General features: G+C 45.4%; 4 protein-coding genes and 2 long non-coding RNA genes across 12 annotated transcripts in view; 1 reads left to right on the forward strand and 5 right to left on the reverse strand.

Moving 5' to 3' along the window:
- Positions 1-276: 276 nt before the first annotated feature.
- On the reverse strand, positions 277-13,365 carry KNOP1 (lysine rich nucleolar protein 1). 3 transcript variants are annotated; one of them, XM_079953841.1, is made up of 5 exons: positions 13,240-13,365; positions 8,876-10,154; positions 7,404-7,472; positions 5,863-5,940; positions 277-812 (listed from the first exon to the last, which is right to left on the reverse strand). In XM_079953841.1, exons 2-5 carry the CDS (start codon positions 10,085-10,087, stop codon positions 501-503), a joined length of 1,671 nt encoding a protein of 556 aa, XP_079809967.1. In that variant the 5' UTR covers positions 10,088-10,154; positions 13,240-13,365; the 3' UTR covers positions 277-500. The 3 variants fall into 3 exon arrangements, with proteins under 3 accessions (XP_079809967.1, XP_079809966.1, XP_079809968.1); XM_079953840.1 differs by having other exon boundaries at positions 13,164-13,317; XM_079953842.1 differs by lacking the exon at positions 13,240-13,365 and adding an exon at positions 11,705-11,845.
- On the forward strand, positions 13,316-53,116 carry IQCK (IQ motif containing K). 4 transcript variants are annotated; one of them, XM_079953994.1, is made up of 9 exons: positions 13,316-13,449; positions 14,143-14,237; positions 15,812-15,953; positions 16,671-16,768; positions 23,364-23,416; positions 23,681-23,758; positions 37,976-38,060; positions 41,400-41,511; positions 49,653-53,116. In XM_079953994.1, exons 1-9 carry the CDS (start codon positions 13,404-13,406, stop codon positions 49,850-49,852), a joined length of 909 nt encoding a protein of 302 aa, XP_079810120.1. In that variant the 5' UTR covers positions 13,316-13,403; the 3' UTR covers positions 49,853-53,116. The 4 variants fall into 4 exon arrangements, with proteins under 4 accessions (XP_079810120.1, XP_079810123.1, XP_079810122.1 ...); XM_079953995.1 differs by lacking the exon at positions 13,316-13,449 and adding an exon at positions 13,467-13,607; XM_079953997.1 differs by lacking the exon at positions 41,400-41,511.
- LOC307203363 lies at positions 31,100-37,063 on the reverse strand. Its single transcript, XR_013833192.1, has 2 exons — positions 36,429-37,063; positions 31,100-32,904 (listed from the first exon to the last, which is right to left on the reverse strand). It is a non-coding gene; the product is annotated as an uncharacterized lncRNA (long non-coding RNA).
- LOC307203352 lies at positions 41,738-47,794 on the reverse strand. 2 transcript variants are annotated; one of them, XR_013833177.1, is made up of 3 exons: positions 44,514-47,794; positions 43,924-44,152; positions 41,738-43,892 (listed from the first exon to the last, which is right to left on the reverse strand). It is a non-coding gene; the product is annotated as an uncharacterized lncRNA (long non-coding RNA). The 2 variants fall into 2 exon arrangements; XR_013833178.1 differs by lacking the exon at positions 44,514-47,794 and having other exon boundaries at positions 43,924-44,182.
- GPRC5B (G protein-coupled receptor class C group 5 member B) lies at positions 50,873-80,571 on the reverse strand. Its single transcript, XM_079953937.1, has 4 exons — positions 80,244-80,571; positions 68,992-70,009; positions 59,350-59,462; positions 50,873-57,053 (listed from the first exon to the last, which is right to left on the reverse strand). The coding sequence occupies exons 2-4, from the start codon at positions 69,998-70,000 to the stop codon at positions 57,009-57,011; spliced, it is 1,167 nt and encodes a 388-aa protein (XP_079810063.1). The 5' UTR covers positions 70,001-70,009; positions 80,244-80,571; the 3' UTR covers positions 50,873-57,008.
- A 47,385-nt stretch (positions 80,572-127,956) lies between these two features.
- The window catches only part of GPR139 (G protein-coupled receptor 139), an 18,907-nt gene continuing 3,795 nt past the window's right edge, over positions 127,957-143,068 (reverse strand). Inside the window, exon 2 of the mRNA XM_079953972.1 lies at positions 127,957-130,456. Within this exon, the coding sequence (XP_079810098.1) occupies positions 129,522-130,456 (935 nt within the window). The 3' untranslated portion in view covers positions 127,957-129,521. The remainder of the gene's footprint in view (positions 130,457-143,068) is intronic.

Below are 143,068 nucleotides of genomic sequence, written 5' to 3' on the forward strand. Positions count from 1 at the left end.
AAGGGTGCCAGGGTGAACAGACAATCCATTAAATCAGTGTTTCCCAACCTTGTGCCTCCAGCTGTTTTTGGACTACAATTCCCATCATCCCTTGCCACTGGTCTTGCTAGTCAGGGATGATGGGAGTTGTAGTTCAAAAACAGCTGGAGGCACAAGGTTGGGAAACACTGCATTAAATGACCAATAACTTCATGTCCATTCTTCCTCCAACAACTAGTCTAATGAACATTTCCAAAATGAAGTTGGGCATTTACAAACACCAGCTGCCACAAAAGGTAATGGGATAAAGATATCTGAGATTTTTTTACCTGTCTGAAACACGAGCGAATCCAACGATTTTGTTGAGAGGTCATTTAGCCACCGACATTTTTTTAGAAATCTGATGCTTGCTGGCATTCTTAGTCATTCCAACAAATGTTGTTCTCTCCCCTGACACCCCCCCCCCCAGAAGAAACACTGTTAAGGAAACCAAACATGATTTAGGAAAGCCTCCCGATAGCTCAGTCTTCAAATTTTATAGATCTTGATGCAAATTTATCTATGTGCACCTGCTTCTGAATGGGAGGCTGAAATCCAAGGCCGATGCCTCTGTGGTGCTTCCAAGCTAACGCCTTCTCAAATTCAGTCTGTAGCTTCTGCTGCAGGTTCTGCTCTTTGCTCTTGTCCAGAGCCATGTTCAGCTTGGAGGCATGTGCTGGAGGACCTTGGACTGGCACAGAACCCTTCTTAAATCCACCCATCAGCCGGAGGAACTTGGTTTTTTGCTCTGAATTTTCAAAGGTCGCTGTGGTCCACTGGCCAAAATGGGATTCCTGAAGAGCAAGGCACAAGTGTGGATTAGTGCCCCAAAGGACCTAAATCAAGTTTTTATTAGCCAACCAAATTTGAGAACCACTGTTGAAAAAAGAGTAATCTGGGACGCAATGAGAGGGTTTCTGATTCAACAGAATGCAATAAAAAGGAGAACCCAAAATGAGAAAAAAGAAAAGATTTTGGAGAAAATAAGAGAAGGTAAGAAGAAACTTAGAGTGAAACCAAAATCGCAGGAGATTCTGAGAGAAATAAAGCTATATCAAGTACAATACATGAAAATGATAAATCAGGACATAGAATGGAAAATTAAACAGATGAGACAAAAGACTTTCGAATCGGCTAATAAATGTGGGAAACTGCTAGCGTGGCAGTTGAAGAAAATACAAAAGTTTAATTCAACCACTAAAGGAGGTTTGTAATGAAATTTTGGAGGGGGAAAAAGCGCCAGTCGTGGAAGGAAGCTTATATTACACTTATACTGAAAACCGAGTCTGAAAAGACGCAACTCAGGAACTACCGCCCCATATCCCTGCTTAATGTGGATTACAAAATTTTTGCTGACATTTTGGCTAAAAGACTGAAAAAAGTATTAGCGGAGGTGATATATAAAGACCAAGCTGGCTTTCTCCCTGGCAGACATCTGTCTGACAATACGAGGAATATAATTAACTATTAGAAAAGCTACAAGTGAATATTAATATAAAAGCTGTGTTGATATTTGTAGATGTGGAGAAAGCTTTTGACAAAAGTCCAAGTTCTTTAAAGGGGAGAGGTTAGAGTCCAGAGTTGAGGTTTGGAAAATTTGTTTTTTTAAAAAAAACATTTGCTTATTCAGTTGCCCAAACTGTAATCTAGGAAGTTCAAAATTTGAAACAGAGAGAGTAATGAGTGGAGATTATTATTTTAAAGCCTTTGTGTTTTATTCCATCTTACTTCTTCTCCCCTCCTTCTCCTTTGTATTTCCGTATTAAAGTTTCGGGCTTCAACATGTTTCTCTCTTTGTAACCACTCTGTTCAGTTCTTTCTCTTTAGTGCTCTCCCCAAAAAGAATACAAAGTCTCTAAAGGTCTTTTCCGTTACTTTTATTTTATTTAGTTTCCTTTGCCTCGCTTAATGGCTACTGAGGACTTTCACTTTTCTGTTTCTACAGCAGGTGAATGGTCACTTCCTTTCTTCACTCTTATGACTTTGTAACCTGCGCCATTTTAACTCCGAAAAACAGGTCGGGCTCCTCATTTAAATCCTTTTACATCCAGAGCTCACTTAGTGTATAATCCAAATTTTTTAGCCAAGAATTGCTCCAAAAACACTAAGGGTTCTGTTCTTAAAGTTATGGAGGTTTGTCGCTTTTCCAGTGGAAGCTAGAGGCATCACAACACCAGGTCCGCAGAGCTTACCGTTCGTGTTTCTCAGTCCCATCGCTCCTGGGTCCTTTTTTAAAAAAACCCTAAAAAACGTCGTAACCACTCCAACGCTGCTGGGTAGCTTGTCCCTCAAGGGTATCCCTCTTGAGATTTTGGGGGTCGCAGTGCCTTTGTGTTGCCCCCAAGCCCCCGTGTAGCTCGGAAAAGCCCTTCAGCGGCTTCTCCGCGCTCCCTGCTGCTTGCGATCCAAACCGGAAGTCCCCGATCTTACTGCAATTTTGTATGGTGTCTACTGTTTTGCTGTATTCTTATGAAATTTAGAGTCTATAAATATTTTTAAAAAAATATGTACCAGGCACTGCACTGTCTTTTCATGCTAGAAGATGGCACATGACTTATGGCCTGAGCAAGACAGCAAAGGCTGCATCTCAGTAAACACACCTTCTGCAAAGTACAGGATTGTCTATATAAATATATCAATGCAAATAAGTGAGGAAGGTGCAGGAGGGAGAAAGGCACAGGCCAGAACTAGTAACAGCTTAGTGCAGGTGTGGTGAACATTTGGCCCTCCAGATTGCTGCCGAACAACAATTCCCAACAGCCCAAGCCAGTACAAACAATGGCCAGGGATGCTGAGTGTTGTAGTTCTGCAGTATCTGGAGGGTCAAAGGTTCCCCACGCCAGGCTCAGTGGTAGAGTATGTGCTTTGCAGACAGAGGTTCCCAGACACTATTTCTTTAAAAGGGTCAGGAAGCAGGAGATGGGGAAGACGCCCTTTACTGAGACCTGAAGAGCCACGGCCAGTCAGAATAGCCAATACTGGGCTAGATGGACAATAAGGCAGCTTCCTATGCATCTATTTAGTTATGAATCACTTCCCTTAAAACAGCCCAAAACCACTTAACAGTAAAAACATCAAGACAATAAAAGCGCTGTGTTAAAACAATTTCAAGTCCAACACAAATAAAGATTGAGATTACAATCTCCCTTTAAGTGGCTCATTTGGAAGAGGAAATGGGTGCCAAAAAAGACAAGCGAGACAGTGCCTATCTGATATGTGAAGAGAAGAAGTTACAAAGCATAGGTGCCATGCTAAAGGCCTGATTTCCTACATTGTACGATGTCCAGATAAGGTGGTATCTGGAGGAGGGCCTCACCTGCAGAGCGCAGTGCTCTGTTGGGTATACAAGAGGGAGAGATGATTCAAGAGAATAAATGTTCTCCTTGTTTTGCCCTTCCTTTCCATCCCCCTCCCCACATTTACGCACACATGCGTTGCCTCTCCCTCACCCTCCCCAATCCCTCCCCCAGCTTCCTCTCACCATCAGTAGGTGACAGCAACAGCAGTCAAAACAAAAGAGGCAGCGACAGCCCTCCAGGCATACCCAGGGAACCAACAGAAAGACAGGAGTCCTACGGGAGATGTTCTCTGAACCACTGCCTTCTGATTTTTCATTTCCTACCATGCCCAACTCTTCTTTCCAATTGTCTAGACTTCCTCCATTTTCAGCTTCTGCACCCAGACATGTCAGCTTGCAAACAATTAATTCTACTTAGTGGTGGTGGTGGTGAGATTCGTGCAGGCGTAATAATAGCTTTTCCAAACCCTGCAATTTTGGAGGTTAACTCTGAGCAGCTCTCCAACATGTCTTTATTTTCCCCCTACCCTTTTTAGCTGGCTTTTTGTGAAGCTTGCCATTGGGCTCTGTCACTCCTGTTCTTCCAGGTGCTAATGCATTCTGATAGGCCGTCACCAAGGGATTGGGATTCCCTGCATAAATGTCAGCTGGAGGACAACTCTACAGCCATCTAGACATTTGCACATCTAAAGCACAACTGGGCATTTACAAAAAAAAACCCCAAACTGTCCAGCTTCCTTCACCTGAAATACCCTACAACTCTTTTAGAGGTTGCAAGCATCCACCTGGCATTCCAGTTTTAACGACAAGCTGAAACATTTGCAGAGGAGGATGACCACGATGGAAACCAAGCCTTATGAGATAGTTGAAGGAGCTGGGTATGTTTAGCCTGAAGAGAAGACTTGAGAGGAAACAGACACCTTTAAATATCTAAAGAGGTGTCAAATGAAGATGGAGCAAGTTTGTTTTCTGCTGCTCTAGACCAGGCTTCCTCAAACTCGGCCCTCCAGATGTTTTGAGACTACAATCCCCATCATCCCTGACCACTGGTCCTGCTAGCTAAGGATCATGGGAGTTGTAGGCCAAAAATCATCTGGAGGACTGAGTTTGCTCTAGATGGTAGAATCTATACCAATGGATTCAGATTACAAGAAAGAAGATTCCAACCAAACATACAGTTTGAAGGCACCACGAGGTTCATCTAGTCCAATCCTCTGCAATGCAACAATCTTTTGCCCAATGTGGCGCTTGAACCCACAATCCTGAGATGAATAGTGTCATCCTCTACCAACTGAGCTATCCTAGCAGTCACTAGGAATAACTTTATGATTGTAAGACCTATTTGACAGGGGGTGGGCTATCTTGGAAGGTGCCAGACTCTCCTTCACTGGAGGCTTATAAACAGATGTTGAATGGCCATCTGTCAGGGGTTCTTTAGCTGTGATTCCTGCCCTTGGGGGTTCCTTCCGCCTCTACAATTCTATGATACTATAACACAATAGCCAGGGCAGCAAATGTAGTCTTACCATCCAGGCAGTGACCAGAGGCAGACCAGCTTATTTTCAGCACGTACCTTTAGACTAGGCATACCTTCACTGTCGGAGGCACTACGCCTCTGAATATCAGTTAGTAGGAATCACAAACAGGGAGAGTGCGGTTCAGCTCCTGCTTGCATGGTTCCAATAGGCATCTGGATGCTGCCCATTGTGAGAGCAGGATGCTGGATCAGATGGGCCACTGGCCTGATCCAACAGAGGCTCTTCTTATGCTCTTACACAGAAGTGATAACTCAGGGAGGAAATCTGTCATGCGTGAAGTCGCCCTTTGAGACAGCTGGACTTCTAATGTGAGCAGATGCCAATCAATACCCAAGATGGCCTATTCACCTAAATTACAGAAACCTTTTAACACCCCTCTTGGCAATTTAAGACTCAATTTCCCCATCTAAGTCAGCAAACACAGAGAACCTCAATCGTGCCATTACTTCAGCTCCCAAGACAGGCTAGCTCATTTCCGCCAGGGATTTGGGGACCACATTTTTCAAAGGGGGCAACTGCCTCCTGCAGTTAAGAGTATTAGATGGTGCAGTCCACTAAATGCAGGGAAAAGGTAGGCTCCCTCAGATTCTCTACCTCTGACTGGTCATCTTTTGCAGTCATGGAGAAAAGAAACATGGCAGTGCTAATCAGAGCGTGACAGCTATGTCCAAGGGCTAGTGTTATTTATATTCCACAGCAAATAGAAACAAACAAACACACAAAAATTCTACAGCAAAGATATCACAACTAATTCCATTAAGGAACTATCGGAGCAAAAATGCTATTTTTCAGGATTAACAACTGGAATCACAGTTTTCTGGAGGTCAGAGTGCTCTGGTTTCAGCATCTCTAAAGACTGGACTCATTTGTTCTACAGCATGACCTCAAGTTTCCAATCAGATGAGAGATTGGCGTGCCAAACCACAGACATGACTAGCATCGCAAGCCAACCACAGGGGAGGGATGCTTTGCCCTTGCTACCTGGGCTCTTGCAGAGCTCGTGCTTACCGATTCTCCCTCTTCCTTGACAGTCTTCATTTTGCCAGATTCCCTGTCAATCTCTTCTTGGAGAGCCTGCCGTCTCAACTGGCATGGAAAAATGGGGAAAATACGTGCATGAGGGCAAAAAATAATAATTGTTTGATTGTAAAACTGGTTAGAAACATCAAGAAGTTGAGGGGAGAAGTGTCCAAAATGTTACTTGCAGGAAAGAAAAGGCATGATTTCAACCCTTTTATGCATACAAGAATTTGCGAAGGCAAAAAGCATCTGCAAGACAAGCAGTTCTCAAATACACAAATGCACAGAAAAGATGTTTTACAGACTGGGAGGCTACATTTACTTGGCTCTGAGAACACTGCAGGTAGTGGATGACCTCAAACTGTGTACATGGAAAAGAGTGACAATGAAGGAGGGATGATAAAATACCCATGGAAACAATCAGACATTTTGAACCCTTTTGGCATTATCCAGTTGCCCTCCCCAGCCAGCTACTCCAGTTTCAAAATTCCCTTGCATCAGAGATGGGCAACCTTCCCAGTGCTTCCTGGATACATTTCCAGAGTGCCCAAAATACCACTCTCCTGTTCTAAAGTAGGTGCCTGTAGCCATAAAAAAAGTGCAAGTAAGCTTGACAAAACAAAGGGGGCTTATCAGGAAGACCAGGAAAGAAGAAGAGCAAGTGGAGGTGGGGAGAGGACAAATCTGAAAGCCTCAGGACTTCTAAACTCATCTCATTCACAAAGGACCAACACATTTGAATCCAGCACTTGGGGAGTAAGGCTGGCTTTGCACATCTGATGCTGTGCCCAGAATTACAGAACTACCACAGAGCAAGAATAGGTGGCCAAAGCAGCAGAACTGCAGGTGGTGCCTGAAGCTGAGTCCTTCCATGGTTAGAGTTGTGAAACACAATTATCTGCTAGATAACAGGTCCCCTTCTTGATACAATTCTTAATTTACAGAGGATCATACAATCTTATCCTAAAACCGCCACTTCTCTCACACTAGAGTTGCCCAAACAACACCTTGGTTCAGATGACCGATTAAACTACAGTTTATGGGTTATACGTGACTGGTGGGAACAAGCTGTGTCAACTCTGAGGCTGCATGCTCTTGCTTCCCGCTCTTCCATCTTTGTACGAGAAGTGGAAGAGGGGACCGTGTGAGCCCAAAACTCATCACAGTTTGATTGTCTAAACTATGGTTGATCAATCAGTGACTGTTTTGTATGTGAAATGCTTTTAAACACAGGTGTTTTTGTGGAAAATGTGGTATATAAATCAAGTGATAATGACTAGGAGCATAATCCACAACCTACATAAGTCTGAGCCACATAGTCACTAACCTGAAAGCCACATAGTCACTAACTGGGAAGCAGCACATAAAAGTCTGGCATAGCCCAAGATGGGCATCCTGAGAGGGCGGGACATGCAGATGAGATCCTGCTTCACCACGTCCATGTGAGCCAAACACAGAACATTATCCAAATCAGACTAATATGTGCCACAATAAGACTCCAAAAGAGCCACAAAAGAATAAGGTTGTACCTTGTCTATTTGTATTTCGTCACAGTTTCCTTTCTTAAACGCCACTACTTTTATTTCTTCATCCCCTTCCTGAAAAACAAGAGTACACATTTTGAGTATCACCGGGAAAACCCGCTCATGTTTAAGTGTGATATGGTTAGCATTCCACATTACACCAAAAGAATGGTATAAAAATGGAAGATTAAAGGAATAGCACAGAGTGGCTATTGGAGCCCTGCCATCTTTTCATGACGTTACTGGTAGCCATGGCCAAGATAAGATCAGACCCAAAGCTCATCTAGCCCAACATTCTGTTCCCACAGTGGCCAAAAAGATGGCGACAGGAAGTTCACAAACAGGAGAACAAAAAACACCCTCACACTTGTGAACTCCAGCAACTGGTGTCTGAATGCATACCATCTCTGATATTGGAAGCAAGAAAGCTATCATATGGCTATTAGTCACCAACAGTCTTATCCTTCACAAATTTGTCTGATCCCCCTTTAAGGCTGTCCAAATTGGTGGGTATCACATTATTGTGGTAGTAGAGAAAGAACAGATAACTGAAAGGAGAGGTCATAACCGCTCCAAAGAACCTGTGTGGCATAGTGCTTGGAACATCAGACTAGGACCTGAAAGACCGGGGTTCAAATCCCCACTCAAACATGAGTGGGGATTTGAAATCCCCACTTCTTACATTTCTCCATGGTAAGAACTGTGTATTTATTTCTACTCTCTGCTTCCAAGTTTATTTATCCTGTCCTCTTATCCCAAAAGTCTTTGGTGAGAAGCTTTATGACAAAAGGTTTTCAAAAATTTAAAGACACAATGTTGACTGGGTCACCCCTACTTACATGCTTACTGACATTCTCAAAGAATGCTAAAAGTTTCAAATTCTCATTCAGCCATGAATTTTGGGTGAGCTACACTTTCCCAGCCCAACCCAACCTACCTAGAGGTCCCAGGCCCTAAGGAAGTTATATTAGCCTCAACCAGAGCCAGGGCCTTTTCAACACTGGCTCCGGCCTGGTGGAACGCTCTGTCTCATGAGACCAGGACCCTGCAGGATTGGATTTCTTTCCACAGGGCCTGTAAGACGGTGTTGTTCCACCTGGCCTTTGGCTTAGAATCAATTTGATTCCCTCCCCCTCTTTCTTTTTTCCTTTCTCCTCCTGTGAAGAGGCTGCATCTTAATGTTTTAATGTAGTATTTTAATCTTGTTTTTAAGTTGCATTTTAATCAACTTGTTTTTATTATTGGTTGTTAGCCACCCTGAGCCCGGTCTTGGCAGGGGAGGGCGGGGTATAAATGATTTATTATTATTATTATTATTATTATCCCATCGGGCACTCTTAATGCTAAAATGGGGGCAGGGGAGGGCAAGGGAGAGGGAAGCAGAATCACACATGACACTCTGACCTTACTGGAGGACAGGTGGGATAAAAACAAACTACATAAGAAATGGCAAATAGCAAGTTCTATTTAGAAGCTACCTTTGCTTCTTCTTTAATCTTTGCTTTCTTGAAACTGGGCTCTTCTTCACAGGCTTTGGCGCCTCTGTTCTCCCGGTCCTTCTTCTTTTTCTTCTTGATGTGCTGCCTGCTGTCATTTTCAGATCTGCCATCTTCCCAGCTCACTACATGGTCTTGCGCCTTTTTGGATTTGGGGGCGTTCTTAGTCCTCTTTGTTGCTGACCAGCTCTCATTTGTAGCCACATCTCCATCATCTTCCAAGAGAGCTGGATGATCGCTTGCAACTTTGGTTTGGGTTTTCCTCTTCTTCATTCTCTTCTTCTTCTTCTTCACTTGGCTGTCTCGTTCAGAGTTTGAAATCAAACCTGTTTTCTCCTTGCCATTGCTTGGCTTTGTTTTAGATTTTTGTTTTGGTTGGCTTTCAATAGAAACACAAGACTGATTTTCCTGATTATCCTCTGATGTCAGAAGAGGTTGCTTTCTTTTCTTTTTCTTCCTCTTCTTCTTCATTACTTTGCTTTCTTCTTCTGATACATTGGCTGTGCCCTCTAGATGCTGTTGAAAACCAAGAGCTCTCCTCTTGCAACCTAATTCTTCTTCTAACTGGTGTACAGTGTTGGCAATACCTTTTTCTTTTAAACAGCAAACTTTTTTTTCCTTTACAATATCCCTGTCACCTGCAGCATTTCGGACAAGAGTCTGAAACACTGTCTCCTGGGAAATGGTTTTTTGTTTTTTGGAGATGTGTTTTACAGGCTCCTCCTCATCTTCTCCACTAAGCTGTATTGCACAGTGAGCAGGTTTGTGTTTTTTCTTTTTCTTCTTTTTCTTTGCAGGAAATCCATCACCAACTCCATCACTGTCTGGAATATCCCTTTTGCGTTTCTTACTAATGAAAAAAGGGGCTTCCTGCTGTTCTATTGGCAGCTCTTTACTAGAAATCTCACAATCACCATCTTGATTACAAGAAAATCTTTGTGTTCCTTTTCTCTTGAGCTTCTTAGGCATTTCATCAGTTTCTTTTAATAATTCTGAATCTGAACTGCTTTCTATAACAATAGGAAGGTTTGTACCACCTTTGCTCTTCAATTTGGAAGCATTTTTCTTCATTGACTCTATCTGATCTGAACCCTCTCCATTTACCAAGCGCTTCTTTTTCTTTGCCTTGACTTTGGTTTGTAAATCATAATAGCCGTTTTCTTCTATTATAACAACTGCCTGGTTTCTAACCATAGCGTTAACTTTATTATTTATCTGCACAGATCTATCAGTTTTGTTCCTTGCATCCTTTATGACTATTCTGAAAAACAAAAAGCAGACACCCATTTACCAAGTAGTAACTTACCACAGTGGTATCATTATAGTTTAGCAAGATGTGAACAAGCTTAGCCTCCCTCCAGGTTTGTGTGTTCCTCTCTCCCTTCTCCCATGAGAAGAATAATGCTTTTTTGCTGAAACACATTAGGCTACTAATGATTTATCAGCAACTTGAGACACGGTCTCTTTTTTTTGGCAGCTATTTCCATGCTTGACACATTTTCTGCTGCAGGGGAAGCAGATGATCTCTACACTCTTAAATAAGTTAAATAAGTAGCACTGTCCTTCATCACAAGCAATTCCAGTGACATTCTTTGTTACAGCGGACTGTGGGCATACAGCCAAATTAGAGAGCTTTAAATGGGAATTATGCAATTTCATGAAGGATAAGGTGGTCAATGGCAACTAGTCATGATTTCTGTATGTACTATATCCAGAATCAGAGGCAACAGGCCTCTGAATGACCATTTCTGAGGTGACAACAACAGGAGTGTTTTTACTCTCATGTCCTGCTTGCCATAGGCATCCAAATGGCTGCTGTAAATATAAGATGCCTTCCAACCCTACAATTCTATGATAGTTGGGGCACTTGGACTGATCCAGCACGGCTCCTCTTGTGCTCTTATATTTAACAGTGCAAAAGGAGTCAGACAGGAAGGTATACAGAAAAAAACAGTGTTAAAGGCACATATTCACGAACACTTCATACATACTGGGTCTCTTTCCCCCCCATCTTATCACACATTTCCATGTGGACAAACAATATGCGTTCCCACCCTTATTTATTAGGTAAGATTTCTTCCTTTTCCTTCACCACAAGGTGACTTATAGCAATAAAATGTGTAATTATAAATCAAATAAAACAGTTGCAGCCCTAAGCAAGTGTAAAGATAACAAAAACAGTTCCACATAGAAAACAATTAAAAACAACTTCATATTTTTTTTTAAAAAAAAAACCAGGTAAAAATAGTTCAGATGCAGGCTGGAATAAGGACCTCAATTTAAAAGGCTTGTTGGATGGTCAACAAGACAGCAGATGTCAAAAGGACAGCAGAGGCAGCACTTAAAAGGTAAAGGTAAAGGTACCCCTGCCCGTACGGGCCAGTCTTGACAGACTCTGGGGTTGTGTGCCCATCTCACTTAAGAGGCCAGGGGCCAGCGCTGTCCGGAGACACTTCCGGGTCACGTGGCTAGCGTGACATCGCTGCTCTGGCAAGCCAGAGCCACACACGGAAACGCCGTTTACCTTCCCGCTGGTAAGCGGTCCCTATTTATCTACTTGCACCTGGAGGTGCTTTCGAACTGCTAGGTTGGCAGGCGCTGGGACCGAGCAGCGGGAGCGCACCCCGCCGCAGGGATTCGAACCGCCGACCTTTCGATCGGCAAGCCCTAGGCGCTGAGGCTTTAACCCACAGCGCCACCTGCGTCCCATGAGGCAGCACTTGCCTAGTAGTTAATGGCAGAGAATTCAAAAAGGGGGGGGTGCCACCACGCTAAAGGCCCTGTGGGACAGACCCCCTGTAAAGATGGTACCTGCATGAAGCCCTCTTCGGAAGAGCACAGTGGCTGGCTGGGTATATTTGGGGTGTGACAATCTTTTAGGTATCCTGGTGTCAAACCAGGAGCGGCAACAGAAGAACAAGTCTTTTCTGTAGTAGCTCTGTGTTTGTGGAACACTCTCCCCCAGAGAAGCTTATTTATTTTTCATACAATTTATACACTGCTTGTTCGTTCTTTTGAAAGCTGTTTACAAAAAGACAAAACAATAAAGTTGAAAAGCAAATAAATCACGACCATGCTTTTAAAACCATACTTTGTTGCATCTCTTTAGGCGTGCAGAATTGAGTCAGTGGCTCATATGCTTCTGGCTTGCACTCAAAAGATTTGAGGTTATTACCCCTCTATTATTGTCTACGCTGGACTGCCCAACCACTGCTACTCTCCCCTTTCTTTTAGCAGATCAAGATGATCAGGTGACAGCAAAAACTGCAAGGTTTTTAGCGGGGGCAATTAGAATAAGGTCTATTAATTGATTATTGATGTAACCTCCCCAAAAATGTATTTTCTATAGTTAAGTTTTCACCTCTCTCGTCAGTATGTTTTCTTTTATTTTATTGCTATGACTAGTGGCTGATGCAAAATAAAGATTCTTCTGATTCTGATGAGGTGAAAATGTTTCTCTTCTCCCAGGCCTTTGGCTACTTACTTAAACCACCTGTGGCCTTTCAAAAAAAAGTGCGTGTGTGTGTGATTATTTTGTTTATTACGTTACCTATTCCTTTTTTTATAATAATATTTATTAAATTTTGTATAACCAATAAAAAACATACATAATAACATAATATTTTCCATTATCCACATTTCATTCTCAACTTTGGACTTCCTCACATCTCTTGTTCCTGCTTTCTAAACATAAATTTTACCAGCAAATTATTAACTTGATTTAATTCATATAATATAATTTTCCAATATTTAATGTCACAAATTTTGGGGTTTAACATACTCTTATTGAAGCTTAATCATAAAATATTAATTATCCCAAATTTACCTTTTCATCTTCCAATTGAATTTAAATTTATATTCTTTATAACTAGTTTGTTGAAGTCATGTTTTTGCTAATCTTACATCTTCTTAACAATCATACAATTTACAATATTTTTGTATTACGTTACCTATTCCTGCGTTGTTGTTGCTTTTTCTGCCGCCTTGAGACCCTCGGATGAAGGACGGTATAAAAAAATAAATGAAACTTAAATGAAACTTATGGACATCAGGACTCTCCTAATCTTGCTGGACTCCCAACTCCTCCCACGGCAGCCTCGGCCATGAGCCACGCGGCCTGGGAGTGAGGAGTGCCGGGAGGCCGGCAGCATCTGGAAGGCCGCGGTTGTCCCCCCACCCCACCGCTGCCCTACGGAAGCCAAAGCCTCCCCTCACCCCACAGAAACCGACCCCTCCCTCTAGCCTTCTCCCCCCCCCCACCGCCACTCACCTGTCCTGAGGAAGGAAAGCGGGGCCCGTTGGCCTGCCTGCCTCCTCCTACGACCCCAGCTCCTTCCCTCCCCTACCTGGGCGCCGCTTCTTCGAAAGCCGCGAAAACACTTCGCCTCGCTCGGCCTGACCCGGAAAGGAAAACAGGCGGCGCGGCCTAGCGGGGAAACCGCCGCCGGGCGCCCGCGGCTTGGAGGTTGCCTAGCAACCGCTCCCCTTTCCTCCTCCTGCCGCGGCTGCTATGGAGGAACTCCCGGCCCCCAACCTCTGGGAGCAAATCTGCGCAGGTGGGAGACCCTCCTCTCCCCTCCCCCCCCTCCGCGTTGCCCCCCTTTTGCCCGCATCTTCGGCAAATGCCTCGGTGCAAATTGGGGGCGTGATCTATCCAGACCTTCTCTAGGAGCAGGACCGCATTTAGGTTTGATGAGGCCCTAATATACTGTAGGTAAAGGGGCCCTTTAAATGTCCTGCTATCCTTTGTCAACAACAAATTGTCGCTGTTTTTGGTGTTGAATATATGCTATATGGTAATTTCTGGACCTAATAGGTCCATACACAACACAAAACACTGTTGCTGTATGTAGGTTTTATTTGTTTTGTTTTTTATCTTATACTTTGGACAGTGGCGTAGCATGGGTTATCAGCACCCGGGGCAAGGCAAGTAATTTGCACCCCCTAACCCATGGATTTGCGCCCCCTAACCCGTGGATTTGCGCCCCCTAACCCGTGGATTTCCCTAACCCCCAGATGTTGTGCCCGGTGCGGCCGGCCCCCCCTGCACCCCCCACGCTACGCCACTGACTTTGGAAATCTACATCCAGTCCCCCCCCCTTTAAATTTTTTGGGCCCCCCCCCAAGAGAGTGGGGCCCTAAGCTATAGCTTTTTTAGCTTATATGGAAATCCGGCACTGCCTAGGAGCAACGAAAACCTGACACTTTCACACACACACCCCTTTCCTTTCCTTTCTCCCCCTCCCCAGAATTTGAAGCAATGCAGCCTCCCCATCCTGACACTTTGGACCAGAAGAGGGAGGTTGCGCCCGAACCTAAGCAGGAGCCTGTAGTTACTTCCCAGGTAAAGACAATTGCTGTGTGAAGAAGCACTTTTTGTTTGTTATCCATCCTGTATCTTTCAACATTCAGCTTCATTTGGATGTCCATGCATCCTGGTGTTAGGAGAAAGTAAGAAACTCCCCCCCCCCCCTTTCTCCTTGCCATGTCTAATTTTCTAAACTTCTATCATGTCACCTCTGGCTCGCTTTTCCCCTCAACTGAAATGTCCCCAATTCTGTATGGATTCAGTTCCTCTCCCTTGGTGTCGATCCTCCAGCTTCAAAGGCACTGTATCACCAAATAGAGGCTGCAGCAGAACAAAAGATGGGGATTGGAGGCTGACCTCATGTTCTGTGCCTGGGCTCCCTGTAGGAAATGACTAGACATAGACTGTCAGTTTGATGTTTCCATTTGTTCATATCATTTGAATCTCTGCCATGAATTCAGGTAGAGACTGGAGATCTCTGCAGAATCATGCCTTCCCCCTGGTAATCCAGAGATGTATACAGTGGTACCTCGGGTTACAGACGCTTTAGGTTACAGACTCTGCTAACCCAGAAATAGTACCTTGGGTTAAGAACTTTGCTTCAGGATGAGAACAGAAATCATGCTCCGGCGGCAGCGGGAGACCCCGTTAGCTAAAGTGGTACCTCAGGTTAAGAACAGACCTCCAGAATGAATTAAGTTCTTAACCTGAGGTACCACTGTAATTTGTTATTGGCGCTGATAGTTGTTAGGAAACCCCTATTCCCCTTGCAGAGTTACAGTTCCCAAAGTGGTTTTAACAATCAGTCCCTCTTCTTAGGGAACTCTGGAAATTGAAGTTATGTAAAGCCAATAGGGATCTCCTATTGGCAGGGGGGACCCTGTTGTTGTTGCTGTCTCCAGCTACCGCCCAGTTGGCACAGACCAAGGACACTGCCTTCTTGGTGGTGGTTTCCTTTTCCTTTTCTTTTTTTGAAATGTCCTTCCTGGTGAGATGTGTCTGCCTCCCTCATTGACTTTCAAGAGAAAATTTAAAACATTCTTAGGTATTTCAGTTGGTTAGAGCATGGTGGTAATAACACGAAGGTTGCAGATTTGAACCCCATATGAGACACCTGTATATTCCTGCAGGGGGTTGGACTAGATGATCCTCAGAGCCCCTTCCAACTCTGCAGTTCTATGATTCCTGTTTGTCCAGGCATTTGATGGCTATGAGATATTGGCCATCACAGCCATGAAATTAATAATTGTGAGAATATACTACTGTTTTTAAATGTGTTTAGATGCTCTAAAAGTTTTAGATGGTTTTCAATTGTGTTTGAATGATTTAAAAGTGTTTTATTCTATATTAAATTGTACTGCTTTAACATTTATGTTTGCTACCCTAGGCTCTTCTAGAAAGAGGGGTGTGATACAAATTTAAGAAATGAATAAGTGGGGATTTATTTGGAGTTGGATCTCCTGTCCATTTATAACATTCTGTTCACTGCACTTCAATAGCTCCAGGCTATGCTTTGAGTCTGGATTCCTTTTTGGGATCAGCTTGTTAAAAATGTGTTGTTGTCGTTGTAATTATACCAGGGTATTTATATTATTAAATTTGATTTTAAGGAGGCTCCTGTAGGTGCTGAAACTTCACCAGATTTGAGTGGGGATCAGAGCAAATCACCTCTTACTGATGAATCGATTGCTGCAAAGACCCCTTCTCTCCTTTCCCTACCAACATCACCTGAGCTGCCTGACCTAAAAACCTGTAAGTCAGAGTACAGCTTATTTAGTATTTTTTATTAAATTTGTATATCACCCTTCATCCGAAAATCATAGGGCGGTTCACAACATAAAGATACAAAATGAGAACACAAAATACATAATAAAAAACAAGAACAAAAACAAACCAATAATCCCCCTTCCAAAAGACATTTAAAAGGGCATAGAATGTTAATAAGCCAAAGGCCCAGTTAAAGAGAAACGTTTTTGCCTAGTGCCTAAAGATCTGCAATGTAGGCACTAGTCAAGCCTCCCGAGGGAGAGAATTCCACTAATGGGGAGCCACCACAGAAAAGGCCTGTTCTTGTCTTGCCACCCTCTGGGCTTCACATGAAAATGGGTCTCAAATGGTGATTGCAGGATCTGAGCCAGTTCACAAGGAGAGAGGCATTCCTTGAGGTATTGCGGTCCTGAGCCATTTAAGGTTAAAACCAACACTTTGAATTTGGCCTGGAAACTAATTGGCAGCCAGTGCAGTCGCACCAGGATTAGTGTAATATGCTCAAACCGCCTTGCCCCAGCGAGCAACCTGGACATACTTAATTAGAATTGTACTTTTGCAAGACAAAAAAGTAGTAGTAAAATCAACCAGGGAGAGAAAGAAGAGAGACCCTGAACCTGGCCATAATGGCTTGGCTATGATGTGTGAACACAAACAATATCGCTGCATAAAAATGAATTCTCAAGAATAATTTTTGTCCAGGTACTCCAAGAGAATTATTGGAATGCTACATATTTCCTGTGCTTCTACCAGGAATGGCAGAACTGCTACATCAGGCTAAAAAGGAAAAATGTTTTGAGGTCAGTTTTCGGTAATTAATTTGTTTTCTGAAATGTAATGATTTCTTTTAAACTATTACTCTGTACCCACTTGACTGTAGTTCTCAAGACAGCTTATAGTATTATTATATACCAGCTTATAGTATTATTATGTAGCAGCCTTCCCCAGTCCAGCGACTGCAAGATGTTTTCAACAGCTTCCTTCATCCTTGACCATGTTGTCTGGGGCTGATGAGAGCTGTCAGCCAAAACATCTGGAGGGCACCAGGTTGGGGGAGACTGGTCTATAGGATGGCCATGATAAGTGAGGTCTCTCTGTGTGAGAGCAGCTGTGCCTCCAAATGCAGGCAAATTACAGAGGATGAACATCACTATCGTGCATTGCTTGTGAATTTCTCCAGAGGGATCAGGCTAGCCTCTGTTGCATGTAGAACACTGGGCTCCTGACAGATCTTTCTTTAGAAGATTCAGCCATTTATTATACAGTCATAAGATCCAATATTTATTTTATATCCTGCCTTTTGATCTAGTGATCCCCAAAGTGGCTTACAACAGATTGCAGTGATACACACACAAAAAAAAACCAAGCCCTTAAACCAGGTGTGGGAGAACCTTTGGTCCTCTGTATGTTGCTGAACTACAACTCCTATCATCCCTGGCCATGCTTGCCGGGACAGATAGAAGTTGCAGTTTGGCAACATATGGAGGTCCAGAGGTTCCCCAAACCTTCTTTAAACTCAATACATTCCCAGCAGCTCTTTGCACCGTGTCCAATGGATGTGCTTTCCTTCTGCTCTGACTTATGGAGCTGAGTCTTGTTTCTGGCAGAGGCCAGAGTGTGCATCCCTTCAGCTCTGCCATTTTCGGGGCGAAGCAAAAGCAGTCCTTGTGACATGAGACGAGCCGGCTGGATCAGACCAGTGGCCCATCTAGTCCCACATCCTGTTCCTACCATGGCCAACCAAATGGGAAGCTCACAAGCAGGACTCAAGCACTACAACACTCTCCCCCTCTGTGGTTTCCATCAACTGCATTAATAGCCACTGATAGCTTGATCGTCTATGAATTTGTCCAGTCCTCTTCTAAAGCTATCCAAGCCAATGGCCATCACTACATCTTGTGAGAGTGAATTCTGTTGTTTAACTTTGGAGGTTTTGATGGCCTTAGAGATCTGGATTCCGGAGGTTAGAAGCTGATCCCCTGGTTCCCCCCGTTAAGCGTGCCCCAGCGTGGAAGTGCCGCAGCATGAGTAAGGTTTTAAGGTTGCTAGTTTGTTGTTTCCTGAGCCTGGCTCCTGGCCAATTAAGTATTTTGCAAAGAGCACATGCAGGCTGTAGCACATGCCTCATTAGTGTGTTGAAATTGAGGGTCCCCGCAGGTTTAATGATGGGCTTTGCAGAAGCTAACCTTATTAAGTCTTCATTTCTATTGTATTTATTCTTTGTTTTCTGACTGGCTTATCATAGTTAAGATGCAGCTATTAATGGTACATTGATTTCCAACCCCCCTTTTAAAACACATGCACACACGTAACAGCAGCACGTTCCTTTAAAGCAATAACAACTTGGGCAATCTGAAACTCATTTCAAAATGACACCTGCAATTAAATAGCTGATAATAGAAGCCTAAGATCACTGTTGTGTATGTGTTTCTTTTGTAAAATTGGTTTCAATTGTATTAAACAGGGATGTAAAATGCTTTTTTTTTTTTGTATGCGACCGACTTCTACTTGTTCAATATTTTACTTTTATTTTAAAATGCTCATCTCTTGCCCTTCTGTCTCTAATAACATTCAAGGCTTCAGTATGCAATATACACGTAAAATGAAGTAGTGACAATTAAAAGAAGTGCCACAAAAAGCAGGGGGAGGGAAAACTCAAGATAAGGTCAGCAGAGAAGCATGGAGAACTTTATGGTCTTACAGTCTCATCCCATCTCTGAATGATAATGTGTATTCCTGCACTTACTTAAACATGCCGTCAACCACCTTGGCTGCATTTGGGAGTCCTCTTGCTCCTTCTACTGAGTCAGAGGGTGGGGAGTTAATTTCTGCCCCAAAGTCCTACCTTGATGGCGCTACCACTGTCAACAGCTTAGAGAATGGTCTGTATACAACTTGTAAGTCATCTTATAGCTGAGTACACAACATACATTTAAAGCACTTTCTCCCCCAAATAATCCTGGGAACTTGTGATGGGTGCTTGGAATTGTTGCCCTGTAAGGGACGCGGGTGGTGCTGTGGGTTAAACCACAGAGCCTAGGACTTGCCGATCAGAAGGTTGGCGGTTCGAATCCCCATAACGGGGTGAGCTCCCGTTGCTCGGTCCCTGCACCTGCCAACCTAGCAGTTCGAAAGCACGTCAAAGTGCAAGTAGATAAATAGGTACCGCTCCAGCAGGAAGGGAAACGACGTTTCCGTGCGCTGCTCTGGTGTGCCAGAAGTGGCTTAGTCATGCTGACCACATAACTCGGAAGCGGTACGCCGGCTCCCTTGGCCAATAAAGCGAGATGAGCGCCGCAACCCCAGAGTCGGCCACGACTGGACCTAATGGTCAGGGGTCCCTTTACCTTTACCTTTAAGGGATAAACTACAGTTCCCAGGATTCTGGGGTGGGGTGGGGAATGTGCTTTAAATATATGGTATGTACACAGGCTATGCTAAATATTTTGAGAGTTGATGCTATTGTTTGCAAAGGAAAGAAAGCATAATTGTTACTTGTAATTGCCTTTTGAGGGGGAGATGAGGAGCTGTTCATCAAGATATTAGCATAATTTTTGCACTGTATTGTCTCCCAAGGCATAAAACAAAAGCGATAAAGAATGGAAAATTATTCTCATTGTGAAAATAGTTTCAAACACATCTGCTGGTTAACAATACACATTGTATAGAGGTTTCCTGTGCATATCCGGATTTGTTCAGTATCACACAGCTGTGCCAAATACAAACTTCATTTACTATTTTATTTTCTGGCTGAGAAACTCCTGGAGCTTGAAAAATAGATGGGGGCTACCTAGTTTGTAGATGGGGTTCCTAGTTGTGATTTCATGAGCTTCCTTGATGTTACATTCATGACATAGCATAGAAGATGGATTGGGGGAAGCCGGGTTCAGCTCAGTTGGATACAAAGCTCTCTGACCACCCAGAACCGACTGTGCTGTCTGTTACTTTTTCAGCAAGGGACTTTCCTTCCCATTGACACTAGACGTGACCTAACGGGAGTTCTGCGATAACAACTCCCAATCATTTCATCTGTTTCCGATGTTCAGCCTGTGAGTGTGCTGCTTATGTAGCACAAGAGACAGGATTTGGCAGGCCGATGGAAACTCTCAAGTGTTGTTGAATCCTTTTTTTCGGGGGGGGGGGTGAGCTAAAAGCAAAGAAATGGAAGTCTGGAGAAAGTTCCAATGCTTCTGGTTCTGTAGCATCAATGCGGCTTCTAAAAGCATCCAAGCAGCAGACATTCCATCAGGCTACAGCAAAGGGAGAGATGAGACAGCAGGGTCTACTCTGTTGTCATTGCTGAGATACCAGCTCCATCAGGCTCTTTCCTTTCTTCTGCCATCTACCAGCAGCTATTCCATCAGGGTACAGCAGAAAGAGAGAGGGGAGAGCAGAGCCTACTCCATCAGCTCTACCAAAAAAGCAACTCCATCAAGCTCATTCCTATCATCTAGCAGTAGACATTCCATCAGGCTCCAGCAGCCATTTCTCCTTCAGTCCTTTCTTATACCCTCATCAGAAGTTCATTATAAGAACTTTGTAACTTTTTAGAACTGGCTCCTGGATTTGCTTATATTCCTCTTCCCTTCTCAACCCCTTCATCTTTTCGTTGGTGTGTCTTTTAGATTGTAATCCTGAGGTCAGAGAACTGATTTGTTTGTTATTGATCTGGGAGCCTTTTTGGCTAAAGAGCAGGGGGTGGTGAAGAAGAAGAAGATTTAAATAAGTGAATAACAAATAAAACTTGGAGTTTCTCAACAGCCAGTAGTTGTTATTATACTGTATTGTTATTTTTCTGGCGAAGGAGCAAACTTTACTGTGAAGCAGCACACTGGGCAATTTTTCACCGGAAATATAAGATTTGACTTGTGAAGTGGGAGGGGATAGAGGAAAGCTTATAAGTGTCTAGATTATTACTTTGGCTTAAAATAGACACGGTATTAAAAGACATGGTGAGAATTTACTCCCAGCCCATTGCATAATCCAGCAGGAAATTATCTCCCAAAAATCCTGATAGAAGTGAATGGCGTAAGAATGCAAGAGCCCTGCTGGATCAGGCCAAAGGCCCACCTAGTCCAACATCCTGTTCTCACAGTGACCAGCAAGGTGTCTATGGGACATCCACAAGCAGGATTCCTGCATTGCAGGGAATTGGACTAGATGACCATTGGGGTCCCTGCCAGGTCTATGATTCTATGACGGCCCTCTCTCCACTTGTGATCATTATTATTTATTCAATTTTCATTCATCTGAAGATCAGAGGGTGGTTTACAGCATAAAAACACAAAATGAGAACACAAAATACAGAACGAACCAACCAATAACCTTTCCCCACCTCGGCACAAACACATTTAAAAGGTTACAGATAGTTCAATCAGCCAAAGGCCTGGTTATAAAGGAAAGGTTCTGCCTAATGCCTAAAGATATGTTACAAAGGTGCCAGATGAGCTCATTCCACAAATGGGGAGCCACCACAGAAAAGGCCTGTTTTCGTGTTGCTATCTTCTGGACCTCTTTTGGAGAGGTCACACGAAAAAGGACCTCAGATTATGATTGCAGGTTCCTGGTTGGTTAATATGAGGAGAGGCGCCACCAGGGGTTCAAATTTGGCCTGCAATATCGTTTCCACCTCTTCCTTCCCATTCCTTTTTTCCTAATGCATCCTGTCTTTTTTCTTTAGACTGCAAGGCTGAAGGCATGGACTACTGATTTTTGTAAGGCACCTGGGAAGCCTTTTTGTCTGAAGAGTTGGGGCACAAATGCCTTGAATAAATAAGCAACCCCCCCTCGACGTCAGGGGTGCTGCTTTTGAGTCGCGCTCGCTGATGAGCACAGCCGCAGAGTAGAACCCTGGAGGTTTCCTTGCATTAACTCTCTTAATCCCCTCAATCCAAATGGCCTGTTCTTGGAAACTGTAATCCCAGGAAAGGATTTGCTTCTGCTTCCGTGTCATAAATATCAACTTAAGGGAGCACATTTCTTTTACTTTCAGAGCGGGGTGGAATAAGAAGCAGCTTCCAATGCGGATTCCCACCCTCTAAAGCTGCTTGTAAATTCCAGCAGATAATGAAAGCCTAGCTAGGCCTTAATCCGGAGACATAGATAAAGAGCATGCAAGAGACTGCATGAGTTTCTGGCAGTGTCCTCTTTGGTTGCTCCAAACAATACAGAGCTGAGATGGGGAACTTGCAGCCTGCGGCCTTCCGTCTCATTTCATGTGGCCCTCGGTATAATCCATCTTGCCAAACACTGAAGCAACTCTTTCTTTCTGAACTGCCACTCTGAGAATCATAAAATTGGAAGGGACCATGTGAGTCATCTAGTCCAACCCCCTGCAATGAATGAATCTTTTGTCCAACTTGGGGCTCGAACCCACGACCCTGAGATTTAAGAGTCCCATGCTCTACCGAGTGAGCTATCCCAGACTTCCTCTTCTACCTCATGTGTGTGCTTGTGTCAGAGAGAGAGGAGGGATGCAGTGGAACAGAGAGGAGGGGAAATTATGCAATCCTGCTAAGCAGGAGTGGAGAACCTTCCGGGGGCCACATGCCAGTTGTGGGAAGGGGCCAAAGTGGGTGGAGCAAGGAATGTAACTTCTATATTTATATAGTAGGCTAGTTTCTAAACACACACACTCGCCTCTCTACCATTCTCCATCCAAGCAGGACAGAAGTTCAAGGATGCATTTCAGCCAGGCAAAAACTCTTGAGGATTTGCAGTAGGGCTGGCACTGGGTGTGGCCTGGGGAGAGAGACCCAGATAGTTTAGGCTGGGGGGGGGGGCTGCATTCAGCACAGCAGCGTAGCAACCCCCTGCAACCCAGAATCTAACCCCCGATGCACAGACGCACTAAAGACTCGCTTGCCGCCCTACAACCCCCAAACGCCCAGTGCGGATCACCACCACCCTGCCCCTGGCTATCTACGTTACTGATTCAGCACATGGGCCTGCAGTTCTCTACCCCTGTTGCCAACAATGCCCACCTTTGGCTCTGGTTCTTTCCGCCATTGGCCCCAGCTCCATTCCCCGTTGGCTGCGACCCCAATTGACTTTCCTCCTGGGTCAAGAGCCCTACATAAGAAAAACGTTCCCAGGCCTGGCAGAGGTCGATAAACCACGATGGGATCATTGTAGGAAGGGATCTATCTTACCTATCTATGGGATGCTTCTATCCAAACCTCATTTGTTGTTAATAATAATAATAGTAATAATAATAATACCTCTGACATGTGTTACAAGGCGACATATAAAATTATAATGAAAGCACAAAAGCTAGCAGAACTAAAAACAATACAAAACAGGCACCTGTGGCAGGGGCCTGTTCATTCCACTGGGAAAGCTTGCTGGCTGTTGCTCTGACATTGTCTCATTTTTGCGTCATCTTCTGTCTTGTAGAGGAAAAGGACAAGATTCATTGCCTTGGATTTCCTAACTGAATGGCTATACAAGTAAGTTACTTAAGCTTTGAAATATTAAACCAGGGGCAGCCAACCTGGTTCTATCTAGATTTTGATGGAGTACAGCTTTAAAGAGCTCCAGCCAACCTGGTAAAAAGTCAAGGACAGAATCAAACAAAATCTGGAGGGCACCATGTTGGCCATCTCCATATTAAACGTTCCTAATTTCCCCCCTGTTAGTGAACCATTTTGAGACCCATGTGTTTGATTTCCTTTTCTAACGGTGCCTTTTTAACCTCATGGCGGCCCGATCAGCCACAACCCAAAGAGGAAAGACGAACCGTTTGTTGAGTTCTTCGAGATCCCTTTTGTGAAGGAGTGGCTAAAGGACCAGTAAGTATAATACAGGAATCAAATACAGTATGCCTGCCCCCCTCCCCCCCCCTGCCTGCTCATCTTGCCCCCTATCTGGCAAACCTCAGGATAGAGCTCAGTCAAAGTGTCCCCTTTTCAATTGCCTTTATTATTCATGTGTAACAAAGACTCTCTGACATGCATGCTAATTTGGTAGCCACCTTGTTCCAAGGCATTTTTGTCCATGGTTAATTTGCGCAGAAATTGAAAGGGAGAATGCTGAAGGATTCATTATTCCTGAACCCGGAGAGGAGGGTTCTTTAAATTGCCTGCTATTGTTCTGATTATTGTTATACGAATGAACAAATATTGTTTACTGGCGCAACAGTTTGACAACACATCTTTTTTTGTGGGGGGTATTCTGTTGATTCAAAGGGTTCCTTCAGAGTGGGGCCAAATGCGTTTCCACTGTAGCACTTTTGCAACTATGAATAGGATAAGCAAGACTACCTAAATGGGTGATGGCATGTGAATCGGGCGGCAGTGTCACCAATGTGTTTGCTGCCCTGGGCTCCTTTGGGAGGAATAGCAGGATATCATTTTAAGGAACAAACATGTAAATATTTTTTTTAAAAAAATTCTTTTTTATTGAATTTCCTTTACAACCAACAAAAATATCAAAACCCATACATAGAGAGCGAAAAAATTAAAAAGGCACCAAAAATAAAGAAAAGACAAAACAAAAAAGACAGAAAAACAGATATGCATGACAAAAACCATTTCGAACATACAAGCTGACTTCCTTCCCTGCTGGATTCGGTTTTCTTAATTAAAAAACTCCGTTTTCTGCAGCTGGTATTGTTACTGGATTGTACATCGTAAGTTTTATAACAGACCTGCTTTAGTTGTTAAGTTTCTATGATTTCCTTCTATATATGCCATAAATTTATTCCAGTCGCCAATAAACTTTGTATATTTTTGGTTTCTAATTTTTTGTGTCATTTTTGCTAATTCAACAAATTCAAATAATTTAGATTGCCACTCCCTCACCGTTGGAATATTTGTACTTTTCCAATTTTGTGCAATTAGTATTCTGGCCGCTGCTGTCGAATATTGAAACAAGGTTTTGTCTTCTTTTCTGATTTCATCCCCAATAATTCCTAATAGAAAGGCTTCTGGTCTTTTAGGAAAGGTGTATTTAAATATTTTTTTTAACTCATTATAAATTAAGTCCCAAAATTTCTTCACTTCCTCACACGTCCACCACATATGAAGGAAGTTACCCTCTTTTATTCTACATTTCCAGCAGGCCTTGTTTCCTGTTTTGTACATCTTTCCTAATTTTACTGGCGTTATATACCACCTATATATCATCTTTTCTAAATTTTCTCTAATTGCAACACTCGCCGTAAATTTTATCCCATTATTCCATAATTTTGACCATTTTTCATATTCTATATTATATCCCAGGTCCATCGCCCATTTTATCATAACATTCTTAACTTCCTCATCTTTAGTGTCCCATTCCAATAATATGTCATACATTTTAGATAGTAACTTAATTTTGCTTTCAATTATTTCTATTTGAAATTTGGATTTCTTTTCATTTATACCTACTTTTTTATCTTCCGTCCATCTTGCATTTATTTGATGATATTGTAGCCAGCCTGTTAGTTTTCCTTTCAGATCTTCATATGGTCTTAATATCCAGCCGCCTTCAGATCTTATCAGTAGGTCCTCGTAAGTCAATCTTTGCCCTTCCATATTTGTTTTTTTAATTATTAGGATATCTGTTGGTGACAACCACCACGGTGTTTTCCATTCTAGAATTTTTTTGTTTTTCTCCCAAACTTCATATAATGGTCCTCTAATAATATGGCTTGAAAACCCTTTGTGTACCTTTTCTTTGTTTGACCATAAGTAGGCGTGCCAGCCGAACCTATTGTTGAATCCTTCCAAATCTAATAGGTCAGTGTTTTCCAAAGTTATCCAATCTTTAACCCAACAAAGGCAGGCGGCCTCAAAATATAATTTTAAATTCGGGACCGAGAAACCCCCTCTTTCTTTTCAATCTGTAAGTAATTTGAATCTAATTCTTGGCCTTTTCCCTTGCCATATAAATTTCGAAAGAGTTTTCTGCCAATCCTTAAATATTTTGGAACCTCTAATAACTGGTATGTTTTGAAACAGGAACAACATTCTTGGGAGTACATTCATTTTTATTGCCTCCATCCTACCTATCCACGAAAGTTTGACTCTGTTCCAGACGTCTAGATCTTTTTTTATTTCTTTCCACATTGTTAAATAATTGTCTTGAATTAGATTTATGTTTTTTGGTGTAAGCCATATTCCTAGATATTTTATTTTTTTGGTCACCTTAATTCCATGTTTTGTCTCTAATTTTTCTCTTTCGTCTTTTCCCAGATTCTTAATCATCATTTTTGTCTTTGATTTATTCAATTTAAAGCCGGATAGTTTGCCATATTCTTCCAATACTTCCAGCGCTTTGCTAATACTTTTTTGCGGGTCTTCCAAGGATAGCATCAGATCATCTGCATAGGCTTTTAGTTTATATTCTTTTATTCCTACTTTAATCCCTTGAATCTCTGGTACTGTTCTTATTTTATTCGCAATCACCTCTAATACCATAATAAACAGAAGCGGGGAGAGGGGGCATCCCTGTCTTGTCCCTTTTCCGATTCTAAATGTGTTTGTAAAGTTGTTATTTATAATCAATTTGGCGGATTGGTTCGAATATATTGCCTCTATACCTTTCAAGAACTCGCCCTCTATCCCAGCTTTTTCCATACTTTTTAGTAAGAACGACCAAGAAACATTATCAAATGCCTTCTCTGCGTCTATGAATATCAACGCCGCAGGTACTTCATTTTTAGTTTCCAAATATTCAATTATATTTATAGCGTGTCTTACATTATCTTTCAAAAACCTATTTGGGAGGAATCCTGCTTGATCTTTGTGGATTAAATTTATTAAACACTTTTTCAATCTATTCGCCATGACCTCTGCAAAGATTTTATAATCATTATTTAATAATGATATCGGCCTGTAATTCTTAATATTCAATTTATCCGTATCCGGTTTAGGGATTAGCGTAATATGGGCCTCTCTCCAGGATTCTGGTATTCTTCCTCCTCTAAGGATATTATTCATAGTGTCACAAAGCACTGGTGTTAGTTGACTCTCCAAAACCTTATAGTATTTGGCAGACAGCCCATCCGGTCCCGGGGCCTTCCCTAATTTCATTTTTCTTATTGCATTCTGGATCTCTTCTATTTTTATAGGTTTATTTAATTGAATTCTTTCTTCTTCTGTTATGGTCTTCCCACTGCAATCTTCTAAATATTTTTCTATTTGAACTAAATCTTCATCTTCTTTTTTGTACAGTTTCTCGTAGAATTTGAGAAAATTTTCTTTTATTCTTTTTGGATCTTCTATCAATTCTTCCTCTATTTTTATCTTATTTATCACATTTTGTTTTTGCCTTCTTCTCAATTGCCAGGCCAATAGTTTACCCGTTTTATTAGCTGATTCAAAATATTTTTGTTTCGTTAACTTGATTTTCCATTCGATTTCTTGATTTGTTAACATTGAGTATTGTGTTTGTAATATTTTTATCATTTGTACGTTTTGTTCATCTCTCGGATTTTCTATTAGTTTTTTCTCACAAACTCTTAGCTGATTAAGTATCTCCTCTTTCTTATGTTCTCTTATCTTCCTCTTATAATTGTTTTGTTGGATGAAGAACCCTCTTAAAACGGCCTTACTGGCATCCCAAACTACCTCTATATTTGTTTCTGTGTTAAGATTCAGGTCGAAGTAATCTTTTAGGGTTGCTTTGGCCTTTTCAGTAATTTCTTCACTGTCTAATAAATATTCATTCAATCTCCATCTGAACCCCTCCTGTGATACACCTTTTATCTCCAACATTATCGAATTATGATCAGAGAGGGTTCTTGGTTGAATTTCACATTTTACAGTTCTTAAAGTAAGTTCTCTTGAGATCCAGATTTGGTCAATTCTGCCCCAACTTTTATGTGCTTCTGAGAAGAAAGTGAATTGTTTCTCTAATGGATGTTTATGTCTCCAGATGTCTATTAGATCCAAATTTTCTTCCAAATCTTCAAATGATCTTGGTAGTTTCCCTTGGTTGCGCTTTTTCTTTTCTGTTTGTCTATCAACTTCTGGCACTGGCACGGCATTGAAGTCTCCCAATAATATCGTCCTGTTGCTTTCTAACTCTAGTAGGACCTGCTCTAACTTCTTATAAAATTCTAATTTGTTTGAGTTTGGGGCATATATGTTTACCACATTGAGTTTTTCCCCCTGGAAGTTAATTTGTACTCCCAGTATCCTTCCTTCATCATCTTTATAAATCAGTTTAGGTTCCCATTTTTCATTGACATATGTTGCTACTCCTCTTTTTTTCCCCACCGTGGAGTAAATAAATAAGGTGGTCCCTCCAGTAAATTAATAGAAGGAGATTGGGGTGCTTCCGAAACACTGGATGTGTGGGGAGTTGTAATAGGAGGAGTGTTGCATAATATTAAGCTATTCTAGAGCCTAGCTCAAAGTCACCTGCCGCTTTGCAAGTGTATGAAAGGAAATAGCCTTCATTTCTGCATTTGTGTGGTTTCCTGTGCCATCTGCCCACGGCCAGCTGGCACATGGGCATTTGACTGGGGTTACAAGAGCGCTTCAGTTTGTTTGCATTATGAAGTACCTCCAAACACCCTCTTGTTGAGCTTTTCATCCTCCGCTATTGACCCTCCGAATTCTCAAAAGTTCCTCAGGGGTTTAATTCCTGCTTCTGTCTGTCTGTCTGTCTGTCGATCCATCCGATGGCTTTTTTGTTCTACTAATAAATTGCAGAACTGCACATAGCAATTTTTCTCTGGAGGCTAACATGCATGCCAAGTGTATGTGGAACAACATTCCCTCCCCCCCCCCCACCTTTTATCCTTTTCATATTCTAATTGACCTAAGTCTGCTAGTCTCAGCTGCCTTTACAGTTGACATCACTCAGTTCTCAGCTGGCCCTATAGGGCTAATTTAGCAGGGGTGACTGCTTTCTTTCTCTCTCCACAAAGCTCTGTGCTTCTACAGGCTTTGCAATGTTTCAAGCGGCCTGCCCCGGCCCTGGTTTTCACCATAAGCATTTATTTTGAGCGTCCCCCTGCTCCGTGCCCGGCTACACCGCTCTCATCTTAGCTAGAGCTAGAGCTCGAGGAGAGGGATGGCTTTTGAGCACCGGAGAGAATTGCTCTTCTCCATAGCGTTTCAAAGAAATGGCGGGAGGAGGGTTTGTGTGAAAAAGCAGCTGGGCCATCTGTAAAGGAGACGTCCGCATTCATGGAACAACTTGTTTGGAAGATGCTGGAGTGTTGGAAAATATGGGATAAATAAAAGAGAAGACGTAATTGCACAGTGCATAGTTAAAACTATGGGATTTGCTCCAACGGGAAGTAGTAGTGGCCCTCAGCGTGGTTTGCCACTGTAAAAACAGGATGTTGAACTAGATGTGCCTTTTCCCTTATCTATCATGGTTGTTCTTATGCTCTTACATTCATGCATTTGTGTTTCTTCGCTAAACTATGTGCTGTATTCTATGGAAACATTGCTGTTGAGCTTGGGCTATCAACAGCTACTCAGAAGGGAGTCTGAACCACTCAGCACAGTGAAGGCCCTAACACCTGAAGAGAGGCCAAACTGAGATACAGTGATACCTCGGGTTACAGACGCTTCAGGTTACATACACTTCAGGTTACAGACTTCGCTGACCCAGAAATAGTACCTCGAGTTAAGAACTTTGCTTCAGAATGAGAACAGAAATCATGCTCCGGTGGCAGTGGGAGGCCCCATTAACTAAAATGGTGCTTCAGGTTAAGAACAGTTTCAGGTTAAGAATGGACCTCCAGAACGAATTAAGTTCTTAACCCGAGGTACCACTGTATAAGGAAGTCATTTGGAAAACTTTGAAAATACCTGTCCTTTCTTCGGTGAGCTCATAGGGTATAGATAGTTCTTTCCTCATTCTATCCTTTCAAGTACCCTGTGAGGTTGTCTGGCCTGAGCACTGGTGCCTGACCCAAGGTCTGCCATTTTGCTGAGCATCTCATGTTTCAGAAAGCGCAGATTAGGTCAGTTCACTGTTCATTGTGAACTGAATTGTGTTTCTCCCCCATCGCTAGCCTGAAGCAGATGCCTCACACTGCCTTATGGTAGGGCTGGCCCTGAGGCCATTTCACTACCAGAGATCTGATCATGGGCCTTCAAATAACAGAGAAGCGAAAAGGAAGGACAAGTAGCAGCAGCAGACAGGGATTCTGGGGAATTCCATCAAATGGAAAAGGAGTGGGAAATGTCAATATTTGCTTATTTGTCCAATATCCAGGACAGAAATCAGTCAGGCGAATGCAGTCAGTAGTCACTGTTGTTGTTGTTGTTGTTGTTGCTTTCAGTCCGCAATTGATATGTAGTTGATTAGGTTTTTTGGCCATTGCATTTGCATCTCACATTCTTTGCATTGAAACAAATGGCATGGAACAACATAATGACAGCATAACTTACGCACTGTATGTAATCAATTACACAGCTTACATAATTCGCCATAGCAGATAGTGAGATGGCTAAAGTACTTTTTGGCGGAAGATGAACTGCAGTGGAATGGAAGCACTGCTGTGTGTGATGAGTACAGGGTGGGATGGGAAATGATGCCTTCTCACATCCTTCGAGACAGAGTCTCTTCCCCTTTGCCTCGTTCTTCACATCTCTCGTCTGTTCTTGCCACCTCTTCTCCCCCTTGGTGAGCACAGTTTTTGTTTCCCAGCTGAATGAACAAACTGTGAATCTATTGCTTTCGGTGACCACTTCGGTTACATGTTATTTTCCGCTTCCCTGCCTTGCGTCTGTTTCCAATTTCATGACTTAAAAAAATTACACACACACACAAAACGTAAAGCCCTTTTAGGGAAACCCCCCCCCCCCCCCGTATGTCAGCAAAACACTTAGCAGATCCTCTCTTCCACCATGCTGGAAATAACAACAGGAAGACATTGCTTCCTGGATTTGAAGCCTGTGTAAAACTCCAGATGAGCTCCTGCAACCACCATTCCAAACATCCACCCCCACTCCTCCTCCTGCATCACCCTGTATCAGAAGAGATGCTGCATGCAGCAAACTTCCTCTCTTTCTAAATACGCTGGAACAAGAATCACTGCAGGGGCTGAACTATTAGATTGTCAGACACAGTGAATGTCAAAATCTGCCCAGCACGTTTGGCCTAGATTAACGCCTGTGTTCTCCATGTGCGAATCCATACTCCAGCAAAAAAGAGAAAGAAGCAACTATTCCATTCTGAAATGAGTTGACTGAAGCCGTCATTTTTATTTATTTTTTGGAAAAGGCACAACAGAATTAAACACTGTAAGAATTGCTGTGCTTCATTGGGCCAACAGTCTGCCTTGGCCAGGGATGGGGAAACTGGTGGCCCTCCCAGTTGTTGTTTGGCTCCAACCCCATCAGCCATTGCTGGCACAGCCAGTAGTCAGGTATGATGGGAGTTGTAGTCCGACAGCTTCTGGGAGAGCCACGGGTATCTCATTATGGTGTTCTGCCTTTGGAAGAGGTTGCCCATATGCTGCGGGGAAGCTCAGAAGCTGGGCAAGATGGTGATCTCCATCCCACTTGTTTGCCCCCAATGTCTATTGGTCAGGTATACAGTGGTACCTCGGGTTACAGACGCTTCAGGTTACAGATGCTTCAGGTTACAGACTCTTCTAACCCAGAAATAGTACCTCGGGTTAAGAACTTTACCTCAGGATGAGAACAGAAATCGCATGGTGGCAGCACAGCAGCAGCGGGAGGCCCCATTAGCCAAAGTGGTACCTCAGGTTAAGAACAGTTTCAGGTTAAGAACGGACCTCCAGAACGAATTAAGTTCTTAACCCGAGGTACCACTGTACTAAATATAGAATTCCATTTTGCAGTTAGAAGCAGGGCCTGCAGCAAAATGTTGCAGTGTGGAGTGCTCCTATTCAGGGTCCCAGCCAGACATGTCCATTCCTCCTCCTCCTCAATAATCAGTATTATGTGCCTACTCTCAGTCCTCATTTGGCTGTTTTTAGAGTTCCGCCCTCGGCTTTTATAGATTCCTTCCTGAAATTTTCTGCCCTTCTGTCCATCTTTTGGTTCCTCCAAGTCTACTGATACCCCAGAGCCCTCATGCCTCCTTCCCAGAGCTGGGCACCTCCTTACCTGCCTTGGGGAAGGCCCGCCTGAGGGCAGGGAAAGGGATGCCAAATTTTGGCCTCGTGCAGGGTGCCATAGTACCCAAGTCCGCCACTGCTCTTGTGCCTCTCCAAATGCATCTCCTGAGGGACAGTGACTTGGGCTGCTGCAGATGAAGTGGCAGTTGATGGAAATCAGGGATCTCCAATGGGAAAAGTCTTCACACAACATTCCAGGTCTGCTATGGAGCAGCAAGGCTCAAGCCTCCTAGTTCCTATTCTTGTAAGCTCTCTTGATGGAGCAGAGGGAAAGTCAGCTGGAACTTGCTGCCAAATTCCTTGCTTCAAGCCATATGTATAGCTTTGTGTGGCACCATCACCCCAACTCTTTTTTACTCCAGGACAGGAGCCATTGTAATCATAGAGTGGAAATAAGTGAAAATATATAAGTGTGTGCTGACTTCAGAGTTCCATGCCAAACCAAGGATCAACTTTAGGAACCACATTGGTGGTACAACGTTGGACTGTTGAGCTGAGATAGCATTGTCTTGCCCAACCTGGTTTTATATGCTAGTCAAACCTTCGCCAGCCTGCTGCCCTCCTGATCTTTTCAATGACAACTCCCAGCAGCCCCAGCCAGCATGGCCACTGGGATCAAGAGATTTCAAATAGAAGAAGATAGAACGCTCCCTGCCCACTGACATCAAGTTAACGTTGATTTATGCACTGCAAATTTGGACAGATAATCGAGTATCCTCCCTGGCGCCCTTTCAGATATAGTGTTTGACCCACCCTTTCTCAAAGTGGTGTGGAATTTGCTGGACAACAGAGAATCATGTGTGAAAATCTGCTTGGGGGCATATTTCAAAAACTGTCAGATCTCGATGACTTCAGATTTCAACCACATACATTAACGGGGAGAATTTCATCAGCCTCTGCCTTAAAAGAAAACAGGCATTTCATGGGTTAATCCATTACTTATTGCTGACAGTGTTCATATGCAGCATTGGAGACCAAGTGACATAAATTAGCATCTCATCTTAGACCCAAGAGTAGTTATTTCCTTCTGGGTGATGGTGATGGTAAATAAATAGCCCTTAATTACTTCTTCGCCTGTGCTTCCATTTTGGTATTTAGATGGGAGCACATACAAAAGCTTTAAATGTAAGGTAACCTCCTTCCTCAATGTGCTACAGCTGCCCCTTGCTGCAGCTTGCCCTATAATAGCAGTATCCACTTCCAGCAAGCAGCCATTTATCTCCTCATGCAGAAGTGGGAAGTACCATACAGAACAGTACCTTTTTTCTTTCCTTGGAAAGTCCTATTTCTATGGCTAATAGCTGTCTTAAGTCAGCAAATTTTGGTGTTTGTGGCACCAACTTCCTTCGCTTGAAAGCTGGGACTTTGGGGAGTGCCATCAGAAATGGGAGCAGAAATTGCTGCAATTCACATGTTCATCTGAGGTCAGCAACAGAAATTGTTGTGCAAGTGAAGACAAGTGGTATTGGTTGTCTTTTTCTTTTTTTCCAGTCCGCAACGTTACACACATAATTGCATTATTTTCTGCATTGTTTTTATTCTGTTGATATTGTTTATTTATTATCAATTTATATCTTGCCCTTCTTCCTGCAGAAACTGAGAGCAGCAAACACATCAATAATACCGTATTTTTCGCCCTATAGGACACACTTTTTCCCCTCCAAAAATGAAGGGGAAATGTGTGTTCGTCCTATGGGGCGAGTGCAGGCTTTCGCTGAAGCCTGGAGAGCGAGAAGGGTCGGTGCGCACCGACCCCTCTCGCTCCCCAGGCTTCAGGAAGCTATCCCCCAGCCCGGCAAGCTCCGGGAGCGATGGCGAAGTTGCGCGCAACCTCGCCATCGCTCTTGGACCCGTTCTGGGGGCTGGGGTCGGGAAGCTCGGGCTTCCCCTGCCCCCAGCCCCGCAAGCTCTGGGAGCGATGGCGAGGTTGCGCAACCTCGTCTTCGCTCCCGGACCCCCAGCCCCAAAGCTAAAAACAAAGCCAGGAAAGCGAGCGGGATCCATCCCGCTCGCTGTCATGGCTTCTTTGCTCTTTGGGGCTGGGGGGGGGGAAAATAATTTTTCCCCCTTTATTTCCCCCCCCCTAAAAAAAAATAAGTGCGTCCTATGGGCCGGTGCGTCCTATAGGGCGAAAAATACGGTAATAACAACAACGACAACAACAACAATCTTTTTAAAACATTCTAAAAACAGTTGAAAATATTCTAAAAAAAGTTTAAAACATTTTCTTAACCTGTGATCTCAGAGTTGCCAGGAGTGTTTTGATGTTTTTCTTCCACTGAAATGCATTGGCATTTGTGACATAATTCATTACATTAGTTTGGGTCAGAGAGAGAGAGAGAGAGAGAGAGAGATGAATAACGTAGATTTTAGCGTAAACTGATCTGTAGCAGAATGGAAACAGCGCTGGTTACGTGTGGAAGACAGGACAGAATGAAAGTTGCTGCTCCCTACATCCCCGCTTGTTTGCCAGCAGTTCTCTTCCTTTCTTGCCTTTTAATAACACATGAGTCACATGTCTGGGATTGGAGGAGGGATGTGGACAAAAAATAGCCATTCCTCTGGGCTCTGACGGAGGGCACTGCTAATGCAAATAAGGATAATCTGTAATATAGGATCATAGGAGTATAGAATTGGAATTTGTTGGTTTTTTTTACGGTGGTAGTTCAAATCGTGAATTTACTAAGTCACACCTTGTATTAAAGTACTGGGAAGCTATGCTATTTCTGAGCCGAAATCTTCCTTGTACAAGCAAAGTGTTTATGTTTCAGATATTGTGTATAGATTGGCGTTCACAGGATAGCTGTTAATTTCAAAATCAACGGAGTTGTCAGCTCTGATTCGTCTTGGAGTGTCACAGCTGTCTCCTGCCACAAATAACTTTTCCCCTCTCCCCCAGTTCACTCTTGATGGGCTATTGCCTCTGCTCATATTCTATTTTTATTTGACCTGAAGCCAATTACTAATACTCCTGGAGACAAAAATGGACCTGGCATGCCTTCTGCTCCCGGCCTGCTGAAATGATTGATATCTCTAGGAGACTTCCCCCCTCCACCCCCTGAATATTGAGCCCTCCCTCCACCTTTGCCTTGATTTATACATTGCCTTTTCTACTTTAGTCCTGGATCAGTTCTCTGACAGCTCCTCATGATTTAAAAATGAAGCCTGTGGAGCTGGGGCCAGAGCTAATTTTCCAAGGTTAGGAAGGGTGATCTTGTGTTTCCCTGAAAGAGAATATAAATGTTTGTAATAAATGAAGGAGAGAGCCACTGTCAGAGGGCTTCATTGGGGTGCTGGCGGACTTTCTGAGGACATAAAAGGGGGCACTTTGGAAAACCGTATGAAGCACTGGGAAGCATGATTGTTGTTTATATCCTGGTATTCTAGGTGTGGGGAACCTTTGGTGCTCCAGATGTTGCTGAACTATAACTCCCATCAGCCCCATCAAGCATGGGCAATGTCCAGGGATGATGGGAGTTGTAGTTCAGCAACATCTTGAGAGCCTACACTATTCCGTGTCGCATAAGGTTGGTTAAAAATATGACTTACCGTATTTTTCCATGTATAAGACTATATTTTTTCCTAAATTTTTGAAGTTTAAAATAAGGGGTCGTCTTATACACGGATAGTGCATAGTGCATTTTCTTAATTTTGAGTTTTAAAAAATAGGATTCGGTCATCTTATACATGGAAAAATACGGTAATTTATCCATGATTTTCTGCCCTTCTGTCCATCTTTTAGTTCCTCCAAGCCAATGCAATTCTGGGCTGCATCAATAGGAGTATAGCATCTAGATCAAGGGAAGTAATAGTGCCACTGTATTCTGCTCTGGTCAGACCTCACCTGGAGTACTGTGTCCAGTTCTGGGCACCACAGTTCAAGAAGGACACTGACAAACTGGAACGTGTCCAGAGGAGGGCAACCAAAATGGTCAAAGGCCTGGAAACGATGCCTTATGAGGAACGGCTAAGGGAGCTGGGCATGTTTAGCCTGGAGAAGAGGAGGTTAAGGGGTGATATGATAGCCATGTTCAAATATATAAAAGAATGTCACATAGAGGAGGGAGAAAGGTTGTTTTCTGCTGCTCCAGAGAAGCGGACACGGAGCAATGGATCCAAACTACAAGAAAGAAGATTCCACCTAAACATTAGGAAGAACTTCCTGACAGTAAGAGCTGTTCGACAGTGGAATTTGCTGCCAAGGAGTGTGGTGGAGTCTCCTTCTTTGGAGGTCTTTAAGGAGAGGCTTGACAACCATATGTCAGGAGTGCTCTGATGGTGTTTCCTGCTTGGCAGGGGGTTGGACTCGATGGCCCTTGTGGTCTCTTCCAACTCTATGATTCTATGATTCTATGATTCTATTCTAAGTCTACTGATACCCCAGAACCCTCATGTCTCCTTCCCAGAGCTGGGCACCTCCTTACCTGCCTTGGGGATGGCCCGCCTGAGGGCAGGGAAGGGGATGCCAAATTTTGGCGTCACACAGGGTGCCATAGTACCCAAGTCTGCCACTGCTCTTGTGCCTCTCCAAATACATCTCCTGAGGGACAGTGACTTGGGCTGCTGCAGATGAAGTGGCAGTTGATGGAAATCAGGGATCTCCAATGGAAAAAGTCTTCACACAACATTCCAGGTCTGCTATGGGGCAACAAGGCTCAAGCCTACTAGTTCCTGTTCTTGTAAGTTCTCTTGATGGAGCAGAGGGAAAGTCAGCTGGAACCAGCTGCCAAATTCCTTGCTTCAAGTGAACATCACACTTTTCATGCATAGGCTGTTCTCACTGGGCCATGTCAGAGCTTCATTGCCTCCATGACCATGACAACTGTGGGGCTGTCTTCAGTTTGCAAGACAGTTGGAGGATAGACATTGGTTGCCTCTGTACTTTGTTGTGACAGCTCCAGACGAGGTTGAGCACACTGTCCAGTCTTGGGATCAGTTCAGCTTTTGAGGCCTGAGGACGTCGTCATGCTGCTTGCAGCTATCTGATCTACCACATGCCCTCTCAACACTTGCCTTTCATGACTAGTTTGAAAATATCCAGGGGGCCGTTGGTTGCCTTGGTGGGTCCTAGGTCTACTAAGCACATTTTTGGATGAGAGGCTGGGGCTTGTAGCACTTAAAGAGCTAATAGGGTGTCCACTCCTTGAAAAAGCCCTCCATGGATTTGGAGGATTAGGATAACTACTAAAGGTAAAGGACTGCTGGACGGTTAAGTCCAGTCAAAGGTGACTATAGGGGTTGCGGCACTCATCTCGCTTTATTGGCCAAGGGAGCCAGCGTACAGCTTCTGGGTCATGTGGCCAGCATGACTAAGCCACTTCTGGCGAACCAGAGCAGCACACGGAAATGCCGTTTACCTTCTGGCCGCAGCGGTACCTATTTATCTACTTGCAGTGGTGTGCTTTCAGATTGCTAGGTTGGCAGAAGCTGGGACAAAGCACCATCGTTGTGCAGATTCGAACCTCCGTCCTTCAAATCGGCAAGCCCAAGAGGCTCAGTGGTTTAGACCACAGTGCCACCCACGTCCCTACATGATAACTACTGCCTGGTCACAAATACCCCTTTCTGAGTATGGTGCTTGAGAGGATGGCAAATCCATTCCAGTTCGAGTTCGGTCCTGGGTATGGGACTGAATTGGCCTTGGATTTCTTAATGGATGACTTTTATTGGCTGGACTGACTTGGTTATTTTGTATTGGAAGGCAGTGGTTCCACTCCTACCTACAGGATCATTCTGAGAGATGTGGCATTAGTGACTATACCTCAGCCACATGTCTGTTATTTTTTGAGGTGCCACAAGGAGCCATCTTGTTCCCAGTTCCCATTTCGCAGTTCCACTTTCCATCTAATTGAAAGCACCGTGAGCAGTCATTAGGAGACTTGGAGTCTGATGTCGTTAGTTTGACAGTGACCTTCCTTTTACCCAAGGTGTGATTTTGAATTTTTTTAAAAAACACACACATTTGCTTCAGTCCTAGGCCACCAATTCCGCTGTCCCTGCTGTTAACGGAGGAAGAAGCAGGCAACATAATTCAATCATTCTGGAGAGGTTATCGGGTAAGAGTCATCTATAATTATTTTGTTTGATGTTGAATCTGTGCGACTGCAGAGGCCCTGGGGAAAACCCCTTACATAAATTCTAAATAGCAGGTGCTATAAATAGCCACAAAGACCCTGATGGTTGGCTTGTGTTTGCATAGAAGCTGTCTCGTGCTGGCAGTCTTTTCGTGGGGAGAAGGAGGGGGCAAGCTGCTGTGCTTTTATAAATAAATAAATAAAGATTAACCCGAAACAAAGAAGTTCAGAGATGAAATGGGTTTCACCGGGGTGTGAAAAGCTTCCTTGCTCTAACTTCCATTTTTTATGGTCCCTTTTTTTTCTGGTGGCAAGAAGACGTCTGGAAAAAATCCCCAAGTCTCATGTCTGAGCATGTGAATCAGCGCAGAGGAGGGCAGAGGAGGGAGGGATCCACTGAGGCAAGAGAAAAGACATAAATGAAGGAACAGGATGCTGAGCTGTTTGGGAGGAAAAAATAAAAAGGGGCAAAGAAGAAGGATTATAGGCCTATGTACGGGGTGTGCTCAGGTTTGCCTTAATGCCAAAATAGTGGCTTTATGGGTCCCTGACGTTGCTTAACTCTAGTAGAGCACTAGTGACCAGGTCACTTCTCTGGCTCTGTGTACAGGTTGAGGAGAGATGAGAGAGCTGTTGAGATACAAAATAAATGTCTGTCTTTGTGGAAAAGGAGGCAGGAGCGCTTGGGGGAATGGCCTGGGGCAGACCCTTGAGCAGCAAGCACCACCTTATCTCTGAGGTCTTGCCGCTTGGAAGGTCCGTTGCTGTTCTTTGAGGTGAGGTAACAATGTGGGAGCCCCATGTGTCCCTCTGCCACAAAAGCAGCCCCCACCTCCACATTTCTCTCTCCTCAAAAGGTGGTGAGTGGTAGGCTCCTTGTGAAGCAACAAAAACATGCTCCCACTTTTGCAGAGACAACTCTCCCACCCCTCCTCGGCCTGCATGCAGAAGCTGTTTGTATTTTTTAAGTAACGTTTCGTTGTTAATCTTAAAAAATTATGTTTACTTTCTTTGTTTGATGGGTCAAAATAATGCCCTTTAGGATTGTGTGCACCATAAACGTTCACCTTAAAAATATTCCCTGTGTTCACAGCCTAATGGTATGTGCTGTGCATACCTACGAAAAGGCTAGATGGGGAACAAACAACTAAGGAAAACTAGAAACTAACTAGGAGCATAGGCTTCCTCATGCCACATGTTCATGATATGTGTTTGGTTTGTGAGGCATTTCTAAAATTAATGTGCACATAATATATCTTCAGTGACATTGCCGTGCATCTTGAGGTACTCATATGGAGAAAAAAAGCCAGAGAAGTCATAAGAATATTTCATTATCTGTCCATTTTTGTATTCAGTGGTTCTTGCTCTGCTGTGGTTCTGTGATCCTCTCCACAGGATCAGCTCATTATGGAGTCATTTTGGTAAGCTACCTTTAGTCAGATATGACTGAATCTGTGCTCTTTTATCTGAAAGCAGCTCTACATTGACCAGGCTCTGATACAGGTTATCTTTAATATTTCTTCTTATGAGCAATAACAATGCTACTGTCAAATGTGCATTGCATTAATTATATTAGGAAGTTTCAGCTGCCTGCTGAGGGCCTTTTTGGCACAATTCTTTCCTGATAAATTTGCTCAGATTCAATCCAACCTGGCTCTGAGAGATGGGAACTTGTGTAACAGGCTTTAGGAGTAGTCACTTGTAGCAGCTGCATGGATTGGTTTCAGCCTAGTTTCCCTCAAAGTTGTGAACAATGTTGGATCCATAGGTTTTCCTAGGAAAGAGACATTTGGATCCAAGCTGAAGTCCTTGACTCCTAGACTTGGAAGGGGCCTTTGAAGAACCATCTGCAACCATCTTTCCAAAGTTGTCTTCAGAATTGTCTCCAGATGATTTGTTCTACAACTCCCACTGACTGTCGGCCATGCTGGCTGAGGCAGATGAGAGATGGGAGCACACCAGGTTGAGGAAGGCTGTACCAGTTTTTCTCTGACTTATTTCCCATCTTGGCAAGTTGGTGTGATCTCGTTGGGCCACCGGCAGAAATGGTGAATACCAAATTTGGGGGAGAGTATTCTCTGCTTACTTTTTAAAAAGCCAACTTAGTGTATAGTTGAATTTAGGCGTCTTCTCATCCCTTTGTAGAAAAGGTTACCAAGGTTGTAATAGCAGAGGCACCTTTAGATTATGTTTTCAGATCGGGATTCCAACCTAGCTATGAGACTGAGAGGGCTTTGGAAGTCCTGGTGGGTGATTTAAGTCTAAAGGTTCAGAACAGCCCATGAAATAAGCAAGGAGATTTGTGCAGGTGTCAAGCCCAAGACGAAGTGTCCGTGCACCGAATCAGATCTGTACAACTTTGACCTACTGACCGAAAGGCAACTTAATAGGCATGCACGATAGCCCACCTGAGGTTCCCTGGAACAGTTTTACTGCCTGCTAAGGGCAGGGTAGACATGTTTTCATGATGGGCTTGTGGACTTCCTGGAAACATGACACTGGACTAGTAGATCTCTGATTGGGCTCTTTGTTTTGCTGCTCTTTTGGCCAAAGGAAAGTATGTGGAGTTACTATGTTGACTTAAAGGTGATGGGGAAATAATTCTGCATGTACTCTCTTTATCTTTTTAGACCAGGAGATGTTGCATGTGTGCCACTGTTTCCCTTGCAGGAAAGAGCTACTCATCTGGGCTACCCTGGTAGTTTGTCCCTGGGCTGTCTGTTACATGCGCACCCACAGGAATATTTTTTGGCAAGGGGGAAGTAACACTCCAAACAAATGACTATGCTGCTACCTCTTGTCTTTGTGTTGACACACTTACTCCCAAACAGCAGCTACACTGAAATGCTAGATACCATCATGTTTTCTATTGAGCAACAATAATTTCTCCATCAGGGAAGATCAGCAGAAAAGTAATCTAAAAGTCTAGATAATGGGTGTTTCACTCTAGCCTTATTGGCTAGATCTTCTTTCCTAAGTATTAGTCATTGCTGTTACTTCATGCACTGGCTAAAAGACAGTGCTTGCTGCTGCTGCTGCTGCTGCTGCTGCTGCTTTCAGTCCAGAAATGATACATAATTGATTGCATTCCTCCTACCCCCATTTACATTCGGGTTTCGTTTGCATTGAAATGAATGGGGTGGAATAACTGAATGACAATGTCATTTTGCCACGGTGGGTAGTGAGCTGACAAATGTAGTTTTTGGCGGAAGGCAAACTGCAGCAACGCTGAAACAACATTGCATCAAATACGGGGCAGAACAAAAAATGATGCCTTTTTACATTAGTAATTATTAATAATAATAATAATCATTCTTCAAGGTCCGCTGTGAACCTGAGGTTCAAGAATTACGCCAGTGGCAGAAACACTTGAGGGAGACAAAGAACATTATTAAACGTGTGCGAGAATTCTGGGCCAAGCAAGAGAAAAAAGGTAACTTTCTCCTCCCCCCCCCCCCCCCCGCAACAGGTTGTAAATGGTACAGCTGGAACATTTAGTTAAATGACCAGTTATACTGTGGTTAGCCGAAGCATCCTTTTGTTCAAGCACTAGACATGGGCAACACTGCCGGTTAGGTTTTTCTCATTTCTCCAGTCTTCAGTTCTCTACCTTTCCAAATAATAATAGCATCAATATCCTTTAAAAAAAAAAAATAGGAAAAGAAAGGAAATCCTCGTGTAAATCAATTGCCACACATTTTCAGTTGAAACTTCATGAAGGTTTTCGAAGCAGAACTACTGAACAATTTAGAGATGTGAGTGATCTGGTTAATAGATGCATAGAGATGCATAGAAGTCTGTCTCAGGTGAATCAGGTTGGCCTTGCCCGAAAGCACGAATTTGCTTGAAAGTGCAGACAGTGACTTTCTCCACCATCCCTGGAGGAGACTCTACTTGGGCTCAAGACAGGGTGCTAAATAATATGTAGCATGTGCTAAAAATAAGATTTCGCTCGGCAGTGCTTGTCAGTTCGGTGCTCTTAACATACATGATGCCTTTTGCTTTTATGACAACATCATTGTATATTGTTGCCATCTTGGTACCCGTGATTGTAAATCCCTCCCAAGAGGAATCTCCCCACAAGTGGTAAGCCTTTTGAACTGGTGGCATTTATAGGAGGACCAATGTAATAAATAGTGTTGTTTGGTCTTGTTTGAAAGGTCTGGAAAACGTAAGGTATGGAATAATTCCTAAATCGCGATTCGCACACCCACCCACCACCCCAATTTAAAAATAAAATGCAGAACCCTTAAGGGATCTCTGCAATGCAATATAAAGGTGCAACACTGATGGGACAGAACAGAAACGAGCCAACACATGGTGTACAGAGAAGACATTTTGCCTTTTTTATTTTTGAGAAGCATCCCAAAGCTTTACGCATCCATTGTGTGCACAGCACATTGTGATGACATTCTGTCCAATACAATGGATATCTCTGTGTTTGCACTTTGCTGCAAAGACAACTGGTTCTCTATCCCAAGTGTAGCAATTCTGGCTCACAATCTATTGGGGTTTTTTTGTTCTTCCAGAAGTTATTATAGTGATAGATGAGGATGATGCCTTGGGGGCAAATGACCTTTGCCACCCCCAACTCCAATTTGCTTCTTCACCCTTCTTCATTTTCAAGGGAGGAATGAACAATAAAACCACAATGAAGTTATTGGTTCTTTGGGGGAAGGTTAAAAACCTTATTCCTTTTAAAAGCTGTTAATATTATTATTATTATTGATAGCATGTATTGCTTATTTTTTCATTGGGCTTGGAAGGAGCATTCTCTTGTAGCTGGTAGAATAGCTTTTGGCATGTGCTTGGTTGGTTTGCCTTCGGTGCCCACAACAATTTTTCTGGTTTGCAGATGTGTTCACAGGCCTAAAAAGACTAGCAATCCCTGTTTCAGCATTCTATCTGATTGTGGGATTTTTGGTTTGTTTGCCCTAACAAACAGCAATTGCTTAGCCAACAGCAAGGCATGGTTTAAGGCTGGCTAGTTGCCAGGATTTATAAGGTCCAGTTTGGCCCTCGAGATATTAGTGTTCTAGAGTGATGATTTCAAGCATTCAGGAAGGATACAAAATAAACATAGAACTACACATACAGACTGATTAATTTCAGAATTAATATATGAAGTTATAGGAAAGGGGGTGGAAGTCTTTGTGCCTGGCTCTGAATAGTGGCTGCTGTTTTCAAAATACAAATGTGGCTTTGTTTGGGGCAAAATGTTTGAACAAACAATTTTGTTGCCATGTGATAAACCCCAAAGAGGAAGGGCTATCAAATTCTCTAGCCTTCGGTCTGCCAAGTGATTGCGAGAAGAATCTCCAAGGATGACAGTTATTATTCCAAATACATTTGGTCAAAGTGTGTATGAAATAAATAAGATGATTCTCAAAGAAATGGGGAGATGCCTTTCTACACCTCCTCCTCCTCCTTTCAGTGTTGCCCTAATAAAATTAAAGCCACATTGGTATTTTGAATACAGCAGCCTCTGGAGGAGGAGATGTCAGAAGCTGTAGAGGTAATGGGGTTTGGTGAGCAGGAAGAGGCTGGGGCAGAGAGCCGTCCAAGCTCAGAGGCAGAAGAGGTAGCTGGAGGGGAGTGGGGCTAGGAGACAGAGAGGCAGGTTTTTGAAGAATCCAGGGAGTCTCCCTCTCCCGCCTGGTCTCCTAGAGCACACAGAGAATTGAAATGAACAAATCAGAGATTGTTCTCTGTGCAGACGCAGTCTTGGAAAAAACCCTGGAGAGGAGGGGACTTAGGCAGCTGTGGGAAGGTGGAGGGTCTTCAGTCCTCATAATTGCCTCATTGCGGCAAAACCTATTGGGAATAGTTGCTGGGATTTCTAGGCCTATTGGGAATAGTTGCTGGGATTTCTAGGCCTGCACTGATTTGGTTGCTTTGCATAAAGAGTTAACTTCACTGACACCATGTTTTTATTGCTGATCTACGCTTGACTCCTGCTCCTGACAGGCCCTCCTGTTAGTATGACCGGCACTAGCATTGTTATCATTTTAGTGCAAAGTCTTTGTTTATTTGCCCAGACAATTTTTAAGGGTTTGTTTTTTTCATCTGCACTCCTGTTGCCGTTTGAACTTTAGCTAGTAAAGGGACCCTGACCATTAGGTATGGTCGTGACTGACTCTGGGGTTGCGGCACTCATCTCGCTTTATTGGCCAAGGGAGCTGGCGTACAGCTTTTGGGTCATGTGGCCAGCATGACTAAGCCACTTCTGGCAAACCAGAGCAGCGCACAGAAACGCCGTTTACCTTCTCGCCAGACTAGTACCTATTTATCTACTTGCACTTTGATGTGCTTTCGAACTGCTAGGTTGGCAGGAGCAGGGACCGAGCAACGGGAGCTCACCCTGTTGCGGGGATTCGAACCGCCGACCTTCTGATTGGCAAGTCCTAGGCTCTGTGGTTTAACCCACAGCGCCACCCGCGTCCCTTTGGACTTTAGCTACCTCTTATTTATTCCGATATGGGGCTTTGTTGCTTTATGATTTTATTTTACAGTTTGCTTATATTACCTGTGGCGCGCCATATATTCTTGCACTACAACTCCCATCATCCCTGGCCCCTGGCTATGCTGGCTGGGGCTGCTGGGAGCTGGAGTCCAGCAACATCAGAGGTTCCCCACCCCTGACACAGAGAAAGGGTAGGTTATAAATACTTGAGGTATACAAGCACCATTTTGTGGATTTCACAGAAATCTTGAACTGCTTTCCAAACAAAAGCACAGCACTGCACTGCAAGTTCGAGGAGCAGCGGCGTTTGCATCGAGTGCTTTCCAAATGCCAGGGATGGTTGGAACACTTGATCGTGGCAGTGACAGCTGAGAATGCGGCGGCAGGAGTCATGCGACCCCAGGGAGGCAGATCCTGATGCCGTAGTCCACACCCACCACTGGGGAGTCTTTGAAATGCAAAACCCACTGCAGGATTATTTCGCTTTCGGAAAATCAGAAAGGAAACAGCAGTCACGGTGGTGGGTAGAATGAAAGGGGATGCTTCGGGTCAGCTGGATCAAACTTCCTGCTAAAGCTATATACACTAATGGAGTCACATTAATGATCTCGGTGACTGCAATACTGGCTCCTTCTGACTAGTTCACAGATGTATTTACCAGTCAGTGCAGAGGTCTGTCTGGAGCTATATTCCTTCTCTTTGCATGTTGCCTTATTCTCATTCAGGTGATGAACATTGGTCTGTAGGCTAAAGATGGGAATCTTGTGGCACTCCAGACCACAACCCTTACTATTACTCATGCTGGCTGAGGATGATGGGAGAGAGTTGGAGTACAGCTGCATCTCGAGGGCCTCAGGCTTCCCATCCATGCGCTGCTTTGCATGGTTTGAGGCTGGAGATAGGGCAACTCACACTATTAGAACCTCCCACCCACCAAAAAATGTCATGGAAAGGGCTGGCATTGGGGCTGGCACCAGGTTTATGGGGGGCCATGCCCCGAGGCTGAACTGAATTGTGTAGCTTAATGAACCATTTGTAAAGTTGCAACGAACATGCTTTGTGTGCGGAAGGTCCTTGGCTGAATCCCTGGCATCTCCAAGCAGGACTGGAGGAAAAGACTGCACAAAACTCTGCTGCCATTTGGTGTAGTAGACAATATTGAGATAGTTGGAGCAACTCTCACTTGGTATTTGGCAGTTTCCTAATTTTCTCCAGGCTACAGTTGTTTTTCTGTAATTGCTCTAGTCATCAACCATGCTGGTATTCTGAGGTGTTCACAATTCCATCTTTGCACAAGGATTGCATGTCTAACAGTCTGAGACTATATAACCAGTAGCTAAAGGGGGAGCTGAGAAGCTTTCCATAGATGGAAATTTTAGAAGTGTCCTAATCTGCCCAAAGAGCACTCTCATTCTAAGATGCTATATGAGCATCCCCAACTCCCTCTTGTAACAACCATTTTCATCCATGACTTTGCCTAGATTTTGCACTAGACTGTACATTGTGCTAACTGCTGTTTTAGAACTCAAATCATGAGCATTCAGACCATCATGGAAACAATTGTTTAGAGCCAGTTGTCTGGTTTTCATTTCTGTCTGGCCAAGGCTCCCCACTCTAGCCTACCAAAGGTTGTAAACAATGGCTTATCAGTTCAGACATTGCATCCTACTGCAGTTAGAACGAACCCTTGAAACCCTTCAAAGCTCTGGTTTCTGTTTTTGGTTTGCTTTACCAAAGTATGTTGTTCTCTTGATTGTGCCAAAACACAGTTAAGCTTCTTTAACCATGATTTGGCGTGATGTCTAGAGTGAGCCACTGCACACTGCCTGTTCTCATTCCAGAGATTATTGTTCAGTCAGCCAAGGGTATACAAATGCCAGTCAATGTATGAGTTTCCAGAAATCATTGCTAGTCATTCCCTTACTATTGGATGCTTCCTGGGCACAGACGCATGCCTCTGAGATTTCTGAATACTTTTGGGGAACATCTTGGCTTTATAATTAAGGTTTAGTTACTCCCTTATCATTACATAGGGCTCCTAGGGCCTGTTCTCATTTCAGCTGCTCATCTGGGGATGGTTTAAAAAAGAGATTCCTTATGATTGGATCTTATCTATTTGATTGAATTCTGGATTCATTTGTTCTCTGCATAGAGCAGTGACAAACCTGCTCCTATTGCTTGCATTTGTTTGAACTTTTGTGCCCCAGATCTTTCTTCAGAGGATATACAGTAAAAAAAATGTGTTTCTTAGTCAGAATTGCCCATATTTGTTAGGAGAAATATGCAGTAAGACATTGGTGAATTTTCATGGGGACTTTAAAAAAGCAAACTAACATGGAAAGCTGGAGCACTGGATTTAAGACTGGAAAAATGAGAAACAGAAAGAAATAGAAATGGACAGATTCACCCATCCTGGGGCGGGGTGTGGGGGCATCAATAGTTTCCCCAATAGCACATGAACTGAATGGACATTATCAATGCAGACGGTGGAGACTTTCCCAGCAGCAGCATTGCATAGCTAAAGGAATCTGGGTGACTTTTAAGACCAGACTCTCTTGTTCCATCTAGACAGGCAGCAGCTCCTGTTTCATGCTGATGCTGTTTTGGGCATTTCATTAATCAGCTGGAGTGACTGTCGGATTCTATATCTCTTTTACCCTGAGCCCCTGTGCTCAGTTGCCTTTCTAAAAAGGAAGTTTCGTTCCTTTGCAAGGTTGTTCTACTGCTGGCTGTGCAAATTCCCATTCACTATTTGTTTCAAATGTTTGCATTGGGTAAGTTCTCCCATCCCTTACCCCCTTCCTTGGCTTTTTCTAAAAGTTGAGGTAGTGTTGAAGTAAACCTTGACTTGCCCATGATATTGTTGTCTTGCACTGATTGTTTTGATTCAAGCTGCAATCGTGTACACTCACCTGGATGTTCCTTCTATTTCCAACGTTCAGGCTGCGGGTGCCATTCCTTTTATATAGCCAAAACTACAACACCCCATGCGCAAGAGGGAGGTGTCTACAGGGAACCCTAAGGTTTGCAAAAGTACAACAAATATATTGGGAGAACAACCCCTAAGTTTGAGTGGGTGTGTGGGAAACCCCAAAGTAGACGGTGTTGTGAGACAGGGAGTGGAGAAAGGGGGAATGGAATCCCCCCAGCTAATACTAATTTCTGAGCAAACCTGCATAGATTACTTGCATTTATATCCTACCCTTTTCCATCCTGGCTGAGGCTGATGGGAGTTGGAGTCCAATAGCATCTGGAGGACATGACTATTGCAAGCAGCTCTTGCATTCATGATAAGGACCTGCTTTAAAAGGGATGTTGAGATTGACGGCCTTCATTTTAGCCTCGATGTTCCTTGAAATGGTCATGTTTCAACACTGCTGGAGGGTTGCACCACACATGTACACACACACTTACAGATGTGGACGTGTAGCGGGGAGTCCTGCTGGCGTGGGCCCAATTGTGACCATGTGGAGATCTCTGGATGCCAGGTTGGCTCCTGACATCTCCACCTGGCTGGCCCCTCCAGCTTTCTTAAGCAGGTAAGCAGAAGAGCATTTATATCCCACCTTTTTCTCCAAAGAGTGCACTGTTCGCCCCACTCCACAGTTAATCCCTATGACGACACCGTGAGGTAGGTTACGAGGCTGCGACTGGTCCAAGGTCACCCAGCAATATTCATGACTGAGTAGGGATTTGAAACCTAATCTCCCAGGTCCTAGTTTGACACTCTAACCACTACACCACCCTGGCTTCTTAGAGCACGTCTGTTGTAGGGCAGCTATATAAATTAAGTAGGTAAATAAATATGGGGAAAGCAAATGTCACTTAGCGAAGGATCTGAAGTTTGTTCATTGAAGCTTGGATTTGTTTTATTCTGGATTGTTTTATTTGATGTTTTAATGTGTTGTTAAACAGTTTGAGATTTTTTTTCTCCAAAATAGAAATTGGTATAGAAATGAAATGAACAATAACAATAATAATAAAGCCCACGGGGAGGGGTGCATAAACACACTGTTGTGGCCACCATAGCCCAGGTTTAAGGTGCCATTTGGCAATTAGATTATACTGAGTTTCTAACACTACCCTCCAGGCCTCTGGATCAGGCCCTCAAGACTCCCCTGCCAAGGCCATACCCTTCACTGGCCCTGTTTTGCACTCTTGAGTTTTTTTGGATGGCTGGACCCTGCCCTTGAACTCCCATAATGCCTCGTTTGTCTCAATGGAGGATGCAGAGAGGCACGCAGGTGGGTGTGGAAAGACATCCGTTGCTCTGCCCACTTTTCCCCTGGCCTCGCCTACTGCTGACATGCGGCCCTCAGAAAGTTACTCTGATGGAAATGTGGACCTTGGGTGGAAGCTGGTTCATCCCTGGGTGGGAAGGGAGACAGGGTTGCTAGACCAGGGACAGGATGAAGTAGGCGGTATTATTGAAAAGGGAGGTATTTCACACATCGGCTTGAATGAACCAGCCCATTCTTCGGCCTAGGCTTCTAGTATTTTCCACTGCAACCCTCCCAGGCCATGCAAATGTGAGTAGGAGGCTGGGGTTCTGATTTGCAATTATGATACAGGGCTTTTGTTCATTTACCATTGTTGACTCTGGCAGGCAAAACCAACTGTGGCCCTTTTGTCTGATGGAGCTGCCCAGCTGGTGCACTACTCTTGAATCACATGAATTAACATTTATTTATTTTTTTGTTTAGAGTTGCAATGCACAAGAAATGGTTTTTATTGATGCTTCTCTTGTCCCCTAAAATAATAGACCACACAAGTCCTTAATATAAATGTTGCTGTGATGTTTATTTCCTTCCTCCGTAAAGAATGTGAGAGGTAACCTACAGTTCCCGGGATTCATTAGGGCAGGGGTGGCCAACTTTCAAGACACTGTGATCTACTCACAGAGTTAAAAACGGGCAGTGATCTACCCCACTGATCTACCAGTGCTCTACCACAGACGTTGAGTGCTTTAAATATGTGTACATAGCAACTTTTGTGGGGAATCTGAAGGCAAATCTGCTGGGCCCTAGTCTTGACACTCTGTCAACACATCTATTAACCAGTCTGGAGTTTGAGACAAAGTTCTGCATTTAAAAAAATCCTTTCGCTTGCAGTGGGAACCAAGCTGGAAGACTCAGCCCAGCCCAGCCCAGTTCGCTCAAAACAGGCAGTGGTGGAAATCTTGCCGGAGCCAGAAGTCACCACGGTCACAGAGAAAGAGGAAGAAAATCAAACCGTTCCAGTCTTGACAGATGAGAATCCACAAATGGTACAGATCAGCTGGGCATCCACGCGTGATTTAGCTCTGCAGTGATACTACTTTTCATACTAATTTAAAAGCCCCAAATCGTCACCATCAGCTGCTGATTAAGGGAGCAGGGCTCAGTGAAGTGTTTTCCACTGTAACCAAATGGTGTTTGGGGTCAGCTTGGGGACTAAAATCCCTCCGGCACTTTTCAAAGAAGAACACTGTGTAAGACAGCCTGATTTACAGCCGACCTCAATGCCACAGTCCTTTAATCTAACCTGATCTTGGTCCCATCCACTTCAGTGTGATTGAAGATTGGTTCATTGTAAGTATTCTGGTTTGAATGAAGGCTGTAAATCAGGCGGACCAGGGAGTTGCAGGCACTGGCTGATGTTCCGATTGAAGTAGTGGCATAAACAGTCACGAGGTGGCTCATGTGCCATCCAAACACATCAGTGTTTATGTACGGGGAGAAATCCAGCTAAATCAGAGTGGTTGCTTCTATCCCCACTTGTGATTAGAGACAGGAGACCTAATCCCTAGAGATGGGGATGTTGGACGTACCATAGCTCAGTTAGCACAGCCAATGGTCCAGAAGGATGGGATTGCAGTACAGCAGCTGGAGGGGCTCACAGGCTTTCCACCCCAAGTCAGAATCATCCCCATCCTGGCAACTTAATGCTGGTTGCAGGGAGGAATATCACTCCAGCTTTTAATAATTATTTCACCTTAGCTAATCAATAAAATTATGCAAGCAATCCAAGGAAGTGTTCCCTCCCCAAACTGCTACATTAAGAGGCTGCCATTGTCCCAGGTGTTGGACTACAACTCCCATCACCCCTGACCACGCTGATGGGAGTTGTAATCCACAACATGCAGAAGGCACCATGTTGGCTGTTGCTTTTGTGGCGCTACCACCCTGTTCCAAAGGCATGAGCAGCTGAGAAGTCATTGGAAGCCCCTCGAGAGTAATTGCCAGAACCCCATTAACACCTGTGCCAAGGGATCAGGACGCTGCCTCTTTGAACGTTACAAAAATGTCAACCCTTTGCGTTTTCGAGGGACAAAACCAAAATGACCACCACATTGTAAGTAAATAGTAAAGCCTTTATTTTTGTTTTGTTTTGTTAAGAACAGCATTTTGAAAATAAAATGTCTTTGCCCATGCTTTACAACTTTTTTTGTTTTGTTTTCGTTTTAAATTTTGTATCTTTATGTACAGTCATTATGGTACACATTTGATTGTCTTGAAAACCTTTCCAAAGATGTACAAGATTAAACAGTATGCAACGGTCAGCAGAGTGGGAAAAGGGGACATTATAAAAAATGCACATTAATACATTTAATAAATATATATATTATCAAAAAAAATGAGACTTGGCTCTCATCAGTTAATAAAAGCACCTGCTGTGTAATCTGGTAAGGTGGCAAGAGTAGTCCTATCTGTTCTCTTTTAAATAAAAGCTACATGTGCCTCCAGTTGTACTGCCTTTGGTTAGAACAGAAGCCTCAAGCAGAGTTAAGCCAAGAACGATGCCATTGCCTAGCAGTTAAAGCTAGAATTTTAACACACCTTGTTTATCTAGGACTGCATCCTGCAAGACTGAAGACACAGGATCCTTTGACAAGGGCATCTGTGCCCCTTGAAACCTTCTCCACCATCTTGAAAAGAGATGCTGGAGTGGAAACTACCTCCCAACCTCTGGATCTTCCTTGCAACGGGTGTAAAAAGGGCTGGTGTATAGCAGGAGAGCCCTTACTCCAGGTGGTGCACTCAGGTTGGCCACCAGCATTCATCTACAGCTCAGGTCTAACGTGTGCCCTCACCAGAGCCACTCCAAGTCAGTGGCTTCAATCCCAAAATTTCATGGGGCTCTGGATGGGGCACATGCCCAAAATTCCATGTATGCACCCACCAGAGCTGCTCAACCGAAGCCAATGGGTACCGTTTTGCTAGTCTTCAAATAGGTGCAGGCTGTTTGCAACTGGAGGACGCAATCCTTTGCACAGTGCAGTGCAAGGTTCACCAACTCTCAATCATTTCTGTGAAATGAGCCAGCCTGGCTCCTCTCACCTGCCAGTGTTCTTAGCCAATGGGCGAAGTCAGAGCCGCTTGGACATCAGGCAGTAGGAATCCCTGCAGTCCTAAAGAGCTGCTGCTTCCCTCTCCTCTTTAATGCACTTTCCCTGCTTCTTCCCTATTTTCCAGGAAGAAATTCAACAGAACAAGCCTCTTCTCCCATGGAAATACAGCCATGGGAAAAACTTTGCCCTGATTGTACTCTCTAATTCTGTGTGACGCCATGCCTTCCACGACAACCATGTTGTGTTATGTCACACACCCCCTGTTGGCAGTCCATTTGTGAAAGGCACCCCCCCCCAGCAATCTCTCAAAATGCACAATGTGATCCCCTGGTCCAAAAAAGGATAGTGGCCCCTGGTGTATTTGCTTAATGCATTGCATTTTTCTTTCAGCTTATGGGGGTGCCACCTAGCTAATCTCAAAAACCAGCATGTCGACAACAGTCTAAGGTGCCTTATAGAACACAATTCTGCCATAACTACTCAAACGTAGGTTTCATGGTATTCAATGGGGTTTACTCTCAGGAAAGTGTGCATAGGGTTGCATCCTAAAATATATATACATATATATTCCTCCCACCCCATTTGAGTGGCATTATTGATTGGCAACAATGGAGAACATAGTAGCTTTTACGCTTCCTAGAGTGAGTTACAGTGAAACCAAATCCCACCCCCCCAAGTAGTTGTGCTTACTGTTGTGGAGTTACAGATGCTTTACATTCGTAATCACTTTCCTCAAAAGGCAAAAGTATAAACAACTTCGTTACATTAACAAAAATATAACTTAACATAAAAGTGCCCCTTTTAAAAAAATCAACAAGTGGTTTTTTTTGGGGGGTGGGGTGGCAGAATCTGACATCACAAGTTACAGACTGACAAAAATATAAATTCATTCCAAAACTAACTTGCTGGGAAAATGAATCAATCCCTTATTTTATTTTATTTATTTTATTTTATTAAGGTTTAATCTGCACACCTCCCACCACTATGAAGCAAGGCTCGGGTTGACATGAGTGGTTAAGGGAAGTCCTGTGTTTGCAGGATCCAGCCCTGTCTTTAAGATCCCAAACTGCCATTGACTTAAGGGGAAGCAGGATTGTTAAATCCCTTCTTGTCTAAAAAACAAACAAACAAACATTGAACATCTTAAATTACACTCCTTGAAAGTAATTTTTTTTCTTTAAAGTCAGCCCCCCACCCCCATATAATTAAAAAAAGAAACACCACCAACCCAATCGCTTCCAAAAATATATCAACACTCAGCTGGGAAAAAGAAAATTGTTTTGCCATTTATGCCATGTGCATCTTATGTGTGTGTTTTTTTAATAATAGAAGTTTAAGAAAAGTCCATTTTTCAAACTGCACTTTTTCCATTTCCCTTAAAATAAAACACACACATGAAAGCACCAGCTAAGATTTTATATAGTGATAAAATGAGACCCAACCTGTTCAAATCTCAATAAAATGCAACACATTTTATTTATACATTGTCTGAATGCATTCACCGTGTGTGGTTCTTTTCTGTTGAGAGCACATAAAGCAACTGTTTGTGCACAACAAAAAAGTTATTGCTATTACCTAGTCCGGGGGATGGGGGGAACGGGACTTGGTAAGATAATCATGGCAAGAATGGCAATGTATACTTTCTTTTATAATATATAAGTGTGTATCACAAAAATCCTGATCTTGTACCCCTTTTGCTACTAAATAGACCAGCCAGGGTCAATGAGGCTACTCATGGACATTAAAGGCCTAGTTCTCATTGAGGTGAAGGTACTATTTCAGACTGCAGGTAGAACATCTTAATTCATGTCTCTATTTTGGGGCTTTATGCCTCGCCCTTCGCTTCCAACGGGAGCAGCTCGAGGTGGCTGACATGATCTTAAACAACAATGATGATACAGAAAAGAGGCGTTAAAATAATACAATCAGATCATGAATACAACAGCAGGAACAGCATCAATTTTCCACTCCCCACAAAACAACAGAGCAGGAAGACTGAGAGAGATCAAAACTTAAATGTCCAATGCTTTCCTAAATAAAAAAGTCTCTCCACCTGATAGCAGGAGAGCTTGAGTGAATGGATGGGGCGAAACTTGAGAAGAAGACTCAGTCGTCTGGGTGCTACCACAGAGAAGGCCCTTTCCTTTGGTCCCATCATCCAAACCTTGGAAAATGAGCTCAGGTAAGGTTTAAGGGCCTTCTCTTCCTAAGAAAGGGGTAATGAACGTGGGGCTCTACGGATGATGTTGGACCATAACAATACCATCATCCCTGATGTTTAGCTACCCTTGCCTTAAGATGGTCTTGGTCCTAAGCCAGAGATTGGGAACTTCTGGCCCACAGGTCATATTTGGCCTGGCAGTGTTCCCAATTTTGCCTGCGAGACTGTTCCTCATGAATCATGGCTGCTTGGCGGACAGCTGACAAGTTACATGACTACACAGGAGCAACCGGGAGCTTGAAATGAGCTCCCGATTGTTCTCTTTGTGGAGCAAGCTACGCTCCCACAGCCCATGAGCTGACAGGCGAGGGGAACGAACCTTGCTCCAATAGTACCAAGTAGCTTCTATTGAAATTTCTGCTAAAACGGAGGAGAGGGAAAGCTTCATTTTAGCCGTGGTGTCAATGGAAATTTTGTGATGAGTGGGATAAACCCTCCTGCCAATCATCTGAGGTCTGGTGACTGACAGGTGGGTTGACTCACAGGAATGGGGACATAAAGATCTGGCCCCCTGCAGCCACCCTGCCCTCAGCCTAATTGGACTTTAGATGTAATAAGCAGCATAATGGATTGTGCCCAGATTCTAACACAAGAAAATGCTTAATACTTTCCCCCATCCAAACTGGGATTATCTTTTTTCACTGCCAATGGTTCTCCAGAAGCTTCAAGCTGGTACAAGAACAAAAGAAAATGACCCCTCAAACTGGCTTCCACAGCTGCTGTGTTTTGAACCACCGACACCTTTTGATCACTCTCCAAGGACAGCCCCACAGGCAGCGTGGAACAGTACTCCAGCCTTGCTATGCCAAACACAGATGTAACCATGGCCAGATTCCAAAAACGGGTGGTGCTGGCACACCAGGAAGAGCAGAGGAAAATTACTTCTGCTTCACGCCACCACCTGAGAACCTAAGAGCAATGCCAGATCTAGGGTGGAGTTCTCCTAATCACAAATGAATAGAAACCCCTGCATATAGAAACATAGCATGGCAGGGTTTTCCCCAACTTGCTGGCTTTCTGCGGGCAAGGAATGTCCATTGCATAGAAGAGTTTTCAATCAAATGAGCCTGCAGCTCCTTACAAGCATTGGAAGACGTCACTGAATCCAAACCACCTGATCTATTCCAAACACCTCCAACATCCCTGATTTGTGGCCACCCACCCTTTGCCAGAAAACTGTTGTTAAAAAACCGGTTGTTAAGTCTGAAGTTGTACTACTTCCCAAACAACGAGTTGGTGACCTCAATGAGAACTAGGCCGAAATTAACAAGATCAGGCTTATAGTAAAGAAACCAGGGACATTTCCCAAAGTAAAAATTTAAAAAAACCTGTCTTCTTTCCTTTTCAGGATACAGCCTTGCAAAGCTACTCTGTTATGTGGTCTTTATTTTGTTACATTATCATTTATATTCACCATTTGAAAATAGATTATATATTAATGAGAACAGATGCAAAAGAATTCCATCCTTCCGCATACTTTGCAACTTCATGTAATGTGTGTTTGTGTGTGTGTGTGTGTTTAGAAAAAAAAACACAAGCAAACCTCAATTGCTTTTTTTTTCTGCAGGAAAGCAGGGCACAATGCTGGCTTGACTGGAGGATGTGATGGCTGTTCACATGCCCAATATGCGTTCAATGCTAAACAAATGAAGGGATGCTCTGGCGAACATCATTAAAACCATAAAAATGTGAAAAGGCAGGCAGGCACATGGGACCTTCTGGTGAAACAGGGTGGGGAAACAACCACACACTTCGTTCCCAACCCCCACATGAAAATAATCCCATTAGAAAACACACAAAGGAATAAAATCCTCCGTAAAAATAAAAAAAGCACACAAGGGAATGAACAACCCGTTGCAGTCAATGAGGCTCCAGTGCTAAACTGGAGTTGGGAGGAGAGTGATGGGGGAATCCAACGTTTTTTAGTGAACCCTGCCCAAGGGGCGCCCCAACTTTCCTAGATTTCCTGTGTGTCTGGTTCCACTTCTTGGACACACTTAGGAGCTACAATCGCCTTGGCCTGTCCTCTCCCTCCCAACCCCTTCCACACAACACGATTTAATAGCAAGGGCTGCCTTTGACATGGCCGTGTGCAAAAGAGGCGGAGCAAACAGAGCCCCGCCCCCTTTCAGTAGGAAGGTTGCTGTGGAACTTCCTAGGGTGCTTACGGGGCGAAGAGTGGCAGGCCAGCTGCCATGGACCAGCCTGCACTTTCTAAAATAACAAAGTTGGTTCCTCACCCTCGTACGGCTGGCCTTAGAAACCCAGTATATACACAGTGGTACTTTCCTTCATTTTTGGAGTGAGAAATGACCTTTAAAAAGGGCCTGGGATGGTCAGGAAACACTATTCTAGATGGATATAATTTTATTTTTTATTTTTCTTACCCTATGACCACTCTCTCCTTTCCAAGACGGCCAGTTAAGTTGCAAGAAAGCCTGCCGGGCTGAGAGCAGCGGCAATCTGAATTAAGGACTTTTTTTGTTTTATCCTCTTCATCTCAAAACTTGGATGGCCAGACAAAGGCCATATTTGCCTTGCTTTCTGGTTGCAGCAGAGAGTTGCCTTGCCATTTCTGAACACTGTGTCCCCTTTCTCCCGTTTTTATTTTTGGAAGAGTGCGCTTACGTCTATTTTTAAACTTAGTTTTAGCTTATATTTCACTGCAGAGGTTTTGCTTTTGTGGTTAGCTTATCAATTCAAACGGCGCTCACATTTTTATTTTTATTTTTAAAACAACAACAAGCTATCCGGTCTAGGATCTCCCATGCTCCGTGGATGGGTCCCCTCCTCCCGCACTGCTGGTGTCCTGTGCTAGGATTATTCACTCTTCCCTCAGAAAAAAATAAAACAATGCACACTGCCAGGAAATAAAATCTGTCTCTCTCTCTCATCCTCTACAGCCTATAAGCTTTTTCACCAAAGGTGTCTTCCAGTGTAACTTGGTGGAGCAGTTGGAATCTGGAAATAAGGATAATAAAGCCATAACTAAACATTCTAGACCATTAAGAAATCACTTAAGACAGGCTACATGATATACACAAAAGCACACAGAGCCATCCCAAATTAACACCATGGTCAGTCAGTATGCTAAGGGCTGTAGCCAATGTTAAGTCGTACTCGAGAGTTGGAATTAATGGGCATGATCACTGCTGGTCTGCGACTTTCAGCAGGCCTGCTCTGAATAGGGCTCACTTGGAGACAACCTGAGGGGTTTTTGTAACATCCCCTGCAAAGACCTAGCTGTCAGCGAGGTGGACAACCCCTGGGCTGGATACCCAGGTCCTTCATCCTTTTCTTTATGAACATTATGAAGCAGCATTCTACAGCTGAAGGACAAAATCACCAAATTCTAGCTTCTGGGATCTCCAGCCCTTTCCCATCCCTTCTGGAGAATATTTCAGGGAATGAAATTGGGACCACCAAATTATGATGTCTCCCAAGAAGAAGCGTTCTAGACTAGCCTTCCCCTCAGACATGATAGCTTTCAGTCATGCAGCCTGGAAATGGTACAGTCCAGACTCCAGCTGACTAGTTCAGTGAGCTGGGCCAAAGCTTGTATTGGCTGGTACCCACTGGGACTGGTAGGCCAGAAGGCAGGGAAGCCAACAGTAGGTGGCGCTAGAGCTAATAGCAGACTCATCCTAGCTTGGTCCCCATCCTCCTACAAGGCCAAATCTGAGACAAGAGGAGGAAGGTGATAGCCAGGGGCACCAGCTGGACTGGTTGTATGTAAGAAGGCAGACAGATGGGAGCTGACTGAGGTCAGTGTGGCAGACCCCTGTTCATTGCATTGGACCAGCTTCCATTGCCCAAAGCATGGGCACCTATAAATGAGCAAGGGCAGAAACTCAACTTTAAAAAATATTTCTTGTGGGTGATGAATACTGAGTGAATAAACTGAACCCCCCACTAGATTTTAGTCTTGTGGTGTGCAAATCTCAGCCTCAATCGTGGCACTTAGCAGATATTTCTAAATCTAACGTTGACTCCTAGGGAAAGGCCACAAAAGCAAACTGCCTCTTTCGGACCTAGTGATGAAAAGCCAGGTTGCAGCCAGTATAATCAACTAAATTGTGGCTTGGGGAGGGAGGGAGAGGGCAGCTTATTGCAGCTTGGAATGGCATTAGCTCAGAGCAGTATTAGCTACAGAGAGCCACTCTTGAGCTCCCCCTCCAACTGGTTACATCCTCACAGGGGCAATCTGGCTCTCAGCGGCTCTGTCCAACAGTGTCTCTCCACCCCACCCTCCCGCCGGGTGAACAGGGCTGGCAGCAGGCTGGGGAACAGACCTTACAAACTGATGTTAATATTTGTGCATTTCAAAAAAATAAAAATAAAAAAAGATTGTGTGTAAATCTGCATTATGGTATCAGCAAAACCCCCCAATGATAATAAAAGAAAACAGCCCAACTTGCATGGAACAGAAGCTGGCTCATGAGTAGCCTTTTAAGCAGCATGTATGTAGGCATGGATTTTTTTTTAAAAGTGGGTGGGGGGTTGGTTGAGCGTTTTCCTTTCACCAGCAAGCCGGAGAGAGTGAGCACACACAAAAGCGGCCTATGGAGTTTCTTGGGTGCACTTAAACACACACAATGCAAATGAGATGTAAGGAGGCTGTTTGGCTCCAGATCTCTCCGTAAGCCACTCTCGCAGTGACCTGGCTGCGGATTAAGAGAGCAGCTTGCGTCCCAAGGCCACGCAGACCCGTTTCAGCAAACTCTCTTGTGCGGGCCTCTGTTTGGAGCTGTGCGTTTCTATCAGGAGCTCAGCACAGGCACGGGTGTATGTGTGTGTGTGTCTGTGGAACTATCATAAGGAAAGGTGGTAATGTCCTCAGCGAAAGAGGGCCTTTGTAGGGAAAGTGCTGGGTTTTCAAAAAGGAAACATAACCCAGATGTGTTTTGTAATTTTTAAAAATAAAAAACCAGACACCTGAATTACTGTTAACGGTGGACACTGAGATATTACTCATTTAAGGGGGGCGGATGGCATTGTTTGGACCAATCCTGAAAAGAACAATCTTAGCAGCAAAAGCTTAAACGGCCCAACAATGTCAGGAAAATTTGGAATTTAAGTCATCTTCTGAAGGACTGCATGCAATACTTATTATTTGAACTGTTCATGTCCCCAGTCTACCTTGCCCCCCTCCCAAATATGCATAAGCATCCAATTGAATAAAGTTCTGAGTTGAAACCAGAGGTTGGGCGTTCACCCTAAAAGGCAGCATCTTCTAGAGTCACATTTTGATACTTACAGTCCCACCATTCAGGACAACTGCCATCTCAGTGGGCTGGTAGACGTTGCTTCTAAAGGGGGCACCGGGACGGCTACCCAGGCTGCCGTTGCGAAATCCTGCAGTCCGCAAAGCTGTGTGTGGTATATTTTGGGGTGCGGGGTGGGGAGAAAAAAAAGACAGGTAAAAGAAAGATGTTTGCATTCTGGAAAGATAAAAAAGAGAACTGTATCCTGCTTCCCTTACTGGCCCACCAGATGCCTCTAGGATGTCTGCGAGCAGGTTGACATCCTAATGGCCACTGTGGGTGCAAATGGTAGGTCCAACCAAGTGTTGCACCAAGTCCCCATCGAGGATTCCAGCCAACTCCATTCTATTTCAATCTTTGCCAGGTTTTCCACACATGCCACCTTCCAGCAACCAGTCAACGTTCTGTGATCACTGACCATGCCCAGTCTTCATTGGGCCATTTCTGGGCTCTGCTACACTCTTGCCTTATTTTCTCCAACTCTTGCCTTATTTCTGCTCCCACCCAGAAACCTGCTGATACATTCCCTCTTTACTACTGTTTTGATTACCTAAGGATCACCTGCACTCACATCCTAAACCTCGGAAAGGAAGGGAATAATACTACCTTTGAGTATTGAAACAGAGAGCATATCCTATCCATGCCATATAATTAAAGCGCATCCAAAGCACATATAAAGCACAAGATGTCCCCCAAAGAATCGTGGGATCTGTAGTTTGCTTGGGGTCTGTGAGGGGTAAACTACAGTTCCCAGGATGCTTTGGGGAAAGATGTGCGCTTTAAAGATGCACTTCAAATGTATAATAATAATAATAATAATAATAATAATAATAATAAATTTTATTTATAATGTGGATCTGCCCATCACATGGAAGTACAAAGACTAACAGGAAAACCTTATTCCTAAACTTAATAGATGGCAACTAGAGATGGGAAAATCTAGTGATTTCAGTTTTTCTCGGTTTCTCATTTTTCCAGTCTTAAATTTAGTTCTTCACATTTCTACATCAGCTTGCTGTCCATCCATCTCCCAAAAACAATTGTTTACTTTTCATTTTATGAGGTTTTTCATATCGATTTATCTTTCTTATAAAGTACCAGTTCAGAAAGCTACAAAGCTGATAAAGTTACACCACAATTAAATGAAAAGCTGATGAATTTAACTCTACAGAAAAGAGTCGAAGCAATGCAAAACATTGTGAAAGTATTTGCAGTTTCTTTTTTTTAAAAAAAGAAAAATCCTAATAAAAATTCATTAAGATTTTATTGTGCTTTTCTCCCAATCTACACCATTTTTTTTTTATATCTGCTCAAGAGAAGTTCTTCCTAATGTTTCACTGAAATCTACCCACCTAAATCTACTTAAGCTCATTAGATAGACACTTGAATTATATTGATGGCTGGCGCCCATTGGGACTGGTAGGGTGGACTGCTGGAAGACCAACAATAGGGGGAGCCAGAACCAATGGCAGGCAGGGCTAGAGCCTACTTTTGTCCCATCCTCCTCCCTGCTGAACTCTACAAGGGCAACACAGAGGAGGCAGGCAGTTGGAGGATGGCTAGAGAGAGATTGAGGCTGGTGGGGCAGAACTCCATTCACTCCAGCCTCCACTGCTTCTGGGACAGCAGAGGGCAAATATTTTCCCACTTTGCTGACAGAAGTGCATGACAATCTTGCTTGTTGCCTCAGAAGGAAGTGCTGTCATGCCTAGACGAATGTATATAGTCTTACAGATGTTTTAGAAAAGGAAGAGCTCTCAATTTTGGTCACAGCAAAAAAGATGGGAGGTCAGGCAATATTTGGTTTCTCATATCCCATTCCACTGTGAAGCTTCCAATATATTCTATATATGTAGTTATTATATCGCCTTTGTGAAATAACATCTAGCAAGCTTGCTGCAATCTGCAAATTTCAATACAGATGGTGAAAATATTGACTGACATGAAAGATTCACAAACATTCAGACTTAGGCAGATATTGGGGAGAGGCTTTTCCTTTCCATGTTAATCTGAGTCAAAAACAACAAAGGGGGCAGAGGACAGACACACTTTCCAGACAGTGGTAGTGTACATTTAAATCTACCCACTGATGGGTTCAGTGCAGGTGAACAGCGATTAATCTTCCATGGAATTCTGCCAGTGGGCGCCCATTTGTAATCTGATTGGCTACTCGATGGTAGTGACCTGTAATGTGGTTGGTTCCAGCAGTGTGACCAATTTTCAGTTGTTCCCGATTAGCTAGAATTTCGTGTTACTTCTGTATCAAAGGACAAAGTTAACCGGACAGCCAAAAGATATTAAAATTCTGGACAGCCAAGGACTGCGTACTTCACTGCTAAGCACATCAGAAGGCATTGCACAGCAAGCCCATGGTTCACCTCTTCTGCACCTGGGCAAAAATTACACCCCAGAAAAAATCCCAGCAGCCTCTTACACTAGAAAATCCTCTCTTGCTGGACCATTGATGTGCTATTGAATAAAGAGGATTGTTTTTATTTGAGACACCACAGACTCCCTGAACTTCTGGTTTTTATTTGGTCATCCCCCTATTTCATTTCTGCACATGGCAACAACCTCTCCTCCTTCACTGCCCTCTTAAACCTGTTATGGATAGTTTGGTGTTTACTGAACACATTTCCGCCTAGGAAAGCTTTCCCTGAGGTGTAACACGGTCATTTATGGAAGATCAATTTAATATTTGATGAAACGTTGCTTTTGCTGTTTTTAGAGTTTGTTCAGATAGCTTTATCATATTAGGAGAATGTGGTATTAGTGTGTGGAAACAGGCCAGTTCCATTGATTCCCCAGGCATGCACCTCCAGATGGTGGAGATGCCAGGTCTCATCCTGGCACGCAGGCAACTTCACTTGGTCGCCAGTGGCTGATGTTGTTTAATTGTGTCCGACTCTTCATGACCCCATGGACCAGAGCACGCCAGGCACTTCCGTCTTCCACTGCCTCCCACAGTTTGGTCAAACTCATGCTGGTAGCTTTGAGAACACTGTCCCACCATCTCGTCCTCTGTCATCCCCTTCTCCTTGTGCCCTCCATCTTTCCCAACATCAGGGTCTTTTCCAGGGAGTTTTCTCTTCTCATGAGGTGGCCAAAGTATTGGAGCCTCAGCTTCACAATCTATCCTTCCAGTGAGCACTCAAGGCTGATTTCCTTAAGAATGGATAGGTTTGATCTTCTTGCAGTCCATGGGACTCTCAAGAGTCTCCTCCAGCACCATAATTCAATTCTTCAGCGATCAGCCTTCTTTATGGTCCAGCTCTCACTTCCATACATCACTACTGGGAAAATGCGCCTGGCGCCTGACTAATTTGAACGCTGGTCCTGATAGAGAGGCCTGGAAGGCCATGTCTGACCCCAGGACCTGAGGTTCCACATCCCAGAGCATCACTGACTAGCACTGGTTCTCCATGGTTTCAGACACAGTTCTTCTCAAACTGGAGAAGCTGGGGATCAAACCTGGGACCTTCCAAATGCAAAGCAAATGCTCTACCACTCAGCTATGGGCCTTCATGATACTGAGTCAGACCACTGGTCCACCTAGGTCTGTATTGTCGGCACTGATGGGTCTCTAGGTCCATCTCTGAGCCCTATGTGGAGCTGCCAGGTTGAGACTCCACCTGGCACCTTCTGCATACAATGCAGATGTTCTACCACTGAGCTGCAGTCCTTCCCAAGGTGCTATATCTCTACAATCCAATATGTTAAGGAGGAGTGCTAAGTTCTCATTTGTTTCTACGTAGTAAGAATTCAAAGACGATGGGAAAAAAAGTAAAGCCAAGGCTTTAGAAGTCAACTTCCAAATGAACCAGAATTCAGCCATGTGACAAAATCAGCAGTCTCTCGTGGGATCTGGGGTGCGGGAAAACCAGCCCCAACAAGCCAGCATCTTCAAAAGCTTTCAAAACTTGCCTGTCATCTCACTACAAACATTTTGACATGGAGCACTCCAAATTCAGAGCTGTGCTGAGGAAACAAAGATTTAAATTGGCGGTGGCTGGTTACTCGCATACTAAACAGCTGAAGAATGCCCTTGCCTCAAACCACCGAGCTGCTGACAGACAGTGTAGACAATACTGAACTAGAAGGATCCCAAGATAGGTTACCACATTAAAACACATTAAACACAGTTGAAAACAACTTATGAGGCCGCTTTTTATGTCACCAATCGTTCCAAGGAAAAGAAAAGACACACTTTGTTTTTAGATAGTTGATGTGGCCTTCCAGGGCTTGTTGTACTACAGCTCCCATCATCCCTAAGTACTGGCCATGCTGTGTGGGACTAAGAAGTGGTGAAGTCAATTCTCATAGTGAGAAACACAGGTTAGGCATCACAGGCACTACCACCAAAACAATCACAAAAATAACAAGGCTCTAGTAACCTAATTCTAAGGGAAACCAAACCTAGGATGAGCACTGTAACCCTGAAATTTCTCACTGCTTGGATGTGGGGTGAGCAACAGGGATGATTGGAGAGAATGCCCTAGGAACTCCAAGTTACAGGGAACCAGGCAGAGGGCCTTCTCAGTAGTGGCACCTGCCCTGTGGAACGCCCTCCCACCAGATGTCGAAGAGAAGAACAACTACCAGACTTTTAGAAGACATCTGAAGGCAGCCCTCTTTAGGAAAGCTTTTAATGTTTAACAGACTACAGTATTTTAATACAGTGGTACCTCAGGTTAAGAACTTAATTCGTTCTGGAGGTTCGTTCTTAACCTGAAACTGTTCTTAACCTGAGGTACCACTTTAGCTAATGGGGCCTCCCGCTGCCGCTGTGCCACCGCCACCACACAATTTCTGTTCTCATCCTGAAGCAAAGTTCTTAATCTGAGGTACTATTTTTGGGTTAGCGGACTCTGTAACCTGAAGCGTCTGTAACCCGAGGTACCACTGTACTTTGTTGGAAGCCGCCCACTGTTGCTCCTGCTACATCCTTCATGTCTGAGCAGATGGGATGGAGGGTATGCCTGGATTACTGCATGTGTGTCTCTCTCCTGCGCCTGACAGGATAATCTTTTCACAGCGGGAACAGGCTCCTGCTTGATTAGCCTCGTCCCTTTAAGCTGAATTACATGGCTGTCATCCTTGGCAATCTGGGGCGGTCGCTGCGGGCCTGAGTGGCGCTCAGCTCTCAAAAAGATTGCTCCGTTGCAGACTCCGTCCCCAACCCAAGTGTCCGAAAGGTGATACGAGAAGCGAGGCGCAGCCCAGTGCTACAGCACAATGCACTGCAAGCAAATGGCCCCATGTTTTATGACTATTACATCAGCATCCAAACTGAGTACTGGGGGCTGCACAAGATGTACATATCATTTCTACCCCTTAGACACATGCCTGCCAACATTTCACAACTGTAAAGGAGGAGTCTCTTACAGTACTCCTCATAAGTAAGGATCGCATCCCAGAATCATCTGGGTGACTCCTGCAGATGCTTTGTTTAGAACAATATGGCTGCTGGCCACTCCAATGTTTATGGGAGAAAATTTGTAGCATGATGTGAGTTTTAAAATTGTGTGGTTTTCAGGGGTGTTGATTAAGGGAAAAGAACAGAACTATCAAAAATAATGGAAAATAAGGGAATGGATTTGCTGATTAGATAAATGGAATTAGAATACAGAAGGGGGAGGTGTGAGGAGGTCGAGGAAATTAGGTTTAAGAAATAAGATTTGAAATTATACATGTTTTTAGTATTGTGTTTGTGTATGTTTGTATATGTCTGTGTTTATTTGTTTTAATTTGGAAACTTTAATAAATATCATTTTTTTTTTAAAAAAAGAAAATTTGTAGCATGTTGTCCACACCAACAGATACACACCACTATTGTTGTTTTTTGAGGATGATGGTGACTTTTTCCTTATACACACCAATGACAGGATGTGTTCAGATTGGAAACAGTGTTTGAAATTCGCCAGGCGCCAGGCAAATTTTGCACCTGGCTATCGGCCACTTGTGACCAAGTGAAGATGCCCGGGTGCCAGGATGGCGCCTGATATCTCCATCATCTGGTGGTGCATGTGTGGGGGTCATTGGATCTGTCCTCACACACTAGTACCACATCCTGTAGAAACAGGCCAATATTCATGTGGACTGTCCCTGGATAAAGTGACTTTTCTTCTTTAAGGTTCATGTTCTTAACCTAGCTCAAGGGTGTCATCTGAACTAGCCAGATAAACAATCGCAGTCAGTCCATCATTTGAAAAAAAAATAAGACTCTAGAGCTGCCCAGAAATGGCAATTGGACATTTCATTGTGGCGACTGCAACCTTGGTTTACGGAGCCATTTGCCGCCTAGCTTATTTATCAAGAGTTTCCAACACTGAGAAATGTTTTGTGGCTGCAGCCATGTCATTTCCATTCTCTTGTTCATTCAACCAGCAAATGCTGGGAGTTTCAAGTGGGCAAAACAGAGTATCGATAGCGCATTCGCAGGATTCCTGAGGTCAGGCTGCAGGAACTTCTTGAGTTCACTGTTTGGGTCTTAGCTCTTGTCAAAAAAGCACGAGGGGGAATGTAAGAACATAAGAAGGACCTGCTGGACCAGGCCAATTACTCATCTGGTCCAGCATCCTGTTACCCTGTTGCCCAGATGCGTCTGGGAAACCCGCAAGCAGGAGCCGAGGATGAGAGGAATCACCCTTCCTGCGGTTCACAGTGACTGGTATTCAACAGCATTACTGCCTTCAATCATGGAGTATAGTCATCATGCATAGTAGCCATTGATAGGCTTATCCTCCATGAATTTGCCCAATCCTCTTAGAAACAGCACAAAACAGAAGCTGCTTAAAGCACACCCCAAATGCCAGACAAAATGTGGGAAATTGCACAAGGCACCTTCCTCACAAGGGACATATTGCAGAACATATTCCAGGTCTTTCACAAAGGTTGCATTTTTCTGTGATAGAAGAAAAACTGGTTTGATGACTGCAGTATTCCGGAATAGTGATACAGTGGTGCCCCGCAAGACGAATGCCTCGCAAGACGAAAAACCCGCTAGACGAAAGGGTTTTCCGTTTTGGAGGCGCTTCGCAAAACAAATTTCCCTATGGGCTTCCTTCGCAAGACGAAAGCCCATAGGGAAATCTCCGGGACAGCGGGGAAGAGCAGCCTTCCGAAGGCTGGCGGTGGGGCGGAGAGACCTTCTCCCCACCGGCAGCCTTCGGAAGGCTGCTCCGAAGGCTGGCAGTGGGGCAGAGAGACCTGCTCGGGCCGCTAGCCTTGGGATGGCTGCTCCAAAGGCTGGCGGTGGGGCGGAGAGACCTGCTCGGGCCGCCAGCCTTGGGATGGCTGCTCCGAAGGCTGGCGGTGGGGTGGAGAGACCTTCTCCCCGCGCCAGCCTTCGGATGGCTGTCCTGAAGACTTGCAGTGGGAGGAGGGTTTTCCTTCCCACCGCCAACTTTCAGAATGCTGTTCTGAATGTTGGCGTGGGGAGGAAAAACCCTCCTCCCACCACAAGCCCCGGGAACAGAGGAGAAGCGCTGCGCGCCTTCCCCTCTGTTCCCGTACCTGTCCTGAAGGCTTGCGGTGGGGAGAAAAGCCCTTCTCCGCACCGCCAGCCTGGCAAGCTGTCTCCATAGGAACGCATTAATTGATTTTCAATGCATTCCTATGGGAAACCGTGCTTCGCAAGACGAAAAACCCGCAAGAAGAAAAAACTTGCGGAATGAATTAATTTCGTCTTGCGAGGCACCACTGTAAAATGATGCAATGCGGGGGGGGGGGGGATCCCAAACAGTTATAGTGCTGCTAACGGTACATCTGGAAGGGCCCCACGATGCTGGACTCTTGGTCTGATCCAGCAAGGCCCAGCTGATGTTCTTATTACAGCCTGAACAATGCCCTCCCAATGCCCATTACACATCCTTCAAAACTTCTCTGCCTGCTTTATGTACAGCAGGAATCCATTTATTCTGTAATAACCTGACCTGCTCTATCTTTTCCAATGCAAGGATGTGCTCATAACCAATCACAAATGTTTCCTTTTCTTTCCCTACCTTGTTAGAATATTGAACCCCACACCAGAGCTGGTTGCTCTTGCCACCTTACAGCTCAGAAACAGCATTCGGAAACATTTAGCCTCCCAAAAGTCAGTAGCACAGAGCATAAGGCAAGCTATCCTAGCTGTAGCATATAACTTGGTCACAGAATTTGAGGAGGGGGAAAGTGTTATACTATAAGGAAACATAAAAACCCGCAAAATACGCTATGATGTGACTGGAATATGGAATATGTTGCAAACTTCTGGTCACCTCACCTCAAAAGCCGTGTTCGAAATTAGCCAGGCACCAGGCGCATTTTGCTTTCAACCACTTGTGACAAAGCGAAGATGCCTGGGTGCCAGGATGGCACTTGACATCTCCACCATCTGGGGATCATTGGATCTGGACTGTTTTCACATACTCCTACCCCATCCTGTAGAATTCCATCAGTTATATTTCATCTGCACTATCGGAATGAGTCTCTGGAACCAAATAGCTTTTTCTGTGCAGCCTGAGCAGGAGCAGTCACCGTTAAGAAAAGGACGTTGGAATAGGCCAATATATATGTGGGCTGTCCCTGGATCAATTGACTTTTCTTCTCCAAGTTCTCAAAGCTCTTTTCTTTTCTTTTTTTGAATATTTTTTATTAGGAATTTCAACATAACAATTTATCAAAAACATATCAACTTCCTTTCCCCACACTTTCCCCCTCCTCTCCCCCAAAAAGAAAAACCCACCCACTCCCCCCCAGACTTCCCCCAGCTCCTTTCTCTGGTTTTTCAGCACATGTTGTTCTCTGCATATTATAGAATTGTAAAGATCCTTAATTTATCTATCTATATATTACCAATAAGAAGTTTGTAAATGTTTATAAAACCTGCCAAGGAGTCCAGTTCATTTTGTTGTTTCTTTAAGTACTTTGTAAAAGGTTCCCATTCTTCTTTAAGGAGTTCTCAAAGCTCTTAACCTAGCTCAAGGTTGTCATCTGAACTAGTCAGATGTTTAATCAATCACAGTCAGTCCATCATTTGAAAAATAAAGACTTTAGAGCCATCTTGCCCCCAAATAGCAACTAGATAATCCATTTTGCTGACGGCAACTTTGTTTTACGGAGTCATTTGCTACCTAGCTTATATATCAGAGTTTCCAACATTGCTTGTCATTCTAACACACCAGGACTAGCCACACCAGTGGCAACCGGCAGAATTGTCTCACCCAACTAGATGCCGTCTCAGTGATCACTGCACGTGAACTATAAATATTATGCACCCACCACCCATTTAACTACAAAAATGTAAGTTCTAGTGGATCTGCAACATCCCTTAGTTCTCCTCCAAAGACCATGATGGAGACATTTGGAGCACATGGTCAAACAGGCCCTCTCACCGCCTCAAAACTTGCCACCACAATTTCCTTTCCACAGAACGCGTTCCCGCCTGCCAAATACATCTTTATTATAATGCCCTCAATATGGGATGGGTAACCTGTGGCCAACCAAATGTTGCTGGACTCCAACTCTCCCTCAGTCCTAGACAGCACAGCCCATGGGCAGGGATGATGGGAACTGTAGTCCCTACAACAATTTCGAAGGCTGCGGGAGACCCATCCCTGCCCTGCAAAGAACAGGTTGTGGTTTAAGCGTCTTACCTGCATTATGCTCATCCATTGAAAAGGCTTTGTTTTCCATGTAGCTCCGCGGAAGCTGCAGGTCGTCCTCAAAAGCAGTCTCCCGCATCCGCGGTTGCGAAGTATCAAAATAATTAGGTGTGTTTTCCTGCTGGGATGGGAGGATGGAGCAGTGAACCTCCGGGATAGCGTGGAAGATCACGAAGACCCAACCACTAGACACCAGTGCTATTGCCAGAGTGGGGTCACTCCATTGGTCTCTTCTCCTCAGTTCGTTATTACCGTAGAGGTACATAGTCAGCCAAGCAACCCAAAGGAGGATTGAGAAAAAGCTGGTTAGAATGAGGCACACTCCGTTCTTCTTCCATTTCTTAAACTTCCCGCACACTGTGAAGAAAGAAAAGCCCAGGGCCAGCACCATCAGAAACATAACGTAGATGGAAGCCATCGCGAAATCCATCGGCTCGTAACGGCAGGCCTGTTTCCCGTCCCGCACGACTGTCAGTATCATCCACTCCGCTGCGATAATGACTTGGACCAGCGCGAAGCAGACGGCGACACCGGCCAGCTGCCAGCCGGACGGGCTCTTGCCGTGCCGGACGAGTTTCCGTAGCCTCCAGGCTTGGACAAGCAAACACGAGAAGCAGAGCGCAAAGAGGACCCCCCAGGCGAAACGGCGGACCGAGCAGATGGTCTCATCCTCCTGGATGATGAAGGCGAAGGCCAACCCAAAGAGGCCCAGGGTACCGAAGAGGAAGAGGAAGTGGACCCCCAGCGGACTCTTCTTCTCTTTTTCCTTGATGAACGGCAACCTTGCCAGCAAGATCAGCATGAGGAGCAGCGTCGTCAAGACTCCAGCTCCGGCCACCGCCTCCACGACGATCCCCCAGATGGCATCCAGGTCACACAGGTAGACATACTGAGGGAAAAGGTCCAGGCCGCACCCTCTGGAGGTACTGGAATTTTCCGACGATCCGTAGCCCACCACAAAGAGGAGGAGGAGGAGGGCCACAGTTGGGAAAGGGGTCATTTTTCCTGCCTGAAACCAAAGAAGGCGAGGAGATACAAAGAAGAATGTTACATTATGTTCCATTTCCAGGTGGAGCTAACATGATAGAATACTTCCCTCATACCAAATAATAATTCCTGAGCAGGCTAGAACTCTGACCTGCTTTGCTTGTTACATATAGATCACAGTACAGTGGTACCTCGGGTTACAGACGCTTCAGGTTACAGACTCCGCTAACCCAGAAATAGTACCTCAGGTTAAGAACTTTGCTTCAGGATGAGAACAGAAATCGTGCTCCGGTGGCACGGCCCCATTAGCTAAAGTAGTGCTTCAGGTTAAGAACAGTTTCAGGTTAAGAACAGACCTCTAGAACGAATTAAGTACTTAACCCGAGGTACCATTGTATTGGCACTGGGTTTTAATTTTTTTTTAATAGATATCCAGTTGTTTTATATATGATTTTTCTGAATGTTGAAATCGCTTTCAGAGGCTTCGCAGGAAGCAGTTCACAAATGAAACTAGAAACAATACATTATTAGTTAGTTATAACTAACTAATAATGTATTGTTATTAATACTTGTATTATAATAATAATAATAATAATAATAATGGGTTGTTATTAACTGTTCTGTGGGCCTTCTGGCAGTTCCCTCAGGGTGAGAAGCGATGTTACAGGCAGAGGGCCTTCTTGGTATTGGTGCCCTTCCTGTGGAACATCCTCCTGTCAGATGTGAAGGAAATAAACAACTATCTGACTTTTAGAAGACATCTGAAGAAAGTCCTGTACAGGGAAGTTTTTAATTTTTGATGTTTTGCTCCATGTTTATATTACGTTGGAAGTTGCCCAGAGTGGCTGGGGCAACCCAGTCGGATGGGCACCGTATAAGTAATAAAAGTACTACTACTACTAAGCAATGATAATGATTATTTTTGCTATTATTGAACCAAGCACCATTCAGAAAAGTGAGCACCCAATATGTGGCTAAAAGGGAAAGAATGTGCTTTGAAGGTATAGTGTGGGTGTAGCCCAGGGATGGGGAACCATTTTTCCTCAGAGAGCTTCACTGTCTTTTGGGCAACCATCTTGGGTGGAGAGGGTACTTGCCAGTGACGGGTGGTGCCAGAGACAGAACTGGGCAGTGTAACACATGTAAATGTTAGTTTGTACAGTTGGGTAGTTTCTACACACATCTCTCTCTAGCTGCCATCCAGGCAAGCAGATGGGCATTATAAGAGTTCAATTCCAGCCATGCAAAAACACCCAAGGAGGGTGTGAAGCAAGGCTAGTCAGGGGTGTGAAATGGGGGAAAATCCCAAGGTCTGGGGAGGGGGGTTCAGGTGCTGCATTTGGTCCCTGGGACCTAAGATCTGTCTCTACCCCCCCCCCCCCCCATGACAGGCCTTTGGTCTGACCCAGCAGAATTCTCCTCACTGTCTTTAATGTTCTCAGCCTAACCTCTACCCAGCAAGCCGCACCAATGACCCAAGCAGGTATATTTAACTTTTAAATAAAGGAGCAAATTTGTACAGTACTCAGCGCATCAAACAATGCATTGATTCATGGAAAGCCGTGCGGAGAAGCAATTCCAATCGGCACGGATGTTTGAAAGAGATGTGATAAACAGCCTTTTAGAGCAAACGTCAGATGATCAGAACTTGCATTCCCCCCCCCCTACTGCTCCGGGTGTGCAATTATTCTGCGCTAGTTGTTTTGCTTCAGTGTTGCCCAAACAAGTAATGAGAGAGGGTTTCAAGGCAGCTCACTCTTTCCAAGAGGTTTCTCCTTCATTTTTCTGCATATCTTATTCATGTCATGTACCCCCCATGTGATCGAGCTATTCTAGGACAAGTCTGTTTCCCGAGAGATCACGCAGCATGGATAACCACTCAGAGTCAGCCTCAAGTTGTATTTCATTTCCTCTTTCCACTGAGATAGGGTTGGGCAGGGTAGAAAATCCCCTTTAAGCCATAAAGGAGACAACTGGCAGGGTGAGCGGGTGTGAAACTGCCTCCCCCATTGAAAAGGTTGGGTAGTAGCAGCTGACAGGAAACACCTTCTCTGCCCAAGACACTGTACAGTTTTGCCCCATGAGAATAGACTAGACTGGGCTGGTTCAGAGGCTATTTCAGCTCGAGGGTTGCATCCTATTGTGTGTAACTTACTGAGGGTTGCACACCCAAAGGCAGGAAGAGGCAGAGTAACAAAAGTGATTTTGTGCAATTGGCTACATCTGAGCCAAGCAGAAGCCAGAGATTTGTGCATTTGCTTTTCTCCATTTCCCATGCCAGGCAATCAAATGGGGCTACCTTCGAAGCTGACTCGGAAACTACAACTAATCCAGAATGCAACATCTAGACTGGTGACTGGGAGCGGCCGCCGGGACCATATAACACCGGTCCTAAAAGAACTACATTGGCTCCCAGTACATTTCCAAGCACAATTCAAAGTGTTGGTGCTGACCTTTAAAGCCCTAAATGGCCTCAGCCCAGTATACCTGAAGGAGCATCTCCACCCCCATCATTCAGCCCGGAAACTGAGGTTCAGCTCCAAGGGCCTTCTGGATGTTCCCTCGCTGTGAGAAGTGAGGTTACAGGGAACCAAGTACATGGCCTTAGCAGTAGTGGTGACCATGTAACACCCTCCCATCAGATGTCAAGGAGATGAATAACTACACAACTTTTAGAAGACATATGAAAGCAGCCCTGTATCAGGAAGTTTTTAATGTCTGATGTTTTATGATGGCATGGAGGACTGCATTAGGCACCCAGTCAGGATGCTGGACTAGATGAGCCAATAGAATGTGGTCCCTGGAAAGTTTTAAGTTGGCCCTCCAGCTGAAATAAGTTCCCAAGAAGTGTTTCAGGTGCCAGATCAGGTTGCTCAAATCTTCCAGATTGACTGGGGCAAATTCAGTTCTTTCCTATAGTTCCTCGTAGCACCATCAATATTCTTGCCATCCAGGGACTCAAAGGCCTGGAATCACCACTGCAGAGCTACTGCAAAAACCTAACTCTGCCCCTTGAAGCAGATTTCTCTTCCCTGCTGCAGCTCCAGAAGCAAAAGCAGACTCTGCCACGTGCCACAGAGTTGCTGCCGAGTCGGATTTCTGCCCAATCTTTCCCCACCAGATCCAAGGAATAAGCTGCATTGACTGATAACGGAACAAATGACAGCTGAGCGGCGATCAGGCGGACGAAGATACGTGGCTGCAGAGCAATAATTAATAATGGCAATGTGCTTTGCATGCAGAACTGCCACAATGGTTTCCTCTTAGTCTGCACAACGCTGCACGAGAGAGAGAAAGCTCTACACTTCGGCTGCTAAGAGGAATTATGACCCTGTTCGGGGACATGGAGAGGTGGAGTAAAAAATGTATTTTTAGAAGACGGAAGGGCTGGATCTGAATCCTAGTTGGATAGATGGTAATGTGGCCAAGGATAGGTAAGTCACGCAACCACTGAAGGCTACTGCAGGCTTTCTCCTTATTTTCGGCTATTGCATATTCAAATCTATCTCTGCAATCATAAGGGCTAGAAAGTCACATCCGATCTACATAGCAAATGGGGGGGGGGGAGGAGCTCAACAAAGACCAAGGGTCGGTCTGCATCTAATTCCACCTCTGCTCTGCAGCTTTGGTACCTTCTACCAGCCTATCTGTCAGTTTAACAATCTTCCCCGATTGCCCTGGACTCCCCCAAAAAGGGAGGAGCACACTGGCAAGCACCTGGGTAGTCACCAAAGATAGGATGGTGGGCTGCAGTCCAATTGGTGGTTCATAACTGTTGGAAGTTTGGTAAATATATTGCAGGGGTGTGCAGAGAGAAATAGTCTGGTAAGGCCGCTTGTCGGAAGGACCAATACAACTTAAAGGTTTATTATGCATGGAGAACAAAGCCATTCTAAGTTTGACAATATGACCAAGATGCAGCCAAGAATTTAAGACTAGCACATGCTGCTACTGGCTGAACTTGGAGAAGAAGCAGGAGGAAGGCAAAGCCTGAAAGTAAGTGATCTACTTTGTCAACAAGCAGTTACTAATAGAGAGGAGGAAGAACAGGTTGACCTTCTGTCTTATCACCCTCTTACCCCACTGGTTCAGGTAGCTTATTGCAAGGGTTGTTGCTTGACTCCCAACAATAACAAGACACCATGCTTGATCCCCATTAGGGATGGAGAAACTTGCAGGCCTCCAGATGTCGCTGGACTACAACTCATCCTGCCTCTGGCCATGCTGGCTGAGACTGATGAGAATTGGGAGTCCAACAGCACCCAGAAGGCACAGGGTTCCCTTATTCCTGCTCTGGGTCATGGTGTCTTGCTTCATCAGATTAGACTATCAGGTCAGACTACCGGTCCACCTATCCCAGTAGCATGAAATCTCCAGGGTCTTGAGCACAGGTCTTTCCTATCACCGGTTACCTGGTCCTTTTTAAACTGGAGATGCTGAGGATTGAAACTGAGACCTTCTGCGTGAACAGTCATGTGTCCTACCAACATCTCCATCATTGCATAGGAGCACAGATGTAGAGAAACACTTTTATTTCAGCCAAACCTCATCATGGAAACCTGCTTTGAAAGCAAGGGCTCACCTCACTGGAAATACACAAATGATAAAGAGTGCCTCTGAGCATGTAGCTCTCAGCACCAAGCAAGCAATCTTTTGCCCAGGCCTTTCATATTAGGGAATGGATTCCTGAGTCAGAGGCCATGAGGGCCAGTCTGCTTAGCTTTGCAAATGTGCTAGCAGTCTGATTGCTGTTTGATTGCAAGCTTTGCTCCATTTACAAGTGGGAAGACCTCAGGCCTGGGACTCAAGAGTGGACCCCTGGCCCTTAAAAAGCCTGTGTCTGTATTTGGAATTGTTTTAAAGACATTTCATTGCTTGCTATTGGCCATCCCGTCTCCTTCAGGCAAGAAAACAGATTTAATAAAGAATGGTCAGCAAAATAAATCACTGAGGGATTACTAGATTTTGTAGCAAGATAACCTCTGTATTAAGGGACGCGGGTGGCGCTGTGGGTTAAACCACAGAGCCCCGGACTTGCTGATCAGAAGGTCGGTGGTTCGAATCCCCGCAACGGGGTGAGCTCCCGTTGCTCGGTCCCTGCTCCTGCCAACCTAGCAGTTCGAAAGCACGTCAAAGTGCAAGTAAATAAATAGGTACCGCTCCTGCGGGAAGGTAAACGGCATTTCCGTGTGCTGCTCTGGTTCACCAGAAGTGGCTTTGTCATGCTGGCCACATGACCCAGAAGCTGTACGCCGGCTCCCTCGGCCAATAAAGTGAGATGAGCACGGCAACCGCAGAGTCAGTCACAACTGGACCTAATGGTCAGGGGTCCCTTTACCTTTAACCTCTGCACTGGATCTCTACTGTTAACCCAAGAACGTAAGGATGTATTTGAAGCTGCCTCCTTCCCTTGTTTTGTGGATTTTATTTATTTGTTTTCAAAAGAAGCATCCCTCTGGGCTTCATCAGGAAAATAAATCACTGCGGACACAGATGGGCATGGCAAGGGCACCCTACGCCGCCACCCGGATGTTCATGGGTCCGGCCCTTCACTGCAGCTTGACAAGACTGCCAGTGTAATAAGTGCATTGGTTCAACACAGAGGAAATCCTGTTATCCCCCCGGATAAACAAGTGTAAATAAGAGAGCTTGTGCGGAGAAGTCACGGCTTGTTTTTTAAGGGTGGAGAGGAGGCAAGCGCCACCCACTTACTAAGCAATAATAAACAGATCCAGCTGCGAAGAGGAGTCCTCGCCTGCCAAAAAGCTCTGCTCTCTCCCAGCCCAACTTCCTACCTCCAATGCAAGCTCTGCAAACGGAATACGCCAGACCCATCGTTCACTTTAGCATTGGACCCTGGGGGATCCTATGCACCCCTTACACACACACACACACACACACACAGCTCCAAGGCTAAACAGAGCCCAGGGGGAGAGAAGAGGCTGGCAGAAGGATATCTTCTCCCCCATCAATAACCCTGTATACATAACATAGATTTAAAACACACGTCTCTCAAATAATTCTGGGGACTGAAGTTCACCCCTCACAGAGAGCTACAACTCTCAGCACCCTTAGTGAACTGCAGTTCCTGAGATTCTGGGGCAGGGGACTATGAGGTCATAGTCAACTTCTGTCCAAAATTAACGGCTGTGGCTAACGAGGGCCCATACATTTCAGCTGAGTAGAAGCTGGTTGACTCCAACCCACAGTATGTAAGCAATGTGAGATTTATCTTAAGCAGCCCTCTCTGTAAGTGGCTGCTCAGATCAGTGCCGAAACTGGGATAGGCAAATGAACAATGATCTCATTCTCCCCACCACAGCACATAAACAGTGTGTGTTGCATCAACATCCCTTCACCCTGCCCCACTCTTAATCCCCTCTGTGTGACACCTACCCCCCTCCGATTCTCTATCCCATCATGTCAGTCTTATCTGCCATCTTTCTCCAGCGGCTGGCATGCAGACACCCCCAGCAGATCTCCCCCATCATTCAACCCCCTATCAATCACCCCTAATGCTGGATGCAGCCCCCTGCCCCTCCCCCTCTTCCCTGACTGCCCTATATCCAGCCTAATCCCCCACCCAGAGTCTCAGCTCCAGACCGCCCGTCTGCTATGGAGCTAATTCTCTATCTCTCTCTAGAGAAGCAGCGGCACTGTGGTCATGATAATGAAGCTTTGCATTTAAGCCCCCACTCCCCCTGCCCTGCCACCGCTGCAAAGATCAATAGCATGTCAGTTCCATCTGGGCTAAGGGGGTGGGGGTGGGATCAGAGCTGTCAATCTGCCACAGCTGTGGACCAAGTGAGCTTTGCCGGGTTCTTTGCATATAAACATGCTGCATCAAGAGCCAGCGTGTGTAGCGTGTCAGACCAGGACCTTGGAAGAAGGCATGGTATAAATGCAAGCCAATAACTGTGCAGCAACAACTGAACAAGCATGACTTGTCAAAGGCAGCTGCCCCAGTTCTCCAGGCCCCTCGCTCTTCACGCCCGTTCTTGAGCTCAGCACAAAATTTCTCTATCTTGGAATATGCGCAATCCTCCTGGGGCAAAGAAAGAGTTCTGCACAACCATAAAGCTTGCACATTGACACAGGGAATATAAATGAATCCAAAAGGTGCATCTCAAATGCTCTTCGAGACCTGGATGTCAGAACATATTGAAGATCCAGGCTCAGCAACCTTTTTCAGACCCAACCTTTTTGCATTCCCTTACAGAGGCCACACATCTGTGATTGGCACGATCAGAAGCTAAAGTTGGTGGGGAGTAACACGATTTACCTTTGCACAGCAGCCCACTTCAAACTTGCCCTCCTCTGTCCTCCATCCAAGCAGTCTGGAAGCATGACCAAACTGCAAAGGCCTCATTGCAGAGGGTTGGACTAGATGACCCCTGGGGTCATTTCCAATGCTACAATTCTATGATTCTATACTCCAGGGAGGGGAAGCGTGGCCTGGGTGGGGTGTGGCCTGAGCAGAGCTTCAAGGGCCAGGTAGAAAGGTCTGGAGGGCCACATCTGGCTTCTGGGCTGGAGGTTCCTCACCTCTGTTTATGACCCTGGTCCACGCAGAGCAGAGGGGGGAGTATTGCCAGTTCACAGGCATAGCCAAAATCCGGCCCTCAAGATGTTTGGGACTACAATTCCCATCATCCCTAGCTAACAGGACCAATGGTCAGGGATGATGGGAATTGTAGTCCCAAACATCTGGAGGGCCAAAGTTTGCCTATGCCTGCTTTTTAGCTTGCATTCAGATCAGCTGCACCAGCCAGGGGTTCCCTTATTTCCCAGCTAGCAAAGAGCAAGAACAGCCACTAATGCACCCCCCAAAAACTGCATGAAGTGGGGGGGGGGTTGATTGACCCCTTCCATGTGTCTAAGGGAACAAAGAAGGAAAGGAAAGTCCATATGCAAGTTCCTGGCTACCAGCCCTGATTCTATGTCCTACCTCCACCAGCCAACACAGTCTGCCTCTGAATGCTATTTGCTTGGAATCGCAAGCAGGGAGAGTTGTGCTCAGCTCCTGTGTTTGGGGGCTTCCTACAGAAATCTGGATAGCCACTGTGAGAACAGGACAAAATGCAGCAGCACCCTTCGGGGTTTCTTCAAAGATCTGCCCAATCAAAACCCGTATTTTAGCTCCCTTTCCATCCCATGCCCATGACTTCGGTTCTGCAGCAAGATACAGGCTGCAGTCCAAAACTCTCCTTGGAGTACTTAGGAGCAGGCAAGCATAGGACTATGCTGATGTCGTATACTAGCGAGTACAAAGCAAGAGAGGTAGCGCAGCATAGTGGTTAGAGGAACTTAGACCTGGGCTCAAAGCCAGCTAACACATACACACAGCTTAGTCCCACTAAGCTCACAAAGGCATCCACGTGCTGTGGGAGGGGCACACATCCCCCCCCAGGTCTCCCCCACCCCCACCCCAGCCTCAAGAAGAGCAGAACAAAAAAGTCTGACTGATACTTTCCCTCTTTCTATTTGACCTTTAATTCCAGTGTTGCAGTTAGGCAGTTTTAGGCTCTAGAACATTTCCCACCCGCTCCATGGCAAGATGCAATAGTCCCAAAAACAAACAAACACACCAAGCATGGAGGGGGGTGCTTCCAACTTGTTCTGCAGCGTGGGGCATCAGGCCTCTACCCTCAAGTCCAGCCCCAAACGCAGCACCTGATTAGTTCTCGGTTTGCTTATGGATGCAAAGAATATTCTCTATCCACCTCTCCAATAAAGCATTAACAGAAAGTAAGGAGGCATGGAGAACAAACCTAGCTGCTTCCTCCCCCTCCTCCCCCCAGCCAGGAAAGGGAGGTCAATGCACCACATTTTGCAGAGAGAGTTTTCTGCCTCTCTGGCTGGGCTAGGCATCCCCCCCCCCCCAGCCATAGCTTATTGGGGAAAGGTTCAGCTCAGCAGCACAGCATCTGTTTTACAGGCAGAAAGTCCCAGGATTCAATCCCTGGCATCTCCAGATAGGGCTGGAGAGAGAGAGAGAGAGATCCCATGTCTGAAATCCTGGCAAGTAACTGTGCTAGATGGTCTGGTAAAGGTAGCTTTCTTAAGCACCTTGAACTCAACCCTGTTCCTCTCCCAAGACTTCTCTCCCCATTTGGCTCTCCTTAAGAGTAAGGTTTAACAATTCTCCCATAACGAACAAACAAACAAGAGCACAATCTCCCCCTTTCAAACAAGCTAGCCAAAGTTCTCTCTTGATCTCAGCAAATGTGAGCATATATATTTATACACTGCTCTCGTATGCTCTGTGAGTAATAACCTCAAGAATGACTCCCAACTCTCCAGTAAGTTCCGAACTCCCCTAAACAACAGCTCCAAAGAATTACCCCTTACTTGCTCCCCCGTTTTGTTTAGCCAAAACAATGCAATGCGGTAACGCAGAACAACCTCGTCAAATATTTTGAGGGGTTTGGGATGTGCATGTGCAACTTTAGATAGACACACACACACACACACACACAAACAAACAAACAAACAGAGGTACATATTGCACCAGGCTGTAACAGAAAGGCTTGCAATCCTACCACCCGCAGTTAACTTGGAAGTTACGTTTCTCTGCACTCCCTGGAACTGAAGTCCCAATAAATTGCCTGCAGACCGCCGGGTCTTTTATGGCACCGCCCCTCCCCCGGCGTATCTCTAGCTAGTGTTTCGGTTGTGGGTCTACACACGATACCATGGGGGACGGGACCCAAATCACTTCCATCATGATCCCCAGAACTCCACACAAGTTATGCAAGTCTTCTTCATCCAGTTTTAAAAAATAAATACGTTAGGGGTCGGGGGGAAGAAAACCCACCATTCCCCATACGCACGTGGACTCCACCTTTTTAATTCTCCGGAGATATTCTCACGTTACATCCAACGAGCGCACAGATCCGTGCCCGCAAACGTTGGAACTGGACCTTCATGCGGAAGGTTGCGGGAGTGTACAGTCCGCGTCCACCTTCGAGGAGCCCGGCAAGCGCACGCCAGTACCGGTGCAGAGACAGCTGTGCCCGGTGTAACGTGTAAACTGCCCGTGCTGTGGCCCCACCTTTCCCCTTCCCCCCTCACGCACTTTTTCTCCGAGGGCTAGCTTCAAGAGCAACTTGCAAAGCGCCGCAGCGCGTGTCCGGAGGAGAGATTCCCCTTCTCTCCCGCCTCCCCACGTTTTCTATCACGTCACCCCTTCTCACGATACGCAGGGTCCCGTGTCATCCCGTTCACCCACCTCCCCACCGCGGTGCCTCTCTCACCCTTGGCCGGCCGGCCGGCTGGCTGCCTCCTTCCTTCCTTGGGAGTAGCCGGATGGCGAGGCGCAAGAGCCGAGGCGCACAAGCCCGAGCGCAGGGTCACATTCGCGGCTGGGGCGCGGGGAGCGGAGCGCTCAGCAGACCCGTCCGCGGCGCCGCCGCCGCCTCCCCAGCAGCTGCAGCAACATGCACGGCCAGCCCCCCGGCCCGGCTCATGGGGAAGAGAGGAGAAGGAGGAGGAGCAGCGAAGGCGCCAGGAGGGCGCCCTCCGGGCAGCCGCCGCGCTCAGGACACCTTGGACCGTGCGCCCTGGCCACCGCGCCTCGCTCGCCGCCTGCTCCGCGTCTGAGCTGCCTGCGCCCCGCCGGGCGCGCCGTCCAAGCTGCCCCGCCCCGGCCAAGCGCCGCCTCCGACGCCGCCTCCTCCTCCTCCTCTCGCCTGGCTCCTGGGAGGCCTCTCGCGGCCCACAGCGCCCCCCGAGCCGCGCGCGGGTGGGAAAGGAAAAGGGAACGGGCGCCGCGCCGGATTCATAGAACGGCCACTCCGGAGCAGGAGGGTTGGACGGGGAGGGGACTTGGCTGGCTGGTTTGTATTCCCCGCCGGAAAGATGCGCCTTCAGAGCCGCGTGCCATCCGAAGGAAGGCCTGTTGTTGGACTTAATGGGCCTCACTCCCAGATAAGTATAGTTAGGAACTGCAGCCCTCTGTCCGTCCGTCCCCCCCGACTTTTATGTGATGCGCCTTTGCCTTTTACATTGGGAACTCTCCACTCATTGAGATGATTCCCAAGGGGTGAGACTTTCCTTTAACTGACTTTTCTCATAGGATCTCCTTTGTTCTGGCAAAATACAGGACAGAAGTGACTTCAGACAGAGCAATCCATTACCATCTATTGCAGCCTAACAGGATGGCCCCTCTGGAATTTGTCACACGTGCACGTGTGCACACACATACACGTGAATTTGTAAATCTTTCTGTGCTTGGCTACCCTGACCCATTACTTTTCACGCATCCTTTCAAACGCATGCATTTGGAGATGATCCCTAACTTGGCACAGAGAGAGAGAGAGAGAGAGAGAGAGAGAGAGAGAGAGAGAGAGAAGAAGACCTGGAATACAGGACAAAACTGTATCAATACAGGGCAGGTGGCCTTTGAGGTCCCTCTCAACTCCATAGTTGCAAGGAGAAGAGTAGCAACAAAAAAGGTAAAAGAGAATTCATGACATGTAGCTCTGGAGTCGTTATATACTAAACAGATGAATCAATAAAGAATTATAAAAGTTTTGATGGAGATGAAAATGAGAAACCAATGTAATCAAGCCTAGTAAATAGCAAAGTGATGGTGGTGATCAATAAATGCAAAACAAATGATCATTGGGATGGCTTTGCAGCATGTGAATCTGGGTTCTTTACACCAGTTTGTTGTATTAGGAAACCTTGATCTGTTACTATTCTGCCTTAGCAAACATTGAAAGTCGCTACCATGTTTTAAAATCCTTACTAAAGACAAAGGCTGTAGGAAAACGTTATTTGAAAACAGCAGAACCCAAAGTAGAACTGTTGAAAAGAGAATAAACTGTAGCAACGCCAAAGCTCAAATTGGTTACATCCTGGAGGATGGATTTTTACAAATGATTTTACAATCATTTTGACATTTTAAAACCTGGCTTCCTTTCCCCTCTTTCTGCGGTTCCATAAATTTATTTTTAATATCTTCTGCATATCCAACTTAACTTACTCATTTACTTATATATATACTCTTATGTAGCTGCAGGTTATTGCAATAACTCTGCCAGTGTTTTTATCTGTTTACAATTTATCTGTAAATATTCCATAAACCATTTCCATTCTTTTATAAAAAGTTTGCTATCTTGATTTCTTATTCTTCTGCTATTTCTGCATATTCCATAAGTTTTTGTGTCCATTCCTCCTTTGCTGGGACTTCTTTCCATTTTGGGGCAAGTAACATTCTTGCTGCTGTAGTCGCATACATGAATAAATTTCTATACAATTTAAGTAGTTCTATCTCTATAATTCCCAAGAGAAAGGATTCTGTTTTTTTTTAAAAAAAACAACAACGTTATTTTAAACATCCTTTTCATTTCATTGTATATCATTTCCCAGTAAGCCTTAACTTTACTACAAGACCACCACATGCGATAAAATATAAATGAATAGAAATAGAACCTACTCTCGTGACAGTGACACAAAAATCTCGCACATACACTATGTAAAAGAACAAAAGTTTAGCATCCCCCCCTTCTCTCTCCCCCCCACCTCCTCCCCACCTCTCCTCTTCTCCAAACTTATACTGGCTATAACATGAGTGCCTCTGTGGCGTTTGCCCTCCTAGGTGGGTCATAAGGAAAGGGTTAAACAAGTGTGAAGTGATTGGCCAGTGGGAACCCAAGGGGAGGAGTTAGAGTTGGAGTTGGAGTTGTTTGGAAGTCATTTGGGAGTTGGAGAAGGGAGAGGGAGGATAAGTCTGTGGGTTGGTCTAGTTTTGATGTGAGAGAGTGAGAGGAACTGTTAGGAGGAGTCAGATAGACAGTTGGAATAATCAGTTAGAAATTATTAGGAAGGTATAGGTCAGTAAAGAAACTAAGATTAAGAAACTGACAAGAAAAATTATCTGAAACCATAACCTTGTTAATGCTTATAAAATAAACTTGCTTATTTGATTTAATGTTAACAACTGTCTGGAATCTGTGTGTACCTGAGAGAAACGGGTTGGTGGCAGCGGGGAAGCGATCATAGTAGTGGCACAGGGATCAACAGACCGTCAAACATCCGGGGACCCTGTGTGATCGCCACAGCCTCACATTGAATATAACTGATCTGTAGAAAGGACTCTGTGAACTGAAAGCAGAGACGCTGCATGTACTTTCGTAACCCAAGAAAATCTTCAATGAAAACAATTTAAAAGAAAAATAGAAGGTTGTGACCTAAGCTATTCCAGGTTACTGAAATTTGGGAGCTTTGAGCTGTTCCACGGCTGCGTGGATGAATTACCAGCCAGACAACTTCGTCTCCTCCACCTACTTTAATCTTGGAAAATGGATTTTTCTTTTTTTTAAAAGGTTTTTTATAGAAAACAGATTTTTTTTGTCACTCCTCTGCTGGATCTTCGACACTGTCAGAGGAAAGGAGGGGAAATTGTTGCACCAAAGGATGGTTTCAGGAAAAATGTCCTTGCTTCACTCTGCGTTGCACAAGGGTATTTGATGCCCAAAACCACTAAATATTCCCTTCAAAGTTCCTGCTGTATTGCGAGCAGAGATCTTTGAAGCGTAACCATCTCTAGTCCCTTGAGAGGGTTCTTTCCATGGAGGAACGTTAGTTCTTATTTCTTTCAAAATATGCCTGGTATTCTTCTCTCTCTCTTTGAAAGGCTTTAAAAGAGAATTTTGGGGCAGCTCTTGACATTGACGAGGTTACAGTTGCTCAGAATTTCCTCTCTGTTTGATTTTCCTGCATTGCCTTTTTAAAAAAAATGGCTGAGATTATAATCCAGGCTGGCTGCAGTTTAGAGGAAGACCAAAGTTATATACAGAATTGTAGAGTTGGGACTCCAAGGGTCATCTAGTCCAACCCCCTGCAAGGCAGGAATCTCAACTCAAGCATCCATGACAGATGGCCATACAACCTCTGTTTAAAGACCTACAAGGAAGGAGAGCCCACCACCCTTCTAGGGAGTCCATTCCACTGTTGATAAAAAGCTTGTTGATAATTCTGGGAATTGAGTCCAGCTGGGGTCTGCCTCCTGTGTTGTGGACTACAACTCCCAAAGTCCTTGACTCTTGGCCACACTGGCTGGGCTGATGGGAGTTGGCCTCCACAGCTTCTGGAAGGAGCCTTCTTGGCTATCTCTTGAAATAGGGTGTCTAATCCAATCAGAGTTGGCCCATCCATGAGGCGGACTGAGGCAGTATCCTTGGGCGGCAGAATCCTGTGGTGTGGCACCCCCAAGGATGCCCTGCCTGCCCCTGCTGCTGGAGAAGCGAGGAGAAGCAATGAGGGCAGCTTCTGTTGAGATCTTGCCTGAAGCTACTACTACCATGTGTGAATAACATATGAGAGTGCTGGAGTTGAAATAGTTAAACAGGTTACCCAATAAGAAATCAGGGGGGTGGAGTCAGAGGGACTATAAAACCAGCTTTGAGAGGGGTGAAGGGAGGAGTTCGTTGGGAGTTGGGTGGTTGGTTGGAAGTGGGAGTGAATTGGGATAGAGTCTGTGGGTAGGTTGAGTTAGTGTAGTGATATAAGCTGAGTCAGGAACAGTTAAGAACCAGGAAGACAAGTAAATATCTGAGAGGTGGTTTAGTGAGTGAGAGCAGGTAGTGGAAGTTATAGGTCTGGATAGGCACCCCATGATTGTAATTGACCAATACCGTTTATGAAACCACACGCTTGTTAAACTGCAATAAATAAACAGAAGTTTATGTTCCAATTTAACCCTGACTGGACTCAGTATTTTACCAGGTACGGCCTGGGCGGTGGCAGCGAGAAATAAAGTGGTGGCACAGGGATCAATAGACGGTGAAACGTCCGGGGACCCTGTGTGATCGCCACACCATGTGACCTTGGTAAACGCGGCTTCAGTGGCGCCTTCTTTTTTTGTCTCTGAAATGCCTAAGCGAGAGAGACAGACTGTAGCCTGAAAGAGGTTTGGGCCTCACTCAAGGCGTTCCATTCATTAGCAGCCTGTTGCTTTCCTTAAGAGCTTGGACCTCTCCTGTTGTACGAGAGACATTTGTATTAAAAATAGCTCTCATCATAAGCTGATGGCATGTAAGTGCATTCTGTGTGTCCACTGGGAGTTAGAAAAAAAGATGGAATCTTTTTCTTATATTTTCATAAACCATTATCCCTGACCATTGGTCTCATTGGCCGGGGCTGAGGGGAGCTGGAGTGAAACCACATCTTGAAAGTTCCCCATCCCTGGTCTAAAACCTATTGAGGCAGGAACAGAATGGATCTCCATTCAAAGGCCCTATTCCAGGACACTGTCCACCAAATGTCTTTGGCAACATGGTGACCTCCATATGTTGTCGTACTACAGCTCCTCTCAGCCCTTGCTGTTGGCCCTGCTGACGGGGGTTGATGGGAGTTGTGGTTCTGCTACATCTGGAGATAACACCATATTGGCTACCCCTGTATCAAAGGATCTTTGAGCAGAGCTCTGAGGAAGCTCTTAAGCTATATAAGGTATATAACATCCTTCTGCAACCTGGTGCCCTCCAGAACTTGTTGGAGTCCCAACTCTAATCAGTCCCAGCCATCATGGCCAAAGATCAGTTGGTGGTGGGAGTTGTGGTGCAATGACATTGGGGAGGGGGGTTGAAATGAGGATAGTAGGTATATAGCTTTTCAGCTGTCTTTCCCCAAAAAGACAGAGAGAGAGGGTGTCGGGCGGGGGGAACATACAGAAATTTCCTTGGATGAATCTAAGAGTTAAAGACCCACTCCAAATTGTTTTCTGCATTGGAAAAACGTTGCAGAGGATGATCTCAAAAATAACCTGCGCTTCATCAAGCAGTGAAATCACAAAGTTGATAAAATGTTTTCAGCTCTTGGTTAGAGGTGGTGGCAGTGGTGTAGCGTGGGGGGTGCAGGGGGGGCTGGCCACACCGGGCGCAACATCTGGGGGGGCGCGCGCTCGCCGCCTCCGGAGTCGCCGAAGAGCCTCGGGCACAGGCTGTAGCAGAGCCCCATGTCTCGCGGAACCGACGAGCTGTGCGCGCGTCTGGGCTGAAGACGTCCGGCAGGCAGCAGCTCTCAGCGCTCGCCGCGGTCCCTGCGCGTCAGGGCCGTGGAGGGCGCGCCAGGCAGCCCCTCCTCACAGCCCCCCCTGCTGCAGCTGCTGGGCCATGTTGCATTTTCCTCGCCTCTCTGCCCTCCTCCTCCGGGCAAGCGGCATCGTTTGGGCGGCAGCGCCAGCGGCAACTCGCCTCAGATCACCTGACACGGACCCGCCGCCGCCGCCGTGGCTACCTTACCGTAAATACCCCAGCCCAGGCAGCAGCAAGAAGAAGCTGGCAGCGGCAGCAGGTTAGGGGTTATGGGCGCAAATTACTTGCCTTGCCCCGGGTTAGGGGGCGCAAATTACTTGCCTTGCCCCGGCTATGCCGCTGGGTGGTGGTGAGGAACTGCAGAAGGAAGGCTGAGGCAGAAAGGTTGTTATGGAACTACGCAATCAAAACACCAGATGTAGGCTGCATTCCACTCAGGGATGGAAACCCTTTGGTCCTCCAGATGTTGCTGTACTACACCTCCCATCAGCCCTAGCAAGCATGGCCAATGGTCATGTAGTACTGTACCCTGATGTAGGGGAACCTCTGGTCTGCTGGTCGTATGAAGTCCATTAGACCTCCCCATTTGGCCTATACACTTGCCCTACCCTGATGCCATATATCTAACCTCCAGCTGTTGCTGCACTCTCAGTCCCAGTCCACATGGCCAGTGATCAGAGAATATGGGAGTTGTAGTCCAGCAACATCTGGAGGACCAACTGTTCCCCATCCCTGGATGGAATGCAACCTACTGTATTAAGGTAAGACTTACATCCCTCGCTCCTACTTTTGCCCCTGGCCACACCCCCTTTTTGCCTCTAGATCTGCTCCACAGTGCCATATGCCCCTCCATGTTGTTGTCCTTGAGGGAATGTGGTCCTCAGTCTGAAAGAGCCTCCCCATGCCTCCTAAAGAACCTTAACAAAAATTAACTTTGCAGGTTCAAAACGTTACATCTGAACGGTTCCTAAGGCATAAGGTGAAGTTCTAACCCCAGGGACATTCTCCTGTGCAAGCCCTTTGGAAAGGAGCAGGAATCCTGGAAGAGCAAAGGGGGGTTCTTGAGAAACTCTATTTCAATTGATTCACTCATTTCTTGGCAGATCACTGTCAATATTTGCAGCAATCCTAGGATCTGTAAAATCTCCATCCAGAAAATAAAATCTCTTAACTTCTGCTAGTTTTGAAGTTGTGTTCAGAGAAACTTCCTTGAGCAGAGAGAGAGAGAGAGAGAGAGAGAGGGAGCCACATTTGTTTTCTTCTTCCACATGGCATCCCGTTTCCACAGCAACGGAGCATCTGATGGTTCTGAAGAATGAATAATGACAAGGCTAAAGGAGTTTTCCTTGGCTGATGTAGGGCGAGTGGATTCAAAGCCAACGGCCATTGCAAAGCTGTTCCAAGGTGCAATAATAATAATAAATTAAAAATCCGATATTTTCTGCAACATCCGTTTATTTCTTTATTTAGGTATTTATAGTCCATGCTTTCAGTAAAAATATATTTCAGTTTGGTATACAACATGTAAGAATAAAGTCAGGAAAAAAATACATTAAACATCCTTATAAAACATCAATAAAACATTAAATACTGTTTGGTTAAAAAGAGAAACCTCATAGGCCAAATACCTGTTTAATTAATGTAGTTTTCAAAAAATGTCTGAAGGGAGGGAGGGATGGTTCGTGCCAAATGTCTATGAGCAGGGAGTTCCACAGGGCAAGGCTTGCCATGCTTGTGAAGGTCAAATGAATCTCAGGGGCATGAAGAGCCAGAAGAACCTCATCTGAGGATCCTGCTGACTGAAGTGGAGCCTCAGGAATCAGACAGTTTTTAGGGATGAGATGGAGAGGGATGTTAAGATGAGAGCGCATTCAATCTGTAGATTTTGGTGGTGGTGTAAAATCATAAGACTGTAGACTTTAATAAATAAAAGGAGGCAGCACTGATGGACATCACCCAGAGCCCAATGAAGGACCCTCTACCTACTCCTAGGGTCTCCTAACCCTGCTGCTCCACCTCTTTGCTATCACTGCGCTTTGATTTTATAATTATAAAATAAGTCCAGCTGTTGCTGTGTTTCCCCAAGTCTTTCCTCCTTTCTTTGACCCAAACATACTTCATTGTCATAGAGTGGGTGTCCCTACCGGCTCTAGGATTCTTGCTGAAGAACATCCTGCTGGATCAGGCCCAATGGCCCATCGAGTCCAGCATCCTGCTCTCACCGTGGCCAACCAGATGCCTGCAGGAAACCCACAAGCAGGAGAGTCACAGGGCTGCATCCCTGGAGTAAAGGATTGCAGCCGGCCTCTTGGGGCTCAGTTCTGCATGGGATTCTGCTGTAAGGTGCTGAGCACTCCCCATTTTTGAAACCTCTTCTTTCATATCTGAAAGTTTGTTTTTTGACTCCAGTCTTTTGCCTCTAAAATTCTGGCTGCAGCAACCATCTAAGAAAGAAACTCCATTTACATATAGATGTTACTGGATTTATACTGCAGATCTGATGTAAGGGGTCTTTAGCATCCTTTAATTTAGGAATAGTCAACTGAGCGCCCTCCTGCTATTGATGGATTAGAATCCCCATCATCTGTGACCTTTCACCATGCTGGCTGGGCCTGATGGGAGAGGATTTGGAGCAGGGGTAGGCAAACTAAGGCCTGAGGGCCGGATCTGGCCCAATTGCCTTCTAAATCAGGCCTGAGGATGGTCCAGGAATCAGCGTGTTTTTACATGAGTAGAATGTGTCCTTTTATTTAAAATGCATCTTTGGATTATTTGTCGGGCCTGCCTGGTGTTTTGTTCTCGAAGCTACCAGCATGAGTTTGACCAAACTGCAGGAGGCAGTGGAAGACAGGAGTGCCTGGCGTGCTCTGGTCCATGGGGTCACGAAGAGTCAGACACGACTAAACGACTAAACAACAACAACAGAATGTGTCCTTTTATTTAAAATGCATCTTTGGACTATTTGTGGGGCATAGGAATTTGTTCTTTTTCTTCTTCTTTAAAATATTGTCCGGCTCCCCACAAGGTCTGAGGGACAGTGGACTGCCGCCCCCCCCCCCTGCTGAAAAAGTTTGCTGACCCCTGTTCTGGAGGGTACCACATTGTCCTCTCCTGATTTTAATGCCCCACTTATATCTTTCTTGATTGGCCTTTCCCCTGGAAGTCTCTGTTGGCGCCACCCATAAAGCTAACACATTCCGGGAGAAAGGGCAGAGGCAGGAATCCAGCTATTGCTTGTGCGTCCATCGGTGTGAGCAAATGCTTTCAGCTGGAAGAATTTTACAGCCTGCTTGTAAATTTAAGGCTTTTGAAGCCAGGGAGACACTTTAAATTGTCTGTGCAGGTATTAAAAACGGCTGGCACGCTGGCCTGATTTTTTTTATTTTTTTTTAAAGGCTGGTTGTTAAAATGAGAAACGGGCTTGCCAGCTTTGGCACTGGACGCATTTGTGTCTCTGAGGATCTTTTGATGGATCTTGTTGCTCTCTTCCTGGGATGGTTGCATCCAGGCTAAGCAGGAGAGGCAAAGCCAGACTCCAGGCCAGAGCTAGAATTCTGGTTCCAGGCAGGACCATGGACAGCTCTAACAGGAATTCTTTTTTTTTTTTTTGTTTAAATAATGTTTATTAACCGGCCAATCAAATCAAATCAAATCAAATCAAATCACATAGATTCCGAATTACAAAGCCGAATTTTAAATTTTGTTGAGGGAACCCATATTTCAAGATCCGAAGGGGGATTCTGATCATCTTCTTGCCACTGCGTTAATGTCCAAATCAGTCCAAACAAAGTTCATAATTCTATCCAGTCTTATCTTGCTGTTTCCACATCACCTCTTGTTCATATATTTTCTCTTTTTTCTTTATGATCTCTTCTGATAGTCTCCTTAAGCCGATAAACACCAATAATAATCCTGTGTGAATTTTTCCGTTCTTCCAATCCTCGAATCGAGATGGTTTCCATATATCATCGCCTTCATAGATAACAGCGCTCTTTCCATCATTAATTACAGAACTGTCGTTCTTAAGTCCCACTGAGGAGTTTCACCCACAATATAAAAACAGCTCTATTTCTCTATTTCTCCTCTCAGACTTAAGTCCTCCGACAGAACTTCCCAATATGGCGACGGCACTTTTAACTGCGTCATTCCAAAGCCCTTATACATTCCATGCTCTTCTCAAAACATGCTTTGGTTCGAAAGTTTATCTCCACACAGCCTTAAATACACAGCTTAAGTCCTTAAAACGACATTTCTGACTTGTGTGTGGGGGGGGTTTTCTTGTTTAATCACATATAAGAAAGTAAGGTTTTTCCCCCTCCCCCATCAGTCCCTTTGCCATACCGAGTCTTGGCGTATCTTCTCGTGATTTATACTTGCTCCTTCGACTCTTCTTGTTTTATCAGAGATCTCTTCTGTTAGCAGTCTTTACTCCCCCTTCTTCCCTGAAATATGTGCATTCGCTTCATCCAAATTGATCCTTTTGAAGTTCTTGCAGCTAGTGGCGCGGATCAGAGATGGCGTCCAGGAGCGCCGAAATCCCACAGGAGGGCATTGTGCCTAGTGCCCCCATCCCCACAAATTCGGGGGTGGTATAGGGCACAGCAGGCAAGGGCAGTCCCACCCCACAATCCTGGGGGGGGGGTAGGGAGGCTATTTACTCCCATGGCAGCCTCCAAATTACCTTGTGTGGGTCGGAGAGATGTTATTGTCAGCCATCTTCTGATGCGCCCCCTAGTGGCCCCCCAGCTCCAACAGGAATTCAGGGCACTGAGACTCACACACCACCAGGCTCAAACATTGCTTCAGCAGCAAGGAAATGTCCCGCCTGCAGCTCGCTTGCAGGATGTGTGTGTGTGTTCTGGTGAGCTCTACCACTGTTAGAAACTGCTGGCCACTGTCTCACATGGTGAACTGTGTAACTGTAGCTGTTGGGAGAAGAACCTTCTAGATCTAATCTGGCTCCACCCTCCCAGCCTGGCCATTGGTTCCTCCTGGGCAGGAAGATGTTTATATAAGGACTTCCTCTTCCAGCCAAGCCTCATTTGAGCAGTAGGGTCTACCTGAGGTTCTTTTTATTTGGACAGGTGTTTTTTTTAAAGAGAGCATTCTTGCCTCCAGCATCTTCTTTGACTCTGCTTGTTAACCACGAGTAAAGCGACTAAATAACGACGATACATAGGAACGCAACCTAGACCGTTTGCTGGCATGGGGGACACACTCAGCTTTAAAGACTGGCAATTATTGTTTCAAAAACGGCATGCGTTTCAATCTAAGCAGATAAGGATGGTTGGTTAGTAATCCTCCTTCAGCCCCCTGCCTTTAAAAAGTCGCCATTAATTTCTTTGAGTGGTGTCAATTTGGTCGCTGGAATTCCCCCCCCCCCCCGCCGAACAGCGAATGCAGGAAGGATTTGACCTTGGGCAAAGTGGGGGCGAAGCAGCAGTTGTCTAATCTTCCAGCTTTGCTGTCTCTAACCCATTTTGGGTCAGCAAGCCTCAAAAAGGATTTATTTCCCATCAGCTTATTGGGTAGAGCAGGGTAGGGGAGTTGCAGGCCCGGGAATCGAAATACATCCCGGCAGCCTCTCTGCTGTGGGTCATGGTCAGATCACGACCCACACCAGCCCTGCTTCATACCCCCTTTGAATGTTTCTATCTGGCTGGGAATGCTTTCTTGAACCAGTGTGGTGTAGTGGTTAAGAGCGGTAGTCTCGTAATCTGGTGAACTGGGTTCGCGTCTCCGCTCCTCCACATGCAGCTGCTGGGTGACCTTGGGCCAGTCACACTCCTCTGAAGTCTCTCAGCCCGACTCACCTCACAGAGTGTTTGTTGTGGGGGAGGAAGGGAAAGGAGAATGTTAGCCGCTTTGAGACTCCTTCGGGTAGTAGTAAAGCGGGATATCAAATCCAAACTCTTCTTCTTTTCTTCTCTGATGGCGCCTCTTGCTTGTCTGAATGAAATACACAGAGGAGTATGTGAATAAAAACTTTGTTGTTGTTATATTTATTAAATTTATATGCCACTTTTCATCCGTAGATCTCAGTGCTGTTCACAACCTAAAAATACAAGATAAAAACACAAAATACATAATATATTCTTATTACTTTGAATGGATGTTTCGTTTTAATATTCATTGCTTTATCATTTATTATTTAACATTCTACTGTTTTCACTGGGTATATACCTTGTTTTAGCAGCTGCAAGTGCATGGCATAATGTAGTAAGCAAATTACAACCGTTTTTCTAAACTAAAGGTATACAGTGGTACCTCGGGTTAAGTACTTAATTCGTTCCGGAGGTCCGTTCTTAAGCTGAAACTGTTCTTAACCTGAAGCACCACTGTAGCTAATGGGGCCTCCTGCTGCCACTGCGCTGCCAGAGCACAATTTCTGTTCTCATCCTGAAGCAAAGTTCTTAACACAAGGTACTATTTCTGGGTTAGCGGAGTCTGTAACCTGAGAGCTTCCTGCACTCAATCGGAAGCCATGGAAGTCATGCCGGATGTTCGGCTTCCAAAGAATGTTCACAAACTGGAACACTCACTTCTGGGTCTGCGGCGTTCGGGAGCTAAAACGTTCGAGTCACAAGGCGTCTAGGATCCAAGATATGTCATAACCGAGGGGAGTAATAGTACCACTCTATTCTGTCTTGGCCACACCATATTTGGAATACTGTGTCCAATTCTAGGCACCAGAGTTTAAGAAGGATATTGACAAGCTGGAACATGTGCAGAGGATGGTGACCAAGAGGATGAAGGGTCTGGAAACCAAGCCTTATGAGGAATGGTTGAGGGAGCTCTTTATATTCAGGCTGGAGAAGAAAGGAGATCTGATTTGTTGTTGTTTAGTCTTTTAGTCGTGTCCAACTCTTCGTGACCCCATGGACCAGAGCACGCCAGGCACTCCTGTCTTCCACTGCCTCCTGCGGTTTGGTCAAACTCATGCTGGTAGCTTCGAGAACACTGTCCAACCATCTCGTCCTCTGTCGTCCCCTTCTCCTTGTGCCCTCCATCTTTCCCAACATCAGGGTCTTTTCCAGGGAGTCTTCTCTTCTCATGAGGTGGCCAAAGTATTGGAGCCTCAGCTTCAGGATCTGTCCTTCCAGTGAGCACTCAGGGCTGATTTCCTTAAGAATGGATAGGTTTGATCTTCTTGCAGTCCATGGGACTCTCAAGAGTCTCCTCCAGCACCATAATTCAAAAGCATCAATTCTTTGGCCATCAGCCTTCTTTATGGTCCAGCTCTCACTTCCATACATCACTACTGGGAAAACCATAGCTTTAACTATACAAACCTTTGTTGGCAAGGTGATGTCTCTGCTCAAATATCTGAAGGGCTATCCCATGGAAGATGGAGCAAGCCCCCCCCCCCCGCTGCTCCAAAGGGCAGAACCCAAACCAATGGATTCCAATTACAAGGCAGGCAATTCCGACTAAACGTTGGGAAGGACTTTCGGATGGTAAGAGCTGTTCGACAGAGAGACGGACTCCCTCGGAAGATGGTGTGCTCCCTTTCATCAGAGGTTTCTAAATGGAGGTTGGATGGCCAGGGATTCTTTCACTGTGACTCCTGCATCGCAAGGGGGGTTGGGCTAGATGACCCTTGGGTGTCCCAACTCTACAATTCTGTGATTCTGTGACCCATCTGAGCTCCATATTTGTTTGTTCCAATATTTCTAGAGAGGGACGGAGACCAGCCTTGTGTGAAATATTGCAACTGACAGAGAGCTGAGGCAGCCATGTGTTCTGAGACATGTGCCCGAGGTGACTGCAGTTATGTAAGGGCTTCCTTGGCACGGCCCGTTGCATCAAATAATAATAATGCTTAACTTAAATGTGATACAGACGAAGAAGTTTGGGAGCGGGGAGGAAGCAAAGTATAGTTCAGCTTAAAGGGAGCGGGAAGGGAGTTCTACAAACAGAGTGCTACAGAAATAACTCAGCTATCACTACTGAGTGGGACGCGGGTGGCGCTGTGGTCTAAACCACTGAGCCTAGGGCTTGCTGATCAGAAGGTCAGTGGTTTGAATCCCCACAACAGGGTGAGCTCCCGTTGCTCCATCCCTGTGCACATCAAAGTGCAAGTAGATAAATAGGTACCACTCCGGCAGGATGGTAAACAGCATTTTTGTGCGCTGCCCTGGTTCACCAGAAGCAGCTTAGTCATGCTGGCCACATGACCCGGAAGCTGTCTGTGGACAAAAGCCAGCTCCATCAGCCAGTAAAGCGAGATGAGCGCCGCAACCCCAGAGTCATCCACGACGACCTAATGGTCAGGGGTCCTGTTATGTACTGAGTTGAATAAGAACCAAAATGCAGCAGTCTGATTGGTTCTAGAACAATAGGATTCAGAATGCAGCAGTCTGATTGGTCCTAGAACAATAGTATCCAGAATGCAGCAGTCTGATTGGTCCACAGGAGCCACCCAATCCAACTCCAGGTGGAAGTGAATCCGCAACCTGATTGGCCTACAGGAGAATCCCAGAAGTAGCCAATCACGTGGGGCCTATTGTGTAAATAATGTATATAAAGCACACATTTCGGGGGAACTTCCATTCCTCACTACTATGAGCTGAATAAAGAGCATGAAATCCACACTCAACTCCGAGAATATTTCAGGTCCCTTTACCTTTACCTTTATCACTACTGAACATGTCGTGTTTTGGATACTGGTTGTACATTGTTCTCCTGGGTGGGAAGATGTTCCTTGCAGAGATGGGGAATCCGCAGCCCTTGAAATGTTGCTGGATTACAACTCCCATCAGCCCCAGCGAGCATCACTGATGATCAGGGACGGTGGGCATTGTGGTTCAACAACATCTGGAAGGCTATTGGCTTCTCACCCTTGTCCTAGAACAGGGGTGGGTGGGGCTTTCTCAGCCTAAAGGTTGCATTCTTTTTCAAGCAACCTTCTGAGGGCCACGTGACCGAGCTGGGAGGGGCCAGAGGTTAAAGAGTACAGAGCAACAATGCAAATCTTACCTTCGTGTGGCAGGCTAGTTTCTACACACCATGAGCACATCCTTCTTTGACATCCACCTGGACCAGCAAGATGCATTGTCAAGAGTTAGTTGGGAGCCAACGTGGCGTAGCAGTTAGACTTCAACCTGGGAGACCGGGGTTCAAATGCTCCCACTCACTGGGTGACCTCAGGCCATTCACTGCCTCTCAGCCCGATCTACCTCACAGGGTTGTTGGGGGGATTAAATGAGAGGGGGAGCCACCTTGAGCTCTTTGGAGAAAAAGGTGGGATAAAAATGCAAGAGATGAATAAATAAATAGAGTTGACGGGCATATTCCAGGCTGGGGGGAAAACATCAAAGGAGGGTGCAAAACAAGGTGAGTGATGGGTGTGGCTTGGGGTGAGTCCTGAGGGCCAGAGAGAGAGGACTGGAGGGCCACGTTAGCCCCCACCCCAGGGAAAGAGGTTCCTTTCCCCATGATAGGACTTGTTTCCCACCCCCCTGACTGTCCTCACTGCCCTCTTCTGAACCCATTTTAATTTATCTACGTTCTTCTTAAAGTGTGGTGTTCAGGCATGGCGGCAGAGGTGCAAATGCGCTCTCTCCACTGCTCAGATCTGACCTGCCCCAGATTCCAAGCAGAACTGATCTCTCTCTCTCTCTCTCTCTCTCTCTCTCTCTCTCTGTTTTGCAGTAAACTGGATTCACCTTTTGTTTTGTGTTTGCCTAGCGCCACCTGGTGTCAACGAGATACTCAAGCATCAGGATGTGTTTTAGGTCAAATCCACACCAAACATTAAAAGCACACGGCTTCCACTTGAGGATCCTGAGAACTGTCGTTTGCAGAGGGTGCTGGGAATTGTAGCTCTGCGAAAGGTAAACTCACACTTCCCAGGACAACATTTAAAAACATCAGTGGTAAAACACAGAACAATTAAAAGCAAACAAGTTGAGAGCCATAATGAAAACACACTGCAACGTATCTAAAACGAACAATTGAGAACCTCCTGTACCTGCAGGTATAGAGTGGTATACAAACTGAATAAGTAAATAATAATAATAATAATAATAATAATAATAATAATGATGATGAAAACCCTGCTAGCACACATTTGCAAAACTAAGCAGCTTCTGGTATGTTTTCAGAATGGATGGGGGACCGCGCGTTGAGATTGTATTGTTTTTACACTCGATTGGGAGCCTCCCAGAGTGGCTGGGGAAACTCAACCAGATGGGCGGGGTATAAATAATAAATTATTATTATTATTATTATTATTATTATTATTATTATTATCCTGCATTGCAGGGGGTTAGACTAGATGACGCCCAGGATCCCTTCCAACTCTACAGTTCTATGAGTCTATGAATTAAAATGCAGTTTGCCCTGACAGCAGCCCAGCAATCATCATTGTCTGTGCCTTCATTTCCAAAGGCCTGTCTGAACAGGAAGATCTTGTTAGCTTGCCAGTGGAAGGATAACAAAGACCTCCCTTGGGGAATGGGAGAGGTTGCAGAAGAGGCTGAATTTGCAACAATGGCAGAACTAACCTTTTCTTTACAGAGTAAAAGTAGTGAACAGGGGCAAGATACATTTGTAACAAAATGGATAAAATTTATTCAGTGCTATAAAGCTAGAAAGAACATGCTGGGAACAAATTTTTTTGCTTCACTGTATTTTGAAGTACTTTGAATGTAACACTGTGTACAATATAAAATGTATCAGTCAAATCTCCTTGTTCTCAACATCTGCTTAAAATTCTAGTAAGAAAGCTGTGCTAGTCATATGTTATATTAATAAAACAATAACAATATATATATATATTTAAAAAATCTTTGTTCCATGCTTGCAAGGAATCAATCTAATAATAATAATAATAATAATAATAATAATAATAATAATAATAATTTTTATTTATACCCTGCCCTCCCTGACCGAGACTGGGCTCAGGGTGGCTAACACCAAATATATAATACATTAAAAACACAAAATCAAATGATTAGTTTAAAATACAATTTGAATCATATTTAAAATCAACATAAAATTAAGTGGGAACCCATGAATCATAACTGTAGGGGTAAGGAATTAAAAGTTCACCAGTCCCGGCCACTCGTGCTGGTCCCATATGGGTGGATAGAAATAGCCAAAGAGGCCACTTACATACAGAGTCCCACAGAAAGAAGGGGGTCAGACTGGGCTCAGACCAAAGGCCTGGTGGAACAGCTCCGTCTTGTGGGCCCTGCGGAAAGATGTACAAATCCTGCAGCGCCTTGGTCTCTCGTGACAGAGTGTTCCACTAGACTGGGGTCAGGGCTGAAAAGGCTCTGGCCCTGGTCAAGGCCAGTCTAACCTCCTTGATGCCCGGGACCTCCAAAGTATTATTGTTTATGGACCGTAAGTGTGGCAGCACATATTCTTTGGAACTCCTTCACGTGGGTCTGATGAAAGCTTATTTCACTATAAAGATGTTGGCTGTTAAAGGCTGCCACAAGACTCCTCGCTATCTTTTTGCAGCAGCAGACCAAGATGGGCACCACATCTGGAAAGCATGGCTGGCTTTTTCTGGGGTCTTGCTGGAGGATAGAAGACACTAGATGGCACTACGGACCTAAAATGGGCTGTGAAGCTGGCTCCCTGTAGGAGAAAAGTTCTAGCTCATCCTTCTCAGAAGCAAAACTTGTTGGTTCTGTGCAGGTGCCCTCTGTTCTCCACCATGCCATCTGTAGGCACGGCAAGCCAGTTTGGCAGCTTCCATCTGTTCAATTATCGGCTGTGGGGAAGCGATGGGGGAGAAGTTTGATTCAGCTCACATTTAAAGGAGAATCTACCTAAGGCACGGGGACGCGGGTGGTGCTATGGGTTATACCACAGAGCCTAGGACTTGCTGATCAGAAGGTCGGCGGTTCAAATCCCCACGACGGGGTGAGCTCCTGTTGTTCGGTCCCAGCTCCTGCCAACCTAGCAGTTCAAAAGCATGCCAAAGTGCAAGTAGATAAATAGGTACCACTCCGGCGGGAAGGCAAATGGCGTTTCCGTGCGCTGCTCTGGTATGCCAGAAGCAGCTTAGTCATGCTGGCCACATGACCCGGAAGCTGTACGCCGCCTCCCTCGGCCAATAAAGCGAGATGAACGCCGCAACCCCAGAGTTGGGGCCACGACTGGACCTAATGGTCAGGGGTCCCTTCACCTTTACCTTTACCTTCACATCACTGTAATTTGCCCTAGGATCTTCTGGAAAGAGCAAGTATCAAATAGAATTGTCATCAGGGGGAACTCAGTTCCGGCACCTCTCAGGTGGGGACATTTCCATTCTAGAAGAACGAGGGAGTAGGTGTTCATGGTGAGTTCTGGTACCTCTTTTTTCTAGAAAATAGCACCGATTGTTGGGATCATCACCCTCAACTGCAACACCGTCAGATCTCCTGATGTTGTTGGACTACAACTCCCATCCCCAGCTAAGGAGGCTGGGGATGATGTAAGCTGTAGTCCGGCAACATCTGGCTGAAGAACGCTGTGTCACACAAATGGAGGATTTCTGCCCTTGTTGACAATGAAATGACACGTGGCTTCTGCTGGTTTAGCTCCACAACAAGGAGGATAAACAAAGTTAGATAGACAGTAGGCTGCCTTGAAATCACTGCTTCTCACAATGCTGGTAATTTGGCAAGCAGGCTGAGTGACAGAGTCCTGAACAGCAATCTGCCGAGAAATCATCATGCTGGTTTGTTGTGCTAATGAGGGGCGGAGGAGACATGAATGACAGCAGGTGCTCAGCTCCTGGGTCTCTTTGCACTTGGCTGAATCATTCCCGATTGTAGAATCCTTCCTACAGGTGGTTGCGAATATAAAAAAGGATGTGCCAGGAGGCAAAAGAGACATGATTGGAACTCTCAAAGGAGGTGGCTTAGCTGGTTGCGAACAGAGAGAGGCAAATGCACAGGTTGAATGCCGAAAAACTGCTACCCCTATCCCCTGCTTTGTGGGTGACTGCATAGAATTGTAGAGATGAAAGGGACCCCAAGGGTCAACTATAATAATAATAATAATAATAATAATAATAATAATAATAATAATAATAATAATAATTTATTTATACCCCGCCCATTTGGCTAAGTTTCCCCAGCCACTCTGGGCGGCTCCCAATTGAGTGTTAAAACCAATACAGCGTTAAATATCAAAAACTTCCCTAAACAGGGCTGCCTTCAGATGTCTTTTAAATATAAGATAGCTGCTTATTTCCTTCACATCTGAAGGGAGGGCGTTCCACAGGGCGGGTGCCACTACCGAGAAGGCCCTCTGCCTGGTTCCCTGTAACCTCACTTCTCTCAATGAGGGAACTGCCAGAAGGCCCTTGGCGCTGGATCTCAGTTTCCGGGCTGAACGATGGGGGTGGAGACACTCCTTCAGGTATACAGGACTAGCTCAACCCCCAACAATGCTAAGGGCACCTCCATGACCACCACTGTTTCGTGGGGGTGGGGAGTCAAGTGCATCCTAGAAATTTATGTTCCTGCAAAAAGAGTGGATTCAAGGGCTCTGCCACCCCAGTACAAGGGTGGGGAAGCCTTTTCAGTCCAAAGGCCGCCTTCCCTTCTGGGTCCAGATTCCTGCAGTGGGCGGGGCCTGGGGCAAAAGTGGGTGGAGCAACAAATCTGACCTTTGAATAGCAGGCTGGTTCCTACCCAGATGCACAGCCTACTGTCTCCCCCACACCCAGGCAAGCAAGAGGCCATGTTGCATTACAAGGGCCCATCCCAAGCCAGGTGGAAACAGGCAAGGAAGGGACGAAGCAAGGCCAACAGGGTGTGTGGCCTGAGGGCCAGGCAAAGAGGCCTTGTGGGCCACATTTGGTCCCTGGGCCTGAGGTCTCCCTCTCCTGCTGTAGGGCAACTAGCCACTTAGACACACACACACAAAACCCACTGACTTTTTGTGGTTAGGAAAATGTTGGGGAAATGAAAAGAGCGCGAGAGACAAATGATTAATGATGAGACCTATGAACACCCTGCCAGTAAATCAGGATGAGTGCTTATTGTCATATAACCTAACCACTGTATAGCCACCCTGTTCCTCTGATTCGATGAGGCAACAGCAAGCATTTTTTCCTCTTTTGAGAGCCAGTGTGGTATAATGGTTAAGAGTGGTGGACTCGTAATCTGGTGAACCGGGTTCGCATCTCCGCTCCTCCACATGCAGCTGCTGGGTGACCTTGGGCTAGTCACACTTCTCTGAAGTCTCTCAGCCTCACTCACCTCACACAGTGTTTGTTGTGGGGGAGGAAGGGAAAGGAGATTGTGAGCCGCTTTGAGACTCCTTCGGGTAGTGATAAAGCAGAATATCAAATCCAAACTCCTCCTCTTCTTCTTCTTCTTGAAGGCTGCATTACCTCCAGAGTAGAATCAAAGAATTGTAGTATTCAGAGGGACCCCAAGAGTCATCTAGTCCAAGACCCTGTGATGCAGGAGTCTGAGCTAAACATCCATGACAGATCGCCCTCCAGCCTCTGCTTAAAGACCTCCAGTGAGGGAGTCTGGTCCACTGTCAAACAGCTTTTGCTGTCAGAAAGATCTTGAGTAATCTCATGGAGACCAGGACAAGAAATCATAGAATTGTAGAGTTGGAAGGGACTCAAAGGGTCATCGAGTCCAACCCCTGCCACTAAGGAAACATTAATGGTTATGCTGGGGAAGTGAGTCATTCTTTTAATTTATGTTGCCTGCCTCTGTCCATACGTAAGATTTATTTAATAAATAAAATAAATAAATGCTAAAAAGGAGCGGAAAGAACTCCTAGGGCAGTGTTTCCCAACCTTGTGCCTCCAGCTGTTTTTGGACTACAATTCCCATCATCCCTTGCCACTGGTCTTGCTAGTCAGGGATGATGGGAGTTGTAGTTCAAAAACAGCTGGAGGCACAAGGTTGGGAAACACTGTCCTAGGGTATGGATGGGAAACCTGTGACAGGTGATGGGAGTTGTAGTCCGGTGACATCTGGAGGGCCACAGGTTCCCCGTCCACGTTCCCAAGTTAAATGCCCTCCCAGTTAAAAAAATAATAATGCAAGATTGTTTGTGTGCATCATCACAAGCTTCATTAACTGCCATGTCCTTTTTGTTAGCAAACATATCAAGAGTGTCTGACAGGCTGGTGTTGAATGGATCCGAGAGCACAACACATTGATCAGGCTATAAGAAGGGCATCTGACTCACTAATTGCAGGGCAAAATAACCTCATCAGGACGCTGGAGTGAGCAGACTCCAATATTTCCAGCAATACGAAGGCAGAGGTAATGGCCCTTCAAGGCCAGGGGAGCAGAAATATCCATTCATCTGTCACTTAAGCTGTGTGTTTGATGCAGCCAGCGAAAGAGTTCAAAGGCACCTTTTTGAAGTCGCTGGCAGGCCTGACGAATCTTTTATGAAGCACCAGCCCTCAGTTCTTCCAGCTCTGAGCTGCAATGCTGGAGCTCCCTATTGGATAGCTCTTGTTCCCAATGCCCGAGGATGAAACACAAGTCAGATCAGCGGAAGCTGTGACAATCATCTGATGAAGATGGAGGCACGGAGTAAGCTCATCAGAAGAAGAAGAAGAAGAAGAAGAGTTTGGATTTGATATCCCACCTTTCACTCCCTTTAAGGAGTCTCAAAGTGGCTAACATTCTCCTTTCCCTTCCTCCCCCACAACAAACACTCTGTGAGATGAGTGGGGCTGAGAGACTTCAAAGAAGTGTGACTAGCCCAAGGTCACCCAGCAGCTGCATGTGGAAGAGCGGGGACACGAACCCGGTTCCCCAGATTACGAGTCTACCGCTCTTAACCACTACACCACACTGGCTCTCAGAAGGAAGAGGTGGCACAAACTCTAAATATTGGACTTGAGTTTGAATTGCCAGCTCAGACCTAGCAATGTGAATCCGCAGAAGAATCAACACGTGAGCTTTGCACGCCCATCGTAAATTCTTATTTCAGTACCATTTCCCCCAACCCTTCTCTTAACAAATATATTTTTTTAATATGACTGATTTGCTATTGTGATTTCTAATATTTCTTCATATACAGAGGTACCTTGGGTTAAGTACTTAATTCATTCTGGAGGTCGGTATTTAACCTGAAACTGTTCTTAATCTGAAGCACCACTTTAGCTAATGGGGCCTCCTGCTGCCGCCGCGCTGCCAGAGCACGATTTCTATTCTCATCCTGAAGCAAAGTTCTTAACCTGAGGTACTATTTCTGGGTTAGCAGAGTCTGTAACCTGAAGCGTATGTAACCCGAGGTATCACTGTAGTTTAAAAATGTGTAATTTTTTTCCTTTTAAATATGTGTTATGAGTTATTAACTATAATGTTGGTATCCATCTGTCTCAAGAGACAACGGAGTGTGCCTCTGGGGGTGAAGTCAAACCACTGTGTTAGAAGCACCAAAGTGACCTCTCTGGGGCACAGCCAGGGCAGTGTGCATGGAGGTCCTGGGCTGCCCAGAAGGCCTCTCTCTCGGCCTCTCTGATGCGGTCCAAAGGAAAGCAGAGCAATACATTTGGCACTCGCTTGGCAACAGGAGTTGGCAGAAGAAGTCATACAAGGCACCATCAAACCGTCTTAGGGACTCCAGATTTGTGTAGGGTTTCACTCCTTGACCTTTTCTTCTCCTGAAGATATCCCACAAGGCAGTGGAGAGTTTTCCTTCTCCTAGATGGGCAACCATCCCAGGTGGACAAGCCCCATCTGCTCCTCGCTTCCCTCTGCAGCACGTGAAGAAACTGCCATCTTGTCCGCTGGGCCTACTATCCATCTCATCCACTCGATCAGCTGTAGCCTGTCTTCACATGTAGGAGAAGTCAGGGGAAATACTAACCATATTTCTTCTCAGCGTTTAAAAATAAATGTTAATTTAATGATGTTGGTACACACTTAGTGGATGAAATTAATTTCAAACAAACTAATTTGAGAACCCTACGTGAAAACCTTACCAGCAGGACTTGAATGCAACAATGCTTTCCCCACTTGTGATGCCCAGAAGATGGTATTCAGAGGCATAGTCCCTCTGGCATTGAAGGCAGGGCATAGCTATCCTGGCTAGTAGTCACTAGTAACCTGATCTTCCATGAATTTGTCCCAATGCTTTTTTCCTTGAGGGATGCGGGAGTACTCAAAGCCCTAAACATTTTGTGAATCTAATGGGAGAAGAAACTTTTTTAAAAAATTGTTTCTTCTCTATCACGGCAAATCTTCAGTTCCTTTGCTACCCCCAATGGCGGCCTCATTTCATCTCCTGGTGTTTCCTGAGTCTCAGACTGAAGCAAGCGTTTAATGTGTGAAGCAGTGTGGAATGTGGATGTGTGGTGTTTTACTGATGAAAGTTTGGTCTCATTGAGGAGCACTATTTCAATGAGTAGGAAGATTACATCTGGTGACGGACACCAGTGTGGAAGTTACTGTAAGCTGTCAGCTGTTTAATACGAGGTAATGCATGTTCTTTATACTTCTGTCCATTTACTGTACAGTGGTACCTCAGGTTAAGTACTTAATTTGTTCCGGAGGTCCGTACTTAACCTGAAACTGTTCTTAACCTGAAGCACCACTTTAGCTAATGGGGCCTCCTGCTGCTGCTGCCGTGCTGCCGGAGCCCAATTTCTGTTCTCATCCTGAAGCAAAGTTCTTAACCTGAAGCACTATTTCTGGGTAAGCAGAGTCTGTAACCTGAAGCGTATGTAACCTGAAGCGTATGTAACCTGAAGCATATGTAACCTGAGGTACCACTGTATTTATTTTTCCTGATTTGAACTATAAAATGGTGATTTTATTGAGTCAAAATGAGAGTACCCTAAACATTTTTTAAAGAAAAAAAGCACTGATTTGTCCAACCCTCTTTTAAGGGCATGAGAGTTGGCGGCCATCACTGCGTCCTCTGGGAGCGAATTCCAAAGTTTAACGATGCACTGCATGTAGAAGTACTTTCTTTTGCCTTCCCCCAAATGCTCCAACAGAAGACTTGAGTTCAAATACCCACCCAGGCACAAAGCTTGCTGGGCCGACCACTGCTTCTCAGCCTTACCTACCTCACAGGGTTGTTATGAGGATTAAATGAGGAGGGGGAGAACCATGGACACCACCTTGAGCTCCTTGGAGAAAAAGAGTATAAAGGCAATAAGTAAATAAATGGACATAGATTCTAGTACAGTGGTACCTTGGGTTAAGTACTTAATTCGTTCCAGAGGTCCGTTCTTAACCTGAAACTGTTCTTAACCTGAAGCACCACTTTAGCTAATGGGGCCTCCTGCTGCCGCTGCGCTGCCGGAGCACGATTTCTGTTCTCATCCTGAAGCAAAGTTCTTAACCTGAAGCACGATTTCTGGGTTAGCGGAGTCCGTAACCTGAAGTGTATGTAATCCGAGGTACCACTGTATTCTGAGACGGCAGGCAGGCAGGCAGGCAGATAAATGGCAGAATGGTGATTATGTGGCATTCTGGCTGACCTCTGGAAACAGCTTGTGCCTTTCAAGTGAGCTGCAGAAATTCTGAGCGCAAATTGGCGAGAAAGCCCTCTTCGCACAGAAGTCAGCTCTTCCGACAGCCTCGCTCCCCCCTTCCCGCATTCAACTTCACAGAGATGGCATCGCAAAGAGGCCGCCGACAAGAGCTCTCAAAGCCAGGCCCCCTGAAGCTTCCGAGTGCAGGTTACGAAGGGGCCTAACCTTTAGATGGGGAGTTGAAGCTTTATTAAAACAGCTGGAGCTGTTTTGACAGCCAGCTCTCCACCCCACCGCCCTCCCCTGGGCATCGGAGACAGATGAAACCAATAAACGCAGCTAATTGCAGATCCTCGTTGGCACAGCGAGAGCCCATCTTCTGAAAGGGATCAAGTTATCCTGCTGCTGTTTGGAAGCCAGGCAGAGAAGTGTGGCAGCCAAAAGGAGGCTGGATAATTAACCCTGCGCCCAGTTGCTTTGTCATCCTTATGGCTTGGAAGATGATTCAGAGAGAGGAAAGGCTAGCATGTCTGGGCCTTTTGGGTTCAATTCTTTTTCTTTTTCTTTTTTAACCCAGCTGGAGGGATGCAGATGAAGTTTTATAAAATAACGCACAACGTAGGAATAGTGATTTTTCTTCCCTAATAGCAGAACACGGGGGTCGCACCCTGAAATCAATTCAGGACAGATCACAAAACACATCGTTTCATAGAATCATAGTGTTGGAAGGGACCATGAGGCACACCTAGTCCAACCCCCCTGCAATGCAGAAATCTTTTGCCCAGTGTGGGACATGAACCCACAATCCTGAGATTAAGAGTCTTTATGATACGATACAATGCAATCATCTTTCTTTTCATTGTCCCATAAAGAACAACGAAATAGAAAAATCTACATAAAACATTCAAAACCCAACAAGCCTGCTATCCCAGCTATCCCAACCTGGTTAGACCCCTAAAAACTCTAATACTCCATTTTTAAATACAATATACTCCCATAGAGACTCCTTACACTGCGTTTAAAACCAAAATCGCATTTGGATAGAAACTGTTTCTCAGGTGGCTAGTCCTAGTCTTTATAACCCTGTACCTTCTTGCAGTCTTTACAACCCTGGACAGCATTGTTCTTTCTCTGGCCATGCAGCTCCCAAACCACACAAACAGACCATGTTAATACACTCTCCACAGTACAATGGTAAAATGCCACCAACAGGTCCTTTGAGAGATTGTTTTTCCGGAGGATTCTCAGAAAATATAACCTCTGCTGTGCTCAGTACCTACTGAGCTCTCCCCTCAGTGCCACTCAACTCTGCTCCCCACTCTGGGTCTGATCTGGGTTTTGTGCTCTAAGTGATGGGTGGTGTAGCTGTAGTGATGAGAAAACAGCAGTTTTGGTTCCGGAGGCCTTACCCTGCAAATCCTATTCCATCGACATCAGCCACTCATTTATTTCCAGACTCAACCTCAAAAGACTGAAGCAGCTGAGTGCTGGGTTTCCTTAGAAACCAGCTGCTCCCATATGAACCTTCCAGGCCTTCAAAGTTGACCTTGGATGCCCTGTTCTCTGCTCTACCCATAACATGAGAACAGGTGGGCAGGTGTGGGAATGAGGGTCTTCTTTGGTATTGGTGCCAAGATGGTGGAATCCCCATTCGCTGGGCTCTTCTACTTGAGCATCTCCCTCCAGAAGTTGTTGAAAGCCAGCTCTCACCAGCAATGGCCAGCCAGCCTGGGATGATGAGAATTGTAGTCCAACAGCATTTTTTTGGTAATTTTTTTTATTTAAAAAATCAAAAATGTTCACAATAATTTCCATATCAAACAGGTACATTGCTTCATAAATTGACTTCCCACCCCCATTTCTGCAGTGTTTTTACTCAAACCTTTTCTACTGCATTGCATTACAAAAAGTTTCTCTCCTACAATTATTTTATCATTTTTCTTCCACTGCTTTTATCTTGAATCTTGCCTGCGATTTCATTCGACTTTAGTATTTTTTAAAATGGTCCGTGAAAGGCCTCCATTCTTCCATGAAAATTTCATGATTTTGATCTCTTAATTTGGTCTCAGCTTTGCCATTTCTGCGTAGTCTACTAGGCAGTGCTTTTTCCTGGATCTTAGGTGAGTCATTTTTTAAAAAAATGACCAAAACTCTGAAGTTTCCTTAAAAAAACAACAAAAAACTGAACAATTTTTTTTGGGGGGGGTCTTCCTAAACAAAACTCAACAATTTTTGGGGTGTCCTTGTTTTTTACTTTTTGAAATCTGGCAACCCTTGTCTAGTGGAATGTTTAATTTGCTGCTGCTGTCTTTTGTAAGTTTTAATTGCTGCTATTTTTCTTGTGTTGAATGGATTTGTTGTGTTCACATTAGAAATAGATGAACATTGCTTGGAGTGTCTCAACATAAAAGCATACAAATAATGACCTAAATAAACTAAACCTTTTGAACGAGTTAGGGAAAGGAGGAAGGATGCATTGTACATTGTTGGTTATTGGATTCGGTGTGATTCAAGTCTATTCATTTGAATGGGCCTACTCTGAGTAAATGTTAATTGGATGCCACCCTATATTATATAACTCTTTTTACTTTGTTGTTAAGATAAGTGGGGCAGGGTGCGCCGAGGATCTGCAGTTAACAGGGAGTGGCAACTAATTAATATTGGACAGGCCCCACATTGGGCAAAAGATCCCTGCATTGCCCAGGGTTGAACTAGATGATCCTTGTGGTTCCTTCCAAGTCTTCAGTTCTATGGTTATCCTTGCCTTCTGCCATTTTACAAGGCTAAGGGTGAAGCCTGCCCTCCCCTCAGTTCTACCTCATTGCCTAACCTAGACAAATCCGATCAATGCACCTTCCCTTGAGCTACTGCCCATTGATCTAATATATAATTTCTTTCTTCTTCTTGACTTTGAGTGTAATGAGATGAGCCTGGAGGGCCATGAGACTCTCTCTTTTAACACCATTCAGCCAATTTTCCAGATTATGAACAGCTCGACTTGGAAGCTGCTTTTAAGAAAAGGAGTCCCCTGTAGGGTGATAGACTTTCCTCTACATTTCCCCTCTCCTCCTCATCTGTTCTGATCGTTAACCACATGTGCTAGCATCTTCTTCTTCCTGAGGCAGTAATCTACAAGTTTTGCAGGGCCTAGAAAGGCTCATTGATTTGTGACTTACATCTACATATCCGATGTACGCCCCACTTTTCCCCTCCAGGAGAGAAGTTGCTCAAAGCACCTTGCTAACATTTTTTTTTTAAATAAAAAAAATAGCAATACCCTATCATTAAAGCCACATTTACAAGACAAAAAGCACTAAGACTACAGAATGGTTTAGAAATTAAATTAGGCAGCAACAGCATCAAAAGCTTGCCTAAAGAGAAAATATTTCAGTTGCCGGTAGATCACAAACGAAGGGGAAGATAATCTAGCTCAGGGATCACTAAAGTTTTCAGGCCAGTTCGCACAATTTTGGGAACATGTGGTGGGCGCCAGTCACAAAATGGCCAACACGTGATTTGCGGCATAACACAAAATGGGGACATTTACTGATATCATTCTTGGGTGTCATAGGAGGTACTTGGTGGTACTGTAGTGTCTTCTGGCACTGTGATGCCTGTGGGCACTGCCTTGGCAACCCCTGACTGGGGATAGGGTAGAAATTTAGCTCAGTTCACATTTGAAAGGTGAAATTACCCAGCCACACTTTCTGAAGCAACATGTGAACCAAAACACAGGCATCCTTTGAAATTTGCGTTTCTCCATTTTCTCCAACTAAGTGATGTATAGAAAATGCCTATATGGTGTGCCTATAAATGCATATGTTAGTGAGAATAATGTACACAATGGCATTACATCAGCGGAAATTGCTTTGCAAAAACTGTGTATACAGTGATACTTCTGGTTGCGAACGGGATCCATTCCACAGGCCCGTTCACAACATGAAAAGAGCACAACATGAAGCGCCGTATCTGCCCATGTGCGCGGCGCGATTTGGTGCTTCTGCACATGCGTGAAGCACGATTTAGCACTTCTGCGCATGTGTGAGCGGCGAAACCCAGAAGTAACCCTTTCCGGTACTTCCTGGTCACCACGGGGCATAACCCAAAAGAACGCAGTGGCGTAGCATGGGGGGTGCAGGGGGGGCCGGCCGCACCGGCCGCAACATCTGGGGGGGGGCCTGCTCACCGCCTCCGGAGTCGCCGAAGAGCCTCGGGCGCAGGCTGTAGCAGAGCCCCATGTCTCGCGGAACCGACGAGCTCTGCGCGCGTCTGGGCTGAAGGCGTCCGGCAGGCAGCGGCTCTCAGCGCTCGCCGCGGTCCCCGCGCGTCAGGGCCGCGGAGGGTGCACCAGGCAGCCCCTCCTCACAGCCCCGCCGCCGCTGCCGCTGCTGCAGCTGCTGGGCCATGTTGCATTTTCCTCGCCTCTCTGCCCTTCTCCTCCGGGCAAGCGTCGTCATTTGGGCGGCAGCGCCAGCGGCAACTCGCCTCAGATCACCTGACATGGACCTGCCACCACCACCGTGGCTACCTTACCGTAAATACCCCAGCCCAGGCAGCAGCAAGAAGAAGCTGGCAGCGGCGGCTGGTTAGGGGTTAGGGGCGCAAATTACTTGCCTTGCCCCGGGTTAGGGGGTGCAAATAACTTGCCTTGCCCCGGGTGCTGACAACCCATGCTACGCCGCTGAAAGAACGTAACATGAAGCAAACGTAACATGAGGTATGACTGTATTGGATTGGCTCAGTTCCAGTTCCCTGATGGGTGCTTTGAATGGGAGGTCAAGTAAGCCCTGCACTGCTACTGGTCCAAGGACATACTAATAATCTTATAATTATAGAGTTGGAAAGGACAATGAGGCTAATCTAGTCCAGCCCCCTGAAATGCAGGAATCTTTTGCCCAAAGTAGGGCTTGATTTCAAAGTCTCATCGTTTACCAACTGAGCTTCAAATCAAGCAAAAACACTCAAAAAGGGTGCAAGGCAGTGCTGGTGAGGCGTGTATTGTGGGGAGAGGATGCAGAAAGGGCTGTGATCTGGAGAGAGCTTTGAGGGCCACACAGAGAAGCATTTGCTACCCTCACCTCCCCAGGTCCGAGGCTTCCCACCCCTGCTCCAAGATGTCTTTCAGAAATGGTACCTTGCAGATTATGACTCAGCACCCAAACAGAAGGGCGCCTTATGTAAGGCATCTGCCTCCTTGATAATGGTAATGATTAAGAAGAGCTTAATAGGGGACTACAATAAATTATTCAACCCCCTGATCCTTTTGAAATGCTAACAGGTCTTCTTTGAGGGACGCTTTGATTAAATTATGGCAGATCAGCCAGGCAGGTCTAATTGGTTCTCTCCAATGGTGGATGATCAGATTTGCCAGGCCAAGGCAAGTAATATGAATGGCTGCCATGTCATGGGGACAAGAAACCCTCTCTAAAGATGTCTAGCTCGTTAAGGTTTTCTCCATGCGATCTTGCTGTCATATATTGCTAGGCGTGATGCAGTTTACTGTGGCTGACCTGTATGTTTTGCTGTGTTCACTGCTTTGGGCTGAAAAGTGGCAATTAAGTAAGTAAAATTTCAGTCAATAAAAATGCACATTGGATTGATGGACTCAAGGAGTTATCTAAGAACTTAGGGTCATCAGACATCTGGGGAAATTGAATGCTATTTGTGGAGGTTTCAACTAACAAGGCCATGGGCCCATCTCACCCAGCATCCAGTTTAAACAGTGGCCAAGCAGATGTTACGATGGGAAGGTACTTACCTGAGTACAACAGCACTCTCCCCATTTGAGATTCCCCACAGCTGGTATTCAGAAGCATCACTGCCTCCAATTGTGGAGGTAGAACATAACTATCATAACCAGTAGCCACTGGCAACCTTAACCCCCCCAAAAAAAATTGGTCTAATCCTCTTTTATGGCCATTCAATTTGGGTTGGTGCTGACCTTTAAAGCCCTAAATGGCACTGGCTCAGTATACCTGAAGGCAGTGGCGTAGCATGGGTTGTCAGCACCCGGGGCAAGGCAAGTAATTTGCGCCCCCTAATCCATGGATTTGCGCCCCCTAACCTGTGGATTTGCGCCCCCTAACCCTAACCCCCAGATGTTGCGCCTGGTACGGCCGACCCCCCCCTGCACCCCCCACACTACGCCACTGCCTGAAGGAGCATCTTCACCCCATCATTCAGCCCAGATACTGAGGTTTGGTTCTGAGGGCCTTCAGGCAGTTCCCTCACTGCGAGAAGTGAAGTTACAGGGGGAAAGGGGCAGAGGGTCTTCTCAGCAGTGGCACCCTCCCTGTGGAATGCCTTCTCATCAGATGCCAAGGAGATAAATAGCTACACAACTTCCTGAAGAGATCTGAAGACAAAGATCTGTATAGAGAAGTTTTTAATGTTTGATGTTTTATTATGCTTTTATATTTGTTGAAAACTGCCCAGAGTGGCTGGGGAAACCCAGTCAGATGGGGGCAGGGTTCATCACCACCACCATTATCCAAGTTGGTGGTCATCACCACTGGCGGAGGCAGCATGATCCTGGTGGGGTGCCATCGCGGCTGCTTCCCCACCCACGCTGGGCACCACGCCCCCAAACATGCGCCACATCCCTGCGGGCGGAACGCCACGCCCCTGGAACGCGCGCCAGCCCTGCCCCCTCCTGCTCTCCGTCCCCCAGTGCCAGAGCATGAAACTCCGCCACTGGTAATCACTGTCTCTCAGGGGAGTGAATTCCAAAGTTTAACAATGCCCAGAGTGGAGAAATCTTTCATCCTTCAGCTTCATTGGAAGGCCCTACGGTTGAGTGTTACGAGGGAGGGAAAATACCATTCACACCATGTACCATTTTATTCTCCTCTACCATGCCACCTCCCCTTCATGGATCACTGCCTTGACGTGGCAAAGGGGCTTGAATAACTCCAAGAAGCTTTGAGCTATGCTGTGCAGGGCCACCCAAGACAGACAGGTCATAGTCAAGAGTTTAGACTAAATGTGATCCACCTGGAGAAGGAACTGGCAGACCATGCTGTGGTTCATGGGGTCATGGAGAGTGGAACACAACTAAGATGACTAAACAACAACAACCATGCCAACCTCTTATTTTCCTTTTCCCTAAAGGCCCAAAGGTTGTAAGCTTTCCTGACAGGAGAACCCTCACACTAAGAAGAACCCCTCCCATCTCTCCTAAGGAGAACATCTCTCGCCTCTTGCTTTCCTCGTGAGGCTCGATCCCATTGGAGAGGGAAGCTTTAATCATGCCTCTTGCTACCAACACAAAGAGCAATGAATGGAGCGACTTGGCGGCTTTCGAAAGCCCTCAATAAATTTCTTCACTTGGCTCTGTATATGAAAGCAATAACAAATGCTCCTATATTAAAAGCCAGGCCTTTTGTTGAAAATGTGCCTTGCGCTTTTTGGCCGATAATGCACTGCCTAGTACACAAATCCTTTACCCTCCTCAGAAATAGCTCCATGCTGAAACTAGTGCTGATTCAGAAGCACTTGACACTGGTCATGCCCTTATCTTCAGGCCAAACTACATGGGACATGCATTGTGCGAACCATCAGTAGCTCTTCAGAATCTCTGGCAGAGATCTTCCCCATCCCTTAATCCTTACAACTCACATGTTGGCAGTCTATGAGCCGTTTGAAGCCCTGCATGGCCTACTTGCAGAATGGCACCTGCTTTTGAATTCTGCTACCTATCTGCAGAGCTCATGCTCTCCCAAGTTCCCACACTGCCCTCCCCATTTCCCCCAGTGGCATAGCAAGCATTGCCGGTGCCCGGGGCAAGAAAAGGATTGTGCCACAACCTCCTTGCGGGCATTGGTTGGGAGGCAACAGGCAGACTTTGCTGTGCCCCTGGGGTGGTCTGTCAGCGTTAACTAAATTGAATTCCTCCCCCATCCCTATGTATGAACCTCAATCTACATCCGCTTCAGCAACTGGCAAGAGCTGGTATAGAACCGAGGTAGCACAGTACAAATACCTGTACAAAATCCAGCAGTCACCTGGAAGCACAGCTCTCGCAAGCACCGAGCGTTGCCAGACTGTGCTGACTAACGTAGACCGAGACAGTCTGAAAGGTGAGGAGCAAAAAGGCAAAGCTGATTTGAGACTAGGAAAACGTGGGAGGTAAATATTGTGACACGGCAGGCTGTTAAAGGAGTACGGTGTGTGCTTTAGGATAATCTGTGCTGAACAATCGATGCACAGGCACTCACAGGGCCTAAAGAAAAAGAAGAAAACGACAGTTCACTGGGGATAGAGAATTAGATTTCGTAAGTACCCTCTCCTGTCAAGCAAGAGCACTACAGGAGTGGGCCGGTCAATGAGCTGAATTTCTATGGTGTCCTTTTGAATTTTAATTGCACATTTCACATCCGTAGTGTCAGGGACAGGGCAGAGGAGGAATGGTGGAGACGCCTCCCCAGCCTGAGCCTTCCAGAGAAGAAGAAGACCGTTCAGAATTACAACAGGGGTTTGAGGAAGGTCACAGCTCAGAGGAAGATGAGGGGAAAATCTGGGAAATAATAGGAGAGGAGGAGGAGGAAAGGGAAGCACCAGGACGGCAACAGCTGATGCACACAGTGTCTTTAGAAAGTATTCCAGACCCACCTCTACCAGAACCACGCGAGCCTTGGAAGTAGTAGAGCAAAGGGCTCAGAAGCAAAGGGCCCTCAGCATCACCCATAGGGGAGAAGGTCACGATTGATGCACAGTGGCATTCCTTCAGTGGTGTAGTGGTTAAGAGCAGTAGTCTCGTAATCTGGTGAACCGGGTTCATGTCTCCGCTCCTTCATATGCAGCTGCTGGGTGACCTTGGGCCAGTCACACTTCTCTGAAGTCTCTCAGCCCCACTCACCTCACAGAGTGTTTGTTGTGGGGGATGAAGGGAAAGGAGAATGTTAGCTGCTTTGAGACTCCTTCGGGTAGTGATAAAGCGGGATATCAAATCCAAACTCTTCTTCTATTCTCCCAGTGGTCATTCCTCCTCTGGTCACTGCTACGGATGCACAAGCTGACTGACTGTCTCTAGGCACTACGGTCATCTGCAAGGGATTCCCACACAGCAGGGTTAATGTTGCCAGCCTTCATGTTAAGTATCTTTGTAACACAAGATTTGGTCTGCCAAGAGGCCTGGTGCCTGAAGCCAGCTCCAGGTAGAGCACCTCCTTGGGGTTCCATGGGTTAAGAATTGAAGGGAGACACACGTCTCTAGGTCAGTGGTCACGTCTGCACGCAGAGAATGAAGACTTCTTTTCAGGCTAATGTGTGGCTTTCTGGGCACAGGTGACAGGCAACAATCAATTGGGAAGCCAGCAGAAATGACAGCGTGGTGCACGTTTTTTCTGCCAACAGATCTGTGACTAAAAGCTAACCTGTCAAAGAGAAATGGCCCGCAGCAATGGCCTGGTTTCAAGATGGTGAGATGCTGGGGGTATAACAGCTCACAATAAATCAATGACTTTGGATGGGAGAGGAAAGGCTCGTGCAAATAGATCACGTCGTCCTGGTGTGTGTGTGCATTGGTGTGCCTTGCAAGCTTCTCTTGACACCAGCCAGGTGGCGGGTGATGGAGGTGGAGAGTGCACCCTTATTTGTTTAAGGGCATTAGACGGTATGCCTTAAATTAGTCACGGCAGCGGTGGCTGCGATGGCTATTTTTGTGATGGGAGGAGGGAAAACATCTCTAATCAGTGTTGCAGGGTCAATAGCGAAAGGGCAGGGATTAAAAGGAGGGAGAGAGGCAGAGACAGAGCTGGGGTCTTTGTTAGATATTTAATAGCAATAATCTTGGGGTGGCACAGCCAAATTTGATTTCAATTTCCACCAAAGGAGAGTGCTCTCTTTCTTTGGTAGCCCTGTCTGAGGAATCATTCAGTGTTTGTCCAGACAAGTGGAACCTGCAAGCAGGGATGTGTGGAGGCCTTTTTTGTGTGCAGGGAGATCTATACTATTGATCTTATATCATTTGGCCTGCTTTGATTTAACAAACTGTTTTTTAACTTGAGCAGCCTCTGGCAAAATCGTCAAAACTCCTCGCTGGGGGGGGGGGCAGAGTGGGCACTGTAGAAAAGAAGCTTATTTCATATGCCACAGTGGCATATGAGACAAGCTGCTGTTACTGTGCTGCCTACTGCTCCAAATGGTGAGGAGTACTGTTGATTTCTTTTGGGTTTATCTTTATGATTGCTTTTTTTTAAAAAAGCTTGGAGATGGTGTAATAAATACATGACTCATTCTATCCACACATACCCTTCCCAGCTGACAGAGAGCCCGCATGTTTTATGGGTATGTTTCTTCAGTTATTAAAACATTTATATGTCACCTCTCAATTCTCCCTCTCTTCACATATAGTGTAACATTATATGTAAGTATAAAAAAAATCCCTGTGGTAAAAATTCAGACAAATAAAACAAAAGTGATCAAATGTCCTGTCAGTAACATGGTTTCACACTGAATCACATTAAATACTAGTGAGAATAAAACCATCATTATTTGTCTCCTAAAAGCCACTGGCGAGGGCTCCTCATGAATGAATAAGGGGAAGGTGCTCCAAGCCCCACAAAGGATGGTCACATATCCTGCTTCACAGAGAGCAGTTCTCTATTTGAAGGCAACCTCTTGTTGAACCAAGGGGGTATGAAGACAGGAATGGAGGAAGAGAGGAAGATTAGTTCTTCTAATGAGTCGGACAGCTGGTCTATCTAGCATCCTATCAACTATAGATTTTGGAAAGCAGTTTGCTTGTTTGTTTGTTTGTCTGTCTGTCTGTCTGTCTGTCTGTCTGTCTGTCCATCTGTTTGTTCTCTGTAGGTTCAGCTGTTTATTGAGATATCATCACCAAACTCAGCTCCAGGTTTCTCAACGTGGTGGCAGTCTTTGTTGCTGTTTGGACACCAGGCACCATTTTGAATCAAGATGGTGTACTGAAAAGTGACAAATGGCATAACTTTGTCTGGTTTTTTTGTCATAGGCTTGACCGCCGCTCTAGATAGCATCGCCAAACTCAGCATGAGGGTTCCCAAAATGGGGTTGGGGTTCTTCAGTGATGTTTGGATGCCAAGCGCCATTTTGAATGATGATATCATGGGGCGGAAGACTCCTTCATCAATCTGCTTGGTCTGTCCCCTGGAGCCAGCTCTTCAATCCCTAGACTACTGAATCCATCCCTGGCTTGAGACCCTTCTTGGAGGCCCAATCTCACTTCCCCCATCCTGCTAGGTCCCTCACTAGGGTTGTCCAGCTCCCTGAGCATCTCCCATTCCCTCTTGGGTTCTCACCATTCCCTCCATGACATTTTCACTGGACTCAGGATACTGCTAGACCTGCTAGTTGGACCTGTGGTTTGGCTCAGTAGAAAACAGCTTCTTACAGTCCTAAGATCTTATTCACATGAAAGTTTTTTTCTTTTTACTTGGGTGCTTGGGTATGTGTACACATACTCAGGTATGTGCAGACCCATGGGAGTATTTTGTACTTGGGTAACCATAAATATATGGCAATATTTGGTACTCAGGTATCCATACTCACGTTTATACACTAATGCTCATCTCCAAGTTCAAAAAGGCTCAGCCCTTAAAGCGGCTTAAAATGTCACGTTGTTTCTCCTTAAACACAGACACAACGTCACTGCTCTGTCCATCTCTTTCTTCTCCACTTTTCCAGGGGGAAACCTGGAAGATTAAAGTCTCAGAACACCATTTGATCTCTCTCTCTCTCTACCCGCCAATTGTAAACAAGTACCAAAGGGAAAACACACGTGGTCTTTAATTACAACCAAATGAATGACTCAGTTACGCCTTACTTATTTATTTAGGAGCTCCAGTCCCATCTTTTGTAAAGCGATTGGTTTAGAGACATGATTACAGCATTAATGACACTAATTATTCTCAGCCAGGACAGGAGCTGTAGCTAATGAGTGGAATTTTTTTCTTTCCCGAACCCATTGAATAAGAAGATGGGGATGACAACACAGCAAAAAAATTCCTTCCCCTAGATGGCACCTTTGTTGCCCATAGTAATAGAATCATAAAATTGTACCATTGGAAGGGACCCCTAGGGTCATCTAGTCCAACCCCCTGCTGTAATGCAGGAATATCAACTAAAGTATCCACGACAGATGCATGCACAGCACACGCTCCACCACTGAATTTATTCATCATCCCTATTTATGTGTGCCAGGTCACACAACCCGGTAAGGCAAAGCTAGGGCTGACTTCAGCCTGAACAGAAGGGAGTCTCTGGTCACCTCATCTTTCTGTGCTGCAGTTGAAAGTTCCTCCCCCCTCCCCCAGCGGGTTTTCCAGTTAGCAGCTGATTCGGCACTCCTGAATCTGCTCTCCCGTTTATCACGGTGGCGTGCGGGAAGATAAACCGCCGCTGCCCCTGTTTGATTTGTTTCAAGGGAGGAAGAAATTAAAAGGGCTCCTGTGTATAGCAGTAATTAAATTCCTAATCAGTGACAGCACATTTAGGAGAGATTTATGGGGTTTTAATGCCTGAGATGAATGCACAACAGACACTGCCACAGTGAGAGCCATGCAGTCAGAGTCACGTAGGTCGTGAAGCGGGAAGGGGACTCTGTGCTGGGTCTCTCCTCGAGGAAATGCCATCCTCCTCCTCCTTTTTTTTAAACTAGGGCTTAACTTCATTGCCTTCCTTGATTACCGTCAGTGGAAGGCTTGCTAAGGACAAATCAATGTGATCTGATCAGTCATCATTAACTTTTTGGGAAACACTTTAATTCATGCACCCTGTTAAAAAAATATGAAATCGCCCCTGCAACAAATAGAAAAATGCAGACTTAAGTTAAGTGGATACCAGGGACTGGTTGGGCACGCAAGAATGGCGGGAAGAACCGGTTGGGGAACCCCCAAAGGAAGAAGGCTCAGAGGCAAGGGATTTGGGGTGGGATGACAACGAGTGGTCAGAGGGAGAAGAGGGACGGAGCTGGAAGGAGACGTTGGAAGCTGAAGAGATAACAGGGTTTAGTGAGCGGGGAGAGTCTGTGGCAGAGAGAAGCACAGAAGCAGAAAAGGAGGGAGGCCAAGAGGCAGAGAAGAGTCAGGCTTGTGAAGAGGAATGGGTGTCTCCACCTCCTGCTGCAACAAGCTCCCCCCCCCCCCAATCTCCCAGAACCAGGAGAGGCAGGAAGCAGGAGGAACAATGGCAGACATGCAGGCGCAGTCTCAAATTGCTTTGAAAGAGCTCCACTGAAGAGGTGGAGACATAGGTGACAGTGGGGAGGCGGGGACCTTTAGTTTTGGCCACAGCTTCATGGGCCAAGACCTGTCAGAGATGAATTGCTGTGTTTACTATGCTTGACACTCCTGATGAAGAGTTAATTGCAACTTACTTGGTGTTGATGAAGAGTTAATTGCAACTTACTTGGTGTGATCTACTGCTGCCCGTTCTTGCCAACAGACAGTTGCCAACGGTTTTTAATTCTCAGATCTTTTGTATTTTATTGTGATATTCATTGGTGCAGCGGAAGGTGGCATGCAGGGGAGAGCAGCTCTAGGGTTTCATTCAGGATCGGAGCGAAAACATCATGTGTGCGAGCTCCAGGATAACAGATGGGACTCTCCTTGCTCTGGCAAGTGAATGAGGTGATAAGGAGACTTTCATATTTGCTTGGTCAGGGAATGCCATCAAAGGAAAGGAAAGCTGTGTTTGCAGATTGTTTCAGAAAGTTTTTAAAGATGACTTTGTTGTCTTATCGCTCATTGTTCGCTACCTGGGAGGAAAGGCAGGATATAAATTAAATTAGACAGAAACAGACAGACAGATTTGTATACTGTCTTGGGGCAGTTTACAATAAATCTACAGTAAATAAAAGCGAACATTTGGTAGGTTTGCTTATAAATGTGAACTGAATCAAATTTCTCCCTCGGCTCTACCTGGAAGCGCAGAGATAGACAGACAGACAGACAGACAGACAGACAGACAGAAAGGTGTGGCAGAAAGACAGAACCATATTTGATCAAAGGCACCTTCCTGTTTCAGGAGATTTGACTTTTTTTGTAAAAAAATGGAATTTCCATCTTGCTTCCTTTGGGTGGCCTCTGAGCCCCCCCCCCCGTTTCCTTTCCCCATTTCAATCCAGAGCAACACGCTGTGTATGTGCTTTGTTTGCGCGACTGCACACCAGGCAGCCAAAAGACCAGCCGGAGCAAATGACAAACTTAATCTCAGGCCTGCCTGGTTAAACTCCAGTGCTTCTATATTCATTACAATTGTGCTGATTGATTATTCGATTCAGCCCTTCATTGCTATAGCTACCGCATGGAGGTAGCTTAGGTGATTGCTTCGCAAAGCCTGTTGCCTTTTTATTTTATTTGCTTCCTGGGAGAGGGGGACCTGCTGAGGGGCGTTGGGGGCGGGTGTCGATTCCCTGCAGCAACAAGCCAGATTGAGCCATGTGCAGAGATTTCAAGCCATACAGGCCCATGAGCTGCATTGATTTCCCTTGTGGAACCATGGCGATTCTTGTTCCCCATCTATTGAGCCTTTAAAGGTAATGGGGAAACTGCATGTGGAGTCAAGCTGGCTTAAAGCGGGGAAGCAGATCACAGAAAGATCGTCCGTTTCTTCCATCTATTTTATTTCACATTTTAATATACATTTTAAAAGGTTGTGTGCCCAGTATACAACAATGCAAAAATGCCACAAGAGAGATAGGTAGGTATTTATCTGCATCAGCTGGGGGTTAGATAATATTTGGCTCATGTGCTTCTTGTCTGTAATTTCTGTAAAGAAGGCCAAATCAGATTTTCCTCCCAAAAATTCCAGGTAAAACTTCTGAATAGTATCTGGCCTACTTTCCGCAGATTATTAACAGGGACTGGCTAGATCTTCCCTCTTGGCTGCACAAATCATGACCAGTTGCTGTTACAATTTTTAATTTGGTTATGTTATTTATGTGTTTGTTTGTTTTTTAAAAATACCTTCTATATTTTAAGGTATCATATTGTATAGCTTATTTTAGACGTGTTGTAGATATATTCCTAACACCTTATATCATACATAAACTCAAGCCTTATGACAAACAGCTGAGGGAGTTGGGTATGCTAAGATGTTGTTGTTGTTGTTTAGTCGTTTACTTGTGTCCAACTCTTCGTGACTCCATGGACCAGAGCACGCCAGGCACTCCTATCTTCCACTGCCTCCCGCAGTTTGGTCAAACTCAAACTGCCATATTCAAATATCTGAAGGGCTGTGTAATGGTTCTGGGATTGCTCGTAAGTTGGCGCCACACCTGGCTGGGTTACCTGGGTGAACCCTTTCTGTCCCTTTCTGTCCGGACAGCCACCCATCCGTGGCTGTCTCAATCGCTGGCAGAATCCGTCAGTGGGCATTTCTTGAACTTCTTCCAGCAAAGAAGTTCTTTGACGCCCAGTCTCCTCCTACTCTCCCTGCGCGGAAGTCTTCTGCGCAGGGAGGGTGTGGGCAGCGGAGGACCCATGCTCTCCCCGCTGGTCTCCGGCGAGGAGTCCTGGAGCCTTCTCTCCGATTCCCCCATCTACCCCCCTCCTCCACTGGTGCTACGCTGATTTCCTTCCCCAGTGGATGGGCTGCCTCTCTCCCTACTGGGACCCTCTCCGGCATCCCTCTGGAGCCTTCCCTCTGCCTCTGGCTCCGATGGCAGTTCCCTGACAGGCTGTCACATGAAAGACCGGGCAAGCTTGTTTTCTGCTGCTCCAGAGGGTAGGACCTGAATTAATGTATTCAAGTTACAGGGAAGGAGATTCTGACTAAATATTAGGAAGTAATTTTTGATGGTAAGAGCTGTTGGACCGTGGAACAGGCTACCTGGCAAGTTGGTGAACTTTCTTTCATTGGTTTAGAAACACAGATTGTGCCATAGACTGGTCTGATGCAGAGTAATGGTGGGAAGAACCAGCTGGGGAACCCCCAAGGGAAGAAGAAGGCTCAGAGCGCAGGGACGGTGGTGGGACAATGATGAGTGGTCAGAGGGAGAAGACTGGGAAGAGGAAGTGTTGGATGCTGAAGGAAGCTTAGTGAGCTGGGAGAGTCGGTGACAGAGAGAAGCCCAGATTTGGAGGCAGAAGCTGAAGCAGAAGGGTGGGAGGAGGACGCCAAGAGGCAGAGATGAGTCCGGCTGGTGAATAGTCATGGGTGTCTCCTCCTCCTGCTGTGACCAGCTCCCCTCCCCCTTGTCTCCCAGAACCAGAAGTGGCATGAAAAGGGCGGAGGATAGGTTGGCTTCATGCGTACACAGTCTCCAATTGCTGTGGGAAGGTGGGGACTTCCAGTCTTGGCAACTGATCCATGGACCTAATAAAGAGTTAACTCCAACTTGCACGGTGTGATTTACTGCTGGCTTACTCCTGACAGGTTGGACGGCTGCCTGTCAGGGATTGTTCAGCTGTGGTTCCTGCATTGCCCAAGATGACCTTTGCATGAAAACTGGATTGAATTTCTCTACCACCCCTAAAAAAAAGACTGTTGTGCTGGGATAGAGGGAAAAACAATCAGGAGGGAAGCAGGCCTCTCAAGAACAACTGTCCTTTATTGCTGTAGAATGAGAACAGAAAAATGAACACATCCACCAGAGCTCTGCAGTACGCAAACTACAGGAAGTCAAGAGGTCCAAAAGGCATTACACTGCAACACAATGCCACCCGCATACAGAACAAAGGCAAGCAGAACGTAAAGGTAAAGGTAAAGGTAAAGGTACCCCTGCCCGTACGGGCCAGTCTTGACAGACTCTGGGGTTGTGCGCCCATCTCACTTAAGAGGCCAGGGGCCAGCACTGTCCGGAGACACTTCCGGGTCACATGGCCAGCGTGACATCGCTGCTCTGGCCAGAGCCAGAGCCAGAGCCGCACACGGAAACGCCGTTTACCTTCCCGCTGGTAAGCGGTCCCTATTTATCTACTTGCACCCGGAGGTGCTTTCGAACTGCTAGGTTGGCAGGTGCTGGGACCGAGCAGCGGGAGCGCACCCCGCCGCAGGGATTCGAACCGCCGACCTTTCGATCGGCAAGCCCTAGGCGCTGAGGCTTTAACCCACAGCGCCACCTGCAGAACGTACCACCTTCCCAAATGTACTTTCAAAGCATTTAAAGGTCATAAATATGTACTTCCCTCCTTGATTGACTCGGCTGATCTCATTGTAAATTCACGTCCACTGTCTTTGCATTGCATGTGGGTCGGGGGGGGGGGAGCGGCGGCTGAAAACTCTCAGGTTCTTTGTTGTGTCTGGAGAGCCTTGCATACGCTCAGATTAATTGCAGGCTGCTGCCGAGGCTGAGCCATCAAATCCAGCCTGGGAGAAGTAATAGCTTGATTATTATTTAACAATCTAGGCCTGCCAAGCCACCTCTTATTTGCTGCGCTTGCTGTGCTTTGGAGTGTTTTTAAAAAGAAAAGGGGAGGGGGGAGAAGCTAAAGAGAAAAGTCAGCAGGAGTTCACCAATAAATGCTTTGGGCCTTCATCTTCGCCATACTAAAAAGCTGCTTCCGAATGCACCGTAGCTGTGAAGGACGTTAAATGCTTTGATGAGGGAACAGCCAGAGGATTCGCAAACTCTTACGTGATCTACAGCAGGTACTGAAAGCAGTATTCTTCCCTCAAAGAGAGAGCCGAGAGATGCTATTCTCCTGGCGCAGCTAAGATCCACAGCATCCCCTGGAGAGAGGAAAGCTTTGTTAAACCACTCTTAGAATTACAGTGGACGCTCGGGCCACGATTCGGCACTTCTGCGCATGCACAAAGCACAATTTAGCGCTTCTGCGCATGCGCCGAAACCTGGAAGTAACCATTCCGGTACTTCTGGGTTCAGCGTGGTGCACAACCCGAAATCTCGCAACCCGAAGCATATGTAACCCGAGGTATGACTGTATAGCTCTGTGAGAGGAATAGAGGCCTCCTAACAATTCTTAGCACCCTGAACAAACTACAATTCCCAGGATTCTTGGGGGGGGGGCCGTGACTGTTAAAATGGCATAGTAGTTGTCATGGTCTGGTTGGACGCAGAGGAATGGTGGGAAGAACCAGCTGGGAAACCCCCAAGGGAAGAAGGCTGAGAGCCTGGGGATTGGTGGTGGGACAATGATGATTGGCTAACATTCTACCCAGCTCTGATTGGTTGTTGGGTCACCAGGAGGCTGACCCGGGGTCTGTCTGTCACAGATGGCTTTTCTAATGCATTTTGCTGTTTTGAATTTGTTTTCTATTTTTATATTGTATGAAAGCTGCCTTGGGCAGGCATACATGATTAACTACAAATAAACAAAGGCACCATGGGATTTGTAGTTTAGCATTGGCAGAAATGCTCTGTTAGAGATCTCGCCCCTCCAGGAATTGCTATTTTTCATTCATTCTGAGGCCATAAAGTTCATGAGGCCATAAAGTTCTCATAGCCACACAGGACCTCAAAATAGGCAGGAGACATTTGATACAAAGTTTTATCATATCAGTGGGCCACAGTCTTGGATATTTTTGACACCTGGAAGCCAATTTTCTTGCAGCGCCATCATGAAATATTTATTGATCTGAAGATCAAGCTTAATTTCTGCCAACCCAGTCCAAAATGTTTTGCTGCCTGAGGCAAATATGTTGCAGTGCCACAAGCAGAATCCATAGGCAGTTGCACATTGTTTCAACATTAGTGATAGGATAGGGCCAGTAGTTATTTGTCATCTGCAAGATGACAAATGAGCAGCAGAGAATGGATTGGAAGGAACAAACTTTACTTAGCAGTGTGCTCTGCCAAACTATATACAAAACAGAAACTTAGCTTCTTTTCCCTGCTAGTGTCACCCAGAACTGCTTCTTCCCCATACAACCATTTCTAAAACACTTTCTTTCTCACATCATAGTGCCTTCTACTAAATCCTAGGAGAGCAGCCTTGCTTAGGGGAGGGGAGCGGTCAGTATTCTGAGGGCCATATACCAGTGATGGACAGGGCCAGATACAAAAGTGGGTGGAGCAACACTCCCATCAGCTTGGCCAATGGGAAAGGCAGAAGGCATTCAGGATGCATGTCGTTTTGTGCCATGCTCAAATAGGATCCAGCTGACTCGCATGAGAACGCAGCACCACTGCGATGGCAGTTCTGGAGGAGTAAAGTGGGACATTTTGGGATCCTGTCAGAAGTCAGGATGGCTTCTGTAATTCTGGGATGTCCTGGGGAAATCAGGACACTCAAAGGGCATATATCTGCCCAGCGGAGTCTTGCAAATGGGGCACTGCCCCACCAATTTCAGTCAGCTCTCAGCTGTCCCCCTGCCTGCCTCCTTACTTACATCCAGTCCAGGGATCGGCTCTGCTTGTGACAGCTTCCTACTCCTCCACACTCCCAGTGCCACCCTTGTAGGGAGGAGGATGGAACAGAAGCAGAATTAATTGGCACTGCCTGTCATTGGCTCTGGCGCCACCTAGTGTTGGCCTCCTTGCCTTCTGCCCTATCAGTTCCAATGGGCACCAGCCACCACTGCGCTGCTCTGGATATTTTCTGGGATGTAAACACTGACACACCACTCAAAGAAAATAAATAAACAGCACACAATAGGCAGGCAGCCCCCTGGAGCTGAGGATTTTATTAGAATACAAACAGGTATTGCCAAACACAATATAACCTCTACTTATGAAAATATCAACAATTACAGTTGAAATAGGCAGTAGTAGTAAGTCACCTTAGTAGGACAGTTTGCACCTATTATTTCTGTGTGTTTTTTCTTTTTTAAATAAAAACTTTGTTCATAACATTTTGGCTTTTTTATTTTTAAAAATTAAGCACATAGACAGGTAACTTGTTGCCTGGCCTGATATAACCAGCCGTCTTTCTTTTCCCTTCCTGTTACAACTGGAGGCGCCAAAATCAATTAAAAATACAGGAAGCTTCCCTCTCTTTGTCTTCCACCAGGGTCTTGATTATATTTTCTTTTGGCCTTGGTTAAATACTCACTGTGTGGATGTTGGAGGCTACAAATCATCCAGCAAGACACTTCTGAGTTATCAACAGTCATTGCATTCCGTATCAATAAAACAGGGAAATAGAATAAGGTCCTCAAAGGTGAGCCAAGGTGACAGAGGCTCAAGCAATTGCTTGAGGAGGCTGGAGGTGCTCTCTGGTCCTTCCCAACAAGATTTTGTGCGTAGCTTGGTTGGACCAGGATGCAAAATATGACCCTTCTCCCATACACAAGTAAGCAATGAGCCTGCCACTTGAGCCAATGTGTCCCTCAATAAAAACACCACCAGAAGTAATGAGACAGAGCTTCTTCTTCACCCAGGCGTAGTCCAGTGGCAGAGGATCCCTTTTGCAAACTGAAGATGCAAGATTCGGTCCCCAGCAGCTCTTGTTATGACAGGTGTGGGGAACCTTTGACCTTTTGGCTGTTGCTGAACTTCAACTGTTAGCATCAGCAAGCATGGCCAATGGTCAGGGGTGATGGGAGTTGTAGTTCAGCAACATCTGGAGGGCTGGGAATTCCTCACATCTGTGCTAGAAGATTGTGAGAAGGAACATAAGAAGTTGCCTTAAGTCAGGCTCAGACTATTTATCGATGGACAATAGCGGATGGTAGATTGGGATGATGGCACTCACTTGACTTTAGGTCCCCTGCATCCCTGCTGTGAGGGGGTGAGGTGGCACAGTGCAAATGCATCTGCGGAGCCAATTCAGCACCTCTGCTGGTGCGTGTGCCCTGCACTGACCTTGCTGCCACCTTGCCCCTCTCTCCCTCTGTTCTGGCACGCAGCAGCAGTGCGGCTAGTCAGAGGTTGGGTGAGAACCACTGCTTCACTCTGTCATCCACTGCTGTACATCGAGCCCAGTATGGATTACATCTGACTGCCAGTGGCTCTTGATGGTCTCGGGGAGAACTTTCCTCATCGCCTGCTTCCTGGCCTGATAAAACTTGTCTTCAAAAGTAGAGAAAAAGGAGGCAGATTTGCACAAAGTGTTCATGTTCTAATTTGTATGCAAATTTAGAAATTATGGCTAAATTTGAAACTGAAATGCAGATCACTATAGTGGGGAAGACTGTGACCAGGTGTCCTGTGCTCTTGCCCAGTCTGTGGTTCAGGTGCTGACCGTTGTTGATGGGCAACTTCAAAGCCCCTCTTGCTAACCTTCTGTTTTTAAAGAGATTTATACATTGTGCCTGGAAGGATAAATACCCACCATCTATTATGTGACAGTGGCTTTTTGGTGGGTTCTCCTCCCTCCCTCCATTCCTGGTTTTCTTTTTCTTTTTCTCTTCCGCCATCTTTGTTAAACTCACCATTAATTTTCTTCCCCCCCTCTCTCCTGCCATCTTTGTTAAACCTGCCATTAACTTCATTTTTAAAGGGTCCTCCTGCTCCCCCTTTTTAGGGTTGTTTGTCCTTAAACAAGCAAATAAGGATCTTTTTTAAAAAAATTTAAGACTATGACTTGGGGCTGTCCAATGAAGCTGAATGGAGGATAAAGCTATTAGTTGCTATGTTCTAACTACACTGCCAGCTGCTGTGAGCTGCAGGTGGGCTGTTGTGCTTCTTCCCTACTTTCAGGCTTTCCACATTCATCTGGGTGGCCACTGTGAGAACAGGATGCTGGACTAGATGGGCCATTGGCCTGATCCGTCAGGTATCTTCTTATGTTCTTCCTGGAGACACCAGAGATTGAACCTAGGACCTTCTGTGTACAAAGGAGGGTCTCTTCCACTGAACTGTCATAGCAGGCCCCGGAAAGGCCCTGCAAGAGAGATACAGGCCATTAAAACTGACAAACACGGTGGTAGCTCAGTGCTCAGTTATGGGTGGTGATGCTAAAGGAGACTTAATGGCTTCCACAAGCTCCTCCTCTTCTGCCCCTTGTTTGGACAAATCCTAGCCTCCTAAAAAGGGGAGACATTGCGAAAGCTGAGAGGGCTGGTAGGGCATGCAATGGAAGCACCAAGGGCAGACCTTTATTCTCGTCTTTTAAAAATATTACAAGTATATGGCAATTGATTTCCACCTAGAAGGTTTAAAAAGTATTTTTTTTAATAATAGGAAAAGAAATCTAAACATTCAGTTGCTTTTTTTTTTTTGCTAACGTAGCAGAGTTAAATGCAGACTATAAATAGTTTAAATAGTTTAAACCTCCCACTCCCCAGTTATCAGATGCATTTTTTTAAAAAAAGGGATATATTGCACTTTGATGTATACAATCATGTTAACTCCTTCATCCGCCTTCCATTAAGCAAAGTCCAAATGAATGATAAAACAGAGGTGTTACATCCTCCCCCCCAACTTTAAGAACTGTTCGAAGGTAAACTTTGGTTCATTTCCATTTGCAAAGTGAAAAATGTAGAGAACTGGGAAGTTAAGGATAGGAAGTGGTAGGAGGAGAAAACCAATACTTCGTATAAAATTCAAGCTGATATGCTTGTGCGCTCTTTTCACTGGTCATTATTTTGACAATTAACATTACTTTCTGAGTTTTACTGCAACCAATGTTTTAATATATGAATTGCACAGTATCCAAATCGGGGGAAGGGGAACCCCCCAGTGACAGCAATCTCCTCCTTCTCCTACCCACAACCTGCAAGTTGTGGTGCAAACTCACATCTACACAAAAGATCTTTGATAGTTAAGGAGGGTAAGTTTGGTTGTCAGCACTGAATCGAGGCTAAAACCTGGCTTACAGGTGCCCTAGAACGGGGATCGTCAACGTGGTGCCCACCAAATATTGCTGTACTACCACTTCCATCGTTCCTTATCATTGCCATGCTGGCTGCAGCTGGTGGGAGTTTTGGTTCAACAACATCTGAAGGGCACCCCCTTGCCATGGGGAATGGTGGCGAGTCAAGTGACAACCCTGTGGCTAAGAGGCCATAGTAGCATTAAAATAGGATGGCCCAACTTGCCCAGGGGGTCCCAAAATCATGGGCTAGACCTGATCATAGCTGTGACTTCCATATAGGGTCAAGGCCCTTAGGGATATAGAATCTCAGTATCCACATACAACACGGGTGAGTCACCCTCCTTTGGTCTCATATGAAGATATCAGGCAACCGCCCCGATTCTACACTTTGACCGCATGTGCAAATTTTCATGGTTCTCTCCTGGAAATGTAATTACAAGCTACAGTTTACCTGCATTTGTTTTCATGCCACAAATCTATACACCCCGCTTTGTAATGCTCTCCCCAGAGGTTTGCCTGGCGCCTTCATTACATATCTTTAGGCGCCAGGCAATAACATTCCTCTTTGACCAGGCCTTTGGCTAATTAAACAATCAATGGCCTTTTAAACTGTGTGTGTGTGTTTGTTTGTTATTGTTTATGTTTGTTATTATGTGAATGCATTGTTTTATTTTTAGATTGAAAACCGCCCTGAGATCTTCAGATGAAGGGCGGTATTGAATAATAATTATAATAATAATTTATTATTTATATCCCGCCCATCTGGCTGGGCTTCCCCAGCCACTCTGGGCGGCTTCCAACAAAACATTAAAATACAATAATTCATCATATATTAAACGCTTCCCTAAATTCAGTTAATTAATAATAATAATAATAATAATAATAATAATACACCTTTGCAAAAAGGTTGCAAATACATCCTTTCTTTATAGCTGCCGATTGGCAATGTGGACTCTGCATATCACACAGCCCCCAGCAATGCACTTCCACAACTCTTTGTCATGGGGTTCATATTCCTGTTCCTGAAAGCAACAGACGGAAGAACTGGGCTAGCAATGAACAAGGTGACTGAGACATGTGAGGAAACAATGCAGTCCCATGTGCGAAGGTCTGCTGAAATCCCGCACCTACGATGGTGCTTAGCACACCAGGAGTTACATTCCCTGTACTATACGGCCAGAGTTAACTGACCAACACAGTTATTCAGCAGCAAGCAGTGAAGTACACTTTCCCCTCAACCGTTTCCCAAATATCTCAGAAACTCTGGTGTCATTTGTCATATGCTTTTGAAGCTGGGCTTCTGAAGGACTTGCTTATTTAAAAATGTTCTAACCATACTGCCAAAAGAATGTGATTCTTTCTTGGTCATTGTTACGCTATGAGGTCTCTTGGATGTTACTTCCGAACCCCTTTTAGCGGGAGGGAGAGGTAACTCTGAAAGATGAATGATTTAATTCTGGAGCTCATAAAAAAACAAAAAGCACCCCATTCTCCATACATTCATGGTGTTGTTGTTTTTTTTTCAAATGTACAAATAACCATTAGGAGCCCACTCAAGAAAGTCTTGCTGTCTTCTCGGGCTTCTGTGAGATTTATTGTCTCCATATAGATCACAAAATAATTCAGCATCGCCCAGGGATCAAAGCACCTAGTGAGCTTCAATATGGAATTTTCAAAAAAGGTTCTTTTAAAAAAAAGATGCTCAAATATGTTATTTTTGTTCTCTGCTCAAGAAATCCCTTCCTTGCTCTTGGCACAATGTGCTCAACTATTCCATGAAACACAGCACTTGTACTGAAAAGAATAAGTTACAGCTCTCATGTTGCCTTGTGGGCCACAGGATGGCTTCTTCCAGTTCTGTGTCATTCCTCCAGAGAACCTAAAAAGACACATTGAGCCACCATACAAATCAATACTTTGCAGTTGGATCGCTTCTTGTCTTCAACATTGGAATAATCCATGTGGTAGGACTCCATGACAATTTGTAAACAAAAAACAACAACCAAGCAAGGGCAGATAATGTAAATAACCTCATCAAATATATATTTATATATGTATATATAGAGAGAGAAAACGTTCAGTACATGTGTATGTTTGGTTAGAACATAAGTTCATTCAGGTACACTTCACAGTGGCTTATTATCACCAACAATGTTCCATGGCATCAGTGCTCAGACATCTAATTGCCACTTCTGAAAGCCTCTTTTTTCAAGGCCCCGTAGGAGATGTAGCCTGCTTCGTTGCCTCTTTCTGTCTCCCCGATATCAAAGGCTCCTGTTAACAGTTCTAGCCAACTCTCCTGACTCTGGGAGAGAAATTAAATCCAACAGCCACTCTTAGCAGTGACCATTGCTCCTCCGGCAGTTGCAGCCCATTGACATAACCGCTTGAAAAGAACTTTCCTCCACTGGGAAACCTTTTGGGTGACGATCATGGCGATATCTTTATAGGCTTTCCATTCTTATCGTATTGGTAAACCAGCATTTTGATACAGTGGGAGTTGGCTGGAGATATCCAGGGACTGCTAGTTATGGAAAAGTTATGGTTTGTGTAGAATTGGACAGGTTGCTTCTGGCACTTAAAGAAAGCCTTGAGCGTTGTGGCTGCCATTGTGCGGAAGCGCTTGCTGATGAAACAGTACAGGAAAAAATTGATGGCCGTGTTCAGGAGCGCCAGCATGTTGGCAACATCTGAGACAATGTGGACTGACCAGCTGTTGTGTATTGGTGAGACGTAAAGGTGATAGAGGATCATGATAATCCTGGGCGCCCAAAGGATGGCGAAAATGGAGGTGATGGTAAACAAGATGGCGGTGGTTTTCCCAGTGGAATAGCCTCTCAGGCGGAAATTGCACTTCTGGCGAAGCTTGCACACGATGATGGAATTTAAGATGAAGAAGATGGAGCAGGGCACCAAGTAGACCGTGAAGCAATGGATCCAGATGAGGATGTGATGGACCAGTGTGCTTGTGTAGTCTTCTTTCCAAATATTGGGCCACCAGTAGTAAGGGATGCTGGTCAGAAAGCAAATGATATAAACGCTGACAATGACTTTCCGAGTGCGGGCTGGGTAAGAAACCGTGTGATACTTGAGAGGGTGGCAGACAGCAATGTAGCGGTCAATGGTCAGCGGCACAGTAATCCAAATGGACGTGTGGATGGATGAAAATTCCAAGACCTCGATGATTTTGTCCAGGACCTCTGGCATTTGCTTTTTCAATATGAAGTCTTCCAATAAAAAGTCAACAAAGACAATGAAGAAGAGCACCAGCAGGTCAGCGGCTGCCAGAGCCAAAAGGTAATTGTAGGAGGACTTCTGCCTGCGTGCCACCAGCTGGGACAAAATGATGACGGTCAAAATGTTAGCTGAAGGGAGGGAGAGAGATAGGAGAGTTTTGTTAGCTTTACAGGAGAAATGGAGGCTGGTCCAATGCAGCTGATGGGGTTCTGCCCGCCCCCCCAGTCTGCCCTCAGCCCCCACCTGCCTGCCCATGAGTCCTTTTCCAAGCAGAGGTTGGCATCCCTAATTTCAGGGATGGGGTCTGATGTAAAGAGATTTGGAATAAAACATGGACGCACTTGTCTACGAATCAAAATCAGAGGTGAGGAAACGGGTGCCCTCCAGATGCTGCTGAACTACAATCTCCATCATCTTTGATCATGCTGGCAGGGGCTGATGGGAGTTGTAGTCCAACAACAATGGGAGGGCCACAGGTTTTCTAATCTCAGTGTTGGAAGATGAGGAGATGTGTTTCATGGATCCAGGACACGGTCCTTCAGAACACACTCTTTAATTGAGCCCTGATTTAATGCCATCCTCCCCGCAAAACGTGCTGGCTCAGCCTCATGCAAAACTCTACCCACCCACACTTGCCGAAGCCCATTTAATTAGTGCATGAACAAAAGCGCAGAGGTTTGGTTTACCAACAGCGCACGCTGCCAAGTATTGACATTTTTATATGTGTACAGCAATTAGTACTTCTGCGGAGCTAAATGCGCCACATTTAATGTTAAACTCCAGATCGTGCTGATTGGCCTTGAAAAGGCAATCAAGAATAATTAGGAGGATTCCTCTGAATAAGAAGCAAGGGAAATGATGGAAGCAACAGAAATGATATCCTTATATGCACCTTCTAGTGAAAGCTTGAATGCATATTATTTGCCACTTATGGCCTGACATTTACCGCTCTTCCTCTTAGATTTCTAAATGCCGCTTTAAGCTTCATTTCCCAGAAATATAGTCCATAATATATTTTGGATAGTTGTTTCTCCATCAGTCTGCATGTCTCTATGTATTTGGATGCCTCTTGAGATATTCCCAAGATGGAGCTTGCTTTCTGCTGCTCCAGAGGGTAGGAGCTGAACCAATAGAGTCAATTTACAAGAAAGGAGATTCCAATTAAACATTAGTAAGAACTTTCTGATGGCAAGAGCTGTTCAGCGGTGGAACAGACTCCTTCAGAAGGTGGTGGACTCTCCTTCATTGGAGGTTTTTGAACAGAGGTTGGGTGGCCCTCTGTCCAGGATGCTTTAGCTGTGATTCCTGCACTGTAAGGGGTTGGACTACATGACCCTTGGTGTATCTTACAACTCTCCACTTCTACGATTCCATCGTTAAGCTTCTTGCTCACTGTTACATCAGAAGCAGCTCCTACTCAGCTTTGAAAATGGGTTTTTGGTGCTTAAATGGATTGTGAGATACAGTGGTAGCTTGGGTTACAGACACTTCAGGTTACGTGTTTTCGAGTTGCGCACCGTGCCGAACCCAGAAATACCAGAACAGGTTACTTCCGGGTTTTGGTGCTCACACATGCGCAGAAACACTAAATTGTGCTTTGCGCATGTGCAGAAGTGCCGAATCGCGATCCGTGTGTGCACAGACGCAGCGCTGTGGGTTGAGAATGCTGCGGGTTGCGAACGTGCCTCCTGCATGGATCATGTTCGCAACCTGAGGTTCCACTGTAATTTGCCAATAAAAAGCTGCATGTCTTGGTAGTTGAGCACCATCGCTTTGCTAAAGGAAATCCTTTCAATTGCTGCTCATAATCCATCTCTCAACACTCAAGCTAACACATTTTTGCTATTAGATCTGCTTGGTCTAATAGCTACCACCGGGCAGAATTGTAGCTGTCTGTTTCTTAACAGAGATGGGGAGATGAGATTGTATGCACCTTTGGGTGCAAACTGAACCAAATTTCTCCCCCATCCCAACCCAACTTCCAAGGGGGCTCAGGCAGGCCTCATCCCTGGACTGATGTTTTGTAGACTGATTTTAATTGGAATGAATTTATTTGTTGCATTAATAGCTCACCTTTTTTCTGCAAACCCAAGGTGGTACACATGCTTCTCCCCCTCCTCATTTAACCCCCCACAACAACCCAGTGAGGTAGGTTAGGCTGAGAGGCAGTGACTGGATCAAGGTCACCAGTGAACATCATGGCCAAGTTGGGATTTGAACCCTGGTCTGCCACTCTAACCACTACACCACACTGCTGAAATTGTGTGGTTTTTTTTCATGACTGTGCTTGGTGAATAGTGGTGGTTTTTGTGTGTGTGTTGGTTATTGTTAAGGTTGGTGTTAAGTTTTAAACTGTGCTTTTTTGTTTCATTAAAGTGTGTTACATTTGCCACTTGGTGAGAAAAGTCTTCTGAAAAGCTAGATAAACATCTATAAAACAAATAGATAAAACAAATAAGCCCAGAGACTTGTCATTAAGATAAGGGAGAGATAAGGCTCGCTAGAATCCAGGGCATAAGCTTCTTGCACTAACTCTTCTGGCATTAGGTCTGGAGATCCATTTTAGCTCAATCCAGGTCCACAGACACTACAAAAGAAAACATTTTTTTAAAATAAAAAAACACAGTCACAATATATTCATTTTTAGATGTGTCTTATTGGTGATTCTGATATAGCTGGCTTTGTAGTTTGCCACGGGTTTCTTTAACTATTGAAGAAGCCAACAAAAAGCAAGCAAGCAAATCAGTATATAGAACCACAAAGTTAATATACCAACTCTGTGCTCGGCATACTACTGGATCTCCTGTCTCAGCCAAACCTGACCATGGACTGCTCTGACCTTGCCTCTTGCCTGACACTTGCTGCAAACTCCACTAACTTGGGCCCTGACCCTGACCTGCAGGAGACAATTTCGGGATAGGTGGGCAAGTAGTCTAACCTGGGGCAAAGATGCCTCTTACGTTCCATCAAAGAAAGTTGTGTGAACCCTAATTGTCTAACCTGGAGCAAGGCAGCCTCTTATATTTCTGTCTCTGACATCACCTTGCCAACAAAGGTCCATATAGTGAAAGCTATGGATTTCACAGTAGTGATGTATGGAAGTGAGAGCTGGACCATAAAGAAGGCTGATTGCCGAAGAATTGATGCTTTTGAATTATGGAGCTGGAGGAGACTCTTGAGAGTCCCATGGACTGCAAGAAGATCAAACCTCTCCATTCTGAAGGAAATCAGCCCTGAGTGCTCACTGGAAGGACAGATCCTGCAGCTGAGGCTCCAATACTTTGGCCATCTCATGAGAAGAGAAGACTCCCTGGAAAAGACCCTGATGCTGGGAAAGATTGAGGGCACAAGGAGAAGGGGACGACAGAGGACGAGATGGTTGGACAGTGTTCGCAAAGCTACCAGCATGAGTTTGACCAAACTGCGGGAGGCAGTGGAAGACAGGAGTGCCTGGCGTGCTCTGGTCCAAGGGGTCACAAAGAGTCGGACACGACTAAACAACAACGTGAATTTAGTGAGATCCCTAGGCAAAGATGGCTGTTTATCCCGTTGTCCCAAGAAGTCTGTGATCTTTTGCGATCCCTTCTGAGGCATCAATCCTCAACAAGCAAAGTAAGCCCATGTTTTCAGAATGGGTGCCGCCTGCCAGAGGCAAATGTCAGTGTGACTCTCTTGAAATACCACAAATTTCAGGTATGAGCTATTGCCTGGTCTTGTTCTCTTCACTCTGCAATCGAGTGTGTGATGCATGCCCTCTAAGGATGAACACAGGCAGACTGCTGGCAGATAGCCGGCAGTTTCCTCCACTCATCAAAAGGAACAGAGAGCACTCCTTATTGCATTTTTGTTCTGCAAATGGAAATGATGCACCTTTCTCCCACCAATCATATGCAGATTTGTTGTTGTTTAGTCGTTTAGTCGTGTCCGACTCTTCGTGACCCCATGGACCAGAGAACGCCAGGCACTCCTGTCCTCCACTGCCCACCGCAGCTTGGTCAGACTCATGCTGGTAACCTCGAAAACACTATCCAACCATCTTGTCCTCTGTCGCCTCCTTCTCCTTGTGCCCTCCATCTTTCCCAACATCAGGGTCTTCTCCAGGGAGTCTTCTCTTCTCATGAGGTGGCCAAAGTACTGGAGCCTCAGCTTCACAATCTGTCCTTCCAGTGAGCACTCAGGGCTGATTTCCTTCAGAATGGAGAGGTTTGATCTTCTTGCAGTCCATGGGACTCTCAAGAGTCTCCTCCAGCACCATAATTCAAAAGCATCAATTCTTCGGCGATCAGCCTTCTTTATGGTCCAGCTCTCACTTCCATACATCACTACTGGGAAAACCATAGCTTTAACTATACGGACCTTTGTTGGCAAGGTGATGTCTCTACTTCTCAAGATGCTGTCTAGGCCTGTCATTGCCCTTCTCCCAAGAAGCAGGCGTCTTTTAATTTCGTGGCTGCTGTCACCATCTGCAGTGATCATGGAGCCCAAGAAAGTAAAATCTCTCACTGCCTCCATTTCTTCCCCTTCTATTTGCCAGGAGGTGATGGTCTGAGATGCACAAGAGCTGCCTGTTTCCTACTGTCTGAGTGAAGAAGAATAGTGCCTGGAGACCATTGGTATTTTGCAAGAGGAATTCAAGTGCATGCTGGAAAGTTAGGTCTGTGCAATTAAAGCGGGTCAAACCAGTCTTGTCACCCTAGCACAACAAATCCCCTTTGAGAAGCAAGCCAATGGGCCTTTTTGCAGATAGGGAAATGCATTGAGAAGTGTGGGGTGAAAGATGCATATATGCCCCACAAACAAATCAGAATGTATTTTCAATAAAGGATATAGTCTACAGAGGCCATCACAGTTTAAGGAGGATGTTGACAAGCAGGAATGTCTGCAGAGGAGGGCAAACAAGATGATCAAGGGTCTGGAAACCAAGCCTTATGAGCAATGGTTGAAGGAGCTGGGTATGTTTACCCTGGAAAAGAGGAGAACTGGGAGGAGATATGATAGCTATCTTCAAATATCTAAAAGGTTGTCGCATGGAAGATAGAGCAAGTTTGTTTTCTGCTGCTCTGGAGGGTAGGACCTGAACCAATGGCTCTGAAGGATAAGAAAGGAGATTCCGACTAAATGTTAGGAAGAGCTTTCTGGTGGTAAGAGCTGTTCAACAGTGTTTAGATGCAGCAATGTGTCAGTTTTGGTTTCTCTCAGTTTCTCATTTTCCCAATGAATCCATGTATTTAGACAGACCATCAGGGCAGCTAACTATTTGAAGTTAATTGCTAGGGCTTCATGTAGAATTGCTTTCACAGAACAAAGCCCTAGTGTTATGCCCTCTGCCTTTCTTGATGGCTGCTATAAGAAATTACTCTGCGTTCTGCAAAACAGCAATAGAGGAGTATATTACCCGGTGTTCTTTTTCTAAAGCTCGCCATGAAGAAAAAAAATCTGTCCGAGTGTAGCCACAATAAGAATTGTGTTACACCAAGTGAGTTCATGTGGGGGTTTTTTTTGTTTGTTTGCTGTAAAACCATGTTACTTTGTGTGTTTCTCTGTTTGTGTTGGAGTCAGGAAATTAAGAGCCAGATTTGTGGTTCAATTCTGTACGGTTGTTATTGTTGTTATGCCTTATAGCTAAACAATTAAAATTACTACTACAACATTTTTCCAATATTAAATCCAGCTCTTCCACATCAGTTTGCATTTTTTTCTTTAAAAAAGCAAGCCCCCATGAAAATTCATCAGCATTTAAAGCAAATATTTCTCCTCATATACACAGTTTTTGTATGTCATTTTGCCTAATTGATACATACTTTTGCAAAGCAATCTCCCCTAATATATTGCATTTTTAAAGTGCATATAGGCATATATATGCATACTTAACCCAAGCACATGCAATTTTTTGACAGCTCAGTGAGAGATTTGCATTGCAAAATCCCAAGAAGTGTGAATTCTGGAGGACTGGGGTGTTTTGAGTTTACATATTGCCAGGGCAAGTTAGGAAGGTTCACCTTTAAAGGTGAACTGAACTGAATTTCTCCTCTGCCCTCACCTCCCTGGAAGCTTTGTGCAAGCAAATCAGGATAAATGCTCAATAAGCAGGCCATCTAGAACTGTGATACTCAAAGTCCTGGCCTGCAGACCAGTGCTGGTCCACAGGCCATTGGGTGCTAGTCTGCAGCGACTCCACCACAGCCCAGTTTGGGTGGGACAGTTCAGGGACCAAATGTAGCACCAGTCCCTGGCACATTGGTAATATTTTTTTTGCCCTCAGATAGTTTGAGAAGCACTCATCTAGCGGAGTCCTGGCTTCGTTCTCTGTTGCAGCTTGAGCATCTCATACAAAAGAGGGGAGGGAATTACCCAGCGCTTTTGTTGTTAATTGATGAGCTTGCCATGCAGATATATAACAGTGCCCAAGGCAAGGGAAGGAAAAAGTTGGCTGCCAAACAACTGACTCATCCAACCTGTCCTCCATCCCTGATCCAAGTCCCGAGGTCATCTTTCCTTTCCCAAGTTGGATCACAATCCATCACTGTTTGCAGCAAAACCTTGCACCAAACAATGCCTTTTAGAACATTGGGGGGGTGTGTTTGTGTGCAATCTATGTAGGTTCTGTTAATCAGATAGACCTGCAATAGGGCAAAAAAAAATAATTAAAAAAATCAGCTATGCTACTAACCATTCCTTCTGTTTCCAATGCCCAGGCATGGAAGCTAAAGGTCACTAAAGCACAAGAGGCAGGGATGAACTGATTTGGGGGAACCTCAGTTTTGGCAGACATGCAATTTTATTTCAAGGAGGGAAATGCTTAAAGTAGGAAAATTCTAAAACAACCCAGTGAATACCATTGAAATTTGCAGAGACAGCAAGCCCTCCATATGTGCTACTGTACTCAGATCCTACTCATGAGCTTTCAATAGACACTATGAGAACACAATGCTGGACTCTATGGACCTTTGGCCTGATCCATTAGGCTCTTCTAATGTTCTTACCTCATCCAGGGATGGGAAACCTGTGGCCCTCCAGCAACCAACATGGCCAGTGGCCAGATTATGTAAACTGTAGACAAAGGATGTCTGGCAGGCCAAAGGATCGATATCAACTACCTGCTCAATGCAGGTATGTTGGAACAACAGCATCCCAGAAGCTGCCCCATCTCTGCTTAAATACCTCCAGCAAAGAAGAGCCCACCACCTCCTTAGGCAGTCCATACCACCGTTGAACAGTTCTTACAGTTAGGAACCTCCTACTAACATTTAGCCAAAATCTTCTCCTTGCAGCCCCCACCTATTGGCTCTAATCCTGCACTCTGAGCAACACAGAGGTGCATGGAGAAGAAGTCTGCTTCCTCCATGTGACAGCCTTTCAGATATTTGAAGGCATCTGGTGTGTCTCCCCTTAAGCCTTCTCTTCTCCAGGTTCAACAAACCCATCTCATTTGAATGATCCTCATGGGGATTACTTCCCACGAGCACATTCTGTCCATCTATGTGCTGCTACCATGCAGTGCGAGGAATCCAGGCATGCCTGTTGGACATAAGACTTCTTCAAGGTTGTTATTACTGTGCAAAATGGCTGTACTTCCAATATCATGTGCCGCGCTCATTTCAGCTCTGACCTTGGCTTAGCAAAACAATCAGCGGGCACCTCCTTGCAGAAACTCAAAGCTCGAGACCACAGGCTACTTCCAAGTTGTGCCCAATGTGCTGCTGTTTCCCTGCTGCCTGAAATTAAACAGCATCTGCCGCCACAGCTCTTCCACCCCCTGGAAATTGTATTTTAAAACAGTGGCAGCTTAGCAGACACTCTTGCCAGACTCATGGTATTGACCAGGGCTAAGTGTCTTTAATGCATACTCCTTCCTGCCACCTGCTACTTTTTTAACCTCCCTCCGAGCCATTTTTATGGATCTTTTACCCTTGCAACAAAAATAGACACTATCTCACTTTAACCACATAAGCCGTCATTTGTCCCTCTTTCTGAGCCTCAGAGCATTATCATTTGGCACAATTTTCACAAGCCCTGCTTGATGTGAAGGAATAATAAATTGCTTTTCAATATCTGTCAGTCCTGCAACCCAAGGCTTCTGCTCTTCTCTGACAGGCAGAAATTCATCAGGCAAAGCTTTCCCCATCACTTACCTCCATTTTGGCTGCCACACAGAGAAAGCAGACAGAGAGAAACATTAGCATCCTCTCTCTTTCATCTCCTATATACTGGCGGTGAACTCATTATCCAAGTGCCTATATACCGCCACATTCACACCATACATTTAAAGGATGATGGCACCACTTTAAACAGTCATGGATTCCTCCAAGGAATTCTGGGAGCTGTAGTTTGTTTAAAACATGAGAAGAGCCCTGGTGGATCTGGCTAATGGCCCATTCAGTCCAGCATCCTGTTCTCACAGGAGCCAACCACAAGCAGGACCTGAGCACAAGAACTCTCTCGTTTCTTGAGGTTTCTAGCAACTGGCATTCAGAAGCATTACTGCCTCTGATGAACATAGTCATCATGGCTAGTAGCCATTGTCCTCCATATATTTGTCTAATCTCTCTATACAGTGGTACCTCAGGTTACATACACTTCAGGTTACATATGCTTGAGGTTACATACGCTTCAGGTTACAGACTCCACTAACCCAGAAATCGTGCTTCAGGTTAAGAACTTTGCTTCAGGATGAGAAGAGAAATTGTGCTCTGGCGGCACGGCAGCAGCAGGAGGCCCCATTAGCTAAAGTGGTGCTTCAGGTTAAGAACAGTTTCAGGTTAAGTATGGACCTCCGGAACGAATTAAGTACTTAACCCAAGGTACCACTGTATTTGTTTTACTTGGAGATGCTAGGGATTGAGTTTGGTGCTTTTGGCATGCATGTGAGATGTTCTACCGCTGAGCTATGGCCCCTTTCATACAGTGAGACAACCTGCAAATGCACATTGAAATCTACGTCCGAGATTTCCAGCTTCCCAGTTTAAGGGTGGTGGAGAGAGGCTTTGGCTGTTGCTGTGTGTGACTGGAAGCCAGAAACCTTTCACCGATGCAGATCACCCAGCAATTTACTAGCCGGACCAGATCTACCATCTGCCCACCCCTGCCTTAGATAAATGTCCTGTTCCCCAGCACATCTGCACAAACCCTCCCTGCCAATAACTCAGCAGCTCAAGCCGTCCTTGTCTTATCGCAAGTCTGAAATGAAACCCTCACATTTCTTCCATGCTCAGCATACTGTACATGTACAGCCGTGGAGGCTAGCAATGGAAACCCTGTCCTCAGATGACATTCCCGAATCGAGGCTGTGGAAGTGCATGCAGCGTTGTTGTGTGTGGGATCCTTGTGGTCTCTTTTGATCACTTCGTTAGCCGCGCCCTTGCTCCTAATTGAATGAATTCAGCCTCTGCAGAAATACAGGCCACCCATGTTGTCCAAGGAGAGGGAGCATGTGTGTTTGTGTGTACATGTGTATCACACAGAGAGATACTTGCACACCCCTTCTGACTATAGCCCATGAGAGCTTAAAGGTAAAGGTAAAGGGACCCCTGACCACTAGGTCCAGTCGTAGCCGACTCTGGGGTTGCAGCGCTCATCTTGCTTTATTGGCCGAGGGAGCTGGCGTACAGCTTCCAGGTCATGTGGCCAGCATGACTAAGCCGCTTCTGGTGAACCAGAGCAGCGCACAGAAACGCCGTTTACCTTCCCGCCGGAGCGGTACCTATTTATCTACTTGCACTTTGACATGCTTTCAAACTGCTAGGTTGGCAGGAGCAGGGACTGAGCAACAGGAGCTCACCCCGTCGCGGGGATTCGAACTGCCGACCTTCTGATCAGCAAGTCCTAGGCTCTGTGGTTTAACCCACAGCACCAACCATGTCTTAAGCCTCAATAAAGCTGCTGTTCCTTCAGAAGAACTACCTAGCCGATATTTGCAGTGGTAAGAAACAAAGGGGGAATTCTTCAGCCATTTTCCCCAAGCCTTACTAGAGTGGGAGGCCTGCAGCTCAGTGCCAGGGCGTCTGCCTTGTATTCTGAAGGTCCCAGATTTAATTCCTGGCATCTCCAGATAGGGCTGGGAATGCATTTTGCCTGAAACCCTGCTGTAAAGTTGCAGTGCAGACTGGTCCATTGGGGGAAAACAGGGAACTGCCCCACAAACCCCAGCCAGCTCTTACTTGTCTGCCTTCTCACCTGCAACCATTCCAGCGGGTGGTTGTTGCTGTCAGCTTCCTCCTCCTTAGTCCTTAGTTTTGCTGCTGCAGAATTCAGCAGAGAGGAGGATGGGGATAACACTAGAATTTGCTGGCTCAGTCTATCATTGGCTCTGGCTCCCCCTCCTGTTTGGGCTCCCTGCCTTTCGCCCTGCCAGCCCCAGTGGGCACCAGCCACCACTGCCATGTTAGATGGACACAATGACCAGCCTCAATATAAGGCAGCTTCCTATGTTCCTTGTCACCCAGATACAGATGGTGTGTCTGATTGCTTTCTATTAACTTCCTGCGCTCAGCTTCTTAAGGTGGACTTGATCAATTCTGTCAACAGCTACCCTGGCTCCTGTGTGCGAGGAGACCCAAGAGGCAGACCTAACCCTCCCCTTTTGTAGGAGGTTCCCCTTCCCTGCCCCCAGCCTCAGATGCTGAAGAAAAAAGATGCTCTATTATAGCCAGAGCGAATCTGCTAGGTGGACATATCCATTCTGCTTTCCTCTCCCCCTCTAGGAACATTTCATCTGAATTCTTGGCATACAATTCCAGATGGGAAAGGAGGGAGGTGGAGAGAGAGAGAGAGAGAGAGAGAGAGAGAGAGAGAGAGGCAGGGAAGGAGGGAGAGAGAGGGAGAGGGGGCATACTTAATATTTCAGTGTATATACGCAGAGTAACAACGGCATGATTAACTACTCAGCAATGCAGAATTTGCAATGCCGGCTTCCAAAATGAGCAATTGCAGCTTAAGAGCCAATAAAGTATTGTTTGCAACAGCAGCGCTTCCACATTGAGCGAAGGATTTGTAAGTCAGTAAGCAGAGCCGTCATCCTTGCATTTCAATGATATGTTGTTAGGCATGGGCGAGCATCTCCTATATATCTTTATCTATTAATCATTGACAAATAAAGATGATGCAAACGACACGGTGCTTCCAAAGCCTTGCTTGCCCAGCCAGATCAATATGCAGCAGATTTTCTTTCTATAATGAATGGTGTTTTAAAAACACATCATTTAGCTACTCTGGAAGGTTTGGCTGCGCTTGACATAATGAAATCCTCTCCAGATCCACAAAACAGGCAGAGAACAAGAGGTCACCTTGATGATCTTGAAAACCCACCAGCAGTGCAGCTAGCTAATTGTAAACTCTGGATTTAATGGTCCTGTAAGTGTGTCTGTGGAGGGGGGGAGGCACTTTAGAGAGTGTATATCATTTCTGAGAGGGAGTTGTTAATTAAGCCTCCTCAAAATCTTCAGGACTTGGTCTAGCTGCTAAGGTTGGCTGTCTAGTCTGCTTCAGTTGCAGCGGAAGCAGCTGTTAGAGTGCCTGTGCTCTGGTGTTTGTCTACTGGCTGATGTGGTCCATTGCTGGGAATCCCCCCCCCAAAAAAAACCCCTCTGTTAACAATGCCCCTCCTGTTGGTTCCTTTGCAAAGGTCCCTCAAGGTCACCTCCCTTCCACTGGGTATCTCTAGACCAGTTTAACCTTTAGGGACCAATTTCTTAATCTCTTGCCATATATTTGCATGGTGGTCATGCTCCTGTTGTGACCCACCTTGGATCAGGTCCTGACCCAGCCTGACTAGTGGAACCTGCAACAAAATGTTGCAGCTTGGAGTCCTCCTGGCCATTGCTCGAGCCAGGCAGCCATGCTCCCTTCCACAATACTCCCATTCCTGCCCATTTTTTTTTACCTGCACCCCAAATAGTCAGCATTCTGTGGTCACCAGGGAAGGGTGTAGCTCAGTGGTGGAGCATCTGCTTGGCATGAAGAAGGTCTTAGGTTCAATCCCCAGCTCCTCCATGGAGGGGCTGGGAGCCTCTGCTGCTGAAACCCTGCCAGTCAGTGTAGCCTGTAGTTAGCTAGATGAAACTGTCTTCTGACTCAATATAAGGCGGCTGTATTCCTATAAAAACATGCCTGTCAGTTGGGAATGGGTGAATCTGTCTGTTCTGGTTTCTCTCAGTGCCTCATTTCCCCAATCTTAACATCATCATCATCATCATTTCGCCACCCTTCACTCTAAGGTCCCAGGGTGGGTTACAACATCGGAACACAACATTAAAAATAGTTTAAAACAACTTAAAGATAAAGGTAAAGGGACCCCTGATCATTAGGTCCAGTCACGGACAACTCTGGGGTTGCAGCACTCATCTCGCTTTATTGGCTGAGGGAGCTGGCGTACAGCTTCCAGGTCATGTGGCCAGCATGACTAAGCCGCTTCTGGCGAACCAGAGCAGCACACGGAAACACTGTTTACCTTCCCGCCGGAGTGGTACCTATTTATCTACTTGCACTTTGACGTGCTTTCGAACTGCTAGGTGGGCAGTAGCAGGGACCGAGCAACAGGAGCTCATCCCGCCGACCTTCTGATCAGCAAGCTCTAGGCTCTGTGGTTTAGACATCACAGATATTAGCTGAGTTCCACATCATTCTCTGAATCCCCTCGGGGGTGGGAGAGAAAGTCCTTGTGAAAATTTATCAGCATTTCAGTATGGATTTTTGCCTAATACACACATTTTTACATGTTATTTTCATGGCTGTGTTGAAAGTTG

The sequence above is a fragment of the Podarcis cretensis genome (genome assembly GCF_951804945.1).
Source record: "Podarcis cretensis genome assembly, chromosome: 14".
Lineage (NCBI taxonomy): Eukaryota > Metazoa > Chordata > Lepidosauria > Squamata > Lacertidae > Podarcis > Podarcis cretensis.

Excerpts from the sequence above, each read along its gene's own strand:
- KNOP1 (XM_079953841.1), bottom strand. The coding sequence starts at position 10,087 with ATGGTTAGAAACCAGGCAGTTGTTATAATAGAAGAAAACGGCTATTAT. Across the intron at positions 7,473-8,875 it reads AGATTAAAGAAGAAGCAAAG|GAAGGGGATGAAGAAATAAA; the intron begins GTAGCTTCTAAA and ends CTTGTTTTTCAG. Across the intron at positions 813-5,862 it reads TCAAGGAAGAGGGAGAATCG|GAATCCCATTTTGGCCAGTG; the intron begins GTAAGCACGAGC and ends CTTGCTCTTCAG.
- IQCK (XM_079953994.1), top strand. The coding sequence starts at position 13,404 with ATGGAGGAACTCCCGGCCCCCAACCTCTGGGAGCAAATCTGCGCAG. Across the intron at positions 15,954-16,670 it reads GCTGCCTGACCTAAAAACCT|GTACTCCAAGAGAATTATTG; the intron begins GTAAGTCAGAGT and ends ATTTTTGTCCAG. Across the intron at positions 23,759-37,975 it reads AAGGAGTGGCTAAAGGACCA|TCCTAGGCCACCAATTCCGC; the intron begins GTAAGTATAATA and ends CATTTGCTTCAG.
- GPRC5B (XM_079953937.1), bottom strand. The coding sequence starts at position 70,000 with ATGACCCCTTTCCCAACTGTGGCCCTCCTCCTCCTCCTCTTTGTGGTG. Across the intron at positions 59,463-68,991 it reads AATGGATGAGCATAATGCAG|CTTTGCGGACTGCAGGATTT; the intron begins GTAAGACGCTTA and ends TACCACACACAG. Across the intron at positions 57,054-59,349 it reads TTGTCCTGAATGGTGGGACT|ATTCCAACTGCTCCACCAAG; the intron begins GTAAGTATCAAA and ends CCTTATTTCCAG.